This window comes from Lampetra planeri, chromosome 41 (genome assembly GCF_965212315.1).
Source record: "Lampetra planeri chromosome 41, kcLamPlan1.2.h2, whole genome shotgun sequence".
NCBI classification, from domain to species: domain Eukaryota; kingdom Metazoa; phylum Chordata; class Hyperoartia; order Petromyzontiformes; family Petromyzontidae; genus Lampetra; species Lampetra planeri.
In genome coordinates, this window is record NC_136147.1 from 331715 (window position 1) to 475893 (window position 144179).

Genomic DNA, 144179 nt, shown 5'->3' on the forward strand with positions numbered 1-144179 from the left:
AAATTGTTTCAGTGTTGTTTAACAAACTTGGTGTACATGGCTTTTGCTTTGCTCACGTTATTAATAGATTACCGGTCTATTTTTAAGGTCGCTATATTATTTACGGCCCTTTGCCAATTCACTGGCGGACGAAGGTGTGTCCGTGCCATGTTGGTAACGGGTGTTGTTGGCCATACTTCACCACGCCGGTCCGTGCAAGTTGGTGCAAAGACCTATCCTGCAGCCTGTAGGGCAGGTTCAGGTATTACTCTCCAAAAAACGCAAGTGGCTCGAATCAAAATGCAATGCGCGTGGCCACTGCGCCACCACTCACCCTCATTGGCAGATGGGAAAAGCCAAACCATGGAGACCTAAGGACCAAATATATATATTCAGCATCGTATTGATAAATATATTCTTAAGCTCAAAATACACACATCGAGTTACGCACGTGTAAGAATTCAACGTTTTCCGATGTGTATGTGTTGTATGTAATGGGTGAATGTAAACCGTGCAGCCACTAACGGTGCTACCATCTCGATTTCGAAATCAGCTAAAGCCTCCCGTAAATAAACGTGACGACTGTGTGGCCACCCGACTCTAAATCCCCCCCCTCGTATCGATATACCTCGATATCTCAATGAGTTAAAGCCTCCCGTGTATCACGTGCCTTCTGTGCAGCCCCCCCGAGTCGCTGAGCCCTCCCCGTCGCCCCCTGCGAGAATAGCCGCCGCTCCTCCTCCGTGCCGAAGCGTCGAGGCCCGTCCGTAGCCTCCTCCTCTTTGCTCGAGTTTCCGTTCCTTTTCCCTCCTGTTTCCCCATTCTTTCTCTCCTTCACTCTCTCCTTCATTCCCGTGGTTTGGCCACGGGTACAACAAATCGCTAGTTACAATGTTATAAAACACAAATACGAATTTTGCATTCGATTGCAACCCACGAGGTGCAACAAATCAACATCCAATCACAATTCAGCGATTGAGAGAAATTACCAAATCCCCAGACAGGCACGTGGCGGTAGAAGACCTGTCAAGCTGGGACGTGGCCAAGCTGGAAGCCACAGGACATGGCGCTTTCTCACCCCTACCCACGAAGACGAGGAGGCGCTTTAAGGGTTCATAATTACCCAGGGCACAGGTGTAAATATTACCAAAGTTACAACGTCATTCCATTTAATTAAAGTACAGTAATGACGTCTGTGACTTACAAAACAGGTTGTGACTCATGCTCGGCGGCTGGGGCACCGTGTGGTCTATTTTTAAACTAAATGTTTGGTTAACTGACACTTTTCACAAATTACCTTTAAAGCAACACTTTGAGTAATTTTGCTTTCGGCATGACTTTGAAATCACCGTACATATGTGCAACGTATGCAGAGCAAATGGCATATACTTTACGACCTGTTGTTTATTTGTTTTTGGTAAAATGAATATTCAATCGTACATTTCATCCCATTATCGTTGCACTGCTGGACGAAGGCCCTCTCCCCACGCTGTGTCGGTCATGAGGGTTCTTGTTTGACCGTACTTCACCACGCTGGTCGAAATCCGGGGGTTACAAAGAAGGGGGTGACAATCCGCTGAGGTATATCAATCGCCAACTGATGTTAGCCGTGGGCAGATATGGAACTGACCACAGTTACCAGCACGGCAAAATACGATCAAACAGAAACACCCCATGACTTAGACGGAATGCAGAGTCCTTCATCCACCAATGGACTGACAGAGGAGTGTGAATCATTATAAATTCATATATATATGTTGGACAATCTGGAATGATTAATGGCATTCTGTTGAAACCTATCGGGATGCTCACATCACCGCCTTGTCTGTTTATTTCCTCCCCAGGGCTTCAATTCTCACGTATAATTTCCTATATAGCCAGAGCCATAGCGAGAGGTATCCTGATGTGGTGTTCAGGGAGCACAAATATTTTCTGGGTCGCCAACCCGGACAGCCCCCCCGACTGAATGTCGCCACTGATCCTCCCTCCTGGAGTTGCCACGGCGGTGTAACGGTCGGCACTCCGGACTTGCAACGCAGGTCGCCTGTTCCATTCGACCTCCTGGCACGTCAGTTGAAGCGACGGTGCGAGCTCCCTAAATCCTCCCCGCCTCTCTCCACCACTCAGCAGCAAAGATGAATGTGCGCACCACAGCAACGTCAGTTGGCAGATCGCGCACGGTGAGATAGAGGCTGGGAAATCCCACCTCTGCCAAGACGGCTGGCCAGCGTGGAAGAGTCAAATGCCCTCCAGAGGGGCTCTCTGGAGCTCCCTCAAGTGGAAGCCCCTTCTGCCAGCAGTGGCGCGAGCAAGCCGTTGCAGGGCTGCGCTTTACCACCTTTTATTACTTTGTACTCTCATGTGCTGTGCGGCGTACTGTTGAGTGTGGGCCTTGTGCCATTGGCCTGGTTATGAACATTTTCCACTTTTTCCCATAGGAAGCTGTGGAGCGACCTCAGGAGTTTCGCAAAATGATTGTTCTTTTCGCTCGGCACAGCCTGCGCCAGTCACCTCTGCCTCCAGCTCATCTTGCCGGTGATCTCTCCCCCGTCCCGTCACCCTCCCGCGCCCACCACGCCACCAACCCCAGGCCGTTCCTTCAGTCTCGTGATGGCAGACGGCGCTGCCCTGGCGAGCCGTGGCGCTTCGGGCCAGGCCATGGCATCTCGAGCCGCGTCGGCCGCCGCCGCCTCCCTGCCGGGCTTCGCCGACGCCGCCGGGGTGGGCGCCGCTCTCTCGGCCGCGGCCGTGTCGCAGGCCCATGCCGGCGGTCGCAGGGGAGAGGCCGGCGGGCATCCGGGGTCGGCGTCGGGGTCGTCGCGCCGCGGGGTCCTCAAGAGTGGCTGGCTCAAGAAGCAGGGCGGCTTCGTGCGCTCGTGGCACGCGCGCTGGTTCGTGCTGCGCGGGGAGCAGCTGTGCTACTACAAGGACGAGGACGAGAACAAGATCCTGGTAGGGAACTCGCGCTGCACGCCGCGGTGTTCAATTTCAATTCGCGCGCGCATGTGTGTGCATGGTAGGGGGCACAGGTGGTGCATCAGCTGGTCATCTCAGTCAGTGAACCCATGGCACCTGGGTCTGTCCGGTGACCTACCAGCGGGCGTTCAACACTTTATGTGGCCTTAAAGTGCACATAACCTGGCACAAGTGCCGTGGTGAAATCGCCTCCACTTAGTGGCGATTGGTTGTTGTTGTCGTTGTGTGTGTGCATGTGCGGTTAGCGTGCTGCGCTTCGAACCCGACGACCCGAGTTCGATTCCCGCTCACGGCCAACACCAGTGATGATTATCTTAACCGATCCTGGGCCTCCCCTAGGTCGACTCATCCTCGAATGAGTATCTGGTGTGGTGTGTAAAGGTGGCCGGGCGCTGTGTTGGCCATCCAACTCCTCGTGTACTGTGCCGTCCTTCATAGGTGATCACTAACAGGACTTGCCCCAACAGTGTGTTCAGGCTATGTCTTTGTGTGCATGTGTGTGACCGCACTGATTGGTACAACTACCGGAGCATTGTCTTCCTCCGTGTGCTGGGAAAAGTCCTGGAAAGGATTATCGACTAGAAAGAAGCGTTGAGGGGAGCCCCAATATGCTTTCAAGTCGGGTTAGCGTCAGCAGTCCTGCACACACGCGTAGGGGATTTCAACAGGAGGGGAGGGTGGCACACTGCAGACTGTTCGCAGGACATTGTTGCAACTGTCTACAGAATGGGTCCCACAGAGAATGGAAGGATGCCCTCCCTGGTGGTCCCCTCCCCTTATCAGTCCCAGCGAAACAAACACCTGCCTGGGTACTGTGTGTCATCGAACGCACCACTCCCTCGGCTCTCCATGAGTGTAATGCCGTGCTTGTGCAGAGGTTTGAGGATCTCTCGTACCTGGGTAGCGTGCTGATGATTAGCTCCTGTGTGGTAGTGGAGGTCTCACTGAATGAGTCGAGTGGCATTATCTTTTCATCAACTGCGTAACGCCGTGTGGAAGCTGCCTTTGCCTCTCTACTCTTGCAAAGCACGAACGCTTTACAGGAACACCTACGCTGGCTTGAAACACACAGTATGCTCTGCCTACCTTTTTTATCCTGGATTTATCCAGATTGGATTGTATATGTATGAATATTGAACCTCTTTCACACCGCACGTAACCAACCGTGCGAACTGGAGGATAGGAACTCACAGTTTCCAATGGCGGTGATTTTATTGCATTCACGTACACGAGTGACGTGCTTGAGCCCTTATCAGACTTAGATAAAAACACGTATCCTTTTTTTATGTAACAATTAAGGAGCGTGGGGCAGTCTCGTAGAACCAAACTCTGCGAGAATACCCACAGTTTTCTCATTCCAGGGCTGTTTCCTACCAGACCAGAGCATTCTGGGTGCCCGTGGTAGCTTCCATTATTCTATTAACGCAATAAGAACTTCACTCAGTAGTGCCGGTGGGACAGGTCGAATGGGGGAAAAAAGGCACGTTTTTTTAAGTAACTAAAAAAAATTTCGATAGAAAATATTCCGCTAATATTTCAGACGATTTTTTTCTTCTTCCGAAGGTTCATTAACGCTCGAGCCGTGCGGCATTTTTGGTCCCAATCAGACGACTCACCCAGTGACTCAGTTCCTCTCGAGGATAAGGAACGCCCTGTTCACTCTACCCGAGTAAGTGCGGTCTGGCGATATATATTTTTTTTAAATCGCCATTTCACAATTTTTTGCATTTGGATGACGCTCATGTGCCGGGATACACCGGCGGCGCACCGATGTGAGCCTTTGCAATGACTCACCGTCTCTGGCAAACCTCCACCATCACCATCGCCGCCACCATCATCATCATCATCGCCAACAGCATCACCGTGTCACACATTTCTATCGCACCTTTCAAACGCGTGCAGTGTTCCCCGTGCCCAGCGGCTGATTCATGATTGGTGAGCAGCCCGAGGTGGCAAGGTACAAGAGAGGCTGAGCAACAAGGGACTTATTTTTTGTCTCCTAATTAATCACTCGGGGTTGGATGGGGGGTGTGGCCGAGTCAGGGGTTGGGGGGACCTTTGGCAAGGGCAGCGATATGTCATTGATCTGTAGTGGAACTTCAGCCAAGGACCCTGGGGTTAATGCTCCCTCTGCTTATTTTCAAGGAGTAAGACCCGGGTCTTTAATGCGGACACGATGACGAAGCTCTGGGTTAATGTATCGTGGGGAAATCAACGTTTGCTGCCACGCAGGGTAAAGGTAGAAAAGTAAAGGTGCAGCCCTGCAATTGTTGCTCACACCGCTATTGGTGGAAGGGCCTCCCCATTAGAGGGAGCTCTCGAGGGTATTTTGCCTACTCTTCCATGCTGACCAAACATGTCGGAAGAGAGTACCCACTCTTTACCCCAACACACGTGACCTGACAATGCACTAACTGCGGTGTCCCCTTTTAAGCTGCTCGGTCGACGGGGGTGGGAGGTATTTAAGAAAAGTGCACCACATTGCTTCACGAATTCATAATTGAATTTTGAGTCAGATTGCCCTTTGAGTAAAATGCCAATGACGGTGCTGATGATCTCGGTGGTGGTGTTGATGATATGTTCTTTGACGATCTCAGACAGAATGTTAGGAAACATGTGACTTTCATTTGAAAGGAGTTGTCCCGGTTCAAATATTTATCCTGACAATACCGGCTTTTGGAGACTTACGAGGAAGTAAATGAATTAATAAACATGGGCCGTCTCATGCTATCGTCGCCCCACAGGCACGCACGCCGTGCACAGGTCCTGTGTTGTTTGACTCAAAAAATCTTTATCTGGCACAAAAAAAGAAATATTTAAGCAATTACACTGGAAGCCATGTACAGTTTTTAATCAGGGAGTATTTTTATCCGACACAGGCGTCAGTTATGCATGTAATTACAATTTTTTTACGTATAAAAGTATATCACAAACTACATAAAATAGATTTAACACGTAGGCTTTCGCCACCAATATCATCCATAATATAGTTTTTTTGGGTTAGATCGCATAAATATATACACCTCGTTATGGATTTGCTCTCCAACAAACCGGTGTGCTGTACTAGTCACGAATTGGCATATTCAGTTTACATGACAAACCCTACTAATTGGTGGTGACAGGTTTAACGACACATTTATATTTACGCGATCTAACCCAAAAAACCCACATTATGGATACATAAAATTGCTAGAATTTTAAATGTGTATATTCTTTGAAAGATAATGACAATATGTGGTGGATTCTTGGCAGAAGTTAATTAACGGCCTTATATGTGTACATTGCAAATACCATTACCTGTAACGTATCAACGAAAGTATTCATAAAATAGTACCGGTATCTTTTGTGTACTAGGGTTCTGTGCTTCAGACCTATCCCATTGATTTTTACACCTTTTGTAATTTAGCCGTGTATTTTGTGGGTTTATTGTGGAGCACATGAATTGTTGGGGCCTGCTTATTTCCATTGTATCTTTGCAGCCATTGTTCAGCCCCTCTCTCTTCTCCTCTCATGTCCTTGTCACAGTGCATCATGCCCACCCCCCCCGTGGATCATCCAGATCCCCCTTTGCTAAAGAGATGTCCCCCTCTCCCAGCTATAAATAACCTCTTTCAATTCAACCACTCTTAAGGATTGGCTTGGAGGATGAGCCTCTGGGTCATTGCTCCCCACTGCACATCCCCGACACTTCAGCCTAATTGTCTTAATTACAAGCGTTCTGTTAATCCCCTGTTGGAATAACCCGACGATGTTCGACTTGATTGAAGAAATAAAGCTCCACTGGCGCACAGAGATGAAGATCCCCCCTTGTGTAGCCTCGAACAGACTGCTGGGGCAAGTGCTATTAGCGAGCACCTATTTAGGCCCGCACAGCACACAAGGGGGTTGGTGGCCAGCACCGTGCCCGGCGGCCTTTGTCTCTCCGGGGGCCGATGTTCACACACGACACCAGGCAGTGTTGACCTGGTTGAGGCTCAGGACCGGTTCAGATATACGCCACTGACGTCAGCCACGCCAGGGAGTCGAACTCGGGTCGTTGGGTTCGTAGCGCAGTGCGCTAGTCACTGCACTACCGATGACGCGGGGCTGAGGCACCGGAGATTCCTATATTTGATGTGGTTAAATACAAACTGTCCCGGTACCAAAGAGCTATTTGGTTAGGCCAGGGCAGTCTTCTTCTTTTGTATGGCATGGTGGGGGTGGGGGGAAAGCAACAGTTTGTATCGATAATGTCATCGTTGAACGTTCAGGTCCTTCAACCAATCCAAGGTGGGAGTAGGCCCCGCACGGACCGCAGCGATACCGCAGCAGGGTGATGGCGCACTGATGGCACGCTGATGGCACGCTCGTCAGTGATGCGTTTGATGGTTTGGGCTTCACCACACCCGCGGGTGCATGCCAGGAACAGGTTCCAGCAAGTATGCAACCATGAACTTGAACTCTATTGCGTAGGATTTCACGGTTGCGCTGCTACATGTTGTATTCTTGGGTCTTTCGGTAAAGTCACGTGGATAGGTTCAAAGAAAATAACAACAAAAAATAACAAAAAACTCCGACGTTTTGCTCTACGCCATGTCAAGACGATCACATGGAATCGTTTCTTTGATCAAGCAAAAAACCACATCCAGACGAAGCCGGGGCTGGCTTACATAAGACACCAGCAGCCAGGGCCCTATTTTCCAAGAGGTAGAGTAGGCACTGTCCCTAGGACCTACGCAAACTAAAGAGAGTACAACACAATTTGGCCACGTTTTTTTTAATGGTAACAAAAAATGTTACTAAGATATATTCTCGAATACATATGTAGTGACATCGCGGATGTCACTGTGTTATGCCGGCCCTAAAGAGGCACATGGTGTAGCGACATCGCGGGCACCACGAGGGTGTGGGCGCAGTTCCGGCCCTAGAGGGGCTCGGTGAGTGCTGGCTGGCAGCGCTGAGTGGCACCACGCTCTGCGTGCAGCGCCGACCCCTACAGGATAGGGTGTGAGAGTGCGGCACGGGAATGGGCCGTGGCACTCTGGTTGACCCCGAAGGACGCGTGACCGATAAAGTCTACACAGGGCCCCCAGGTGGGGGCTAGGGGTGGTCACGTGTCAGGGTCGAGATCCTGCTCGAGGATTCCAGAAGGTGGTCGTGGCCAAGGGCGGAGCCAGCCACGCCACAGAGGATATAAGCCGGGTCCCCCAGAGGGACCGGCTGCTGTTGTTCATCCTGAAGAATCTACGTTCTACGTCCTACAGAGTCACCAACACGTGGGCCTGGACCCGAGCTGTGGTCCGGTCCGTTGTAGCTATTTACCGTGTAATTAGTGTAATTAGCCTGGTGGTCACCACCACATGTTGTTATCTGGTAAAGGGGCAGTTACCCCGTGTGTTGGTATTAATAAATGTGTTGTCTCCAAAGAGTACGTCTATGACTCAGTTGAACCCACTTCAACTGGTGTCGGAAGTGGACAAACATTATTTTAGTAAGCTAGCCGTCTTAGGTTATGTTTACACGAAGCCGACCACGTACCAGGACGATGTCGGACGACGAAGACCTCATCCCTCAAACAGCCCCGGGGATGGCGACCCCGGAGAAGGGAAGCGAGGCGCCGTCGGCGGAGCAGCGGACCGACGGGGCACGCGACAGCTCACCGCTGCCGGGGAGGGGGAGCCGTTCCGCACACTCCCGCCTCGCAGAGCTCCTCCAAACCGCGGCGTCCATCGTCGCGGAGCTCCACCGCGAAGAGCCAGCGGTGGGCGGGAGAGCGACGGAGGCGCGCGGGAACATAGAGCAAGGATGGGCACAGTGTATCTACTAATAGGCAGTCATTTCAATGTTAATAGCTTTTTTTCATAAGGTGAGGGAAATTAACACCGGAGCTGAACTTTTCGAGATTTTTTTTCATTGCAAAATTAGCGATAGCATCTTCAAATGGTGTTTTTCGCACCATCTCATTCTCAACAGAGAGAGTAGTGCAAGGGAAGACGAGCGTTGTTGTACTTTGATTGATCAGATACAGTTTTTTTTAAGTTATCACTGAAGGCCTACAAAATAGAATTGCCGAGGGCCTACAAGGACCGTAATCCAGCCCTGCCATCAACGGCCGACAAACGAGATGCAACCCAGAGAGAGGGAGGGTGAGCTGCTGCTGCACTCAGCTCCCGAGGAAGCTCCCAGAAACGCGTGGCGAAACGTCGGGCAATCGTGCCGCATAAACCGGACAACGCATCGGAGAGCGAGCCCTCGGCCTGTGAGGATAGTGGCGAATGTTCTACCAAGTCACTGCTTCGCCAACTTGGGGTGCACACATTGGGAATGTGTGCTCCTGATGACCACGGTTAATTATTTTTAAAAATCCGAAATAAATTGGTACCTAAGATAAGCAATTTCAAATTACCGTAATAATTGAAGTGATGTTATTTATATTGGCCCACTTTCTCGCTTCTCTTGCCACAAAAGTGGCTTCGGGTGGGGTTGGATGAGGTCACTTTCGTCAGCGCGGCTAAACGCAAAACGGCGACATCGCCTGAACGATCCAAAAATAAGACAATTCAGAAAATGCTCTGGAAATCAAAAAATATATCTAAAAATCCTAAATCTGAAATTTTTTAATCCAAAACTTGCTGTTAGCGAGCAACTATGAAGGCCAGCGCGGCACACGAGGGGATTGGGTGGCCAACACCACGCCCGGCCGCCTTTGTCTCCCAGTGGCGATGTCGCACCGGGTACTCGTTTAAGGCTGAGTCGACTTAGGGGAGGCCCGGGACCGGTTTAGATAATCGTCACTGGTGGTGTTGGCCGTGAGCGGGAATCGAACCCGGGTCGCCAGGTTCGTAGCACAGCGCACTAACCGCTACAACACCGCTCCCCACGTGCGGACAAAGATAAAGATCCCCCGTATAGCCTTAACAGACTGTAGGGGCAAGTGCTGTTAGCGAGCACCTATGAAGGCCGGAACGGTACACGAGGGGGTGGGTGGCCGCACCACGCCCGACCGCCTTTGTCTCCCCAGTGGCGATGTTTACACACCGCACCAGGTACTCATTTGAGGCTGAGTCGACCTAGGGGAGGCCCAGGATCGGTTCAGATAATCGTCACTGGGTGTTGGCCGTGAGCGGGAATCAAACCCGAGTCACCAGGTTCATAGCGCAGCGCGCTAACCCCTTACACTACACCACAGACACACACGGACACACACGCACAGACACACACAGACACGCGCGCGCGCGAGCGCAACGGAGCGGCGTGGAACCCGCCCGAGGCTTTGTTTAAACCGTTCAACCGCGACGAACGGCACCGGCCACGTGACGCGACGGGCACGCGGCGGCCGCGGGCTCGCCGCTGTCGCCGCGCGCGCCTCCCCCAGCGTGATGGTGCTGCGCGGGGCGGGCGGCGACGGGGCGAGGACAATTAAAATGCTCCCGGGGGGGGGGGCGGGGGAATCCCCCCCCCCCCGCTGGTCAGAGCAACAACTCACACGACCCAGGGGACAAAAGGGCGAGCAGAGGAGGGGGGGTGAAGTCTTTGAGCCCCTACGAGAGACGGTCTCAACTTGGCTCTGGAGGACAGGAGACTCGGGAGTAACGAGCGCGGTTGTGCCCATCTCCGGACAATCTCGGCGGGCGATGTTGCGGCTCGTGCATAATGTGAGCATCGTCATTAGTGTTGGGGTCACGGTCAGTGAGAGTCCGGTGGGTGACTAAATAAATATCCCGGGGGGGGGGGGGGGGGTGAGAAGCACGTGGGTTACGTGACATATGCGGTGGATTGTCAATCCATTGCAGCCTCGATCCGTTGTATTTCATGGAACGCATCAGCTGGAGGTGATTCCTTTACCCCCCCTCCCCCACCGTTAAATATGCGGCGGCATTTGATATCCTTGAAAGAGAAAACGAGAGGAAGATATTTTGTATTCACCGATGTATAGCCACCGAAGCAACGAGTCATTGCAACCGCACTGGAATACAAAACGATGGCGTGATGTTGTGGTGGTGCGTGGGTTGGTAAAACAATAAATACGTACATTTGGAAGGCTCTATATTACTACCCATAATAACAATTACGCCCATCGTCGGCCTTCTTGGAATCAATGTTTTTCAACGGCACTTGTTCAAGTCGGCAAAACCCTGGACCGGCGTTCGACTTTCCGACTCACATCGGCAGGGTTGTGGCCTTTTAGACCCGAAATCTCAATGCTCGAATCCTCCCGAGCAAATCGATCCTTGCCCAATCGACGCCCAGGAACAACAACCGTGCAAACCAAGACCCCGTCAATGACTCCGTCACCTCGCCCAAAGCCTTCCTCCGACACGCAACCAACCCTCATCACCCTCAACAATGCAGCCACCAGAGCCATGCACCTCCAGCCAGCGCCAAAGCCTCAAACCACCTTGGCCACTGTGACCATCAACCACTCAACCGACCATGAGGCTTTAATTTCCACTCGGCATGCCGTCATCAACAACAGCGGTCTGTAATTTTCACGTAAGACGACAGAATAGAAATTGTACTAAAAGTAGGCAGCATTTTTTTTCTACCAAGAGACAATCCCTGCCTCCCCCCCACACGGCCTCGTTCACCCCCCCCCCCGTCCTCTTTATCCCACGAAACCTCTGCCGTGGCGTTCCTCTGCTCGTGTACTCCACCAGCTCCCGGGGGGTGGGGGGGGCGGTGGTTCTTGTTGTTCGCTGCTCGTCATCAACAATTGCGAGGAAGGGGGAGAAGACGAAGAAGCAAAATAAAACCCCACCAGGAGGGGGGTAAATAAATAAATAATCGCGCAGTGCTTCTGGCTGCATTTGCTCCTCGCTGCGACGCGTGGCGGTGGGGGACACGAGAGTTTGCCGACGCTTCGATTCGCAGCCTCGCACCCGTTGTTGGTTGTTGTTCTCTATCTCTCTGAACCGTTGTTGGTTGTTGTTCTCTCTCTCTCTCTGAACCGTTGTTGGTTGTTGTTCTCTATCTCTCTGAACCGTTGTTGGTTGTTGTTCTCTCTCTCTCTCTGAACCGTTGTTGGTTGTTGTTCTCTCTCTCTCTCTGAACCGTTGTTGGTTGTTGTTCTCTCTCTCTCTCTGAACCGTTGTTGGTTGTTGTTCTCTCTATCTCTCTGAATTGTTGTTGGTTGTTGTTCTCTCTATCTCTCTGAATTGTTGTTGGTTGTTGTTGTTCTCTCTCTCTGAACCGGCGTTCCATGCGGCCGCGGCGGCGGCGGCTTTGACGAAAACGTTGTTGCCTTTGGCGGCCCGCCACCATCGAGTCGAATCCCCACCCTCCACCACCCTCACACCGCCCCCCAACCACCCCCACGCTCCCCCAAGCCCCACAGCGCAGTTATATTTCAAGCATGGTTTTTTGCGTGTGTGTGTTTGGGGATGGGTTTCAGATATATAAGGATAATTTCGGATCGGTTCTTTTTTTTGGGGGGTGGGGTGGATTTTTCCAACATACGTTTGCCTTCTGTGCTCGAGTAAAACATGAAGTTGTGTGCCAACAATGGCGATGCCACCCACAGCGGGTGGCAGGCGACACGAATCGTGGTGGGAAAAGTGATGTCACGTCAGTCACTTCCAGTGTTCTTTTTGGATTGATTCCGAATTTTTTTTCAGATCATCCGATATTTCACATCTAGGTCTGATTTTCAGATTTTTCAAATTAATCCCAAGATTGGGAGCACGTTCCGAGGCTGTATTTGGGATGTGGCAGTCTTATCACGGGCAGCTGAAACCCGGATTCGAACCCAGGGACTTGGCAGCGCTGGCTCAACGCTCTGACTCCTGAGCCGCCCGTCCACTTATAATACAAGAACGTTTTAAAGGGCAAAGCGATGAAACGTGCGTCAGAACACAATAACAGCTTCGGTTGTAATAACTCTGGAACTGCTGCAGCTGTCTAAATAATTCACAATGAGTAATTCCCATCTGTGAATTGAAATTACATTGTGATGTTAAAATAAGGAAAACCACCTTCGTGTTACCTACACAACTGCGTTTGTGCGTGAATTGATAACGACTCTTGGAGCAGAACAAAAAAAACGTGATTCCCAAAGCAGCTGTATAACTTGGCGCAAATTAAAAACGTTGACTTTAATGTAATGCCAAAATCATTAATCCATTTACATAACCGAGTCAAAGAAGCGTGGAAAGGGGGCACGATTGGAATTACGTGGAAGAGACAGGAAGAGGAGCACGTGGACTGCTGGGACCTGTCAGTGAGCGGCAGTCGACGCCGCTGATGCAGGTGGAGTCCACGGAGCCGGGTGGGTTATTATTACACCGCGAGAGCGCGAGAGATGGTGGCGGCCTGGGGAAGATGTGTGGGTAGATGGGTAAGGCGTCAGACAGGACAAGCGCGCGCGATGAGGAACAGAGAGCGACAGATAAAAGACGTCCATGGGCAGACAGGATAACCCAGACAGACAGACGGTGGGATAAATCAATCGCAGCGCGAGTATTTGCGTGCCAAATGCCCGTCTGATGAGCGAATCGGACTGCGGGTGCCACCGCGGTGCAAAATGTATCTTTGAAATAAACAAATAAATGTTACATTATAATTGGCAAGGCCCTTTGCACATTGAAATTCACAGTGTGTTGGTGGCTTATTTTAAGGGGGTGAGCTGCCAGGCACGATGGGATCCGTGCAGACGATGTGTAAATGTGTTGTCTTGCGTGCCACCGGCATTTCAAATAGGAAATCCTGGTGAGAGGCACTTATTCAGTGTATCCATTATGGTAGTAACAGTCACAACATTTGGTCACTGTGTAGTTTGCGTCATGGATAAATGACCAAAAAATTGGCTCAAACGTACGCACGATCATCGTCGGCCATGATCAATCCACTGCTGAATTGAAAGCTTTCCCAAGATGACGCCATCTCTCGAGGCCCTGCGATGCAACTGTGCGTCTCACGCCCACACACCCACACACGTGATCACGCGATCTGACTGTCGCCTCGTCTCTGTGGTAGATCTCCTCTCAGGGACGTTCCCTCATTGGTCTGCCACTCCATGATTAGTCTCCACCAGCGGCTGCCACTTATTCTATTGGCTGTTGTGAGCGCCGCTCCACGACCCTCCGCTGTTGTCGGAGGGTGACTCCTCCACCCGCCCAGTAGCCACGATGTGCACCTATCCTGGCACTGCCCAGCAGCGTCCTTCACGAGTCTCCTCCGCAGAGGCCGACCTTGACACGGCTGGTGGTGGGTTCGATCCCGATCCTGACGCCTTACTTTATATTTGGAGTTTGCAGGTTCTCCCTGTGGTCGTTTGGATTTTTCTTCGGGTCCTCCGGGTTTTCCCTCCACATTTAGAATGAACATCACACGTTGGGAGTATGTTATTGCTATACATTTGCACACGATACGCCACTTCGTTGAGCTATTATTTTTGGCCAGATCGCTTCTGAAAAATAGCTACATAGCTCAGTGAGCCTTACGTAGTAAAATAAAAATAGTTAGATCGTGATGCTGCTGAGTTGGCAGTGGTGCACAAGCACAATTAACAACAAATTCACTCCACACACTCGTCAACAGCACTGCCTTAAAAAATATATACGTAAAATCGGCGACGTTTCGGGCAATGGTCCTTCCTCATAAAATGTACCTTTCTTAACAGTGAACACGATGTCTCTAACTTGCACGTGTTCTGTAACCAACCGGCATCGATCGGGGTGGCGAAGTCTGGCCCAGCAATCGTCGTGGCCCAACACAGCGGTCCCAAGGTTTACCTCGCAAAAGAGGTACCATCCGTGGGCTATCACTTGCTTGACATCGAGCTTAGAGTTTGAATTACAAATAATGAGGCTGACGATGATGTTGAGGCGACAAACATAATCGTGACTCGTGACGGTGTGTTGTGAAAAGCCGTACCGTCAAATCATCATCTCATTTTCACCAGCCTGATCTGCTCATTGCAAGGACTGTCGATGACATGCTGCTGCCATGCGGATGCCAAGCCAACTCCTGCTGCTGCCATATCAGGTCCCATGGCTCTCCGTCCGAGCACTGCCTCTGTCGTGCGCGTCGCGAGTGAGCGCGCGGCGACTGCACTGGACGACGATGCCCGGTACCAGCCGTGTCAAGGTCGGCCTCTGCGGAGGAGACTCGTGAAGGACGCTGCTGGGCAGTGCCAGGATAGGTGCACATCGTGGCTACTGGGCGGGTGGAGGAGTCACCCTCCAACAACAGCGGAGGGTCGTGGAGCGGCGCTCACAACAATGAGCGGAGCGCCGGGCGGCGAGAACGCAGTAAGGTGGCAGAGTGGGGGAGCTTAGGCGGTGCATCAGCTAGTGATGTCAGGCGACCATTGTAGGCACCGAGGTTGATTCCGTGACAATCCTGCCAGCAGCGAACCTTCGCATGTGACATGAACTTAAGTTGCAAAGGCAAAGATCTTCCGTATAACCTCTCAAGCCCGTTGGGGCAAGTGCTGTTAGCGAGCATCTATGAAGGCTGGCACGGCACTCAAGGGGAGTGGATGGGCAGCGCCATGCCCGGCCGCCTTTGTCTCCCGAGTGGCGATGTTTCTACACACCGTACCAAGAACTCATTTGAGGCCCAGTCAACCTAGAGGAGGCCCGAGATTGGTCCAGATGATCATCACTGATGTTGGCCGTAAGCGGGAATCAAACTCGGGTCGCCGGGTTCGTAGCACAGTGCGCGAACTGCTACACGACGACTCCTCACTGCCTTACGGTACACCTAGCCTGGCACAAGCACCGTGGTGATATCACTGCCACCTAGTGGCGAATGGCGGCTCTCGATGTTGGCGAGGCGGCAAGCTGCATGGTGGAGTCTTGCTCCGTGTGGGCGGGTGAGGACGCGAGCATAGCTCGTCAACTCAGCCTCAAGTGAGTACCTGGCGCGGTGCTCATTTGAGGCTTGTGAGACAAAGGCGGCCGGGCGTGGTGCTGGTCACTCGCCCCCCCCCCCCCCCCACAGGCGCTGCTACTCGCTCACATCACTGCTCGTCCCACAGAGGGGTGGTCTGTGCGAGTGTGCGCGCGTGTATCGACTGTCCCCTGCGTGTCAATGTCTGGGTGCGTGTCAGTGAATTCACGAGCCGACATTTAAACTCAAATTTACGACTCTTCATCTCCTCGACAGACTCCTCGGGTAATTGTTACTCCGGGTTCCGAGGCTCCGAAAGTTGCTCATCGAGGTTATCAGCGTGAAGGCAGCAGCAGCAGCAGCAGCAGGAGGCGTCTCGTCGGTCCCATGAGGTTTCCTTCCCAGCGCTGGGCGAGTTCGGGCAGTTCGCAGTTCCCGACTGGATGGACCGCAGAGGTGGCACCCACCCCGCCAATGGGAATTTTGCTACAACAGGCTGCTGTGGATTGGCTTTATTATGTTGATGGGATGTTTTTGTTGTTATAATAATAATTATTGACATTTGCAAGGCGCATTCAATCCGAAGGTCCCAATGCGCCACCGTGTATGGAAAGGAGACAATAAACAGAACCTGGGGGGGGGGGGGGGGGGGTAGAGGCCAGTTTAAAGAGGGGAGTTCTCAAGATAGACTCAAATATCTCTAAAGACTTTGATTGTCTTGTGAGCAAAGGCAAAGCGTTGTTCCATCGTCCGCGAGCTGCACTAGCGACGCAAACAATCCCGATCACCCAAGGAAATAAGCCTTGACCTCGGAGTATGTCTGTATGTTGAATTTCTTTCGCACCGTGCATAGCCAACCATACTCATCGGAGATGCGGGGGAAGGACAACAAACTAAACATTAAAGCAGTTCTGGACGAATGCATTTTCAATCTCAATTTAAAAGTGCATGGCTCCAGTGGCTTCCGAATATCGGAAGGGAAAGCGCTCCAGACAACCATTGAAGCGCATCTGAAAGCGCGTGATGCGGTGACCGTCTTAGTTTGATGGCTCAGCTAAATCCGCTGCAAGGATATTTAGAAGAAGGCGATCCCAACATCTCAGGGATTTCGCTGGAGTGTAAACACGGATCAGTTTTTTTTTTGCTCAGAGCTGGGACCCCCATAGCGTAAAGAGAGGATGGTCCTTGCCCGTAAGATTGGCAGTTCACCCAGAATTGATCGAGCAAGACTGACTGCTGGTGAGACACCGCGTGACGAAACCGGTCCAGTTTCCTTGTCGTGAAACAATGCTGATGAGTTTGTGCACTACCAGAAGGCTGTGGCGCCTGGATGGGTTGTATAAGAAAAACTTTTTTTTGTTCTGCGAACAGTAAAATATTTGAAGACATTGTCTGATTATTTCTTTTGCTGTGGATTGTAACTGTAAAACGTTCTATAATTCACGTTATGGAAATAAATCCAATATTTCTGATGAGAACAATATTCTAGCAATCTGCATGGTGGCGAGATGTTAACTACCTCGCCTGGTGTACAGGAGGTTGTGAATTCCATTGCATGTCTCTCTCCCCGTGGTCGCGTGGACTTTCTCCGGGCCCTCCGGTTTTTTCCTCCACATTTAGAAGCATGCGTTTAGAATATTTGACTGCTATACATTTCCACATGATAAGCCACTTTGTGGAAGCTGTCATTTGTGGCCAGGTCGCTTCTGAAAAAGAGCTGTATTTCTCAGTGGGTCCTACCTGGTAAAATAAAAAAGTTCATTTTTTATTTGTATAGTATTGTTAAAAAGGTCAAAGTGATGTCCTTGCTCAAGGTTAGCACTTGATATACATTCCACATTTATATGGTGGGGGGGGGGGGGGCGAGTCTATTCATAGGGCAACCACTGTTGACTTTTCCCAACAAAGTGGCACTCATTTTATAGACCACGGAGGGATGATGGGTCCGAATCAACCTCGTATCCAGCAAGCAGCCTCCCGGTTGCTTGTTCGAGCGCTAAGCCACCTTGGCCGGCTTACCACGCTCCCTAATGAATGACATTGCTCTCACGATGTGATTTCATCCTCTGAAGTCAAGTTAACATGCACATTGATTACATTAAATGCTACGCTAAAGAGCTGCAATTCTCAACACGTACATTTTGTAAAAAAAAAAGACAAAAGAGAAAATAGTACAATCCATAATGAAATATTGTTTAAGGAAACAAAGCTATGAAATGAGCGTTTTAAACACAGACGATTAATTATATCGCCACGTACCCGTTAGCCACGTGGAGATAAGACGCGCTCGTCGCAGTGTGCATGTTCTCAAGACCAATATCTGGACTAATACTTAACAATTACAGAATTTTTTATTTTCATAATGGATGTCGTTTTTTTCACGGTTGAAAAAGAATTGCAAGACAAAAAAACCCACAAGCTGAATCTTGGCATTCATTATAAATGAGAAGTTTCTTCAATCACGCGTCACTTTTATTCAGCAGGCTATTGCCAAATGAAGCCAATAACGCAGCTTCTTGTGTGCGTCCGTTACTGATCAAGAGACTGGTGACCGAATGGCAGGCAAAGTAGGGAAATGCCGTGGCGAGGGAGATATTCAATGTAGAGCTTACTTGCACCTCGACCTAACCTTTTTTTTTCCAGCACCTACGCTGTCATGTACGTATGCGCGTTGAACTCCTTGCTCACCGTACGTAGCCAACCGTGCTAATCATACTATACTTTTCAGGTTTTTCCCCCCGATTCGCGTCGTGTTTTCGTTTTACGACAGACAAACGCCTCGTGTGTTAGTTGTGCAATACTCCCTGAGGACCTTGTAACGCGTTCTCTTCAATATTGATGTTTGTTGTTATTGTTGTCGTGGCTGCTCGTACTCACGCACCACGGATCTCCCTTGCAAAATATCCCCGGGGAAACTGGATGAAATGGGATGATCTGTGGAACAAATCAAATACAAACTCAGCTCGGTTCGTGTTGGCGGGCAGCACTGAGACCCTAAGAGTTGGCCAACAGTATGTGCAGAGGCACTCGTCCAGCGGTGAATCGACAATTGCTGCTGATGTAGATGACACTGGGCGAATGCCCTTTGACACGGCAATTCCAAGTCATTCTGATCCCGCAAATTGTCACACAATAATACCACCGCTTTCGGTATTGATATTGTAAGTGCTGGCTGTTTTGTTGTTGTTGTTATTATACACTACAAGACAAACGCAGGGGAGAGCAGACAACGGCGAATGTACGCGACATCAAAGCGGCCAGGATAAACATGCACAGCTATAGGTGCCCCTGGCTGTGAGCAAGGGGGAAGAGAGGAAGTAGGAAATCGAGGGAAATGAAAGGCAGATAGAGGGAATAATATCAACAGAGAGGAGACATTTTAAAGACGCTACATTAATTACAGGGCTCGACTGTGGAACACTCCTGAAGATTAGCCTTGGGACTCCGTGAGGCTTTAAAGATATAAATAAATAGGCCGACTAATGAATTCATTATCATCTGTACAACATCTGTACAATCGCAGAACGACCATGTAATAGATCATAACAGCTAATTGGGCCCTTCCTGCTGAAATAAATCAAATCTATCGAATGTATCTTAATTCATTTGGATGTGGCCGTTTGCCATCTTGCCAGCGTTTATTTCCCTGCCTCCGAGTTGCCCTGAGCAGGGCGGGAGCTGCTGGGCCATCTCCCTGGACCGCTGGAGTCCTCGCCGTGCCGGGGGTTCCCCCTCGCCCCCCCCCCCAATGACGTTCGCTCGGGGAGTCCCGGGACTCTTTCCCAGGCACGGCGGCAGTAAGGGCAGCGGCGATGCATGGCCAAGCGGGGACGGTGCACTAAACTATAAACGAAACACATTTTTATTATACCAGGTAAGGCCCACTGAGCTGTATAGCTCTTCTTCAGAAGCCACCTAGCCACAAATGATAGCTCAACGAAGTGTCTTATCACCTGGAAATGTACAGCAGCCAAATAATCTAAATGCACGTTGATTCTAAATGTGGAGGGAGGGAAAAACCGGAGGACCCGGAGAAAAACCACGTGGCCACGGGGAGAGAGACACGCGAACTCCACATTTACAGGCGTCAGGGTCTATATCGAACCCACGACCTCCTTACATGCCGGGCGAGGCAGTTAACGTCTCGCCGCCGCGGGGCCCCAAGACAGCTGCACCTGCTCCCAGCTCCGGTCCTCCGCCACTGTGTCTCTCCCTTCTCTCGCCCACCACCCACGTCCCCCCTCCCGCGGCAGGGCTCCCTGTTCCTGCCGGGGAGCCGCGTGCTGGAGCGACCCCCCACCCCGGATGACCCGAACAAATACCTGCTCGAGATCTTGTCAGGTGAGGCGCCCAGGTGCGGGTGCACGGCTAGGGCACGCACTTGCCCGTGCGTCTGTCGCTGTGCGGTGCCGTGTGTCTGTGGGGGAGACGTGCTGCTGGCCACCCACCACCTCGTGTGCCGTTCCCGCCTTCATAGGTGCTCGCTAGCAGCACTTGCCCCAACAGTCCGTTGTGGGGAGCGGTAGTGTAGCAGTTAGCGCGCTGCGCTACGAACCCGGCGATCCGAGTCCGATTCACGCTCACGGCCAACACCGGCGATGACTATCTGAACTCCCCTAGGTCGTCTCAGCCTCAAATGTGCCTGGTGCAGTGTGGAAACATTACCACTCGGGAGACAAAGGAGGCCGGGCGTGATGCTGCCCACCCATGCTCTCATGTGCAGTGCCGTCCTTCATAGGTGCTCGCTTACAGCAATAGCCGCAACAGTCTGTTATAGCTATGCGAAGGGTGTTTGTCTACACACCGATCTGTGTAGCCAGAGTTGAATTTCTCACCCTTCATATTCCAGGTCTCTGGTAGACTGCAATAGGTGATGCGTATGGCTGCTGTAAATATACAGAAACACCTATAATTTGAGAAGAAGTCTTCCTGTTTCCGGCAAATCGCCTGAGGAAGCTGGTTGTAATCGCCAGCGAAACGTCAAAGTACTCAAATTGTAAATACTGTGGGTTTACTCTCCAACGCATCGTTGCGCTGAACTAGTAACTAATCGACACGTTTTGTTTGGTGACAAACCTTACTATTTGGCTGTGTGTGGCGGTGGTGGCGGGTTTGACTACGCATTTTTATTTACGCGATCTCACCACAAAAAAATCTTAAATTACGAATAATTTTGGTCGCGAAAGCCAACGTGTTAAACTAATAAGTAAGTGATCGGCGTCCATTGCACTCTGGGGGGGTGGGGGTGTGTGATGGTACTGTGTTGGTTTGCATCATGTGTGCCGCGTGTGTATACCGCGTGTGTGTACCACGTGTGTGTGCCGCGTGTGTGTGCGCCGTGTGTGTGCGCCGCGTGTGTGTGCCGTGTGTGCGCCGTGTGTGTGCACCGTGTGGTGCAGGCGGGGAACGTGCCGGCGGCAGTGCGGAGAGCACCGTGCTCATGGCGAGCTCGCAGAGCGACATGGAGGAGTGGGCGCGGGCACTGCGGCGTGTCATCTGGGCTCCGCTCGGCGGCGGTGAGCGTCGCCCCCCAACCCGTGCCTCACCCCTCCGTCACTCGCGACATCACCGTAGCTAACGTAGTGCAGTCCCCGTAAGCCCACATCAGATTTTTCATCTCCGGTCATCCTCGCAGCAGCTGGCTTTTGGCTGGCCATCAAACAAAGATGGTCACCACATCGCACGCTTTCAGATGCGCTCCTAAGGCCGTCTGGAGCACTCTTCCTTCTGATATTAGGAAGCCACTGGAGCTATGTACTTTTACATCTAAACTGAAAATTATTTCTTTCGAACTGCTTCATGTGTTTAGTGTGTTGTCCTTCCCCCGCACCTCCGATTAGCACGGTTAGCTACGTATGGTGCGAAAGAAATTCAACACACATGCATGTCTAGTGACTCAGGATTCTTAAGGCACCTTCTTTTATTCTACACGTCGGGGAACCACAAGTACCCCGCGTGCCTACACGCTAGTCCACACATCCGTCTCTTTGACGTCACGACCTCGCTGGAACAGTCGGCAGGCCGTCAAGCTAGCGGCGTCTCAGGTGGTCGAGACGGCGGCGGCGACAAAGGTGACGAACCGCGACACAGCGAGGGGATCCACTTGCAGCAAACAGCCCCGAGCTCCTGTCCCGGTCGCCCTTTTATTCTCGTGGCGTGGCCTCGCTCCGCCCCCGCCACGCCCTCTTTCTCGAACCTACTAGCAGGCTCTCGGGCTTCCAGATCGACCCCTTCCGGGGCTTCCCCTGAGATCTCCCTCTGCTAACCTGTGTACTGCCCCCTGCTGCCAGTGCAGTACCATTTCCCCGTCAGCAGCCCGCGTTATTGCACTGCACGTGCATGGATTCCGCGTACTGCATCACACAGCTCTGCCACACAGCTCAAGAAACTAGTTTGTCGTCGACTGCTCAGGAACTGCTTAATAACGGCGCGCGAGACCGCATCGTGCAAAAGTGTTCCCGAATAGAAGAATAGAAGAAGCGTCGTATGAACACCAACGTGTTCAGCGGGGACTTACTGTATTATGTTATTAACTTACTGTGGGTTCGAGCGTGTGGGAATGTCCGTTTTATTTTTTACAATAACCCTCCACCACCCAACAGAGCCATTGAAACCAAGTTGTCACGTCATGGGCACACGTGCCGATCAATTGATTTCGTTTTATCAGCAACACCGGAGGAGGAATGGTAAAAAGCAAGCAACATTTAGAAACATTACGTTTTGCTGGAGATTACACCAAGGTGTTTAACAAGACCTCAGCTTTCACTGAGCTTTTTGCTTCCCTTTTAAACATTCCTCCGGTTATGCAGAAATCAATCGGCACGCTCGGCCATGCCCTGACGACTTGATTCGATTGGCTCCGTCGGGTGATGGAGGGTTACCATAACACATTAACATTATACCTTACATGATACAACCCTCAAGAAACTTAATTATGAATCATAGTGCAATAATGCAGTGTGCTAACCACGGCGACCCCCAACTCCACTCCACTGTTAGGCTTGTGTGTTATTATTGCGTTATTGCATCCATCACACAATTTACGTGCATCGTGATTCATGCCTAACCGCACTCACCTCATGCTGCGTACACACACGCATGGCCCCTGGGTATGCCCCAAATCCACATGTGTCATGGACACACACACTCACTCACATGCTCTCTCTCTCTCTGCCCACACGCAGTGGGAGAGATAACTATCGTACACGTAGACAGATTGTGTGGAGCGATGTGTTTCTGTTATTATTTTGAAACTGAACAAAACTCGGGACTTTTGATTTCCCGGGAAGATTAACAGATTTTCCCATGGCAGCAGCTGCTGCTTCCTGAACAAGACGAGAGTCCAATGTTCAGGGGTTGTGAAACCAGGCAAGCCGCGTTCATGGAATGAGAATATTTATTTATACTGGAGGAGGAATCCGAAGAGCTATAAAGCTCTATTTCACAGATGTCGAGTAGGGGCAGGTCAGAAAGTTATAAAAACAAACATTGCACAAAGCAATAGGAGTGCAAAGTGTAGGAAAGATAAGAAAACCACGAAAGAAATCGAAAATAAAGCTAAACTATTTTGTTTTAGCAGGTAATGCCCACCGAGCTATTAGCTTATATTTCAGAGGCGACCTGGCCACAAATGACAGCTCAACGAAGTGGCTCGTCGTCACGTGGCTAAGCCATTTGTCACTGCTCCCGTTGTGTCTCCCACGTGCGTGGTTGTGCATCACGCCGCGCACACCCGCACCTCTGTGCATGTGGTTTCTATTCACTTCATCGCCCGGACTTTATTTTATTCTTTTGCTTTCTCAAGTTCTCGCCTGGTTAAACAAAATCAACCTGCCGCGCATTCCTAACACGCCCCCACGTGTCTATCACCAAAGACTCAGATCCCCCATAGAGCCTTAACAGGCTGTTAGCGAGCAGCACCTATGAAGGCCGGCATGGCACACGAGGGGGTGGGTGGTCATCATCACGCCCGGCCGACTTTGTCTTCATAGTGGCGATGTTTACACATCTCGCCAGGTACTCATTTGAGGCTGAGTCTACCTAGGGGAGACCCCAGAACCGGTTCAGATTATTGTCGCCGGTGTTGGCCGTGAGCGGGAATTCGAACTCGGGCCGCCGGGTTCGAAGCGCAGCGCGCTAACCGCTTCCACACTACCGCTCCCCACTTGTCTCCCACCTCACGCGCACGCACGCACGCACTCGCACACACAGGCGTGTTCGGCCAGCGTCTGGAGGAGACGGTGCGCTGGGAGCGGCAGCACTGCGGCCACGCCACCGTGCCGCCGGGCGCCCCGGCGGGCCTGCCGCCCGCGCCGCGCGTCGTGCAGCAGTGTGTGAGCTTCATCCGCGAGCGCGGCCTCGCCGAGGAGGGCCTCTTCCGCATGCCGGGTCAGGCCAGCCTCGTGCGCGACCTTCAGCGGGCCTTCGACTGCGGAGAGAGGCCCAGCTTTGACGGGTCAGCTGGGGGGCACGCCACGGTGGCGAGATGTTCACTACCACGAACTCGGCGACCCGACGACTTTGATACCCCCTCATGAGCAGCATCAGTGGCGAATATCTGATCCAGTCCTGGACCTCCCCTAGGCCGTCTCAACGATAAATGAGGACCTGGTGCGGTGTGTAAACATCACCACTGGGGAGAACAAATACGGCCGGGCGTTCGCTCACAGCACACCCAAGATTCTGTGAAATCTCGAAGTGGGATGCCTCTTTCTTGGTGTGCCTTAAATGAATACACGGTGCAGTGTGTCATCATCGCCACGAGGGAGACTAAGGTGGCCGGGCGTGGTGTGTACTGTATGTTGAACTTCTTTCACACCGTACGTAGCCAACCGTGCTAATTGGAGGTGCGGTGCTAGCCTCCATCGGTGCCACTCAGTGGCATAGTGACGACATGATCAGCTCAGGGGGTGCGCGATCGGTCAGGTGGGGCCACAACATTTGCTTTGTCACGCACCGTCGCACCTCGAAGCTATTCACTGTCGCGGCTCCTCTTGCCTAGTCACATGACCGTGACGCTCATGGTCTCGAACATTTAACACTGCAGGGGCGCTCCGTCTTCGCAATATTACATCACCGCTGATATTAAACTAAAATAAAACGTGGAGCATAGATGAAAGTATTCTCACGATAATATATTTAAACCGCGTTTTAAATGAGTTTCTCTTCTTTCAAACTGTTGTTGAAAACATATCTCACGCTGATTGTCAAGGGGGCCCCAACTCGTAGCTTTGCCCACCAGGGAGCGGGGGGTCAAGGCACCGCCCTGTGCCCGCCACTCTCGTTGCCGCTACTCGTGCTACTCGCTCACGGGCACCACTTGCCCCCTGTTGGAAGGTGATGACGGGTGGGAATCTTCGTCTTTGCGCGCGTGTGCAGGAGCACGGACGTGCACACGGTGGCATCGCTGCTCAAGCTGTACCTGCGCGAGCTGCCCGAGCCCGTGGTGCCCTTCTCCGCCTACGGCGACTTCCTGGCGTGCGCCAAGCTGCTAAATGCCAAGCCCGAGCAGGTGAGGCCGGGCAGGTGAGGCCGGGCAGGTGAGGCCGGGCAGGTGAGGCCGGGCAGGTGAGGCCGGGCAGGTGAGGCCGGGCAGGTGAGGCCGGGCAGGTGAGGCCGGGCAGGTGGCAGCGGCTGCGGCGACGTGGCGCCAACCGCCCCGCCCCCCGCCCCCTTTGGGGTATCACAACCGCGTCGTCGGCGATTCGCGTTTCCCAAGTGAATAAAATCAAAGTGGCGAGGCCACCGGTGCCCATCGCCGGGCTGGCGCAATGACACAACAACCCCCGCGCCTCACAGCAGAAGGCGCCCGGGTTCGATTCCCGACTCGGGGCCCTCTTCTGTGCCGGGTTTGTGTTTCCTCTCTCCGGCTCTGCACGGGTTTCCTCCGGGTTCTCTGTTTCCCTCCCATAGCGAAGTGAAAGTGTGTTTCATTGGGGCCTCGCCTGGTGTGCAGGAGGTCGTTGGTTCAGTCCCGACCCTGACGCCTGCTGCTGTATATTTTGAGTTTGCGTGTCTCTCTCCCCGTGGTCACGTGAATTTTTCTCCGGGTCTTCTGAGTTTTCTCCTCCAAATTTTGAATCAACGTGCGTTGAGAGTGTTTGGCTTTCTAAATATCCACGTGATGAGCCACTTTGTTGAGCGATCATCATTTGTGGCCAGGCCGCTGCTGATAAAGAGCCATAGAGCTCCGTGGACCTAGCTGGTAAAACACACAAAGTGTCGTGGCCATCACCAGATCCCAGTGCTGAAACGGCAACATCAGCCGCTTTTCACACGGCAACATCAGCCGCTACTCTGAAAACCTGGTATGACCCTCCTGATAAAGAGTCGTGAGGCTTTCCCGAGGTAAGGAAGTGGTAAATTAAATAAATATATAAATATTGATAGATGCTGACCCCTGGACCCCCGTCCTGCGATTTGCGTCTCCCGCAGGGATTTCTGGAGCTGTCGTGCCGCCTGCAGGTGCTGCCTCCAGCCAACTACAGCCTCCTGCGCTACATCTGCAGGTGCCTGGCGCAGACAAACATTGGCACGGGGGGGGGGGGAGCGTGCTTTGGCTATTTTGTTGTTGCTTTACAGTAATCCCTTGCCAACCTTGAGATTTGAGTACACGCGCATTTACTTCTGTATGCCTGTCTACCGACCGCGAGCATCTCGCTTGGAGAGTCGTCGCGCTCAAAGTCGTGAAATAAAAATCAGCGCCGCTGCGTAACATCCGCCACGTTGTCTCGCGGCCTCTCGCGAGACGACCTCTGGGTCTGCAGCGACCACCAAATCCTCTCGCTCTTCTCCACGTTGCTACCTCCGCGATGGGTCCGATTCACGCTCCGTCTCACGAAATACATGTGCGGTGTAGCAATTTAACAACCGCAGCCTGCAAATTTGAGTATCCACGGGTAAGCACGGTGTTGAGGAAAGCGCACGACCTAGTTGACACGTAGCGGCATTACAGCGTCACATCATCGCATTGCGTGACGCCGTCGTTACAAACGTCGTGGCGCTGCTTAGCTGATCAGCTGCCAGTCTGTTTTGTTGTACATTCTGTATAGTCCACATTCATTTTGCCCTTTAATCGTGGACCCGACGCGTACAGCGAGTGGTGAAGGGGAGAGTGTTGCGAGTGTTGCGTCTGTGGCTTGGAGGAAGAGCGGGAGGGTGGGCTGAGCCCCTCCTCCTGCTAACTACCCCTTCCCCCGTCATCTCATTGTTATCGTCATGACCATCGTCAATATTAAAGGTATGTAAAGTTAATATCACGTGTATTTATGTTTGATCATGTTATTGCGTGATGCGCTGTATTCGGTGTTTAGTTAATAAACAAGCAAGTTATTTAAGCTGTAATGAGTCCGACCGCGCTCGTGGTTTCCCTAACCCCTATTTCCCATATGCGCCCTGTACTTTACTAACCGCAGATTTGCCAACCGCGAGGGTTTTCAGGAACATAACCCTCGCGGTTGGCAAGGGATTACTGTTCATTATTGAAATCATTTTATCGGCGCTGAGTCACTAGACAAAATCAGAATCTTTTTTTACCCTGGAGAGCTATGAAGCTCTTTTTCACATATGTCCAGTCGTGGTGGGTCGCAGCGGCTTGTTGCTGGCCATCCAACAAAGACGATCACCGCATCGCACGCTTTCAAGTTCGCTTCTGCGGCCATCTGGAACACTCTTCCGTCCGATATCAGGAAGCCACTGGAGCGAAAACTCGTTTCTTTCGATCTGCGTTTTGTGTTTAGTTTGTTGTCTTTCCCCCATACCTCCGATTAGCACGATTGGCCACGTACGGTGCGAAATAAGTTATACATACCGTGCTGAGCACCGTGATTGAGCTGAAGACGAAACTTTGGGGCTTCGCTCTCGATGACGACGGCTCCAAGGTTCGTGGACCGGGGTCTCGCCGTTATCGAGCCCTGGTGGCTGTGCCCGACATCGCGTGATCGAGCGTGTGCCCTCTCCTCTCGCCGCCGCTGCCGCCGGCGTGGCCCGCGTGCAGCTTCCTGGACGAGGTGCAGTCCCACGCGGTCGTCAACAAGATGAGCATCCAGAACCTGGCCACCGTGTTCGGGCCCAACATCCTGCGGCCCAAGACAGAAGACCCGGCCTCCATCATGGAAGGTGCGTCCTTGTCCTCCGCGACACGCAATCGTCTTTACCATTAGGGCCCGTGTGACTCCCACTGCCGCCCCCCCCCCCCCCCCATCGAGTCTCACTGCCGCCCCCCCACCCCGTCGACTCCAAGGCCTCCCTATCCCGTGTCCGTCATGGTGGGCTGTTTGATGATACTTTGCTATGCTGGTCGACTCGCGTTGGTGACAAGGTGTCACTCGCCACCGATGTTCGCCGTGGCTGCGAATTGAGTCAATGCTCTTAACCCGGTGCTGAAAAATGTGCAAAAGAATCATGGAGAGTGCACGTTTGACCATCATTGTGATGACTGCAGGAGGATTAGATGGGCTCGGCCAGGACACGACACTGAGAAGGATGACGGCCAGTGCTTGACACGACCCACGGAGCGTGTGTACGTGTGTACGTGTGTACGTGTGTACGTGTGTACGTGTGTACGTGTGTACGTGTGTCCAGTCTGTTCTCCTATAACGCGGTAGTTGCGTTTCTGAAGAGCACCTCGTTATGGAAAAGTTGCGTTATAAATATTATATAAAAAATGGTAAAGCACAGTCCACGATAACACGGTGAGATGCGTACGCAGGCCGAACAAAGACTGAGGCACGTGGGTAGCATCTCTAAGTATCCAGCAGCATCCCGCTGCCTCGTGTGACGATGTTACGTTGAGGCAGCCATGCGACCGCTCATTTCGATTCGTGCGACGTAATTCTCTTCGGTTCTTTCGGTAAAGTCACGTAGAAAATAAAATCAAATAATAATAGAATAGGACGTTTCGGTTGCAAGACAAGCAAGCATCATCAGGTCAGAATGAATGATAAAACACAGACACGGGAAGAGCATAGGCAGACACACATGCAGAGAGAGACATACCGAGCGAGACACACACCAAGCCAAAAGTAAACGTAATTTTGCTCACTCAATCACGTTATATCCAATTCGCGTTTTGAAAACATGCGTTATAGCAGAACTTACTGTATGTTGTACGTGTATCTTGTATGTTGTATGTTAAAATGCCTTCACACCGTACGTAGCCAACCGTGCTAATCGGAGGTGCGGGGGAAGGACAACAGACTGAACGCACAAAGCGGTTCTGAAGAAATTCGTTTTAAATCGAGATTTAAAAGTGCATAGCTCCCGTGGCTTCCTTTATTAGGAGCCAAAAGTAAACAAGACACCGCAGAGATGGAGCGAGGATCATCGCCTCGCGAGGCCGTGAGAGGAATAGTGCCGGCTTGGGGAAGCCTTCATCCAGCAGCGGATAGATCACGGCCAGTGATGACTGCCGCACCGTAAGCTCCAAATAGTTGTTTTCATTTTCTTCTTTATCCTCTCCCTATGCCCGCCAGTTCAAGAGAGGTTTGCTTGCGAGACTCGTTTCTAGCATTTTTATTTCCTCCGCTAAAGGCTTGGAAATAATTGCGGGCTATCTGCAGCTGCATGAGAAATAACCACAATGACTCACCGGCTCCTTCCCTGCTGGAGGTACAAATGCACGCCGGCGTGTTGCTCTGACTCCTATTTATAGCCTGCGACAGATTTCCGTGGCTCTCTCAAAAAAACTCCCCCGACCCCCCGACTTAAAAAAAAACATTCGTAACAAAAGATGCGAGCTGCGCGTATGAAATAGCGTAACAAACTAAAATTTGACGTTTAAAATTTAAAAAAATTTATTCGCGAATCTTGCGACATAATATGGCGCGTGACGAACGTTCCGTATTTACGTCATGGCTGAAAGAAAGAAACCTGGAAAAAGACGAAGCCAGCGTGGGGCGTGGGACCAAGCGTGACGACCAGTGCTCACCTTGCTCCGACTTGTGAGCGGTGAGATCGTCTGCGAGTGTGTAATTGGCTCGGGGGGGCGGCGGTGGTGGTGATGGCTGTTGGGGGAAGGAGCTTGTCGGCTAGTCCAAGCGATGTTCCCGCCTGTACTCGACTGGGACAAATGTTACCATCGTCGCAGCGGGTGGTCGCCAGATGATAGTTTTACAGTGGAGGCTCTTCTGTTAATCTCATTGCTCTTTGCTTACCACTGAGAGTCATTACATCTTCCACAAATGAGGCGCGGGGATATGACATTATCAGCCATCTTAATAATGTCATGTTACCGTTGCTGAATGAAGGCCTCCCCATTCCATGTTGGTCCTGGAGTCTGACCATACCTCACCACACTGGTCAGTGTGGGCTGGTGAAGGGACAGGAGTTACCGAGCGCAGTGCATTAACCATTGCGCCAACACTCCTCCGAACCCCCCCCCCCCCACCACCCCCCCCCCCCTTTGACTTATGAATACATCTTTAGCATTTAATTGTGAGTGAATTAGAGACAGTTGCATTCAACCCACAGTTTTTTCAAGAATCTAAATAATTTTTCAATGTCGCTACATAAATCACAACAATAAATGTGTGTCGCACCTCAAGCTGACGACCCCCCCACCCCTCGCCCCGCCACCCCACGCCACAGGAGCCCCCCTGATCCAGCAGCTCATGGAGGTGTTCATTGCCGAGCAGCACCGCCTCTTCCCGCGGCCGTGCGTCGACGTCCACGTGTCCCGCCTGCCCCCGGGCAGCCTGGGCCGCCCCGAAGGCCTGCGCAAGGACGCCCGCGAGGGTCCGCCGCCGCTTCTCTCCGGCGGGGGGGGCACGGCGTCGTGCGGGCCGCCGGCCGGGGGCGGCCGCCCCTCCGCGTGGGGGGCCTTACCGCTCTCCGAGTCCGACACGTGCACCAGCGGCTCCGAGCCGGGCGCCGCCGTCGTCTTCCGCGGCCGCTCCGTGGGCGCCGGCGGGGCGGGGTGCCGCCCGCTGCCGGCGGTGGCCGACCCGCTTGGGAGCCCGCGGGCCGCGGCCGCGCGGAGGGGCACGGCCGCGCCTTTCGGCAAGGGCGCGGTCGCCAACGGCTCGCTCGGCGCGGCCGTCGGCGGCTGCGGCGAGGCGCCGTACCGCGCCGGGCCCGGCCGCCCCCTGACCGGCGGCCGCGAGACCGGCTCGCCGAGGTCGGGCGGCGGCGGCCCGCGGTTCGGCCCCGTGCCGCCGCCGCCGACGTCGCGGCGCGTCGCGTCCGACACGCTGGAGTGCTCGTCGCGCCTCTGGGCCGCCAACGGCTACGCCACGATCCGCGAGCACAACCGCAGGCCGCCGGGGCCCGAGCGGGCCGGCGGGTGCCGCGGCGGCCTCGGCGCCGGCTGCGTGGGCGGCGGCGTGGGCGGCTCGGCCACGCTGCAGCGGATTTCCACGTACGACAACGTGCCGGCCGAGAGCCCGTCGGCCGGCAATTCGGAGGAGCGGCGCAGCGTGGACAGCGGCGCGACGTGGTCTAGCTCGTCGTGCGAGATCTCGCTGGGCGACGTCGCGGCCTCCGCGTGTGGCTCCACGCCGGCGTGCTCCTTCCGCGACTGCGGCTACGGCGAGCCGCGGGGAGGGCGCGCGGAGCCGCGGGGCGCCCTCCCCGCGCAGCTGGAGGGCCTGGTGGAGCGGGTAGAGGTGTGCGTGCGGAGCAGCGTCACCACGACCACCACGAGCCGCATCAACGAGCCGACGCTGCTGCCGCTGGCGCTGCCGCTCGCGCCGCCGCTGGCGCCGCCGCCGCTGCCGCTGGTGGGCGGCCCCTGCGGGGGAGCCGGGCCGGGCGGGGCCGGGCCGCTGGGGTGCGATCCCGACGAGTCGCACCACGAGGCCATGCAGGAGCTCGTCGTGGAGCTCAAGATGGAGCTGAGTCGACAGAAGGCCGAGTACGAGCAGAGGATAAAAAGGTAGCGCTGTTGTTGGCAACGGTGTTGATGTTGTTGTTGTTGTTCTTTGGAATTGGATGCACAACTGCCAGGACCAGCTGCTACCGGGATAGATTTAGATGTAAAATTGCGCGTGTCCACGTGTGTGCGCGCAGATGTGTGTGTGTGTTGATGTGGGGAGCGGGAGTTTAGTACATTGGCACGCTACCCTACAAACCCGATGACCCGAATTTCATTTGACACTCACGGCCGACATCGGTGACGAATATCTGAACCTCCCCTAAGTCACACCCGTAAACGATTACCCATTGCGGTGTGCAGACATCACTACCGGGGGACAGAGAGACGGCCGGGGCGTGGTGCTGGCCGCCCACCCCCTCGTGTGCCGCGTCGCCCCTCACGGTCGCTCGCTAACAGCGCACCCGACGGTCTGGCGCGGCTCTAAGCGGGGTGCCTCTGTCTCTGCGCGCGTGCGTGCCCCTCGGTGCCCGTTCCGCGTCGCAGCCTGGAGGCGAGCGGCGTGGACGCCTGCCGGCGAGCCGAACGCCTCTCCGAGGAGCTGGAGCAGGAGCGCGCGCGGCACCGCATGGCCGAGATCCGGCAGCGCAACGCGGAGCGCGCCCGCCAGGACGCCGAGGCGCGCAACCGCGTCCTCCAGCGGGAGATGGAGCACTTCTTCGCGTCGTTCTCCGACACCGGCCAGCCCGAGAGCGCCCAGATGCCCAAGCGCCGCGGCCACCCGCAGCCGCGGTAGCCGCGGGCGTGCCGTCGCGGGCACGCCGGGTCGACCGGCGACCCGCGTGACCTCCCGCTCGGGGGTCCGGCCGTCCTTGGCCTCCACGGCGGGTTGCGGAGATTGGGACGCAAGCCTGGCGACGGGTCGAGGCACGAGCGTCGACACACCGCCACCGCCGCAGAGGTCTCGTCCGTTTGTTGTTGTTGTTTGTTGTTGTTGTTGTTATGCACGGGTCGACAGTAGCGGCGAGACAGAACGACTGTTGGTAGAAACGAAGCTCGTGGCGGGAGAGCGCCAAGACATCAGGGGGACGACTAAGGCTTCGTTTCTCACCGGATATTTTCCCGGACGGACCCGGCCGAAATGAAGCTCTGAGAAATGAAGAGAGCCGACGTGACTGTGTTAGGGTCAAAGGGGGTCAGCGCTTTAGGGTCGCCGCCTTAGCGTCAGGGACTTTTTTGTTAGGTTCGGCGTCGGTCTCCCTGCTACGGTTACCGCGTTAGGGTTAGGGTCCTGGTGTGTAAAAGTCAGGGTTGTTGTGTAAGGGTTGGGGTCCGTGGCGTAGCTACCGAGTGTGCAGGCGGTGCGACTGCACCGGGGGCCCACAGCCTGGAGTGGCCCAGGCGCTGGGCTGCAAAGAAGGCGAGGAAATTGAATTTGGACAGGGAGTGGCCCCATTTCGTACCTTGCTACGGGGCTCGTGCCAACTACGTGACGCCACCGATTCGGGTCTCATTGTTTCGGCTTGGCGTTTTAGAACTATGATCACAGTGCGTTGGAGCGTAAGAATTTGTATTAAAAACAACAATTTTACATGAGGTATTCGGGTCAGGGTTATCGCATTGGCGTTAGGGTGCCCGTGTTATCGTTAAGAGGAGATCTTAAAGGGTCATCCGGGCATTTCCTCGTAGTGCCATGGATCGCCGGAGGCAGTATTAGTTAAATAACAATGCAATTAATATAATTTGTGTGCGAGAAATTACGTTACGTTTGGGGTTACGGTTGGGGATTATGCTTAATGTCGGATACATGGGGACAAAGTTCTCGTTTTGGTGATGGCTACGATCAGAGTTACAGGAGTGGCAGCGAGGGATACAATCACGACCACCTGGGTTCTCGCGGTTCGTCCTGCACAGCTCCCCGACGCGTTCTCGTTTTGTACCGAGTGTCGTTCGGTGCGACCTTCCCAAGTTTCTCTACCACCCGCTGGGAGCTTCAAGGGAGCTACAGACGCATGGAGCTGAAACGCCGCGGGGCGTTGTGCCCAACGACACACGGCGGGGCCGGGAACGCGTGTCGGGAAGGAGGAAGAACATTCCGGCCTTTGGACGCGAGAGAGCTCAAGGTCGACATGGGACTGTTCGTAAGGAGCGATGGCGACCTTTGCCGCAGCGGCGGCAATTAATCTCGGAGAGATCCCTCCGCCGGACGGACGGCAACGGATGTCGCCTTCCCCTTTTTGTCCACGGAGGTGAACAAAGATGAACAACTTCGATTTCTGCATCGGGCGATGACTCCAGACGGACATTTCTTACGGACGCTAACCAAGGTGCTATTTGAGCGATGTAGGCAATGCGGCAGCGGCGTGCTGGACTGCGCGCGTGTCCGTGCTCACGTGCGGCAGGACCCTCCTAATCGTCGGGACAGAGCCACGTGCACTTCGGTTGCTGCTACGCCCAGACTCGCTTGCAAAGCTCCAGGCCATGAGATTCTCTTCACCGTTAGCCATGAAACCAAAAATGAAATCCCTCTCCTAACCCCCCCCCCCACGGCGCCCGCGACCGCTCCCGCCAGGTGGCCGGTGGGCTGGGTTGACGTCGAGCCGTGAACAGCTTTGCGCTAAAATCCATGACCCCCCCCCCCCGGCCAGAAGATGCACGCGGCGCTTTTGCGTGGATTTTGCTCGCAGGGCGAGATTGCGAGCGCCCTCCCCCACCCCCCGCAATGATCACATCACCCGGAACGTGCCCAGTCTCGTCAGGCCTCGAAAGCCAAGCCAGGGTTGAGCCTGGGCAGCGCTTCAGAGGGGTGACCGCCGTGCACGGCAGGTCGCTTGGAGGATACGGGGCGGCGTCGTCGTGGGCAGCAGAGGGCAGCGCAGCAAAAGTCCATCGTTGCACTGTACTTCTACGCTCTCCGCTCTTCACCAACGCGCGTTGATTAGCGTGGCGAAGTATGCTCAAATAACCCCCCACCCCCCTCCCCACGACCCGCACGGTGTGGGGGGAGGTCCTTATCCAGCCTTGAACTCACAAATGGGATGTGCAGCACGTAGCGTGGAGAGTTGTGGCGGTCGAGGCAAAACGGGAGAGTGGACGCGGCACAGTTTCCAGTGACAAATTGTCACCGTATTCAATCGAAATGGGTTACTTTGACGTGAACTGTCCACTCGTGGCGTGGGCTCTCAGGACATCGAGGTTTTAAAGCCGTGTGAAGCAAGGGGAGCACAACTCCGGTTCCGCGGAGCCGGCAAAACAAAGAATCTACGTTTCTAGGTTTTCGTTCCAAGCGAGCTCTCATTGGCCCGAGCCCTTAATTGACGACATAATTTGCTCAGACCTTATTCATCGCTCGCAGCTATGAAGCAGTGGGATATTCTGCACTATCTGTACAGCCTGCAGGGGTTCTGGCCCACAAGGACTGGAGTTGTGCACTCCTGGTGTCAGGTAATCATGAGTCTGGTCCAGGTTGTTCATTGCTGCCCTGGCAACATCATTTGTACCCCCTTTTTCCCACGGGCGCATTCCAAGCCAAACCAGCACCGGGCCATCACGGCACGGTGTGGTTTCCGCTGGCTATTTGCCATGCCGAGCCGAAAAAAAAAAACGTTTCTACGCTGGCCTCATGCAATACGACACCGGAATCTGGCTCGGAGGGGAGGCCAAGCAGGGCCAAGCGAGCCGGGGCTAACGACGCGCACGCTCATTTGCGCGTGACGTCGAATCGGTACCCTGTGAGGATGCAGCGTCCACCGAGCCGCCACCGGCGCGCGTCTCGGCCCTTCCGTTGCACGTGACGTGTCAGCGGCACGGTTCGGCTCGCGCAGTGGAAATAGCCATCGGCGAATCCTCCCGAGCTGCACGGTGGAGAAAAATAGGCGTTTGTCACATTGACTGGGTGCACTCCTGGGCGCATCTTGACGGTGCCAAAGTCATCTCATGGAGTCCATCCTGTGCCGATCGAGCCTAATGATGGTGTGCCGGAACACAAGGAGCCTTGATGAGTAGAGAAAGGATTTTTTCGGTTCCCCAGATTTGAGTAAAAACTAAAAAAAAAGTCGTGGTATTTTCTTGATAAAATGGTGCTTTTTCAACCAAAATCAGGATGACATTACCATTCTCCAAGACACAAATTGAGCAGAATCTGTCTTGCAGTGGACATGTGTTAAAATATTTTTCTGCAACTATTTCCCCCCCCCCCCCCATCAAGTCCAGACGCTCAATAATTCATATGTAACCTGTTTAAGTATGATTTTAGTCAAAGAAATGTGTAGTTAATGGGAAAATTCACCTGTTACTCATGCGCGATATTTATTTTCTACATTTTGCAGCTGGACAGCATGTGCTATGTGATCATGTATGCCCTTGCACACGTGCACATTAGGAAATCTGAGATGCGCATTAACTTATTTTTCCTTTGAGGGTGTGAAGGGCAAGTGAAGTTCATCACAAAATAAATGATAGTAATTCATATTTGTAATGCGCCGTACAGAATTCGCTCCCTTGCGAAGAGAGCGAACGACTCAGAGGCGCGAGGAACCGCAGACGATCAGGAAAGCAGCCGGGCCGCTGAGCTTGTGCCATAAATTGCCCAAGTTCTGCGGTCCTCTATATACGAAGATGTTTTCAGAGAATTAATGGGTGCTTACATGTGGCAGGAGAACCAGAGCAGCAAGAGAAACCCCACTTGTGCGAGGGGCTATCAGCACTCTACCCAGGACTGAGCAGGTGGAGCGCCGCGGTGGCTAGGAGATGTTAACTACCTCGCCTAGTATACAGGAGGTCGTGGGTTCGACACCGACCCTGACGCCTGCTGTATATTTGGAGTTTGCGTGTCTCTCCGCGTGGTCGCGTGCATGTTTCTCCAGGTCCTTTGGTCCCCCCCCCCCCCCACATTTAGAAGCAACATGCGTTTGCTATAAATGTCCACATAAGCCACTTTGTTGAGCTATCATTTGTGGCCAGGTCGCTTCTAAAAAAAGAGCTATAAGCTGAGTGGGCCTTACCCGTTAAAATTAAAAGTTTAGTTGAGGTGGAAGTCCACGCTTTTGTTGTTGCCCGGCAAGCCAGGGTATGACAACCCCAACGCCCATGGCAACGGAGTTCCTCAATCTTTGTGTGATCCACCATCCCTGGATTTGCAGTCGTGCATCACCGCTGCTGTAATATGGTGACAGCTTTACGAATCACGGTGACAACTACAAATTCTGAAGGAAAATATAATCTCCATATAATATTATGGTCATGTCCCTCTACGATTTCTATTTAAACAAAACTAATCTAAATCCCAGAATTCATTAAAGTATTGTTTTTACTTATTGAAAGGCCCTCGTTTCTCTGTGTGTCTCTACAAGATCTTAAATTTAAAAGGTAAAAATAAAATAGAAACCTCGGCGAACAGAATTAAACATTAACGATATATTCCACAAAATAAATAGAGAAACGTAAAGTTGAGTAAAACCAAAGTGTAAAAAACCACAAAAACGAATATTCCTTGAAGTTCGGTGTGTATCTATTTACTGCGGAAGACGTCACGCAACAGACACGGGGCACAGCTGGCAGAGGCAAACGTTGCCCCCCCCCCCCCCCACTTTGCCTTATCGACTGCTGGGAGGAGAGGTGCTGTCAGCAAACGCCCGGCAAGGGCCAGGCTCCGCGTGCTATGAAGAAGGTTTTATTCTGCACCGCTCATGCCTGGCCACCTTTGTCTCCCCAGTTGCTGGTGTTCATCACAGCAACCACGCCGCTGGAGAATCGGTTTAGGCTGAGTCAGGTTTGAGTGTACGTGTGTGACTGCTGCATATTCGAAGGGCAGTGGAGCTGGTACTCATTTGTATATCCTCTGAGAGTGTAAAGACAAGTTAACTTTCTTTTTTAATCAACCCGTGAAGCTGCGACTTGCTGACAGCGACGTGCGTGGCATACAATCGCAGCTGCCGTGCTGTCAGGATGGGGAGTGCAGTGCGCTGAGCCTGACCATGTAAGCGGGACACCGGGGGGGGGGGGGTGCCACCTGCCCCTGGCATTTCCCCGCGATCGTCCTCGTGTTCATCTTCTTCTCCTGGGGAACCTGCGACTCTTCCCATGTTGTTTTGATCAGTTTGATAATAACAACAACAACAACAACGACGACGATGATGTTACAACACCACTCCCTCGCGAGTCATTCTCCTTCCGAGACCGTGAGATATTCCGCTTCACGTGATAGGTCCCGTTTCTCTTCCGTCAAAGGTGACAACCGTAGCGCACACGCACACACACGCGCAACCTTACACGCACACACGCACACAGCCAGCCTGGCACGGCAGAGCGAACCCGCCCTCTCCACGCAACTGGGACACAGAGGCAATTGTGTTAAACAGAAACTACGATCGGTGTCGCGAGCCCTCGGGGCGTTGAGCCCCGAGCCGAGAGTCGCTTCGCACGCAATCACGGGGTGAACCCCTAACCCCCCCCCCCTCCCGGCGCGAGACTCGAGACCCCCACAAGCTGAAGAGCGAGCGGGGGGGGGGGCAGCACGTGCCAAGCCGTGATATGTGGACGGTGCCCCCCAATCCCCCACAGCCGCCGTGGCTGGCACCGTGCCGAGCGGTTCACGACAGACTCGGAGACATTTCTCCGCGCCTTAACTGTGGAGCGACAGGAGTTCTCCCCGTCGGGGTTGGGGGTGGGGTGGGGGGTTGCGGCAGCGATGATTCCCCCCAGCCTCGTGCTGCGAGCGCGCCCGTGACGCGGAGTCTCTCGTCCTGCCACAACCTGAAAATGGCAGCGGCGGCGGCACCGCGAGCGTTTTGGAACGATCACTTTTTTACATCACCGTTTCGTTTTTAAATCTTTATTATTATTTATTACTACGACGATATATTATATAAAGAAACGTATATATCTAGACATGCGAATTTTGATCAATTGCACTCGGTTATGTAGACTGCTATAATTGAAGAGCTCCGTGATGGTACCATGTACCAGCGCCGTCGGCTCGGCACCCTTCGGAATCTCTGCGGCGCGTCTCGTTCTCTCGTGGATTGTACATTTCACCGTGGCACGCGCGCGGACGCACATTTTGCAACGTTTCTCTCTCAGCCTGGCGATCGGTATTTAAGCACTACTCTCCTCCTCGATGTACACGCGACTTGACATCAGCGCCGGCCACGGGATGATCTCATTTCGGATTTGTAACACTGCCGTTATTTATGCTTGACAATTGGCGACCTTGCGTTATTTATTGCCAGCGGAAGGCAAGATAATTATATAACATGGTACAATTTAGAACTCAGTTATTGCTCGGTAGTAAACATACATACACTATTTACCAGGGACGTGTGTGGATATGAGAGTTTTGTTTCATTTGAACAGAAACGTCAAACTTTTTTTTGAAAAATTATCATAGTAATAATAAAACCATAACAAAAAAATACCCAACGACGATTTTATTTTTTTGCCTGGTGCGTTATTTTGGGAAGATTTCTTAAATCTCCACCACCCAACTCTGCCCACCACCGCTTGAGTCCACCCAGTGGTACCAACTGGGCCACCGCTCGGTCACTCGCTCGGCCAGGGCCCTTGCGGCGGGGTAAAGCGTGGGTACTCGCAGCTCTTCCAAGAAGTCTTTGCCACCGTGGAAGAGTAGTTGAAAGTGGAGTCAAAGTTCATATTTCTTTAACCATGTGACAACTCAGGTGGCCCAGGATGTCTTATTTGCAAGAGTGTGACCTCGGTGGGTCATCATACCCTGGCCCACAGGGGCTTTATATCACTCCCTCTAGTAGAGGCCCCTTCCGATAACATCGGTGCGAGCAAGCAATTGCAGGGCTGCACCTTCACCGCCTTGTACAACGTTTAGACGCACGCGTGTTATGTGGCGCGCTGGTCAGTGTGGGCCTTGTGTCGATGACCTGGTTCTGGCCAAATATTTTCCACGTTTAATCGCCTAGGAAGCCGTGGAGCAACCTCACGATTTCGCAAAACGAACTCTGTAATCAGCTGCTGTTGATTGATGTTTCATTTCACTCGCCAAAGCCTGCGACAATAATTCCTGTAATGAAAACTGCCAGCTTGTAATCCTAGCGCTCGACTTAACGACTGTTCCCCCGAACCAACCCTCTTTTGGTGAAACCTTCCGTCATGTTTTAATGCCCTATCATCATCAGCCATGATCTATCCACTGCCGGATGGAGGCCTGTGTAAACGGTCGCCATCACTCGTGCTTTTGCGGCACAGCAATCCGTACGGCTCCTCGCAACGTGAGCGGATTTCATCGATCCATTTCCGGAGCGGACGTGCTCTCAGACGTGTTCCCTCCTTCGACGAAAACTCATTTTGAAAAGCCACGCTGAGTCTCAAAACTCCTTTATCCATCAGGGTCTTTGTTTGGGAATCGGTGCTATTTTTTCACAGGTATAAATGTATTTTATGTCAAGAATGACATATAAAGTACATTTTTTTTGTGGTGAGTGTGGGAGAAAAGCGCAGACCGATTGCTGTACTACCGACTAGCTGGAGGTTGGGTGGCTCATGCACTGCCACTTTTACATGGTCCACCAATGGTCCACCAGAGTTGCCACCACCACCACCGTGGCCGGCAAATCCATCGCCACCGCGACCACCACTGCGCTCGCACTGAAGCCTGGCCATGAAAGTACCAAAAGACCTTGCTTTGCTCTGTGACTTTTAGAGGTTATACAAGAGCTGGGTTATCCGATGTTTCAAGTAATGGATTATTGGTTCTGTCACTCGACTAATCAGGTAGCACGAAACCACCTCTATTCCCACGTGTGCTGCTGATGGGAGGTGATGGGCAGGGCTTGGTGAAGTCATCAGTTGAGTCACGCCGGGCGTGGCTTTAGAGGGGGGTTTCCCACCTTCGGGAGGCAGGATGTGGTGGTGGCAATTTGTAAAAGGGTTGTAAAAGGGGCCCAGAGAGATTGACCACAAAAAAGCAGTCGATTGCAATTTTTAGTCGATTAATCAGTTGGATTGGACAAACCTAATCTAAAGTTCATCAACCCTGACCAATATTGTTTTTTTCCACGTGACAGAACCTGCATGGCCCGTGAAATGCAACAGGACGATACAAAATTGCAACTCCTTTGCAATGCTGGTCTCCGGCAGTTGCCACGCGAACGAGATGAATATATTTTTGCAACCTCTCGAAGCCCTCTTACAACAGCCAGGCAGGGAGGATTTATTTTTTTCACAAATTCCGAGCGTTTTTGTTCTGCGATGCGTTTTATCGCCGCATGTTCGTTCGACACAATGTCCGACGTTACCAAATTCAGTTTTCGAAGAAGTTTCCAGGACGTGGCACCAAATGTCGGACATCGTGCCAAACCATGTAGCGGTGCACAGCCCAATACCAGAACGGAGCGCTGCACACGATAACCATGGGATATGGTGAGTTAATTCCATGGAATTGGTTTGTCGGTGTTGCAGAAACTATTTAAAGTAAATTGTTGTTGTGCACTTGGTAGACGGACCTGGCAGGGAAATTAAAAGCTAATGTTTAAATTTGTAAAGAAGGCTGGCCTGCCTGGGCAGCGGTATTGCCAGCTCCAAAATATATAATTGGGGGTAGAAGTGGCTTCAGATGTAATGACATCACCATCATTATTTTATAAGGGTACTTTTTTCTTTTTCCCACCAATGCACCTTTCAAATTTCAGATTTCACTTTTGACAAGCTCCAGCACTAGTTCTTACATCGACTGACGTGTGAAGCAATGTGTTTGCCTAGAGTATTACTGTGCATTATTAAATGCAACCACTTTCATCATTATAATCCATAATCTAATCCACTGTGGGATAAAGGCCGCCCCAAGTCTTCGCAAATCCCTCCATGCACATGGATTCAAGAAACTCGCCCCTGTTGTGTATATATACATGCATGTAGATTTAATTTTTTTCGCACCGCACGTAGCCAACCGCGCTAATCGGAGGTGCAGCAGAAGGTCGAATCGAGCCGGCGACCTGCGGATTGCAAGGCCGGTGTGCCACCCGTTGCCCCACCGGTGGTAGCACCGGTCATCGTAACAACCACAAAGCCATACGGATAATCACATTCTACATTAGAAATCAACTCCATCCGCTGTAAGAAAAAGTAAACGTTCAATGCACACTCATGAATCAGGCCTGCGTTTCCATGTCGCTTGCAAAAGTTTTAAACTTTTATTTAAGTCATTTGTTAAATCGTTTTTTTTCACCTTGCAATTGTTTTTTGTACATACGAATGATTCATCGTTTATATTTCTAAACTAAACATCTGATTACCTTCAAAACGAATGCGTAATACTACAAGTACTTACATTAGTTCCGACATTAAATCATGGAGAATCACGACCGAGCGATGCGACGGCGAAAAACCTTTGAAATTACAGGCACGGGATACGGTCCACAGTCACGGTGACACACTCACGAAGGCCGTCTTTGTCTCACTCTGCAGGGCCGCACAGATTATTCCGGGGCAGAATACCACATGCCCCCCCCCCCCCCCCTGATTCCACCATTCATGGGCTGCCCGTTGTGGGACCTTCTTTTGTGCGAGGCCCATAACCATATGCTACATCCCCCCCTCCCACCCTCCCTGGTCAGTTCCACAGTCCAGAGCTACGAGACCCCCGTATGGGCTGTCCTGTGAAGCGCCGCCCCTTAACCAGGTTTCTTCTTCTGACCAAACAACTCAAGAGACAAACACCTTGCGGCTACGGACAAGACAGAAATTTCGTGTGGGTTTTACTTGAAGAGTTTTCTAACTTGCTCTACGGCGATGTGCAAACGCAAAACTCGCCGGCCACGCCGTGTTGTCGGCAAATGACCCCCCACGACCCCTCGTGGATTTTCGTTTTTGTTGAGATTAAAAGGAAACTCTCGGGTGTGTTTTCGGGTTGTAATAATGTACACCAATAATAATTTGTGACGCGCCGTCGCACGGTATTTGCTCAACTCTCAACGAGAATGACTCAGAGGTGAGGGGACTCAGAGACAAGCAGGGAGACAGTCGTTCGGTGGCTGGTGTCAATAATTGCCCAAGCTCTGCGGTCCTCTATTTTGTTAACCTATGAACCCTTCCCCATGCTGAGACGTCTGCAAGTTTCAGGGTGGGCCCCGTTCACCGTTGAACCTCAAAAAGCGCAAGCGGCTTAGCGTAAATTTTATTTAGAGCAGATATAGCACCGGTGTTTTTAAAGACACTGTACTGACCGCATAGAATGACCGCACGCTGTGATAGATGGCGCCAAACTGTACCACACGCCCTCCCGTATGTTCTTGTGGGAGCCTCGGTACCGATAAAGTTATTTTCTTTTCTTTGGATTCCGTTGCGATAACATAAACGTAAGTCATTAGAAGGGGAAAGGGGTTAATGAGTGTTTACATGTGGGAGGAAAAACGGAGCACCCGGAGAAACCCCCACACGTGCGAGGGGGAAACACTCTATCCCATGCAGAAGGGACACAAATGATGCCAGTCCGAAATTTTGCCGTACCACCTTCTCCCGAGACACTCCATATGCTGGGAGCTTCCTTCAGGACAAGAATGGAGCAGCAAGCTAAAGCCCTCTCTCTCTCACTGGAGAAGCTCCCAGGCACAAGGGGGGCCTTTCATGCCGCCGAACGACGCAGGGTAAAACCCGAAGACACACCCTGGAGCTGTACAGCACCACCGTGGGGGGGGGGGGGTACACAGGAGCATTCCAAACTTTAGTTTTACACTGGAATCCCCTCTCCATTACAGGCTTCTCGAACCGTGAAAAGGGGGGACATTTACTTACTCTGCATTTAAATCCAGTCTGGTCCATAACTCAAGTCTGGTCCCAGCGATTGAGCCGTCAAGAGTGGAAACTTGCGATGCAATCCACGAACCCATTTGTAAAAGTCAGAACGTCCTCCTAGTCGACCGCCTTTTCCTCACAAATTATATATATATATAATTGTATATTCAGACACGATGCAGTATCTACATGGAGCATTCCTCCCTCCTGCCCCCCGCCGGCGCACGCCACCCACGCATTGTTCACATGTCCAGGATTCTTGAAGATGAGTGCCCAACCTCCGCAAGAGCTGCGCACGTGCAAGTGAGCTGGGCCATCATCATCATGTGAGCAAACCGAGACCAGTGGGGAGCGGTGGTGTCGCGGTTAGCGCGCTGCGCTACGGACCCGGCGACCCGAGTTGGATTCCCGCTCACGGCCAACAACGGTGACGATTATCTGAACCGGTCATGGGCCTTCCCTAGGTAGACTCAGCCTAAAATGAGTACCTGGTGCGGTCTGATAAAACATCGCCACTCGGGAGACAAAGGCGGCCGGGCGTGGTGTTGGTCACCCACCGCCTCGCGTGTCGTGCCAGCCTTCATAGGTGCTAGTTAACAGCACTTGCCCCAACAGTCTGTTGAGGCTATAGGGGGGATCTTTGTGGGCCACGATAATATTAACAATTCGGGACGAGCGCTCGCCACATCAGGGCGTCTTATTTACAGTGTCAGGGATTCAAAAAGCGCCAACCACTGACCCCCCTCCCTCCACCACCAATGCCCAGCGGTCCCGATTCTGAAGCGAGAAGCATTGGGCAGAAGGGGGCAGAAGTGGGTGGTGAGCGGGGGGGGGCTCGAAGCAGCAAGCACGTGGTGCGCTGGCAGCAATCACGTGGTGCGCTGGCAGCAATCACGTGGTGCGCTGGCAACAGATCACGTGGTGCGCTGCCAGCGAGCACGTGGTGCTGCCCGTTGCGTGTGCGCGGTGTTGCGCAGCGTGTTGCTCAGTCGGCGTGTGAAACAAAATGAAATCACTTTGTGTCCTATCTCCACCCCATCCCTCCCTCCGTCATCCCCAGGTTGAGCGTCGCAGCTCCACATACATCAGCATAAACTCAAAGATTCAAAGGCCCTCTCCGAGGCTGTGTGACGGATGTCATTATACCGAGGGAAAGGTCACGAGCGCCTCGTGTTCAGGGGGGGGGGGCTCCTTTACGACGGCGGCGATCTTCACTGCAAGTCCCGCAGGCCACTGGCGGCCCCTGTTGGCCTTAAGTGCGGCCCCCGACACTACACAACATGTGAACCCCCCCCACCACCATCATCATCACAGTGCGGCCCTCACACTGGTGACGTCTTGTCGGCGAAAGTCTCTCGCCCGGGACCTGAAAGAAAGCCGCACGGCCACTCTCCCGCAGAGAGCTCCTGACAGATACTTCGTCATTGGTCATCTCACGGTCACGCACTCCTTACAGATGCAGTACTTAATCATTGATCATCTCACGGTCACGCACTCCTTACAGATGCAGTACTTAATCATTGATCATCTCACGGTCACGCACTCCTTACAGATGCAGTACTTAATCATTGACCATCTCACGGTCACGCACTCCTTACAGATGCAGTACTTAATCATTGGTCATCTCACGGTCACGCACTCCTTACAGATGCAGTACTTAATCATTGGTCATCTCACGGTCACGCACTCCTTACAGATGCAGTGATCATCTTACGGTACCGTACAAGTCGGCTTTGTTATTATTAAGATTTCAAATGATTGTTCTTCGTTTGGCAGAACGTGTAAACTGCCCATCAATGCCTGGGTAACATTGCATCATAATATTCTTTGGTTCTTTCGGTAAAGTCAAGTAGATAGAAATTAAATAAATAATCAGCCGCCTAATGACGGCTGCTTGTGTTGCGATCGAAACGTCGTTTTTTTATTATTTTATATCTACGTGACTTAACCGAAAGAACCAAAGAATATGAATGCCTGCAGTCACGAAAGTTAAGTCAATAATAATGATGATGAGAATTGTCAACTTGTAACGGCGCCGCCGCCGGAGCAGCGCTGCGCTCGACGAGGGATCGACTCCGAGGCCGCCGAGGAGCCGCAAAGTGCGAGGGCGACCACGCGGTGGGCCGGCGTCATCAATTAGTCAAGCTCTGCAGTCCTCTACATATATACAGGTCAGTTTAACACGAGGGCTTTCACGAACAATATGATCGAAAATAGAGGGTTTTTTGCGATCTAACCCAAAAACCTCTACTTTGGATATATTAAGGCGTCGTTGACCAATTAATAGGTACAGTGGCACGAACCCGAAGCACCTGGAGACAGCCCGATCCTATGCATGTGGGACAGGTGAAGTCCACATTTATGCTCGACTGCGCTGATGGGGCACCTCGACTAGTTTGCAGGCCACGTGAGCGGCCCTCCTCCACCTCAGTGGGTCGCAAGTTCGACATCGTTCTTGTGCACTAATCTTGAACCCCCACGCATCACCCTAGGCCCGTGTTCCTCATAGCAAGGCCCGCGGGCCCTCTAGCGGGCCTCCCTGGTGGCCTTCAGTGCAGCCCCAATGGTTTCATGTGTGGCGGCTCTCACACTCCTGTTCTTATCGGCAAAAGTCGCCCCCCCCCCTCTGATAATGAATGAAGAACACAACCCTAGACACACGTGGAGCAGGCGACAATGGGCTCCACGGCACTGAGGTTGCCCACCACTGCTGTACCGAATTCTCCTGGCGAGCCAGGAGGGCATGGACACCTTCTCGACGCCCATGGGAAGGTAGTTTTACAGCATTTGTACGGGCCACCAACTCTTAGGGGCATCCGTGTGTACCACCACCACCACGACCACATAAGCATTCAGTATGGGTGTGTGGAGCTTCAAAGCGCAGTTATTACTCTTAAATGTGCTTGGTCATTTCATGTGATTAACGGATTCACGTGCAATTCCCACTGGAAGACCCTGATCGACATCCTTCTGAGCAGCCAGACGATCCAGTCCAGGATTGTGTAAGTATCAGTGCTTGCAGTACAGTATTTCGTCGTTAATCACAAACTTGCTTTGCGCGAATTTGAGTATTCGCGAACCGAATCTGCAACGCTGCACGACTCCTGCATCGAGAGAGAAAGTGATGAGAGTTTCGGTGATGAGATAGTGATGAGAGAGAAAGTGATAAGAGTTTAGGTGATGAGATAGTGATGAGAGAGAAAGTGACGAGAGACTGTTATGTGATAAAATTATGAGATAAAGCGATGAGAGAAAGCGATGAGATAAATAGATGTGTTATGATTATTTTCACATATTCAATAGCCTATGCTTTTTTATTCAAGGCCATTAATTAATTGACAGCTTTTCGTAGACCAATGTCATTATCCGTGAGATTTGCTATTCACGACCATCTCGAGAACGCATCTCTCGCGAATAACGAGGGAATGCTGTACTCCATCCCCATGCCAATCGTCACCCCATCTGTTATCCCCCCCCCCCTTCATATTGAATTAGCTTGAGATGTTGAGCCTGGATTGTGCTTTTAAATCTAGATTGAAAACTAATTTCTTTAGAACCGCTCTGTGTTCAGTGTGTTGTCCTTCCCCCGCACCTCCGATTAGCACGGTTAGTTACGTATGGTGCGAAAGCAGTTCAACATAAAAAACACAAAGATCCCCCAATGTAGCCTTCACAGAGTGTTGGGGCAAGTGCTGTTAGCCAGCACCTATGAAGGCCGGCACGGCAGGCGAGGGGTGGGTGACCAACACCACGCCCTGCCGCCTTTGTCTCCCTAGTAGCGATATTGACACATCACACCAGATGCTTATTTTAGGCCGAGTCAACCTAGGAGAGGCCCAGGACCGGTTCTGATCATCGTTACCAGTGTTGGCCATGAGCAGAAATCGAACTCGGGTCGTCGGGCTCGTAGCACAGCGCGCTAACCACTACACCACCGCTCCCCATAAGTTCAACATGTGCACAGTTCAACATACATGCTTGGATATGGTGGCCAGCGTACATGCACAAGCAGGTTGACATCAGGCTGAGGGGGTGACGACTTTGGAGGGCAAGAAGATGGTTCAGCCAAATCGATCGTCGTCGTTTCGTAAATTCCACGCTCCCACATCCATACTCCTCGCCTTCGCCAGGCCACACTGACCGGCGCGGTCAAGTATGGTCAAATAACCCCCCACGCTTTCGCACGGCACGGGGGAGACCCCCCTCATTCAGCAGTGAACAAAAAGTCCGCAAGAGGTAAGAGGTGCGATGTTTTGTGGCAACCTGCCGCTCTTCTCCCAGCAAGTGAATGACAGACGGGCCACGCATCCGTGTCGTGAATATTATCTCGCCACTACTCAACCAAGTCATCGGCCTCCTCCCCATCGTTTCACCTCAACACACCGCTATCTTCCCCAAGACCTTAGCTTATACAGGGACTCTTGTACTTACGAACATTCAACTTACGAACTTTAAGAGATACGAACAAACCTGTCCGTATGCCCAGTTGCCTGTACGGACCGAGAGGCGTAAGTTCAACGGCCGCACAACAGATGGGTGGTGGTGGCATCTACTTCTGCAGAACGTTAAAAACCGGCGGCATTTACATCCACAGGAGATTATACAACTTTTAAAGCCATTCCCCGTGTTTAGTGTACACGCCGTACAACGTGTTTGGAATCGACGGGAGTAAAGTTGGACGAACAAATCGACTTATGAACAGACCTCTGGAACCTAACTCGTTCGTGAGTAGAGGAGTCCCTGTACCGCACACGTCCAATCGGGGGGATGGGAAGTAAAAGGCGGTGTTTGCTGACGACTACACTACTACGGTGCCGTGTTTCGTCACGTTTGTCCACCGCAGCCAATGCAGCTCCCGAGGCTTCACACTCACGAACGTTGAACTTCTTTCGCACCGTACATAGCCAACCGTGCTCATCGGCGGGGCGGGGACAAACTAAAACACAAAAAGCAGTTCTAAAGAAAACAAAATAACCCCCCTCCCCCCGCTTGCTCGTTTGGCATGGATTCTACTAACTGCAACGTTCATTGTACAAGAGACCGCGGCTGCGATAATGCATGGGGACACTGCGGACTTGACTATTCGGCAAAACAGCGCGCGCATTGGATAACCGTCTGGAGCAATTTGGCTCTTCGTCAGGGATGAAAGTGGCCAATTTATGGGCGTTTACTTCTCTGACGTGCCCCTCTCTTGCTGGGCAGCGATCGTGCTGATGAGATCGTGTGACGTCCAATATTCAGCAAACTGCATTAGAGAGGCCACTGGCCCTCGTCGCGGCAGGCAAAACGTTCCTTTAAATTCATGACATCGCCGTTCGTTAGCATCTGCATCAGAAGAAAACTCAAAATCTCTGCACAACATGACCCCTGTACAGTTACAGATCCGCGCGGCCCATTGCGTCGTTATATACAGCGAGTGAAAGCAGCAGCGGTACGAGATTATAAGGGTGGAGAGTATATAAAGGTGCGCGCTCCACCTGCTTGCCTGTGGAGTTACGTCGCAACTGCGCCGCTCGATTTCACCGTCAGAGCGGTCCGGTGGAAAGAGACTCACGCAGACGACACGGGGTGGGGGGAAGAGGGCTGCAGCCAATCACGGGGCGAGGTGAGGCGGGGGTGGGGCGGGGTGAGGCGGGGGAAGGGCTGCAGCCAATCACGGGGCAGGGTAAGGCGGGAGTGGGGCGGGGTGAGGCGGGGGGCGGGGTGGGTGAGGGAAGATTGCAGCCAATCACGAGCGCAGTGAGACGGGGTGGGGGTGGTTGAGACCACCCAAGTGGACGCGTGGTGGCGCTGCAGCAGCAGCGGCACGAGGTCAAACAAAATGCCCTCGCGGTGTCACGGGGAAGGAGTGGGAGGCAAGAAAGTGTGCGTGGGAGATAATGATCCAACCGTACGCTTCGCCCTAACCATCGAACCATATAACCAACCCGTGCAGCCAGCCCTACGTCCAGCCCTCACCGACGAACCAACGAGCGAGCCTCTTCTTAATCTTTGCTGTGGTGGCGTTACCACGAGTACTTGCCCGCCTCGTAGCTGTGGCCAATCAGCCACAACTATCCTATCCCAAATCAAGTATCCAACCAGTCACTCGTACTAGCCCGACTAGGGCCACTACTCTCACTGGCACCATCACTAGCCAACCCTAACTCGAACCAACTAGCCAACCAGCCACGAACAACTACCCCGACTCTCCGAGCTGGCCCAGCCATCCAGCCACCCAATGTCCATAACTCTACCCTGTAACCACACCTGCCTTGTTTTGAACAGTACATTCTTTATCCTAACGTTAGCTCTGATCACTTTTCGGCGTCTGACGGTGGACACGCAACACGGATAGTCGGCCAAACACCCCCCCCCCCCAACACAGACCATCGTTAAAGAGCTTGGAGATTGCCTCAAGCACGGGGGGGGGGAGATCATTTTTAGTCCGCCACCACCGCCGCCTTTTACCCAGCGGCCGTTGCGTGCCCACGACGTGCCCCAGCCAGGCACGTGCAGACTATCGGCGCTCGCAGTCCGCCGGGCGCAAGCCTCGATCGGCCCGGCTGACACCCGGGTGGAGGACTGCGCCTTGGGCTGCGTGTCGTAGATTTGCGATGGAGTGCAGAGACGCTGGCCATTGCTGGCCTTCCTGCCGCCTCCGCCTGCCCCGCGCAGACGTTTTTCACTTCTGGTCACCAAACATCGCGGGGGATTTGACTTGACCCATCACCCATACCTGTCAATCCCTCATCAGTGCCTAACCTGATTACAGACCACTTCAGACCTTATTGGTCACCCCGTGCCCCTTACAGATCTCAACGTTCATCCTACAATGTCCCATCACAAGGGAGAAACACAAATAGACAAAACACGTTTTGCCCGTATTGAAACGGCTATACGCCGTACGGACCTGGAAACTCAATTTCCCCGTGCACAAGAATACGGGTTAACCCGTAATGGGCTGACCGCTGTGCGTCCTACACCTCAACGCTTCCCCGTCTCTGCTGCCGTCTCTCCTAGCAACGCGGATGATGAATCATAACGGGCCGCGTGGAAGTACTGAACGCGTCCGTCTGTGCGGTGCTCGCAGGGAGAATCCCTTCGGCCGTGCGGGTTAAGGGGGTCCCCCCCGCGAGGACGCTTCTGGTAACTCCCACGAGGTCGCCCTGGTTTTACATCTTTAAAAAATCACACCCTGAGGGCTTCTTGTCACAGTGGGCTCACGTTGACTGCACGTGGGCACTTCATTCTGAGGAGGAAAATAAAAATGCAAGCAACAAAATGTAACGTGGCCCATTTTTTGTTTGTTGAAGTTGGAAAGCTTCAGTGAGACGATGTTCTACTCCAGCGTGCTAACGCCTACCACCCCGGCGCGTTCTCTCTCGCAGTGAAATCACCAATGCAGCTTTCTGGAAAATGAAACCCAATCTGGCGCCGGACTTGGCAGTGGCGCGCGCTGCAGTTTGATCAACTACGTTCCCAATCCCCGCATTTAACGCGGACGAGCAATTTTCGGTGAAAAAAAGCTGGGGGAGGACATCGATTTTCGTGAACCGGAGACCGGGCACCAAACGAAACGACAACAACAAAAACGCGGTGGCGGCACGGCCCTCGGTTGCGGCAGGTCACCCACAGACTCATGGCAGGTCACCCACAGACTCATGGCAGGTCACTCACAGACTCGCGGCAGGTCACCCACAGACTCATGGCAGGTCACCCACAGACTCATGGCAGGTCACCCACAGACTCGCGGCAGGTCACCCACAGACTTGTGGCAGGTCACCCACAGACTCGTGGCAGATCACCCACAGACTCGTGGCACGCGCCGGCTGCCAAGGTGGTGACACTGAGAAGCGGCGCTCACGGAAGCGAGAAGGGGGGCCGGGGGCACTCCTTTCCGTGTGAGACGGCGAGCGAGCGTGGGCATCGCGAAAACACACAACACATCGCTTGAGGAGCTGCGTGTTGTGTTGGTGTGTGGTCTATGACTGTGTGTTGTATTGGTGTGTGGTCTGGGACTGTGTGTTGTGTTGGTGTGTGGTCTGGGACTGTGTGTTGTGTTGGTGTGTGGTCTGGAGCTGTGTGTTGTATTGGTGTGTGGTCTATGACTGTGTGTTGTATTGGTGTGTGGTCTGTGACTGTGTGTTGTGTTGGTGTGTGGTCTGGGACTGTGTGTTGTGTTGGTGTGTGGTCTGTGACTGTGTGTTGTGTTGGGGTCTGTGTATGGGGGAGCAGTAGTGTAGGCGTTAAGGCGCTGCGCTACGAACCCCAGTGCTCCGAGTTTCGATTCCCGCTCACTGCCGACACCAGTGAGGATTATTTAAGCCAGTCCTGGGCCTCCCTTAGGTCGACTCAGCCTTAAATCAAAGGTAGCCGGGCGTGGTTCTGGCCACCCACCCCCTCGTGTGTCGTATTGGCCTTCATAGGTCCTTGCTAACAGCACTTGCCCCAACAGTCTCTTAAGGCTATACGGGGGATCTTTGCCTTGGTGTGGTCTGGGACTGTTGTTGCCCAAGCTGGGAAACTGGCATACAATTTGAACTGATACACTTGATCTCTTTAACGTCTTTATTTTTAGTGATTTGCCATCCTTTCCTATACCTCATCGTTTTTTGTGTTTTTTTTTTTGTTGCAAGTTTCTGGCCCAGCCACTAGATTCCGATTCTGATGCTCGTGCACTACCAGAGGCTCGTAGAAACGACACCGGGGGGGGGGGGGGTGGCACACGTCCCCAACGGCCCTGTGGTGGACGTGCACCTCGGTGAGCATAGGCGATGTTGTCCCCTTGTTCATGTAACATGGCATCCAGATTAATGTCCACTTTAAGATGTATTTCTTTAAAAAAATAGGAAAACGTCAATGGTTTGTAGAAGTGACACAAAATAATTTTCTTCCTTGAAACGTCATCGTTAACAACAACAAAAAAGTTCCAATGCATTAACAGAAAAAAAATAAAGTCAATGTTTAGGAAATCAAAACAACTTATGTGACAAATTTGAACAACTATTTGTTTCCGAAGTTGTAAAATGTCGAGCCACTAGCAGGCCACCGGGTATCTCTGTGGGCGCGTTCTCACACGCATTACACCGACTGACTGATTGACAGACAGAGGAACGTACATACACACAGACCGAACAACACAGCAACAGAATAAACAACAGACTGACACAGAAACAAATCAATAAACAGTTACACGGACCAACCAAGAGACAAACACAGGACACAACAGCCACCTAGACAGAACGGACGTACACACGGACAGACAGAAGGAGAATGGAGATAGGACCAGGCGTGCGGACACTCGGGACGCCCGCGTTCGGCCACTGCCGCCGGGGCCCACCGAGGCACCGTCACCGCCAGGCGAAGGTTTCCGTGCCGCTCTGACCGTCACCACCGCCGCCGACCGGACGCGGCGTCGGCGGCGACGGCGGCGGCGGCGGCGTCACCTGCAGCAGGCCAGCGGCCCCGCCAGCATCTTGAAGCTGCTGTCGGCCTTGGGGTCGGGCTCGGGCAGGAGGTGAGGCCCCGCCGGGGCCGAGAGAGCCACGGTGGGCTGGGCCTGCGGGGCGGTCGGCGTCACTGCTGCACCTGCGCTACGGGAAACAAAATAAATCGTTTTGTTCGTTCGCCGGGGCGCGGACGATGAACGGTGCCCCAGTGGCGGCTGTGACCATGAGGACATCGTTTTGCCTCCGCAACCGAAGGCTTCCTCGAAAGTTGTTTCCACCCGCCCCACCAATGATATCCCGACTGTGTTCTTGGTGGAATTTCACCGTTAATTAAATGTTACATTATTTTAGTCGATTTAGAAAATTGTGCTGAGAAACCTGTCAGTTTTTAAGCGAGCGATCGGACGGGCGGCCTCCGTCTTGCGTCCGACGCGCGCGCCGGGCGTGAGCCCCGAGCTCGGCGGCTTAACATCCGACGACGCGTGGCCTTGCGAGGGCGACGGCAATGGCAACCGCCTCCCACCGGGGCCGCGCCAACTACGGTGAGGGAGCAGTACCAGCGACACCCCTCGCTCGCTCAGCGCCCCCCCGGCTCACTCGCCCACGCGCGCACCGAGCGGCACTTTCATGACTCAAACTTCACTGGAAACGGTCACTAGTCCCTGCCTTTCCGAACCGGTAATCGATGTGAAATACGGGGACCGGTTTACCTGCTTGGCGTTCAACTACCCCAGTTAAACGCCCCATTCCCCTGTGTGTATGAATGTATGTTGACCTTCTTTCGCACCATACATAACCAACCGTGCTAATCAGAGGTGTGGCGAAAGGATAACAAACTAAATAAGTAAGAACATTTGATATTGCGCACTCTTATGAGTCCAGTCCATCACGTATGTTGAACTTCATTCATACCGTCCGTAGCCAACCGAGCAAATCAGAGGTTCGGGGGGTGAGGGAAGGACAAACGAACGAAACACAAAGAGCAGTTCTAAAGAAATTAGCGTTGATTTAAAAAAAATCGCGCAGCTTTGGCGGCTTCCTAACGTCGGAAGGAAGTGAGCCGTTCCCGTCAGACTCCTCGTGAGCGGAGTCCGGGGGACACACCTGAGGCCAGCGGCTGCCTCTTGACGACGCCGTTCTTGCCGCGGTCCTCCCAGTCCAGCACCTCCTTGTAGATGAGCTCTGAGTGGGCGGGCGGAGGGGGGAGACGCGACGTCAACGACGACAATCGGACGCGGCGCGCTCGCCGCCCCCTTGGCTGGGCGCGACGCTCATCGTACGAAGGCAAGCTGCGTCAGCTACAGGTACAAAGTAATAATAGTCGTAGTCGTAATCATGTTCGACTTGCAATGGCGCCACCGCACGGTTATTCGCTTGCTTTCGTAGAGAGAGAACCAATCGGAGGCCCGAAGAACCACAGACAAGCCGGTCCCAACAATTGTGCAAGCTCTCTGGTCCTCTACATATGAACGTGGTTCATGGTTTAGAGCGTGTAAATATAAATGTATCGTTAATTCTGCAACCACCGAATACAGCCACTTAGCGAGGTTTGTCACGTTATCGAAACATGGCAATTCGTTACTAGTTCAGCACACCGGTGTGTGGTAGAGTAAAGCAGCAATATTTACAATTCGAGTATTGTGACGTTTCGCCGGTAATGACAACCAGCATCATCAGGCGGCAGCCAGAGTTGTGGAGAGATCCTCCTATGTCGGTCCATTCGTCGCGAAAGCCCACGTGTTAAACTAACTTGCGTCGACAAAACGTTTGTGTATGTGCCATTTTGCGTTTGCCACGTACGTTTGTATGTCTTTGGAAATTAGATGTTCCATCTCAAGGGATTATCCAGGTGGAATATTTTAAATCACAATTATGCATCGATAAAATATGGATTCTAAAGCTCACAAGAAATGTGTCGAATTACAATAAGAATCCCGCAGTTTAGTGCTTGAGCATAAATGCAATATTGAAGATTTTGTTTGATATATCTGTGTCTACGAATAGAAACCTGCTCACAAGTACAATTCTAATCTGATCGTTTGTCAACTTTATTAAACATTTACTATTATTTTATTAAACATTTACTATTATTTTATTAAACATTTACTATTATTTTATTAAACATTTACTATTATTTTATTAAACGTCCCTATTTACTCGGCACCCCACAGTGCAACGTCCAATCTCTGGATAGAAGTCGGCCAATCGAATCTGTGCCCTCTCTTCGCTCTGAAAAAGGGGCGAAGCGTGAAAAATCTGCTTATTATGTATATTATATTATGTATATTATATTATATATATTATATTATGTATATTATATTATGTCTATTATATTATGCCTATTATTTCTGGAATAGTGCAGTGTTAATCACATTTATATGGCTTTATTGAAATCGTGCTTGCACACGAATGTCAACGTGGCGGCCACAGCTGTTCTTATTCCGTACAAAACAGGAAATTAGCGCGACAACCCACGACCCTGGATCGCACGGGCGCATAGAGGACATGGTGCCTGCGGCCTTAGTGGCGCAGAGGGTCCGTACGAACAGATGTGCCGACTGCACAGAACACGGCAGAGATGAAGCCTTCGAGATGAGCTGATACAAACAAACACAAATCTACGTGCCCCCGTGACCAGTGAAGCAACATGCGGTGTGCGTGCGCACGCCCGCAGGGTACGTGCGTGGTGACCGTTCGTATCCACTCGCTCGTTTGTGTCTTACAGTGTAATCGAAGTAATAGCTCTCATGATAAATGCGCAGCTCTTCAATAATCCACTGCTGAATGAAGTCCCTCCGCATGCTTTGTCAGTCATGGGGGCGGTTTGAACTTTCTGCGTCATGTTGGTGGTCAAGGGGGGGGGGTGACCCAGGAGGGGTGGTGACCCGAATTCGATTCCAGCTCACGCTCAACACCGGCGACGGTTATTTTAACCGGCCCTGGGCCTCCCCTAGGTCGACTCGGCCTAACATGGGTACCTGGTGTGGTGTGTAAACATCAACAATGGGGAGACAAAGGCGGCCTTCATAGGTGCTACTTGCTGACACTTTCCCCAACGGCCACAGGGGGTCTTTGATGACCCAGGGCTGGTTCAGACACCACCTGCCACCGATGTTAGCGGCGATCTTAAATTTGACCTCGGGTCGTTGGGTTCACAGCGCAGCGTGCTAGCCACTGCGCCACCCAGATTTAAATTATCACAAAATAATCATAACGTAGATAAAGCCACATTAGAAAAACATACAAATACAAAATAAACCATTATAATCCAAATATGGAATCAATACCACACATTCAACCATAATAATCACATCTGCTCGGACGTCGCAATGCCCCCGGTCCCCGCGTGCTGTCAATTCTCCGTCGACAGACGGACAAAACCCAATCAAAAGGTGGATGCGAGTGAGCGAGCGAACGGGCGGGTGGGTGGGCGAGTGCGCGGGGACGTCCACCTTTCCACTCGTCCACGGTGTGCTCGCGCTCGTCCAGGCGGCGGTCGCTGATCTGTGGCGACGGCTGCGCAGCGGAGAGGGAGGGAGAGCGACATCATCACAACGGCTCGACACCGCACGTGTGGACGCCTCTCAGCGGCGTTCGGGGTGGGAGCGCGTTTTCCCCACCCCACACCCCCCGAGAGTTGACGTCAAACGGGTCCAGATTCTCATCTCTGCGCACGTTACGTCGGATTTTTTTTCGTGGAAATTTCTGCGTCTCTTGTTCACCAGCGGTGCGGTAAAATTACAAAAGTCAACCCCCCCGCTCCTTTTCAAACGACGTAACGAAAGAAAGAAGCGGAGTGCCAATTGCCAGGGCGGTGTGCGTCAGCCATTCTTTAAAAAATCTGGATCTGCACGCATTAATGTTGTTTGATTATCTCCAGTTAGAGCCGCTCAGCCAACGGTGTAAAGTACACATTATAATGGCAGGGGGAGGAGGGGTGGTCAGTAATTCAATCGGACAACTGGTGCTGAATTCCCACAAAGTGATACAAATTGTGTTGACAGGGAGATGGTGAGTCCAATGAAGAGTCGCACGCTGTAACATGATTATTGTAGTGGCTGTTAGCCACGTAACTACTTGAATATTCATTCCCCTGCAGTAGCAAATATTTGGGAGACCCAATCTTCGTTAATGGTTTTCTGGTGTGAGATTAGCAGGGCTTCATCTCTCAATTCACGAGTAGAGTGGAGTAGGTGGCACGTCTCTAGAAGCACTCAGTCATAGCCAGAAGGAAACTGGATGTGGTATGCGGGGTGTAGAAATATTCCCCAGCACTCCGATTTGGACAGATGTGGCGACAATGAAGCCCCATGTGTAGCACAGCTGCGAGTCTGTGAGCATATTCTAGAGGAGTAAGAGAACATAATACCCTGAAGCAGAAGGTTAGTCACATTTGCCAATGTGATTTGTAACTTTGATCATTGCCTGCTGTGTATCGCTAGTGAGGTGTGAATGTGCCATACTGTTGAAGGACGACTGCTGCGTGGTTGTTGTCTTTATGCGGTCCGGGACTGTTTTGTTGTTTTTGCTGCCTTGCCCAATCTTAATAAATCGGACTTACATTATTGTATTTATTTATGATTTATATGTAGTCACTCGCCTACCATTTTCTCTACTTTCCACTCCTATTGTTGTTTGCATCGTTTGCTGTTGTGGCTTGCTGCCCCGCCCATACTGGACATCCGAGAGAAAGAGTTTCATAGCTCGTCGGTCAGTCTAAACAAAGAGGCTGCTTCTCAGCATGCTGTGTCGGCTGGCGCTCCTTTGAGTGCGGCGACATCGGAGTGGCGCCTTCGTGCCCGGCATGCGTTGCCCGCGAGAGGGCGCTGCACGGCAAAGTTAAGGGGACGAGTTCGAAAATGTGCTGCGCAGTTTCCGTGGACTCATAGGCGTGGCAAACCTGAGACTTGCGGGGAAGGCTGCCAATTCCTCAAGCTCTGTGGCCCTGTATTGCCATGAGTGGCCAAATCCATCAACGAGTGTTTATGCACGTGCTGCAAACACACGCGCGTGCATGTTCCCCCTAGGGCGTGCCCCTATGGGCCGAGTTCAACATACATCAGCACTGCTCTCGCGTTCCTCGATAAGGAGTTCGGTGTTAAGGGTTAGGGGTCAGGGGGTTCAGGGTTAGGGGTCAGGGGGTTAAGGATTAGAGGTTAAGAGTTAGGGGTCATGGGTTAAGGGTTAGGGGTTAGGGGCTAGACGCTGAGATCCGGAGGGCGGGGTCCGTGAAGCCCACCGTCGCCGCTGCCGCTTACCCCGTTCACCTCGGCGGGGTCGTACCACACGTGGATGTAGGGGTGCTGCAGGGCCTCGTCCACCGTGATCCGCTTCAGGGGGTCGATGACGAGCATGCGGGACAGCAGGTCGCGCGCCTGGCTCGCTGTTTGGGGTTGGAGGGAGACGCACGCGGTCGTGGGTGGAGGGACAAAACCACCAAACATGAATCGGTTTGGCCAGGATGGTCAACCGGAGTCAAGTTCCGGAATGTAAACCACGAGTATGGAGTAGAAATATCGATGAATATTCACTCAAGGGGGAACAAATATTCGGGAGGGGAAGGTGGAACTAATGTTCGTTTGCCGCCAGCTTGGTGACTCTGACGTGCCCAGCATTCATTCACCATCCGAGCATTCACGTCCGTCACACAAATGGGTGGGGGGGAGATGGGGGGGGGGGGTTGAAGGGGGGTGGGGGGCGGCACCTTTGAGCTTGCTGTGCTCCGAGTCGGCGGGGAAGAGTGCGTCAGGGAAGAGCTTCTCGAAGCTGTACCCCGGGTAGCGCGGCCTCGTCTCCACGTAGTTGCGCACCGTGGGCTGCAGGCGCTTCATGAACTCGGACACGGGCGTGCCCAGCTGCTCGATCACCTTGTTCCACTGGTCGATGTCTGCGGCAGCGCACGGCTCAGGAGATCGACGCAACGGGCGACGGTAAACGATCGCGAAAGCGAGAGATTTGGCACGACGCACGCGGGAATGCATCCCAGTACCACGCCAGTCCGCCTTTGTCTCCTTAGTGGCGATGTTAATACACCGCTCCAGGTACTCATTTGAGGTTGAATCCACCTAGGGGAGACCCAGAATTAGTTTAGAGAATCGTCACTGGTGTCGGCCGTGAGCGGGAATCTAACTCAAGTTGCCGGGTGCGTCGCGCAACCGTGCTAACTGCTATTCTACTATAATAGAGGTTATTTGGGTTAGATCGTGTAAATATAAATGTGTCGTTAAACCCGCCACCACCCAACACAGCCAACTAGTAAGGGTTGTTACGTAAATAGAACGTGCCAATTCGTTACTAGTACAGCACCACCGGCGTGTTGGAGAGAAAATACACAAAATCTACAATCTGAGTACGACGTTTCGCCAGTAATTACAACTAGCTTCATCAGGCGACAGACAGATTTGTGGAGAAATCCTCCCGTTTCGTTCCTTAAATAGAGGGATATATGTGATGACATCACTTGTAAACCCTTGACGTGTCAAGGTGGGGGGGATTAATGAGATGCATAACAATTACAATGGGTATCTAATACCAGAGGTGGGACAAAGTCATTGTTATGCAAGTCCAAGTCGAGTCGCAAGTCATCAAATTCATGACTCGAGTCTGACTCGAGTCCAAGTCACATGACTCGAGTCCACACCTCTGTCTAATACCGGTTGGGTTATTCATTAGCATATGATATCGGTCGCGAAATCACACGCGCTATACTACTGCTCTCCACACATAAATGAAACACGCACATGCGAAAATATGTACATACATGACACGTATGCGTGTCCTGATATTTAAATGCAGGATACAGTCACGTCCGGGGAAGAGGATCTTGTGGCGCACCATCTCTCCCATGATGCACCCCACTGACCAGATGTCCACTGCACACACCGTCACCCACGGCAGCGACACAATCAGCACCAACGCCGCAACCAACAGCGCCGCGAAACACTCACGCCAACACCACCGCTGCTGAACTGTCTGTTTGGGCCAAGTGCTGCTAGCGAGTAGCACCTATGAAGAACTGGCTTGGCACACGAGGGGGTGGGTGGCCAACACCACGCCCGGCCACCTTTGCCCAGTGCTGTTCACACACCACGCACACCAGATACGCATTGACAGCTGAGTTGACCTAGGGGATGCGCAGGACCAGTTCAAATGTTCACGACTGTTTTTGGTCTTGAGTGTGAATCAAACGCAGGTCGCGTTGCCGGGTTCGCAACGCTCCCCAATACACTACCACAACTACCACCACCAACACCAATTCCTATAAAACCATCAACCACAAACTAAAACTAAACAATTTTTTTTTATTTTACCAGGTAAGGCCCACTGAGCTATATAGATATTTTTCAGAAGCGACCTGGTCACAAATTATAGTTCAACGAAGTGGCTTATCATCACATGGACATTTTATAGCAGACAAATACGCATGTCGATTCTAAATATGGAGGGAAAAATTGGAGGACCTGGAGAAAAATCCGCACGACCACGGGGAGAACATGCAAACTCCATATATACAACAGGCGTCAGAGTCAAGATCGAAGCCACGACCTCCTGTGTACCAGACGAGGTGGTTAACATCTCGCCACTGTGGCACCCCAACAACACCGCCAATGCCAACACTACCACAAACACTAATTGCAACACCACCACTACCACGACACCGCAACGAGTAGCCGAGTGGTGGCATTTGGTGGCGTGGGCGTGCGGTCACGGAATGAGGCTGGCGGCGACTGGGGACTGGGGAGGGGGTGGGGATGGGGTAGGAGGCGGCGGTAGAGAGGTGATCGCCGTACCGTTCTCGGTGTAGCCCATGCCCAGGATGACCTCTGGCGCGCGGTAGTACCGCGTCACCACGTACGGGGTCATCATGAAGCTGGTGGCGGCCGTGCGCGCCAGCCCAAAGTCCAGGATCTTGAGCGAGCAGTCGGACTTCACCACGATGTTGCTGGGCTTGAGGTCCTGTTCGGGGAGGAGGAAAGCGAAAAAACATCGAACCGAATCGACCGCGAGACTTGTTCCGGGAGCGAGCGCCGGTGCCGCCCTGGCTGCCCACGCCGTTGTCCACAGGCCTCGTTGCTGTTGCTGTTGTGGGGCCCTGGTTGTCTTGTCCCAGGGTGCACCATGGCGCTGCTCTCTCTGCTCTCTCCCCCCGTGTTTCCCTTCCCTGGCCACCGCCACCACCCACCCCCACCACGACCCCTCCAACCATCACCTTCTGACCGAGCGTACTTTTGGTTACGCGAGGCATTTAGAGATACGCATCCCTCCACCCCACTCTACGGGCCTTGAGAGTAACCTCCAGTTCCCACGTGTTTCCCCCCCTGCGGATTTTTCCGCCGATGTGGAGCGAGCGTCGGGGCGTACCCTGTGTATGATCCCGGCAGAGTGCAGGTGCTTGATGCCGCACAGCATCTGGTAGAGCAGGTACGAGATCCGCTCGTGATCCAGCTCCATGCGGATCACCTGGCACAGGTTCGCGTCCATCAAGTCCATCACGAGGTACCTGGGCGGCCACCACAACACGCGACACGGCGTCGTACGGGGGGCACGGCAGTTTACCTTCGCTTCCACGGGTGTCAGATTTGCAGGGGCTGCAACCTTTATTTATATTTTCTATCTAGCAGGTAAGGCCCTCTGAGCCATACAGCTCTTTTTCAGAAGCGACCTGGCCACAAATGATAGCTCATCGCAGTGGCTTATCGCGTGGAAATTATTAGCAGCCAAATACTCTGAACTCACGTTGATTCTAAATGTGGAGGGAAAATCAGGATGACCCGGGGAAAAATCCACACGAACACGGAGAGAGAGACACGTAAACTCCAAATATGCAAGCATCAGGGTCGGGATTGAACCCACATCCTCCAGTATACCAGCCGAGGTAGTTAACATCTCGCCAGCGTGGCGCTCTCTCTTTTCCCCACCAGGACGGTCACCCCGAGTGGACTCGTGCTCGCGAGCGCACACAACACGGCGATTCGCACAAGTGGTGCAAAAACAATAGCCGCTATTTTTTGTTCTGAGCGTGAGCGCGAGGCAGGATATTTCAGGGCTGCGCCTTTACCATGGGCACTGGAAAAGAGGGGCGGGATTTTTCCCGGAACTAAATTGAGTCGACGGACAAATTGGGAACGACAAAAATCGAACGGCGGCATTTCAAGGCTTTTCCGAGTTACCCACGTGTTGGGCAGGTGCCCACCATGCATAACAGGCATCATAGGCTACGGTGCGGGTTTGTGCCCACCTGCACGCGATGATGCTAAATTAATGTAGCAACCGATAGCACGGGTGGAGTGGTGGCACGACGGTTGGCACGCGGTGACCAGATTTCGATTCCCAGTCACGGCGAACACCGTTGGCATCAAGTGATGTCAGAACCCCGGTCCTGTCATCTCCCTGCCCCTTTAGCGATTTGCTCTGACCAGCGTGCTGAAGTATGGTAAGACACAAATCCATGACCGACATAGCGTCAACCAAGGTTTGCAGCAAATCAGGATCAGGGTTTGTGGCAATCAGTGGCGAGATGTTAACTACCTCGCCAGGTATACTGGATGTCGTGGATTCGATTCGACCCTGACGCCTTAAAATTTTGAGTTTGCATGTTCTCCCTGTGGTCGTGTGGCTTTTTCTCCGGATGCTCCGGTTTTTCTCTCCACATTTAGACTCAGCATGCATTTATAGTACTGTATTTGGCTGCCTTCAATTTCCGTGTGATAAGCCACATCGTTAAACTGTCATTTGTGGCCACTTCTGAAAAAGAGCTACATAGCTCAGAGGGCCTTCCCTGGTACAAGCAAAAAATTGCTTAGTTTAGTTTTAACAGCACATTTCCCAATTACAGCCGAGTTTGGCAGTGAGGTTGATAGCAGCATGTGTATAAATACATATCAAGTGGTGGCTTACACATCTTGAAAGTCCTCCTGGGATTTCTGAGGCGAGAACACGTTCAGCAGCTTAATGATCTAGAGGACACCGACCACACACGCGCACAGAGACCACACACACGCACAGGGACACCGACGGGCACACACACAGATGAACGCCCACTCGTACTCACAAGACAAAGATCCCCGCATAGCCTCAACAGACTGTTGGGGAAAGTGCTGTTAGCGAACACCTATGAAGGCCGGCACGACACACGAGGGGGTGGGTGGCCAACACCACGCCCGGCCACCTTTGTCTCCCCAGTGGCGATGTTTACAAACCACACCAGGTACTCATTTGAGGCCGAGTCGACCTAGGGGATGCCCAGGACCGGTTCTGATCATCGTTACTGGTGTTGGCCATGAGCGGGAATTGAACTCTGGTCGCTGGGTTCGTGTCGCAGTGTGCTAACCACGACACTACCGCTCCCCACTCACGTGCTCACACCCACAGAGACACATGCCCGCACGCCGACAGACGTGCGCGCACACACACACAGATGCATGCACAGACATACTCACACCCACAGACACACAGAGACTCACGCCCACGTAGACAAAACAAAGACACACAGGTACAGGCACGTAAAACACATCCCGGTTACACAACCACGCATCAGTGAGACTTCAACAGCGGATTAAAACATCACGGCGGGTGTGACGGAGTTCACAACTGTCCCTTGCACCCTTGCGACAGTTTCATGTGCGGCACAATAGAAATGGGCACCTCCCAAATTCTTTAGTTTTGAAGCGAACAGCGTTAGTTGAGCTTCTTTATGAGGGTCCCTGTTTCCTGTAAACTTCCACAATGCATGCACGCCGCGGGCGGTCAATAGGGACTTCTGGCCAGTGGGTGGCCGGCGGGTCTCTTAGTATTAACCTTATGTGCAGACCGGCCACGTGGCGACTGTACGCATATAAGTAGAACTTCTTTCGCACCGTACGTAGCCAACTGTACTAATCTGAGGTGGGGGAAGTAACTAGAATAAATAATATTACTTAAATAACATTGCTTTGGATACTCCCAGTTGCATTCCTTTGTTCAAATCGCTTCCGTACTTAATTTGGGCCTGATGCAGGCCCACCTATCAGTGCGACAGACACATTGTTGCGTTTTGCAGGTATTCATAATAATCGAGTTGCTATCAGAATATGTGTTTATACTGGAGGAATCCTGTGAGCTAAAAAAAAGAAATCTCTTTTTCAGCGATGTCCAGCAGAGGAGGGTAAGATCATTACAACAACAAATCTGGAGTGGCCAACATGTCTAAATTTCGAACGTGGAACACACTCCCAATAAGAACGTTGCGAAAAGGAGATTTTTCGTTTGTGCTCGCATGGTAAAAGGGTGCCTTATTTGGGGGGAGGGGGGGGTTGTAGCATTTCAGAAAATGCACGATGATCCCAGAGCTCCGTAAGATGGCAGCACGGCAATGGAATCTTCCACCTGTGCGGAGCTTAGAGTGTTGCGCCCTTGACGAGCGGGTCTTGTCATCTGGGTACTCTGGTGTCAGGGCGCCATGGTGGCGAGATATTAACTCTCTCACCTGATATACAGGAGGTCGTTGTTTTGATCCGAACCCTGACACGTGTATATTTGGAGTTTGCATGTTCTCCCCGTGGTCGTGTGGATTTTTCACCGAGTCCTCCGGTTTTTCCCTCCACAATTAGAATCCGCACGCGTTTAGAGTGTTTGGCTGTGACAAATTTCCACGTGATGGTAAGCCACTTCGTTGAGTGGGCCTTACCTGGTAAAATAAAAAAAAATTGTTTAGTTTTAATTTGTGGTTGATAGTTTTAACACTCGTGTGTGGAATTGACAAAAAAACATCCCAATGTCGGACCCTCTTGTGACTCCAGGAGGCTTTCCAGGTAAATAAAGGTCATTAAGATTTAATTCACAATTGCTATCAATGTTTTGACCTCGGATTGGGCCTCAAATAGTATGATTCAGATTACGGTTAAAATCCGTACAGTCCCATGAAAGCTGAGTACAGCAACCCTCCAGCACACACCCGTGTGTGTGTGTAGTACAGCCCAGGGGCCCAGGGCACCGTGTGGTGAGTGTCCACCACAAAGATAAAGAGCCCCCCTGTAGCCTTGACAGCGGGGGAGTGGTAGTGTAGCAGTTAGCGTGCTGCGCTACGAACCCGGCGACACGAATTCGATTCTCGCTCACGGCCAACAGTAGTGACGGACATATCTGAACCTCGAATGAGCACGTGGTGCTGTTTGTAAACATCGCCACTAAGGAGACAGACGCGGCTGGGCGAGCGCAGCACTGGCCACCCACCCACTCGAGTGCCGTGTCGGCCTTCACGAGTGCTGCTCGCTAAACAGCACTTGCCCCAACAGTCTGTTAAGGCTCTACGGGGAATCTTTGTCTTTGTGTTGTGCGGTGGGAGACGGCAGCCATGGGAGGCACGGGAGGCGACTCACATTTTTGTGGTTCACGCATTTCATGAGCACCAGCTCTCGGAAGGCGCGCTTGGCGTGCGTCTGGTTCTGGAAGGGCCGGCTCAGCTTCTTGATGGCCACATTGCGGTCGATGATGGTGTCATAGGCAGCGCTGCGGGAGAGAAAAAAAACCACAACGGCACACGGCCTCAGCCACCGGGAAAAATCCCATGCGGCGCTCCAGGTAAAGCCGTGCGGCTGGGCATCTGACGCAATGAAGGAAATACAATTTGCACGTTTTAATCGAATGTTTTATTCATAATACAAGTTTTTCTTGGGTTAGATCGTGTAAATATATGTGTCATTACACCCACCACCACCTGACACAGCCAACTAGTAAGGGTTGTCACGTAAACAGAACATGCCAATTCGTTACTAGTACAGCACAACGGTGTGTTGGAGAGCCAAGCCACAACATTTACAATCTGAGTACGGCGTTTGCCAGTAATTACAACTAGCTTCATCAGGCGACAGCCAGATTTGTGGAGAAATCCTCCCGTTTCGTTCCTCAAATAGAGGGAGAGATCTGATGACGTCACTTGCGTGCCCTTGGTCGCGAAAGCCTACACGTTAAACTCGAATGTTTTAGTTGAACACTTTACTTGAACGTGTAATCATACGCACGGCGACTTTGCTGCACGACTAGCGTGGCACAGCGCACGCTGGTCAGTGGTGGCCGTTGCAGGAGAGACACCACGCGCTACGTAGCAGGAAACCAAACTGAGTCGGAGAGAGACATTTTAGTGGCCGGGGTCAAGTGCCGCCCCCTCCCCGCCCCACTGCTGTAGTGCCGGCATGGCCCGACCAACATTATCCGGCACTTGCCGCCACAGGTTCGGGGGGCACCCCTCTCGGGATGGGCACTGGGGTGGGCTGTCTGCCCCACCGTTGCCCTGGCACGGTGTGCGTGGGCGTGTGCGGAGTGGTGGTGCAGCGGTTAGCACGCCGCGCCACGAACCCGGCGAACAGAATTTGATTCCCTTTCACGGCCAATAACGGTGACGGTAACCTTAACCGGTCTTGGGGCTCCCTTGGGTTGACTCAGCCTTAAATGAGTAGCCGGTGCGCAATGCGTGAATATCGCGGCTCGGGAGGCGAAGGAAACTGGGTGGGAATGGTGCTGGCCACCCACCCTCTTGTGCATTCGGACGTTTTGGTGGTACACCGGTGCAGCATAACATACCGGTCCTCATAAAAGTCTAACACTTTGATTTGAACTGACATTTGTCTTCTGACTGCTTCGACATCACGAGAACTGACTTTGATGCACCACCCCGCAAGATTTTCTGACCGGGGTTGCGAACCGCGGCATTTCATAAAAAATGATTGTGAAAAAAAAATCTGCTTTTTTATACCGTGCACCGGTGTAGCGCCTATACGTTCATTTGTCCCCCCAAACAGTCTGTGAAGGTGTTTTTAACGTTGTGGGCACACACGAAATTGATTTTGCCAAGACGAGGGTACTGTGCAAGCCCACTGGCTATCAGCTCAGATTCCTTCATGAAGCCATCCAGATATATAGACACAGACACAATTTCAACCGAGAAGATGGGTACAAACTGAGCAATCATTGGAAGGACGTTATTAACCAGGTGAGGTCATAACTGGCTGTGATGTTCCCTCCCTACCTACCCATGTGAGCAGTTATTTTCGACTCTCTGGGTTACGTTCACTAACACAGCCTCCATTAGCTGTGTTAGTGAATGGCGGCTTGCCATCCTTTTCCACCTCCATGTGGCGATGGCTCTTTCCGAGCTCTCTCTGAGCTTACATTTACAAGCAAATTTCTAACATTCACAATACAATGGCCACCCCCACAGCTTCATTTGTCAAGATTTCTCTGATCTTACATTTACATGCAAATTTCATCTCTAGCCCCGCCCACTGAACCTTGGGCAATACCAATCTCAAACCTTTATAACTCCCGGCCTGAGCAGCGCTCCCACCATATATTCTCAGCAGCTCTCCCGCTATATGTTTCACCTGATGACGATTGCTTGTGTTGCGATCGAAACGTCGTGATATTGTTATTATTGTTATTATTGTTATTATTTGTTCTATCTACGTGGCTTTACCGAAAGACCCAAAGCATATAGTCTGCCAAGGCTACCGGGGAGATCCTTGTCTTTGTGCGTCGAGGGCTCACCACACGATGCCCTGGGCCCCCGAGCCGACGGGGCGCAGGTTCTGGTAGCGCTTGCACACGGCGAAGGTGGAGTCGCCCACCTCCACGCTGTAGAAGTTCTGCGGTTCCTGCACGGGCCGCCCGCTCATGGTGAAGAAGTGACGGCCAAGGAACGCCACATCCAGCCCAGTGCGGAACGCCTGCGAGGAGACACAAACGACGTCGCGACGTGTCGCCACGTTCCAGCGCCACCGCATCCAGGATGCCTCTCGCCGCCGTGGCTGTGGCCACAACCAAGACGGTCGCTGCGGCGCGGCGCTTTCAGACGCGCTTCTGCGGCCGTCTGGAACGTTCTTGAGTTATGCACTTTCAAATCGAGATTGAAAACTCATTTCTTTAGAGCTGCTTTTCATGCTTAGCTTGTTGTCTTTCCCTTACACCTTCGATTTAGCACGGTTGGCCACGTATGGTGTAAAAGAAGTTCAACGTACATACATACAAGCAACGCGCGGCTTGCTCGAGTCTGCCAGTGACAAAGAAATGTATTTTAGCACCCAGCATGAATAATTGCAATAATTTTGATTCATAAGGCACACTTAAACAATGGAATTCATACGTGAATAAAGCATCCAGGATGCCTCTCGATATGGCTGTGGCTACTGCTAGTCACATGCCACCTCCTCCGGCTCTACCCAGGGCAATGAAAATAATCAAACTAAAAACTAAACTATTTTCATTCTACTCAACAAGGTAAGGCCCACTGAGCAATTCAGCTCGTTTTCAGAAACGAACTGGCTGCAAATGATAACTCAACAAAGTGGCTTATTATGTGGATATTTATAGCAGCCAAAGACTCTAAATGCATGTTGATTCTCAATGTGGAAGGGAAAACCGGAGGACACGGACAAAATCCACGTGACCAAGGGAGAGAATACGCAAACTCCAAATATTTAGGCGTCAGGATCGGGATCGGACCCATGGCCTCCTGTATACCAGGTTAGGTAGTTGACCTCTGGCCACCATGGCGGCCCAGTGAGAAATTCAGCGATGCGTTAAAGAGCCACAGATCCATGGGCATTAGACAATCTAAAAAGCCTTCCTGATCAAAGCAATCCAAATTGCAACTTTTGATTTACAGGATACATTTACAGCATTTTTTCAATTTTAAACCTATGATGGTTTTGTTCAAGTACATTCCCATTGCATTCCTCCCAGGTCTCCCTTGAAAGATAACTTTTGCCCAAATGGGTTATTGCCTGGTTTTAAATAAACTTGCGATTGGTCACATCGGTTTATCCAGGAAAAATACATTTATCGCTGGACTCATTTTCTGACCACCTCCTTTCATCGGGACGACGTATTTCCACGTCTTTGTTTTTGGCGTAAAAGAGGCAAACCAAAGTGCCCGGAGAAAAATCACAAACATCCACAGGGTGATACTGGCACTCCAAAGAGACAGGTTCGTGAATGCAACGTGTGAGAATTGGGGGGTGTGGGGGAAGTACTTCGGTTGGTCGGTCGCAACTCACCGGGGAAATCGCAATCGCTGCGGTGGGCAACTCTGCCTCCATTAAGAGCAATGCGGCGAGGACAATGGGCGCGATGGAACCGCGGAATGGCTTTGATTGGCGATTACCTGGCAGAAGGCAATTTTCACGTCCAGATCTCTTCCGTTGCGGTAGTTGAGGAGGCAGAGACTCATGAAATCCTGCAAAACACAGAGAGAAAGCGTGAGCTGCTGGGGAGCTGTTCGCTCTAGCCTGGGCAAGAACAAGTGGGGCCAAAGGACAGTCCCTTCCCACAATACCTTGCCACAAATGAACCACAATACCTTGGTGATCTCGTCAAAGAGCATAAACCATCATGTGAACTCCAGTCATCCTCGCAGCAGCGGCAATTGGCTAACCATCGAACAAAGATGGTCACCGCATCGCACGCTTTCAGACGCGCTTCTGCGGCTGTCTGGAATGCTCTTCCGATATTAGGAAGCCACTGGAGCTATGCACTTTCAAATCATCTAGATTAAAAACAAATTTTTTTCAAACTGATTTTTGTGTTTAGTTTGTTGTCCTTCCCCCGCACCTCCGATTAGCACAGTTGGCTGCATACGATGCGAAAGAAGTTCAACACACACACACACAATATATTCCCAGTCGGCGGCGCATCACGGCACGGTGCACGCACACAGCCCCGGTTGCTTGAGTGTCGGTCGAGTCTGTCCGCGATACATGTCCACACCCTGTAACTACCAGATCCAGTTCACCTCTCCTCGAATGCATCTATTTCAGCCGAGTTCAACGCTCTTTTTACACTCCACAAACGCCCGACGTAACAACGGGCATTTGATATTTCATCCGTCTTTTCTCCAACATGATTTAAGCCTGTTTGTGGTGAGGGCCTGTGGTTTAGACCAGTGTTTATTGACTGCAAGGCCCGCGGCCTCTTGTGGCTTTGAGTGCGGCCCCCTGACGTGCGGCCCCCTGACGTGCGGCCCCGACAATAGTCACGTGAAAACATTAGAAAGCATCGTGCTATCGCACCCAACGGTTTAACATGGGTGGCGGCCCTCACACTGATGCATTATCGGCAAAAGTGGCCCCCGTCTGAAAATGAGTGACGAACACTGGTTGAGACGAACGTCCGACACTGGTGGTGAGACTAGGCCACAGAGAAGGCTGTCTCTGGTGTCAGTTTCATAGACAATGCAACATATCATTATCAGAGCATGTCTGTCTGCATGTTTTGCCACAAGTACCTGTGCTTAATGCATATATGATTCCTTGCAAAAGGTATCTATTTGGTGTTTGAACATCTTAACACCTTTTTTGTAGTATTGCCAATAAGGGTAAAACCTCTTCTTTTGTGTTACACTAGAGGAGTTGCCACGTACCTGCGTGTTTTTGTGAGTGCTATCCCCTCATGTGCACGCGTTGTCTCCAGGTACTCCAGTTTCTCCAGAATTGGGTCACGTGGAATCCGGGCAGAGATTCTCCTGGAAATAGAAGTCCTGGGACTCAGTGGAGGCGAGGGAGGCGTTGGTCGGGGAGGGTTTCGTTGTGAGGAACTTTGTGGAGCAGTGGCGCCGTGGTTGGTTGGCACACCGCACGATGGGACGGGTCACAAATTCACGGCGGTGGCGCGTGATACATCTGAACCAGTCCTGGGCCAACCAATTCGTCAAACCCGCACCGACTGGCGTGGTGAAGTATGGTCGTTCTTTCCCATCCCCCCACACGTACGGTGCGAAAAAAGTTCGACATACATACTGTACGAACAAACAACCCCCACGGCCGATACAGTGTGGGGGGGGGGGGGGGGCTTCATCCAGCAGCAGAAAGGGCCTCAACACATAAATGTATTTTCTTATCTGCCCCCCCCTTACCCACAATCTCCCCTTCGAATGTTTGTTATCTCATCCCACTCCCCCCGTCTCCCCCCGTCTCCCCCCATGTATATTTAAGCCCCCCCCCCCCCCGACCTAAGGTCCCCACAAGGTTGGGGCACGTGCCTTAACCGCTGCCCCACATAAGCACGCCTCTGAAGTGCCGATAGCCCCCCCCCATCCCGTGCCTCCATGCCCGACACCCCTCGTGGGTTTTTGACACAATAAAAAATATATTTTCAGAAATATATTTTTTTATCAATGTATTGCCCGTGACCAAAATAATCGGAAATGTGCCCATTATCATCAGATCTTGGAAGCTAAGCAGGGTTGGAACCTGGACGGGCTACGTTGTGAATAGGAGAGAGCAGTGCAGAAACAAAAACTCTGTTGTACTGTACTTCCATGCTCACCGCCGTCACAAACCAACTCCACCCACCCCCTGGGCTGATTCATCTTGGTAAAGTATGGTCCAACAACTACCCACACGACACTGCGGTGAGGCTCTCATTCAGCAGTGGATTGACAAAGGGCTGTGACACTAATTGTACTTCATATGATTCCGCTAGCTTCATCGGTCGGTCACTGCGTGCACATAATTCAATGATTCAAGGGCTGAGTGTGAGCAGTTTAGGGAGATGGCAAAATGTATCGCTGTTTCGGTGCGTGTGTGCGGCAAAAATTCAGAAAGTTGGCACAGTGGTGGGGGGGGGGGCTATAGCTGGTGGTGCATCTACTGGTAATCTCAGTCAGCCAACCCATGGCACCTGGGTCTGTCCCGAGACCTCCTGTCAGCGAGCCTTCGACACTTCACGTGGCAGCCTCAAAGTGCACCTAGCCTGGCGTCCCGTCACCTAGTGGCGAATGGCGGGGATTGGTATTGGTGCATACACACGAATATATATACTATGAAGCCAGCCAGGTGATGTAACGGTCCAGCGATCTCACCTCGGCATCTGGGTATTGCCGGTTGTCAGTGCGAGGGTCATTTGTCATAGCCAGGGCGTTTGCGAGGCAGCACGGCGTGCTTCCCCCTGAATGCTAAAAGGCCCCGCGGGGGCTGAGTGGAAAGGAGGGCCTCCATTGTGTGCCACGTCACGTCCAAATTATGAATCCACATCAGTCGTTGAAACGAGCGCCATAACAAAACAAGACGTCGCTAGCTGTACAACAATTGGGCTTGGCGGGACGGACACACACACAGAGCATTGGGCTGGGGGGGGGTCATTTTCTTTCTTTTCAAACAATAAGAACCACTGCGGTCGAGGAGGACTCCGTGGCTCTGCTGCTGCTCCTGCTGCTGCTGATGCTGGACAGCTCTCCAACGTGTTTCTTTGGTTTTGGGCTGTAAGCTCTTGAGCCCGACGCGGGGAGGGGGGGCGAAACGTCAGACGCCGTGCCAAAAAAAAAACAAGAGGCGAAAAACCCACACCTGAAAGCCACGCAGCTCAACCTTGCACACACCATTGGACCGTGTGCCCCCCCCCCCCCATTACACCAATTCATTTTCAATGTAATTTTCGGAGTCAAAGGACCGCCCAACCACCAGACACCCCCAGCGCCCCCCCCCCACCCCCCAAAAAATGTGTTAAAAAGTGTTTCATATAATTTAATGTGTGAGTCGTTTAAATGCCATCAGGTCACACCACACGAGTAGGAACGATGCACGAGAGTATTAAGATGGAAGGAGGACAAACGAATGCACGTACACACGTACAAAAGACAAAGATCCCCCGCATAGCCTTCACAGACTGTTGGGGCAAGTGCGGTTAGCGAACAGCACCTATGAAGGCCGGCACGGCGCACGAGGTACTCATTTGAGGCTTAGTCAACCTAAAGGAGGCCCAGCACCGGGTTCAGATAATCGTCACCGGTGTTGGTCGTGAGCGGGATTCAAACTAGGGTCGCCGGGTTAGTAGCGCAGCGCGATAACCGCTACACCACCTCTACACACGTACACACACACAGACACACGTACACACACACAGACACACGTACACACACAGACACACGTACACCCACACAGACACACGTACCCACACACAGACACACGTACACACACACAGACACACGTACACACACACAGACACACGTACACACACACAGACACACGTACACACACACAGACACACGTACACACACACAGACACACGTACACACACACAGACACACGTACACACACACAGACACACGTACACACACACAGACACACGTACACACACACAGACACACGTACACACACACAGACACACGTACACACACACAGACACACGTACACACACACAGACACACGTACACACACACAGACACACGTACACACACACAGACACACGTACACACACACAGACACACGTACACACACACAGACACACGTACACACACACAGACACACGTACACACACACAGACACACGTACACACACACAGACACACGTACACACACACAGACACACGTACACACACACAGACACACGTACACACACACAGACACACGTACACACACACAGACACACGTACACACACACAGACACACGTACACACACACAGACACACGTACACACACACAGACACACGTACACACACACAGACACACGTACCCACACACAGACACACGTACACACACACAGACACACGTACACACACACAGACACACGTACACACACACAGACACACGTACCCACACACAGACACACGTACCCACACACAGACACACGTACACACACACAGACACACGTACCCACACACAGACACACGTACACACACACAGACACACGTACCCACACACAGACACACGTACACACACACAGACACACGTACACACACACAGACACACGTACACACACACAGACACACGTACCCACACACAGACACACGTACACACACACAGACACACGTACACACACACAGACACACGTACCCACACACAGACACACGTACACACACACAGACACACGTACACACACACAGACACACGTACCCACACACAGACACACGTACACACACACAGACACACGTACACACACACAGACACACGTACACACACACAGACACACGTACACACACACAGACACACGTACACACACACAGACACACGTACCCACACACAGACACACGTACACACACACAGACACACGTACACACACACAGACACACGTACACACACACAGACACACGTACCCACACACAGACACACGTACACACACACAGACACACGTACACACACACAGACACACGTACACACACACAGACACACGTACACACACACAGACACACGTACACACACACAGACACACGTACACACACACAGACACACGTACACACACACAGACACACGTACACACACACAGACACACGTACACACACACAGACACACGTACACACACACAGACACACGTACCCACACACAGACACACGTACCCACACACAGACACACGTACACACACACAGACACACGTACCCACACACAGACACACGTACACACACGCAGACACACGTACACACACACAGACACACGTACACACACACAGACACACGTACACACACACACAGTGGCGTCTGCGCAAAGCACAGGCTAACCAGGCAAAGTCAAATGGCCCCAAGTAGCGAAAGGCCCTTATCCCCCCCTTAACCCCCGACTACCCCCATAAGTATATAAAATACAAGGATGCATCGAATATGAATCACAAATCCTAATACACACAAGAGACCAACTAGCAGGCGAAACAAACATTTAACGTCTCATCTCTCTGCTGCGCGTATCCATCTTATATCACTGTATATCACTCACCATTCCACAGCATCTCTGTGTTTGCCCACATTCCTCTTCTCTCACGACAAACATCTCTGTCTGTATCTGTTTAGTATTTTCATTCATTTTAAGGGATCCTAAAACTAATTCCTTCAGAGGACATCCCCCTCCCCCGCCCACCAGCAACTGGGTACGCATCAAAGACAAAGGTCCCCCATATAGCCTTAACATGCGTTTGGGGACAAGTGCTGTTTAGCGAGCACCTATGACGGCCGGCACGGCACACGAGGGGGTGAGTGGCCAGCACTCCGCCCGGCCGCATTTGTCTCCCCAGTGGCGATGTTTACACATCGCACCAGGTACTCATTTACGGCTGAGTCGACCTAGGCGAGGAACGGGACCGGTTCAGATAATTTGGTGGTGGCCATGAACAGGAATCGATCGCCGGGTCGCCGGGTTCGTCCCGCCGCGCGCTAACCGCTGCCCCACCGCTCCCCGCGGGGTTCAGCATCACCGCCGCGCGTGCTTGCAGACGCACACAGGTCAATCAATAAATCACAAGCATTTGCAAAGCACACACACAGACACACTGCACCATACGCACCACCTCAAAGCATCGACATCGTGGTGCCCAAACGCATCATCACCATTAATGAGCACAAACCGGCCTCGATGTAGATTGATGTTTTGCCAGATGTGTTTGATATTATTATTAATTTCGCTTCTTCCTGATGTCTTTCGTTCACACTGCGGGCTCTTCGTGTTTGCATTGGAAGCGTGAACGAAGATGGTATTGCATGCGCATCGCCACCACCGTCATCATCATTATCATCAATCAGCCACGATGAATCCACTGCTGGAGGAAGGCCTCCCCCCAAGCTTTGCTTTTGCGGACACAATAAGTGGCATCGGCAGGCTATTCCTGCTGGGTTCACCGTCAATATGTAGATTGTTTTGTTTGTTATACACCGCACATACAATGTATGGCGTTGACACACGCGTGCGGAATATAAACATTTACTGCCCTTTGTCAACCCACTGCTGGATGATTGCGTCTCTCCAAGTCATATGTCCGTCTCGGGAGTCGTTTGAATGTGGGCCAACCCACGCGGTTCGGTCGAATGCAGGGATCAGAGAGGCGCGTGAACGAACGTGCGATGGCATCGCGCCGTAGAACAATGGCTGTGGCTGTACTCGCCACGTCGCCCCTGCAGCCGACAGTAACCCTTCGCGCATCCTATTCACCTTTGCGGACGTTCACCAGGCTCAGCCATGCTTATCTTCCAAAATCCGCCCAGATTCAGACTGCTGGAGAAAGCGCTGTTAGCGAGCACCTATGAAGGCCGGCACGGCACACGAGAGAGGGCGGGGTGGACAGCACCACGCCCGGCTGCCTTTGTCTCCCCGTGCCGATGTTTACAAAACGGCCCAGGTGCTCATTCAAATATCAGCCGCTGTTGTTAATTGTGAGCAGGAATCGAATTGAGGTCGCCAGGTTCGTAGCGCAGTGCGCTAACCACTGCGTCACCGCTCCCCTATATTATACAGGATGAGGTGCTCACTAACAGCACTTGTCCCAACAGTCTGTTAAGGCTACAAGGGGGATACGTACGTCTTATACAGGCTATACACACCCACACATACAATTGTGACTTACAAGACATCAATTCAAGTTGTATGTCGATTAATATTGGCTTTAAGATATTCGTAAGAGACACATCAGGAAAACAGTTTTAACATTAAATAGAATCTTGATTGTGAATGTACCGCCAGAAGAGGGCAATTCAGCAACATTATTGTTGTACTTTACTTCGCTCCAACGTCTATCCCCCCCCCCTCACCAACCCACATTGACCGAAGTGATATACTGTATTGTTTAATAACCCTCACGATCCGCAGTGGTTTGACAAAAGGCTGATACAACGCATGGACGTGCACACCTAAAAGAACACATCTTGGTATCCGGCACTAATCGAGGATGATGTTGGCAGATCCATTCACTAAGCCCCACGTCAGTCCGTGGCACAGCTATTTGTTTGACATTGTAAACAACAACAGCAGCTACGATCAACCACCGCTGGACGAAATCTTCTCACGCAGCCGTCGTGTCCCAGACGAGGGAAGATATAAACACAGCTCAGCGAGAGGACCAAAGTGTGAGGTTTCACGACAAGGGATGATGATGGTGATGATGGTGGTGATGATGGTGGTGGTGGTGATGGTGGTGATGATGGTAGTGATGATGGTGGTGATGATGGTGGTGGTGGTGATGATGATGATGATGATGGTGGTGGTGGTGATGATGATGATGATGGTGGTGGTAATGATGGTGGTAATGGTGATGATGGTGGTGGTGGTGATGATGGTAGTGATGGTGGTGATGATGGTGGTGGTGGTGGTGATGGTGATGATGGTGATGATGATGGTGGTGGTGGTGGTGGTAATGGTGATGATGGTGGTGGTGGTGATGATGGTAGTGATGGTGGTGATGATGGTGGTGGTGGTGGTAATGGTGATGATGGTGGTGGTGATGATGGTGTTGGTGATGGTAGTGATGGTGGTGATGATGGTAGTGATGGTGGTGATGATGGTGGTGGTGGTGATGGTGGTGATGATGGTGATGATGATGGTAGTGGTGATGGTGATGATGGTGGTGGTGGTGATGCAGGCCGATGTGACAGCCGAGGCATGGAACGTGCCGAGAGGGCGCTCACAACTCGGATGGGGCCACGGGACCATCAGCTGGTGTTGCAGGTGGGGTGCTATCCAGGTGGTGTTACATGTATGTTGAACTTCTTTCGCGCCGTACGTAGCCAACCCTGCTAATCGGAAGTGGAGGGAGCACGACAAACTAAACACAACAAAGCACGAGAGATGGCGACTATTTTGGGGGGAGGTTTTCATCCAGCAGTGGAATTATCATGGCCGATAATGGTAATTGTGGAAGATGACACAACGCCCTTAATCCAAAGCGTCAGTCACCCCGCTATTGTCATAACCGGCCGTGTAAACCGCTCATGTCATTATTGCCGGTGACTTCATCTCATTGTAATTTCAACATCACCAATTACATTTGTGGAGGATTTACTTGCCGTCTCACGCGACTGTAACAATGCGCCACGCCAGGGCCATCGTCATGATCACTCGTTCGCTACGACCACTGCTGAATGGAAGCCTCCCAAGCCGTCGCCTACACCAAGCCGATCTCATGATCTTCAGCCATTGTCAGCCATGGTTAGTCCACTGCTGGACGAATGATTCTGCCAAGGCGTTGAGATCTCTCACCGTGGCCCCGCGATGTAATTATCAATACCCCCCACAACCCCCCACCCCCCATCACACCGCCACCCCCCTCCGCCCCCCCGACACCACCCCCCCCACCGCCACCCCCCACCACCACCATCACCCACCACCACCCTCCCCCTACCGCACCCCCCCACCACCACCCCCCCCACCACCACCACCCCCCCCACCACCACCACCCCCCCACCACCACCACCCCCCCCCACCACCATCCTCCCCCCCACCACCACCCCCCCCACCACCATCCTCCCCCCCACCACCATCCTCCCCCTACCACCACCCCCCCACCACCACCACCCCCCCACCACACCCCTCCCCACCACCATCCTCCCCCCCACCACCATCCTCCCCCTACCACCACCCCCCCACCACCATCCTCCCCCTACCACCACCCCCCCACCACCACCACCCCCCCCACCACACCCCCCCCCACCACCATCCTCCCCCCCACCACCATCCTCCCCCTACCACCTCCCCCCCACCACCATCCTCCCCCTACCACCACCCCCCCACCACCACCATACGAGTTTATTCCATCGCTTCGTCTCCAATCGGCGGATGCCCTTCTCGGTCCTACCCGGTGCCAACAACGCCAAGAGGCCTCGCATTTCAAACCGGGCACGATCAGCAATCAGCCCAAGGATGAGCGGATGCCCCTTCTCGCCCGTGACTGGCATTGTCACCATCGTCACCATTGCCTGGCATTGTCACCATTGTCACCATTGCCTGGCATCGGCGGTGGGCGCGGTAGGGGATCCCAACGCACGCGACCCCCCCCCCCCCCCGCTGCTTGTAAATGCAACTCACTGGAGCCACCACACTGGAGGCCTCTGCAATTCAACATCAGCTCCTTGGCCCCCCGCCCCCGCTCCGCATCTCTCCTTCTCTCCCCTCCGTCTCGTCTGCCCCACCCCGACCGACGGAGCCTCCATTTCGTCGACGTTAAAAGACACAATCAGCACAATGGCTCTGGGCTCATTGCGATTCAGGGAGGGATGAGAGGCTCGTTGCCAATTGGGTGGCGGTGTTGATTTTTTCCTCCCCATCCCATAATCGTCGTATTTAATTTAAAAAAACAATTTAATTGTACACCGTAATAAAAAAAACGGATGACAGATTACTCACCCAAAAGCTCCTGGAGCTGCAGCCGCGTCTTTGCCGATTGTTGACGAGAGGACGCGAGAAGAAAGCGTGAACCTTTGTGGATCCACGGTGAATCTTTGGTTGGGGAATATTTCGTCAAGCGAGCGGTGCTCTCAAGCCGGCTGGGTGGATGGAGCCGCCTTCTCCTCCTCCTCCTCGTCCACACGATGGTAGGGTCCACTGCTCCTCCTCCCCATCCACTCCCGTGCTCGGCATCATCCACTCCACACAGCCCCCCCCCCCATCACCATCGTTGAGATGGAATGGTCTGCAGTAGCCTCCCCTGCAACGAGATGCAATTGCTATGGCAACCAGCTGCCTGGATTTGGTGGAGTGGGGGTGTGAGGGATTGGGTTGGTGGGTGGGTAGTGGAAGCAGGAGTCACTATAAATGCCCCCTGGGAGGTTAAGGCTGTTAGGTTTGTATTATTTTATTTGGGGGGCGCCACTAGTTATTTCCATTGGACGGGGAAGGATGGACGGAACAACTGATTTGATGTTCACCATTTATTCCGATGCTTGGAATGCTCGGAATAAATGGCAAAGATATTCTGGGCTCACAGCAAGCTTGCAGATAAAGAGTGGAGGACGAAGGATGGAATGCAATTATTGCGCACTGCCCAAAGGCCATGTGTAGCTTGAAAGTAATGAATGCTTGAAAAATATATAACAACCTTGAAACGCTTCTCCGACACAAAGGTCGCAAAATAATTTAGTCGAAGTCCCCACGTCACCCAAGGAACCAGAGTGAATCGAGGATTGTGATATTATGCCTCAAAAAGAACAAGACCGCTCTCTCAAAATGATTATAAAGCCAAATTAAAGAAACCACTCAGAAAGATGAGTGCTAATATAGAAATGGTATCAAAAACACTCAAGACGAGCTGGGTGTGATAAATAGTGAATTTCACAATTTACCATTTTCACAATTTACCATTTCAAATTTAAACTATAGCTTGCACTAAGCAATTGTGGTACTCTTAAATGCATGTTCTGTAATTACAGCTGTTAAACGACATTACAGCTGTTAAACGACATTACTCTCATGGGAAGGTCTGTTACAAGTATCGTAATGTCCCAGGTTTGTCAATTCAAGTTCGCTGATGTATCGCGGATCTTATTTCACTGCAATTTGTTTTGCCCTGAGCATCTTCCAAGAACATTCCCGTTACAACCCCCAGGTAAATGACAATACCGCATAGCAACTGTACAAATCTTAAGGTCCGTCAACTCGAGATGGAAGACGTAGAAAATGAGTGTCATCCAACATTCATTGGAATCAATACGGCCCAGCATGCAGCAAGCACACTTGCCACCAATCCGGTTTATACATTTCACGATGCATTCCCACATTGCAACACAAATGAATCGTCACCCTGCTGCAACGTGAACGTCAAAATGGACACGGGACGCTTCTCTCCCAGCGTAGTAGTTATATTATGTAAAAATATGCGAACCGCTGATTATCCAAGGGTTTCCTTCAAAATGTAAGACCTCTTATTCCAGTGGTTCTTAACCTTTAATGCAGCCTGCATCCCTTTGGTTCCCAATCGTAATGTTTTTTTTTTATAAATAGAGGGTTTTATTAAACAAAGTAGTTGTACTTACGTGCCCGTGTTTAATTTGTTTCGATTATTTAATTTCTAAAACAATCTGGCCATGTCACACGCACCCAAGGAAGGGCGCTACGTCCAAATTGGCCATCAATCTGTACATCTCATGTACTACATCAGGCAGACGAGATGGAAACCTTGTCTATTTTCAGCCTGCAAGTTGAGTATACTTTTAACCACTGTCTTAGTCTAATGAAAAGGATCTTTGTTTATCGAAGAAAACCTCACGAGTCTCAATGATTATTTAACAAAAACCTGAATTAGGATGTTTGGCTAATAATGTATCAGTGACGTTTAGCATTTGGGAGGAAACCGGAGGCACCCAGATACAACTCCACACACAAGGGGGTAAAACATAGCAAGTTCTACACACGGTATATTTGCAACCCAAGCCTACTACAATAATTCCTAAGCAGTGACACCTCCAAAACGACCCAGGCTTAACCTCTGAGCTCTGATCCGAGTACATAACAGGTACTGTGTAAACGAAAGTGTATTGTCGTGTATATTATTTAGAAACATTGATAGCAGGACGTACTTGAGACTCCAAACCTAATTTCGTAGGTGAACCATGAGCAACTCAATCTCCACTCGGACTCGAATGCACCCAGAATAAACATCAACTCTCGTCCACGACACATCGAATCAACGGGACGGGGTCGATCAGTGATTCTTCACCTGGGGTTCACGCACCCTCTGTGGGTGCGAAATGCCCTTTCTGGAGGTGCGAGACATGGCCAAAGTTGTGTTAGAAGGTAAATCATCGAGACACAAATTCAGCACGGGCACGTGAGCACTACTTTGTTTCATTAAACCCCTCTGTTTATTATCACTATACTTGTGTCTAACGGTTGAGAACCAAAGGGGTGCAAGGCTGCAGTGCAGGTTAAGAAACACTGGGGTAGATCATTGCACCTTTGACATGCAGAAATAACAAACACTGGAATGCTCAAAATAATGTTTATATTTGAGTGCCATCAATGTTATCTTTAGAATTGGACAGAAGATTGGCATCGAGATATCGAGTGATACCGCCATGCCATGTGTGATGGAATACAAAATTGCAAAGTGTTCTGATCAGCGCGAGGTTGTCAATTTATGTTGAGACGTTGATCGTGCCAAGAGCCTTACACCTCAATCCATGTTTTCAGTGCAATGGTACCAGCACACCAAACATACTGTATGCAATCAGGATTCATTCACTCAACCAGACCTTCACCAATATCACAAAAACAAATATCAATATTGCACACAAATGTGGCAATTGTGACAAAGACGTTTAAACGTTTGGTATTGAAAAATTACCTTTGTATGGTATTGGCAGTTGTACAATCAGAAACAAAACGTGTTGTGTATAAACATATGTACAAAATAATACTAACTTCAACACCTTTTAATATACTCACTAGGTTTAGCCATTGCCCTTGTTTCTCTTCAGGCTTTGTTCTCAACTCTGCCATACATTTTTGACTGCAACTACGGTGGTTTCATTGAAATGTTGAACTCCCACCTCGTGACCGCGTCCCAATTCAGCGTCATGTGTCACGCCCAGTGGTGCATGTCCATTGGTCTGTCGCTCTCCACTTAGCGGAGCCATCAATGAACACCATGTGCCGAAACGCAGACGTAACTATCATTCCCACAAACACATTTGGGGTGCTTTGATTCACTAATGTGCCTCTTGAGGGTGCTTAATATCATTTGTGAGGGTTTTAAAAATACCAGAAGGCCCTGCCAACATTTGCAGCTTGAGGGCAAAATTGTTTTTGTAGGGAGCTGTAAAAGCCGATGTCCAAAGTGCCCATAAATCTGGACATCAGGCATGCAAGATGGAAACCATATATTATTTTCAGCCTGCAAGTTGAGTATACTTTTTTGTTCCCCCAACGCCTTTGCGAGGCAGTTAAATGCTAGTTGAATTCAGAATCAATGTCAGCATTGCTGTTTACCGTTTTTGAGAACATGAGCAGATATTCTAGTGAAGATGTAATCTGCTTAGTGGGACATGTACAATCACAAACAACTGGGTCAACAGTGAGTGCTAAGAACCCTTTCACTGGCGGAAAGACAGTTAAGCTGTCCCGAGGCTAAAAACAACAAAAGAACGGAGAGCTCCATTCTCCCAGCTAAGGCAGCATACAAATCTGGCAACAAAGAAAAAAAAACACAAACTACACCAACGTGAAGTCCAAGGGGTTTATTGTTTCAAAACATCACGTTAACCGGTCTGCATTTCACTTGGGCTTCTGGGTCTGGGCCTTCAGCACCTTGACAACGATCTTCTGTTCCTCAATCAGGAAGGCGCGCTTGATTCTGTAACAAAGAAAAACACGGTTACAATCGAGCATATTAGAAATAATGCAAGATTTTTGTCTCATTTGGGCTCCCACCTGGATATACAGATGGTGCATTTATGTGTAGCCATTTGTCAACCCACTGCTAGATGAGGGCCTCCCCACGCCGTGCAGACCATCGTTCATACCATACTTCACCACGTTGGTCAGTGTGGGTTGTTGAAAGTGGAGGGAGGGGGGGGCACTGACGTTGGCAAAGCTAAAGCACCGCAAGTACAATAATAAAATGTGCTGCACTGCCCTATGCTGCCAAGTACATCGTCCTGAAGCATAGAACGCCTGTCATTCATGGTGGTAACCAATTTAAGCACAAAACACAGGCTCCGAGATCTTAAGAAATTCGGCACATTCCAAGTGATTTGATTATCGGGATGCATGTGCAATATGTAAATAGTTTATAAAATGTGGGCAAATCCACACTCTTGACTCAACTCAACTCAAGATATCTGGAAACTAGTTTAACCAAGTATTAATTATTTACAGCTGAACATGTGCATTATGAATCATTCATAGCTGAGTGGTGCAAGGCTACTAAGAATGTAATCATAAACAGAATCGGAGCTTAATACCTATGGACTGCGAGTCCAGTCGAGTATCAAAAGTGTGAGTGGAAATGAACACTTCCGATTACTCAATCAACTACAACATTTCATACTTTTAGCTGACAATATCCAACATTGGGGAAAGTAACCTACATGATCATCAACGGTAAGGTACAAGGCCCTTCAAATTGTAAGCAATTCCACTATAAGACTTCAAAAAGGGAATTATCAACGCTTCAAAGCAACGCCAAATTCAGTACGTGCAGCGGGTACTCACATTATGCGTCAAATTTATTTGCTAGCTTTTGACATCACGTTGCCAGATGGCGGGGGTTTCTAGCGTGCAAACTCAGCACCGCACGGCTAATGAACAGCCTTCATTAAATTTCCATTTCACTAAGAGGCCCCGTCGCAAACCCGCCCAACGTTAAAGTCGGCGCGGTTAGAACGACACAACATCCGTGTTCACAGTTCGATAATGCTGCAACGCAAGACCGATTGGTTTTTAAATATTATCGTAATTATTCGAATTGATACTTCAAACGGTAAAAATACTTTTTCTAGCAGCTGCCAGATGAGAGGTCAATGAATTTGGTTACTTAAGCATATGCGATAAGCTCCAAGAAAAATTTCAAAATGACTTTACGGTGTACATTTTTGTAAATTAAATTGAGTGCTACAGTGCGACGGGGGTAACGCTCCCCAATGAATTATTAAAATTGCACATGCTAGCTCTTTTTACAGAATCCATGCAATTTATGTGATTAATCTTTACAAAAGAATATTAAAAAAGCTATTTATTTGAAAACGCTCCACTTGGCATTAATAGATTGGGCTTCTTTTTCTTGAGGGTTTATTTTCAAAAACTCATCCAAATACAGGGGGGGGGTTTACACAATCCACAGAGCCGGTGGCAGAGTATTCACAGTTTTGGCCCTTGTGATGAAACAGACCATTTTGCCAACACCAACAAGGATAACTTTAAATCAACATTTTGTTAATCTGTTTCAGCACAGCTTCATGGACTTGGATGCAGATTAACGTTGACAAATAGATTCGAGTTCACTCACAATTTAATTTCCTCACTGTAAATTCAACTTAAAAAACTAACCTCTTCATAGAGTCTAAGCGACCGTAAAACCTAATTAACGAATACAGAATTAACCAAGCTTGCCAAATTCCATGGGACATGCTTATTTTTTTAGTGTCACCTTCATGATTCTCAGTTACGGAATTATTGCCAATATGCAGGTTAATAAATGAAAAACACATCACTAAAAGTATTTAGTGTTCCTGACGTCTTTAAATGGCACAAGATATGAGCACAGTTAAGTACATATAACCAGTTGCCATTGGTGTACATGGTCAGGAATTGTATGCAGTCTATGGGTACTGCGCTTACCACCACAATAATTTGAGCAAAGCACAAGACGAAAACATGATGGGTTAAAACCACATTCCAATGCTATTTAGGAAGTCCTAAAGCCTATTCAGAAAATTAGAAAGTGTTAAAGAAGATGAAAATAGGTTTTCAAGACATCATAGGGTAGGAAAATGTAATAATTGAAGCATACACAACTGAGATGGGGGGGATAAAGCAGTAGTACATTGGTTTGCGCACTGAATACGATTTCAGGAATGGCTAACAACAGCAGTGGCAAGTGATATCTGAACAGGTCCTAGGCTCCCTTGGCCCACTGCACCGACCTGTACGGTCAAAGCAACACCCATTATTTAACAGAATGGAGGCCTTCATCCAGCAGTGGATAGAAAGAGCTGCACATACTATGCAAATATATCGCTGGGAAAGGGGCAAGGTGCAATAAACCCCAGCAATGAATCAGAATATTCATTGATCCTGGCTGGAGGAATCCGATGGGCTATAAAGTTATTTTTCACAAATGTCCAGTAGTTCAGTTGTCCTCCAGGAGTTGGTTGAGTTCTTGCAGCCGCAAGGCGACACTTACCTGTCACGGACGCACTTGGCACACATGGAGCCTCCGTAAGCCCTGGAAACGTGCTTCTTGGTCTTTGACAACCTCTTGAGCACGGCCGGCCTCACCGCCTTCACCTACAGGTGTACACATGTCAGCATCAGCAACAGGCCAAGTAAATGACACCAACCCCATCATGGGACCACAAATGGTAACGGAGCAGTGCCCCCCATTGTAATAAACTGGCAATGGGATTCATTATGATTTTATCAGCCAATTATTTAAATCTGAAAATATTCATACTATTTTTTAATGACCATAGCTTCCAATGGATGTGATTTTGAATAAATATTGCCACTTGGAATTTTGAACAGCATGGCAGCAGTCCAAATATAAACTAACATTTTTTAAAGTTGGATATGCCAATTTCAGTACAAGTAATGCGACTAAGTTGATTAGGCCATGGAAACACCTGTCCTAAAATTACAAAAATACTTTTACAGCTGAATTTGTTTAAATCAATTTTCATCATCCAACAAATGCAAAGTGTATGCTGTCATTTTACATTTCTACACATGAGAAATGCACTCGCAGTACTTGGCAATTGACACAAAACGCTTTTGCTACTCATGGCCACAGCCAATTTTTCTCAAAATTAAGTGTGTAGTGTCCAACATTACCCTCCGCAGGCGAGCAACACGACTGCTATTTAAACGCGTCACAACCCAGCTTAATGCAGCCACGAAGCATTTCCGTAATGAGTCAAGTGCCTGTGCCTTAATAGCGAAAGGCTTTCCCACCCAAAAGCCATCATTGTACAAAGGCCCATTTACAGAACTTTCTGACCCAATGATTTAATAGCACCAACAGTTGTCCAATGTCTACGTCACAGAACACAAAACGCTACAGCCAACAGTAGAATGAAACTGCAGAGTGCGCGGCTAGGACCCGTTCTAAATAGAATTTTAAATTAATGAAATTGTCAGCACGATGCTTTTAAAGTGCATTTGACAATGCAGTGCTGGCCTGCAAAGAAACAAATGGCACGTAATTGAAAAATGTATAGTTGTAGCCAAGGAATAACAAATATTCACGACGCAAAACCTAATATTGCCATGTTATGTGTTTGGAATTTTTGTCGCCACATTTAAGCAAGATGAATTGTGCGTCAAAACGGGTAGCAAGCTTAGCACACCACTTTACACACACATCAAGAGCAATGTATGAAAAATGTCAGGTACAGGTGCAACTCCTTACTCCACGCAGCCGGCCGGGGCACAGTCCACACGCAGACTTGGGGGCCTTGCCAACCTTCTTCATGTACAGGTACACCAGCCGGCCACCGGGGGTCTTTGACCTGTACCACCACAAAATAGAATCACAGCGCGATTGTATTTTTACATCGTAGAATGGGGCACGTCTCACCAACATATTTGTGTACTTAGCCAAGTAAACCACTTTTGAAGCTGCCCTCTCCCTTCCCCCAAAACGTTTTAGAGCAGACCATATACTATGCAACCCGTATTCAGTAACTTTCAAGATGCCTTCACTACTCCACATGACCTGCCCCTCAAAATCTTAAAAATCATTCCTACGAGCATGGTAGACATATCACACTAGGCCTTTGCCTGTAGAAGTTGTCCTGAAATTGCCAGTCCACTGTATTCCATTTCAGTGGACTGGCCTGAGAAGATCACCAAACATTGAAGACAAATTACATTTGTATTATCACTTTTTTTTCTTGGAAGCACTCAACTCTAATGGTAGTAATAAATAATTGGTGAACAATACGCATTCCTGCAGGAGGGTCATGATTGAGTCAGTTAACCTTGGCCCACATTTTGATTCGTAATAAGAACCAAGCTACTACACACTTAACTAAAGACAGTTTAAACACCGAGTAAACGTCCCACAATGCACGTGTTCGAGTCAAGCGGCCCAAAGATGTGGACCAAGGGAGGTGAGAGGGGAGCCACTCACAGCCTCGTTTTGTTGGAGGCCGTGTTGTAGGACAGCCTACGGCGGTAAGTGAGGCGCTGCACCATCTTGGCTTTCTGAAGGAAAAAAAACACAAGGTTTGCGAGCTTCACACACACACATGCTCAAGTGTCCAATAGACACGCGTACACACTGTCCCTTGACAACAAAAAACCTCATCAGACGTTTACATGAAGCACGTTAGATTCTCCAAAAAATGCTTTAAAATTGTGAAGTGATGAGACGCGAAGTCTCGGTGGGTTCTCTTCTGGTAAAATAAAAGTCCATCGAAAACTCCACACCTCACTGGGCCCGCTCTACAACGTTAAGTGCACAAACTATGCGTCTACGTTTGAGCTGTGGCCCAGTGCTGATGCGACGCGACATTCTAAACCGGTTCAGAGTCTGCCTGCATACAATTCTGCAGCAGAAAGTCTACAAAGTGCACTGGTGCAGCAAGGGACACTCGAAAGTAAACACCACGTTCGTAACTACCACTGGCTTCATCACCAGCCATGATATTTCGTGACTATCTGCCACATTGCAGGTAGGCTGACGTTTCGGGCAATGATCCTTCACAGCAACGCTGATCCACACGAACCACAATATACGATGACGGCCTATTACGTTACAATTATTTCTGGCAATGAGACAAGACCCGAGTCCGCAACATTCTCCACAAGCTTCACATCAAGAGGGTCTCTGTCACTGCATGTAACCAACAAGCAATACTACAGTCCTCGTGACATGCAGTACGAGTTTTTTTGGGTTTCGGCAGATGCAGTATTTTAGGGCGATTGTTTTAGTTTTGGCGCAAAGCTAAGATGGTACGAGTTTGGGCCGTCAGGGGGCAGGTTTATTGTGCAAGCGGTGCCCCACGTTGCTCTGCGAGCCACGAATCTGCGGGGCCGCAAGTCGAGACACAGACAGCCGCCGGGTGGCCTTGGCGCTTTCAAACAACTCTGGGATACTTCTCATCACGCTGGAATCTCTCTCGCTCGGTGCAAGCCAGTCAATTAGCATGTCGATGCACTGCCACGCGTTTAAAATGTATACAAACGGTAAAACCTTAAGCTTCCAGGCCCGACTAGGTCCGTCCCAATTCTAAGAACGCAAACCAATAAATCGATCAGCCCATCGCTGAACGAAGGTCTCCCCCCTCGCTATACACGCCACCCGCGTAAAACACAAGCGGCCATCGTTTTAGTCGTTAAACGACAACGCAACGCGCCCCGCTTGGATGTAGGTCGCCATGCGTTCCAAGCGAATGCGCCGGCCGCTACGGATCTAGGCCCATGCCAACACCAGGCGGTGGTGGCTGGAAAAAATCGCGGATGTATCCGGAGCTCGAATGAAACGAATCGATCGGGAACGACAAAGTTGATGCTTTCGTGGTCGCGTCCGACGCGGCGACCGCTTATTCGCGGGTCGCGATCGAACGGACGCGATTTCTCGCGCGGGAAACCTGCGGATGGCGACGGATTCAAGTCACCAGCAACTCGACGAGTACCCCTACCTTGCTTAGACGAAACCGGAAAAGGAGGGAGGCCCTGTGAGTTCAAAGGTTAAATGGCGGAACGCCCCCCCCCCCCCCGGAAGAGGGAAGCGTTTCCGGGTCGTAACGAGGGAAGGGGCGAGCGGGTGGGGGTAGGGTGAACGTGACGTCACGCGCCAGTGCAAACTCCGCCTTGATGACGTCATGTGCACCGTCGCCGCGCGTGTCGAAGGTTTATTTTCTGTATTACTTAACAATCGATCTGTTGGGATGACGTAATATTCATGCCTGCCGAGCGTGATGACGTGACGTAATTGGGTTTTTTTTCTCGGGGGGTGGGGGTGGGGCGGTGTGAAATGATTTGGCGTGATGACCTCACAACGTAACGGACGCTGGGCCGCGATGACGACATTTCGTTTCTTTACGGCACACGCCCGGGGAGCGGTGGGGGGGCAGTGACGTAATGCAGGTCGCAGCAACTGCAGCACGCTTGAGCGCGTTCAGCTTTCGAGACCAATATAATCCATAACAAAGTTGTTTTTGGTGGGGGTGGGGTACTCATATGGCGTAAATCGCCTGGTGAAACTGGCTCTAATCACAGGCGAAATGTCAGAATACTAAAATTGTAAATGTCGTGGGTTTTGCTCTCCAGCACACCGGGGGTGCTGAAGTAGTAACTAATCAGCAGCACGGTTTGTTAACGTGCCCAACCTTACTAATTGGCTGTGTCGGGTGGTGGTGGGTTAACGACACATGTATATGTATGCACCACGCTGTTCGCGTGACATCTCATGCAACTACTGGGCGTCTATATTCTTGGTTCTTTCGGTAAAGTCACGTAGAAGGGAAATAATACAAATATAAACAATACAAATTCTCACGACGTTTCGACTGCAACACAAGCAATCATCATCAGGTGTGAAAAAAAATATCTTCATAGCTCATGGTCGCAATCCTCCACTGCATATACCGAGACATGTTCTGATTCTGATCTTCCTTGCAACGCGCGGCCGCGTCTTTTCGCCTTGCGGTGGTTCTTGCCGAGCTTGGGCAAGTCGCCTCGCGAGTAAGGGATGGTCACCGGCGAGAGAAACCTAACGACCGGTGCTTTAAAAACATCTCCTTGCGTGTGATGACAGCAGCAGCAGCAGCAGCAATACGTTCAGGAGAGAGATGGACATGTCGAGGGTCTTGCAAAGCCACGACGAGAGGGCTTCAGGAGTGACAGGAGAGGTAGTGGTGTGGTTTGTTGCTGTTCCTCGTCTTGATGGAGCACACTCCGGCGGCGTACGATATGGTCCATACAATACAGTGATTTACTATATGGTCCATACACTACAGTTATTTACTATGTGGAGGGCGTTGGCAATAATGATTCACACTTATAAGGCGCAATTCATCCAGGGATCTCAGTGCGCCGTGCACGAAGTTAGGAAATATGAATTCTACAAAGTCCACAGTCTACTGGTCATACGTGGGAAGTGTAGGCGAGGCGAAAGAGCCGAGTTTTTAGAGAAGAGCTTCACACGGCGAGTGAGCTCGCGTGCCTAGCCACCGGTGGGAGGGCATTCCGTCGTCTTTTCTCTCTTCAAATTAGAGGCAATCCACTCTCATTCGTTAAAGTTACCGACAGCTAATGTCCAATCTGCATGACGCGTCATTTGAATGATGATTTTATTGTAATTAATGTAGGAATTCAGCCTCACTGATTCATCTTGTCTGCCAGACCCCGACTCCGAATGAACAGACGGAGAGGTCAGAGTGCGTGTAGGGTGACACGCCAGTGAAGATGGAGATGCAATCATCGTCACCTTACACGCCCCACACGTCGTCACCTTGTGCACACTGATCACGCCTCTGATGCAGCACTTTCGATGCACGTAGATTTGTTAAACGTACAACCCACTTGCGCTTGCAGTGGAGTGCAGCAAGTGGGATCGTTACTCCATCTCGTGTATGTTGAGTGGGTTTTCTCCAGGTTATACTTTTTTCTCTCATTTGCAAAAGATTGATGATCAAGTTCACCAATTGGCCAAAAAATATAAATGTAAGAACCGTGTTAAAAAATGCGTCTTGAAATTTAGGAAGGCTTTCCCAAGCAGAGTAAGTAATTGCTGTGTTCAGGAACATTACAGTATTTTCATGGAATTAGACAATCATCCCAAGGACACGGAACCACTTATACAGGTTTCCCTCGCTTTGTGCGGTCGACGCTTTCCAAACAAAAGCGCGCACAATTACCAAGTAACGTTTGTCCCACGTCTGACCGCATCGCCGCATATGAGTGAAATGTAACCGCATATAGCGAATTTTGGGTAGACATATGTTAGCGGTACGTGGCGCAAACTTATATGAAAATGAAGAAGACACGGAGGCTCTCTTGTAGATAATACATCGCAATGTTAGTGTAAATTCCAACGACTAGGTCTTTAAACCAAGTTTAGGGCCTTTGCAACAGACTTTTATTTGCAAATAAGATCTAAAAAACCTAGCTCCGATAATTTGAAGAACGACTACTAAGAAAATAAGGCAATTTAATGATTCACCACCATCATAGCTCTTAAAGCCGGTTCGAAGCTTTCGTGACTGCAAGAATTACTCTTCGGTTCTTTCGGTAAAGTAACGTAGAAAATAAAATCAAATAATCATAGAATACGACGTTTCGATTGCAACACAAGCAACCATCATCAGGTAATAATGAATGAGAAAAAACAAATATAGTAAACTTAGAAACACAATGCGACACAACACAGAGAGCCGGACAACACAACATTGTTTGGAGAAGCGTGGTCAGCCAGGTGGCGTGTTGGCTGTTGTGTTGGCCGGCTCTCTGTGTTGTGTTACATTGTATTTCTAAGTTCACTATGTTTACTCTTTGGTTCTATCGCTAAAGTCACCTGATGACGGACGCTTGTGTTGCGCCCGAAACGTCGTGATTTGTTTTATTTTCTACCTACGTGATTTACCGAAATAACCAAAGAGTTTGGATTCCTGCAGTCACGAAAGCTTCAAATCATGATTTACGATGTTTGTTTTTTCTCATTCATTCTTACCTGATGATGGTTGCTTGTGTTGCAATCGAAACGTCGTATTATATTATTATTTTATTTTCTACGTGACGTTACCGAAAGAATCGAAGAGTAACTCTCAAAGCCTTTTTGTAATTGTATGGATATCTGAAAACGCGATTATTTCTACGTATTAAAATAACATGATAGCTGTCAATGTTGATTTTGGGTGCCTAAAGCTGGAGTGTGAAACAAATCATATTTGTGTTCTTAGACGTTTTAGACTTTTATAAACACAGCAGAGTACTGTATGGTGAGCGTTTTACCCCGTGGCACAACAGTGCCAGCAGATGGCGTACGTGGTGCGCATACGTTGACTTGTAATGTGAAGTGTATATTTTCTTTGAATTATATTCTTCGCATTCGACTGGCATACCTTAAGATCAAAGGAGCAAATCAAAGGGAGTCTAACACAACATGAACAAAAAACAACTCTGGGTTTACAATGAGTCTTGACGACATGGTATTTACAGAAGTGAGTGTTTTAGTTTTGTCAGAAGAGCCTTGGGTACGTGCCTTACATTTTTTGAGGGATCAGGTGCACTGGGGGGTGGGGGCGGGGTTCAGATGTCGTCAATTCACACAGACGCACATCTCAGCACAGGTGTGCCAAACGCGGCTCCATAACCAGTACTGGAGCCACAAATGTGGATATTGGAGAGACAGAGAATCGATGTGAGAACACTCGTCCAACTCAATTTTAGAAGTGAATATTCTCTTGGCTTTGCCAAATGTGACATACTTTGCAAGATAGTGCTGCTGTATTGAGGGGGTATCTTACATGTATTGGTACGTGCTTTTTGGGGTAATATTGTTGTTTTAACTTGCTGACCTGCCCCTACTGGACATTTGTGAAGATAGTTTCATAGCTCATTGGATTCCTGTATAATAAACAAAGATTCTTAGAATACTCTTTGGTTCTTTCGGTAAAGTCACGTAGATATACTGCCGTCTCGAAAGCTTCAAATCTAGATTCTTCGAATAGTTTTATTGTAAATTAATCAATTGGTAATGAATAGCTCACATCTTTAATTGTCGGTGTCCCCAAGAATCAGGTTAAATATGTTCAGATTAATGTTGTGTGAATTCCAATACATTGAATAATATATGTATAATTTAATATACTGAACATATATATTTCATAGATACAATGGAGGCAGAGTGGGTCACACACTGCATTGCGAACCCGGTGGACTGAGTTTTATTCCTGGCTATGACTAACATCAGTGACAAGAAATCATCTGAAAATCCACAACTGACCGGTGTGGTCAAGTATGGCCAAACAACCCCCATGACCAACACAGCATTAGGGAGGCCTTCATCCGCAGTGGATTGCAAAAGGGCTGTAAATTATTACTCATAATAGGATTGTACGAGTCATTGTACTATGATTGAAAAAAGTTGTGGTTGCTGGCATCTTGCCTGGATTCCTGTCTGGCTGGCGAACAAGTGCGCGTCGGCGTTGGTGACGTCACTGCGCACGTCTGCGCGATGACGTCACGCTCCCTCCTCTCACTCACCCCGGCAGTGTGTTCCAGGAGAGAGATAGGGGAGGGAGGTGAGGGAGGGAGGGAGAGGGGATGGGGAGAAAGTGATAGGGCGTGAAGCTGAGAGGAAGAGGAGCAACACGGAAAGAAGAGAGCGACAATCAGTGGGAAGGAGGATTAGAGGGAGGCAAGAGAGACTGTCACGTGAACAAAACGTGTCAATGTGTTACTACTCTAACACACCGGTATGTTAGAGAGCAAACCTACAACATTTGCAATCATGCAATCATGCAATCATGCAAATGTTGTAGGTTTGCTCTCTAACACACCGGTGTGTTAGAGTAGTAACACATTGACACGTTTTGTTCACGTGACAATCCTTACTAATTGGCTGTGTCGAGTGGTGGTAAGTGAACGACACATTCATGCGATCTAACCCAAAACAACTTTATCATGAATAATTTTGGTCGCGAAAATCCACGTGTTAAATTTGTGCCGACTGATTTTTGAAATGTCTCACTTTTTTCTTCTCACGTTTCTCATCATCACGATCTGCCATTGTCTATCCACTGCTTCGCGAGGACCCTTCCACATTGTTGCGACGGTGGCTAGGAGATGTTAACTACCTGGCCTGGTATACAGGAGGACGTGGGTTCAATCTCGACCCTGACGCCTGCTGTATATTTGGAGTTTGCGTCTCTCTCCCCGTGGTCGCATGGATTTTTTTCCGGGTCCTCCCGTTTTTCCCTCCACATTTAGAAAGAACATCACGCGTTTAGAATATTTTCCTGCCAGACATTTCCACACGATGAGCCACTTCGTTGAGCGATCATTTGCAGCCAGGTCCCTTCTGAAAGAGAGTTATGCAGCTCAGTGGGCCTTACCTTTAAAAATAAAAAAAAACATTATTTAGTTTATAGTCTTAGCTATCAATTACGGTCCTAAGATGACACAATCCATTTAAAAGGTAAAGGTGCAGCCCTGCATTTTCTTGCTCACGCCACTGCTGACAGAAGGCCCTCTACGATCAAGAGTCCCTCTCCCACGCTGGCCAGGCCTATTGAAAGAGGTGGACGCAACCCGCTCGTTCTTCCACCACGCGCAACGTGCCAACTGACTCTCTGTGCTGTGCCCATTTATACCGCCACGTGGGCGAAGATTCGAGAATTTCAGAAACTTTCTCCATTGTCACATCTGGCGCACCTAGAGATCGAACCGGCAACCTCTGGAATGCAGCAGCATCCATTTGATTTATTCTGTTATTGCTTTCATTTAAACCATTGTCTTTGCAAATGAAAGAAATTTGACGCACTTAAATTCTGAGTATTATTCCCACTGTTCTCACAGATCTCAGCAGCGCTCGCGAGCGACATGTTCCACAGGAAGCATTTGCCCAAGGACACCCTGATGCCTTATTATTTCAACAATTGATCAAGTGGACCACATATTAATGGAATACGTGTGTCTGTGTGTACATATATGTGCAGTATATAATTTTAAATGTGACAGATCAAAACAATGTTAACTTTAAAACGTAGCCTCAGAGCCTCATTATTTTTGTGCTATGGAATTATCAATATATTATTTATTATTATTATTATCTTTTTACAATAGCCAAGATATTTTACAAAGTTATACGTTTTTTTCTGCTGCAGCTGCTCATTAATAAATAGCTTTTGTTGAACAGGCAATCAACGTAATATGACTATAACGTTTAATTATGCCATTGCAAGCTTTGAATCTAGAGCTCTTTTGTAATGGTTATGAAAAGTGAAGGCAATGACCGCTGTTGTTTTTGGCTCAATGCACAGAAATTACAATTTCATACATGGAAACGTCGACGCCGTGATAAGCCCGCCAGATTTGGCCTCTGAATGATCCGCGGTTCCGATGCGAGATGCAAGCTGTGGAATAGGTGTGGAGGGGAAAGCATACATTTAAAAACAGGGCAGTGGACTGGTCAACTTTGGACATTTCTCCCTCTATTGTCAAGCTTCTCGATAACATTTCGCTCCCCGACGTGTTTGCAGATTGCGCCGCGCATTGAACTGACTTCAGTTGCTGAAGAAGCTCCCGGCACGTTGAAAGAAACGTCGGACATCGTGCCGAACAACGCGCGGTAACAACCCGGAAACACGTGGGAGAGCTTCCCAGCAGCACAACCTCAACAGGAGTATCCTCGACGTCACTTGAACCTTACTGGCCACGTCTTGTTGGTCTTCTTATCTCGTGCGGCTGCTGATGCAGATGCAGAGCAACAACTGGAATTCCATATTCAGGTGGTCAAGCCAGATGACCACCTCAGGGACAGCGGAGTCGTGTCAGTAATGGTAGGTCTTGTGTGATAAAGGGTATTTTTTGCCTTTTTCAAAATTAAATTACAATATTGGTCTCGGTGTCAGAGTATAAGATTAACATTTCTTGTTCGAAATTGATGGTTTTCACAGTCCACCACCTCGTGTCATAGAATGGTCCTGGAAGAGTATGTCATAAAACTACTTCTGAAATGACTTCAATAGGTGTCTTTATCCACATCAGGGACACACCTTCTATATGACCTGAAAAAGAGTGTTCATATGTCAAGCAATTTTTAGACGAAAAAATGCACGAATTAAATGAGATGTCACTCACCAAGTGATCTTAGCCGTGGTTTGGAATAAACTCAGGTCACCAAGTTCCTAACATAGTGCTCTCATAACTGTACCATCGCTTCACAATATGAGTTGGGTTTTGTTGTTGTTGTTGCTGTTTTTAGCGTAGTCATCGGTGACCCGGCTGAGCCCCCCACCTCGCTTGACGCCTGAAAATACGTGGCTCGAATCTCTGTCGTCTGCCTGGTCAAGAGGTTCGTCGCTATTGACACAGCCATCGGTGAGCTCCGCGAGCCACGCGATCATCTCTGCCAATCGTCACCAAGTGGGTGAATCGCCACATCGGCACTTGCCTGACCGAGCTGTCTCCAAATAAATAAATAAAGGCGGTTCTTGCAATTATGTGCTGGAATGTTGCCAGATTTAATATAAAGAGCATTGCATTAAGCGAGAACATTTACGTACACAGTGTATGTGTGTTTTTTTATTTTTCTTACTGTTTTTGTACATTAAAATTCTACGACGAAAAAAAGAACTTGTTTTAAATTTTTAATCCTTTTTACTTGCTTTAAGTGGTGCGTTTAAACAAATAAAATAACAACGTTCAATAAGTGAGCCAACAAAATGAATGATATGCGTTTGAATAGAACGACTCTGCGTACTTTTGTCTGGGGCATATCGTTTCAAGAGCACTTTAATGACTGTCTCGGTCCGTATCGGCAAAGGATTTCGACTGAATTGCGAGGGAACGCTTCTGCCGTCTTGCCTCGGGAACACCTGGCGCTTGGAACGTTCAATTCGATCGCCGGTCGGGGGGGAGTTGTTACGTGTGGCTGTGTACATTTGTCACGTTCAACCTGCCGCGTTCGACTGTCACGTGGAGTCCAGGGAGGGTGGCTGGCCGGGTGTCAGCGTGCTTCCCGGTGTCTTGTTGCAGCGCCGCTCTTAGAGGCGCGTAGCAGTTGTGCACTGCCGGAGATGGGGTTGGTGGGGGGGGTGTTTGCGCAGCGCGGGTGTTGAACCCGACTCGGACGCCGTGTGGCTTTGACGGACACCTCCGCGTATTTCACCTGGGCCGAATCCCACGACGTTCAATCTCTGGGAGATTTTAATTATTGACAATCGCGCTCCTGCTCCTCTCACTCTCTCTCTCTCTGCGTGTGTCTGCGTGTGTCTGCGTGTGTCTGTGTGTGTCTGTGTGTGTCTGCGTGTCTGTGTGTGTCTGTGTGTGTCTGTGTGTGTCTGTGTCTGTTTGCGTGTGTCTGTGTCTGTTTGCGTGTGTCTGTGTGTCTGCGTGTGTCTGTGTGTGTCTGCGTGTGTCTGTGTGTGTCTGTGTGTGTCTGTTTGCGTGTGTCTGTGTGTCTGCGTGTGTCTGCGTGTGTCTGTGTGTGTGTCGCGTCCGACGATCGCTCCTGTCAGCCCCTTCCGCCGGCTCGTGTCTATAATGAGGGACGAGATGGAGGATGAAAATGGGATGGATATGAGATGCCTCGGGGGGTGGTGGGGGGGAGGTTGAGTGCCGGCCTCTGACCTTTCCCTCGCCGCCCGCTGCCGGCGCTCCCCGTTTGAAGGCGAAGCAGCCCGTGGCTTGCGGAAGGTGACTCTGATGTGAGATGTGAGGCTTTCTGGGAGCCTCTGATGTGCAAATGAGGCGAGAAGGCGCACGTCACGGGCCATGAGTGGCCCCTGATATCCGCTTGACAGATCCCAGAGAGTAATTATTCACAAGCGGAATGTTGGATGAGGTGCGGACTAACTAGCGAGCCCTCCTCAATTGCTCGTTGCTATTACTAAGGGTGAGATGGCCTCACCCCTGGCGAGTACAACACAGCAGCCTTGCCCGAACTGCGCGTGCGTTGCTGTCCAAATGCATCTATCTGAATCTCCGTCGACCTGAACGGTTGTTTTTTTGCCTGATTCGGCTTAATCTAATAAACGTGTGCAAAGCACAAACATTGTGTGTGGGTTTCTTACCCGACTCGATTTGTTTATGCACTGTCGCTTTTCACTTTCCCCGCTTTGATTTGCCTTTCAAACTTGTCTGGAGAGCACAGCTTGATTAAACATGACTGGATATTGTGCATATATTTACGAAAAAAATAACAACTCGTTAATTATTTAAGCTGCTATTGTTTCCTTTTGTTTGAGATCGCAATTGAACGCATATGTTTTCCCTCATGTGATAATGTTTTTCTCGACTCGATGCTGGGCTAAGGATTAGTTTTCTTAGTCGAACCACCAGGTCTACATACATACACACGCGTTGATTAAATTGCCCCTCGCCTGGTGAAAGTAAAGGATTACTGTTCTGTTTTTGAAAGATGTCGAAGCAGATGAATGCCTTCGAGAACGAAGCGTGCAGGGTTGTGCGGTTGTTGATGGTGACCTATCTCCATAGACACATCGAAGTGGGGAATAGATTGATCGTAAAATGATATTCAAATGATATACAAGTTGCTTGATAAATTAAACAATAATAAAGGCAAAGATTCCCCCGTACACTGCAGCCTTAACAGGCTGTTGGGGCAAGTGCTGTTAGCGAGCACCTATAAGGGACGGCACGGCACACGAGGGGGTGGGTGGCCAATACCATGCCCGGCCGCCTTTGTCTCCCCGGGGGCGATGTTTAACTACACACCGTACTAGGTACTGATTTTAGGCTGAGTCGACCTAGGGGGAGACCCAGGACCGGTTCAGATATTCGTCATTGGTGTTGGCCGTGAGCGGGATTCGACACACCGCCCTGACACACCACCCTGACACACCGCCCTGACACACCACCCTGACACACTCCTCCACCCTGACACACACTCCTCCACCCTGACACACCACCCTGACACACCACCCTGATACACCACCCTGACACACCGCCCTGACACACTCCTCCACCCTGACACACCACCCTGACACACCACCCTGACACACCACCCTGACACACCGCCCTGACACACACTGCTCCACCTCGACAAAACGTGACGTTCCGACAACCAAACGTCAGTAGAAGTCTGTTGGAAACGCAAGTTATTGTCGTCTTGTAAGAAGAGCACTTTACTTTAATTTGTTTTGCGCACGTGGGAATGAGACACAATGCTGGTTCAGATTTTCCAACACGTTGAACAAAAATGCGGATGTGTGGGTGAATGAGTAACCAAATAAGAACGACATGCATGAAGGTTACATACACACTTGCGTCAAAGCCACGACCGTGCGGTCAAGGTTTGAAGGATTTAACTCGCCACGGTGGCTAGGAGATGTTCACTACTTCGCCTGGTCTACAGGAGGTCGTGGGTTCGATCCCGACCCTGACGCCTGCTGTATAATTCGAGGTTGCGTGTTCTCCCCCTCGGTGTGTCTCAATCCCTGGACAACGACATCGGGAGCGCTGTGCCGCTTCGATCGCGAGGGGCCTCTGGGCACGGTTTTGTTGTTTGCAGTTTCAAGGCCACGGGGTTGCGAGGTCGCTTCCGTGGAGGTTCGCGCGTGGGGTGACGTCGTCCTGCATATTGCGGCAGGGGACAGTGAGAGACTGGGGGGGGGGGGGGGGGAGCTAATTGCATTCACTTCTGACCGCGGTGACAAACACGCGCTCGCCTTTAGCTCGGGATAGTTTTTTTTTCGGGCTGAAAACACCATTATCAGGCACTCAACGAGCCTCACCAAGTGACAAGCCGAATTTTCTCTTTGCTGAATGTTTCATGGCATCCCTTCCATTAGCGGGATCTAAGCCACAAGAAGTGGCCTCTTTCAGGAAATCAAAGTGCGGCAGCTCGGCATCGACACTGAACACATGTTGCTTTAAGTTTCACTCGGTCTTGGTGGACGGTGGTGGTGATGATGATGATGATGATAGGTGTGGATAAAAGTGGGGGGTGGGGGGGGTGATGTGGGGGAGGGAGGGAGGGGCTATCCCTGGCGGGGGAATTGATCATACAGTAGCTGGTGCCGAAACCTTCAATTATTAATAATTTACACAACAGAGGACCTTTGCAAATTATAGAAATTGTATAGGGGATGGGAATTGAGGCTGGAGTGGCTCGTTGACTGCGACGTTCAATTCCCGGCCGCGAACGATATCAGTGGCAACTTGTGTACGAGCCTGGTTTGGGATTCGTCTAGGTTGCCTCCGCCTTGTAAGTGAGTACAAGCTGCAGGTTTATCGGCATGTAAGTATGTATGTTGAACTTCTTTTGCACCGCACGTAGCCAACCGTGCTCATCGAAGGTGCGGGGAAGGACAACAAACTAAACACAAAAGCAATTCTAAAGAAATTAGTTTGAAATCCAGATTTAAAAGTGCGTAGCTCCAGTGGCTTTTTAATATAGGAAGGGAGAGCGTTCCAGACGGCCGCTGAAACGCGCATCTGAAAGCACGCGATGCGGTGACCGTCTTTGTTCGACGGTTAGCCAAAATCCGCTGTTGCGAGGATGACAGAGTTCACATGATGGTTGATGCCCCTTGACGAGATCAGCAAGATATCGCGGTTCGTGTGTGACGAGCACTTTGTGTGTAATGAGTGCGACCTCACAATGTATTGGCAAGACAACGATGGTCCAACGGATGTCCAGCCACACCGACGTTGCATGCACGCTTCCAGCTTTAACATGCAACTCGCTAACAACATATGATTCAGAATCAGAATCTGTATTTAGACTGGATGATTTCGATGAGCCGTGAAGCTCTTTTTCACAAATGTCCAGTATGGGCGGTTCAAACGACCCTTAAAGCTCAACGTTGGAACGCCGCCCGTACGTACGTACGTACACACACACATCACGCTGTGTACAAACACACGAACCAGTTCCTGGGGAGTCAACCGAATCAAGTTATTTACGCTCCAGCATTTCACAGGGGCCAGAATGGAAAGAGAAATCAGTCCGTAGGGCTGCGCCGCGTCCGCCGCTCTTGCGAGTAAGTGGATGTGGCTGGCACGACAACGCCAAACCGCCGCGTGGCACCGTGGCGCTAATGGCAGATCGGCTTGTGGCTGGCTGGCTGGCTCAAGCTCATGTTTGGGTTGCGAGTTGTCGCTTTTTTAGCCCCGGCGTTGAAGTGAGGGCCCCCTCGTCCGCAATTGCGTCTGAGACGCCCAATCAGCCGCTTTGCTTGTACATTCGCCGGGGCAGCCGATGAGGGCACTTTCACGGACCGTTTTTGTTGTTGTTGTTTGCGATGGCGAGAGCGGCGCTGCGCGGCTGGCTTGAGGGTCGGGGCCCGTCTCGGACGCCCCCGCGACCGCACGGCGCTCTCGTGTCGCTCGCCTTTAACAAAGAGCCCAGGCAGGCGGGCGGGCGCGCGGGCGGGCGGGCAGGCAGGAGCTCAACGTCAATTTTCTAAAACGCGCCAGGGCTGCTGTACATGGCGCCTATACTTTTCCCTTTCGCCGCTCGAGCCGTTTCGCACGCGTGCGCTGTAATGGAACAGCTCTCTGCCAATCCCGAAAGAGAAAAAAAAAATGAAGAAAAACTCAACACACGCTCGTCAACAATACTCTGTGACCTTAAACGAAAATATATATAATCGGCGACGTTACTGCCAATGGCCCTCCTTCAAATCACCGAGACAGACACAGGCCAGAGAGATCGAGTGGATAATACGAGCTGGAGACTGCACTTAACACCATGGGACCTGATGGGAATTACATAAAGAAAAACGTGGTCTTGTGACCAATTTTTTTTATTTAAATAGGCGTACGAATAGTTACACTGATAGCTATTGAGTAGCAGGCAAACCCTTCACGAACCAAAAAGTATTAATACTTTAAATATAAGTGAGTTGAATTAGTCATACATGACTTATCTTGTCAATACAATGCTGAACGAAGGCTTCCCAATGACGTGGTGGTCACGTGCGGCTTGTTTGACCATACTTCACCACGCCGGTCTGTTGCCTTTTGCGGGAGGGCGGACCCTGTGCCTGAGAGTCAAACTCAGGTCGCCGGGTTCATACCGCTGGGCACAAGCCACTGCCACTGACACTCTATCAACCCGTTGGTGATGCCCAGTGTTCAAGTAGGGTTAGGGTTTTTTCATGGCAAAGGTTAGGAAAATGTGAATTTAAAATCTAAAAGTGAAAGATCACCACAAATGCGATAGATCACCGATGGGAAATTATGTTTTTTAAATCATGAAGTGAGTGCGGGAAGAGTTTGATTATGGGAGAGAACGATGTTGATGTTAACGTCTACTTTAGAGAGGGTTTCGTTAAACCCACTTAGCGTGTATCCAGCCTGGATTTAGTCATCTGGGAAAAGCGTATTAAATAAAACAACATTTAAATGAAATGGCACACCAACATCCTCACACGTTAGCTAGAAAGCAGTTGTACACACACAAAGACAAAGATCCCCCATATAGCCTTAACAGACTGTAGGGGAAAGTGCTGTTAGCGAGCACCTATGAAGGCTGGAACGGTACACGAGGGGGTGGGTGGCCAGCACCACGCCCGACCGCCTTTGTCTCCCCAGTGGCGATATTTACACACCGCACTAGGTACTCATTTGAAGCTGAGTCGACCTAGGGGAGGCCCAGGACCGGTTAAAATAATCGTCACCGGTGTTGGCCGTGAGCGGGAATCGAACCCGGGTCGCTGGGTTCATTGTGCAGCGCGCTAACCGCTACACCACCGCTCCCCACTCACACGCACACGCGCGTTAACACACACCGGACAATGAGTCGCACCTCCAAGATATTGAGGGCATTGTGCACACGACTGTAAGGTTGATTTTCACACCGCGAGCTCCCTTCGAGATGTAATGGAACGTGCCGACGCGTCCCGTCAGAGCGCCGGGCCTCTGGAGAGAGCTAAAGAAAGCTCCTTTGTTAAAGTCCAGAAATTAAGCAAACGCTTTAAATGGCTCGACAGCGAGGAGGGGAGGCGGATGGGTGGGGGGGGGGGGGTCATGGCGGAGACGTGGAGGGGCCGCGTCTCACCGCCGCGCGCGGATCGCGTTCCGAGAGTCGAGTCGTGGACCCGAGAGAGGGGAGCGAATGTTGTGCGCACGAGTACTCGGGGAACTTGCGTCTCCTCCGGTGAATCCGAGCCGCCAGCTGTGCCAATTCCACATTCCTGAGATGGAGCCCAGTCCATCCCACAGGGCGACTCCGCCGAGTCGTGCCTCTCAATAACCACGACCCTGCTCGTGAATCTGTGAAGCTAAGCAGGCGTGAGGCCTGGATATCGCTGGGATTATAATCATTGTTCCTGTCGTTATTCTCATGGCCGTGCGCTCGTCTTGCCGAGCCAGGCGACGCCGCTTCATCAGCAGCGTGGAGGGAGGAGGGCGCTGAGGTCACCGTCGATGCCGCTCAGGGGGCGTGCGTGCGACCCGGCATGCCGCTGGCCACATCCACAGAGGGGGTTTGGTGGCCCCGCGTTGGCCCGCAGGCCAGTAGGGAGCCTGTTGAGCGGGGCGCATGAGCGGTGCGGGAGGTCGAGGCCAGGGAGGACGAGGTCGCACTCATTACACACAAGGTGCTTGCCGCAAATGAACCACGATACAAATACGATAGATCACCGATGGGGGGGAAAAAGATCGTCACGCCATCTCCGCGTGAAGATGGTGAACCATCGAACAAAGGCGGTGGTCACCGCATCGCGCGCTTTCAAGACGCGCTTATGCGGCCGTCTGGAACGCTCTTCCTTCTGACATTAGGAAGCCACTGGAGCTATGCACTTTTAAACTTTAGATTGAAACCTCATTTCTTTAGAACTGATCTTTGTGTATTCGTTTGTTGTCCTTCCCCCGCACCTCCGATCAGCGCGGTTGGCTACGTGTGGTGCGAAACAAGTTCAACATGCTTGACCAGCGGTGGGGTCGGCTATGAGAAAGTGCATCTCATGTCTTGGGCGAACCATGCCTCATGACGCCACGTTGATACCACCAATGAGTCCCAGTGTACGTGCGGATGTTTGTTCAACTTCTTTCGCACCGTACGTAGACAACCGTGCTGATCGGAGGTGCGGGGAAAGGACAACAAACGACGTCGGTGCACACGGGGTCACGTCTTGGCGAGGAGAGGCCTCGTGGGGCGGTCGGTCGTGTCCATGAGTAGTGGGAAGCTGGTATGGACACGCATCGTGCACAGAGACGTGCCGTGGGCTGCCGGCCATCGTCACAGGTGCTGCCCGCTCGCGGCACGTCGCCCACATCAGTCTGTTGGAGGCGACGCGGGGGGATCTCTGGCTTTGTTGTGCGCTGCCGAGGGGCTCTGTCGTGGGCAGCAGAGGGCAGGGCTTGCAACGTTGACTATTGTGATCTGCCGAACTTGTGTGCTTCCATGACTTCATGTACCGCACTGCACAAAACGTCACTGACCCGTGGTACACAGCAAGCATAGATAACACAATAAACATACCGAATACATTCTTGATATTTATTTATAATAAACAATTTAACACATTTCTCAATAACACTGCCTTAAATGGATAAAAAATAACATGATAGACGATGTTTTTGGTAAACGTCCTTCATTAGCACGTACAATCACAGCACATACAATCATTTTAAATCATAGCACAAAAACAATTATCATAAAATTATTTCATGAAGAAGGGCCATTGCCTGAAACGTCGCCTATTATATGGAGAGAAACAAATGTCAGCTCTATGGTGATGTTATTCATAAATGTGCAGAGTTTTTGTTACTTTGAAAATAAAACGATTAGACTTTGTATTTGTATTTCACCAGGTAAGGTCCACTGAGCTCCACATCGCTCTTCTTCAGAAGCGACCTGGCCACAAATTATAACCCAACCAAGTGGCTACTCATGGCGACATCTATTGCAGCCAAATAATCTACACGCGTGTTTCTAAATGTGGAGGGAAAACCCGGAGGACTCGGAGAAAAATCCACGCGACCCCTGGGAGAGAGAGAGAGAGCCGCAAACTCCAAATACACAGCATCAGGCGTCAGAGCCGCGACCGCACCCACGACCTCCTGCACACCAGGCGAGGGAGTTAACATCTAACCACCGTGGCGCTCTAGAAGTGGGCATGTCCGATTCGACTGTTGTTCCAGCTGGTTACGAGGCAGATTAAAGATACGATCCGCAAGGGTCACACACCTCTCACGTCGTCACGGATAAAGACGAGGTCTACCGCACGGTGATGGTGACATTACATTCTGCGCGGAACACCACTGGAAAGCGACTCTGTGCATTTAAAGGCGTCCCCGTCAATCGGCGTGATCGGCGTGGACGTCGCCTCCCTGAAGGTGAGATGAACAACCATAATTACCACGATTTTTTTTGGTTGTCCAAATATTGTTTTTTGCCGTGGGTGTCTCTGAGCCGCCACATCTGACAACACGTTAGTGTGCGCCCAAACACCCGAAGCGCCCACGTGAGTGGCTGCTGCTGCTTCTGAAGCAAAAGAATGGCGCTGTTGTGTGCTCGGTCAAAATCGCCGGCTCGGCTCGGGCTTCACGCGGTCGCGTCTGACGAACGGTGACCTCAGCGGAGCTGGATTCACAAATATTGACACTGGTGGTCGGGACGCGGCGCTTAGGGTTTGCGCTCTAAGCCACGGCTGTAACGCACACCTGCCCAGAGCCAGTGTGGGGGAATGGAATATCAGCACCCCCCCCCCCCCCATGGCGACAGCGCTCTGACTCCTGACCTCCCATTGCAACCACCCCCCCCCACCACCCCCCACCACCACCACCACCACCCGACTACATCGGAACATTCCAAAATAGTCTGCGTTCAATTTATAACCCGCGGGCCCCTTTTGTCAAATCCACTGCTGGATGAAGGCTCTCCTTCTCTCCGCTGCGTGTGACCCTCCTATGAGGACATGTCCGCGCATTTGCCACTTTTATCTCGTCAGACGTCTGGGTCGTTCTTGCCAGTGGCCATGCTTTCTCTCTCTCGATCAGCACGCCTTCAAGTAACGCCAGCTTGAATCTGTTTCCATTCCGAATCGCGATCATTCATCACATTGCGAGAAGTTTACACGTGGGAGAGGTGAATGGAAATCGTTAAAACCGCCAGACGTCGAGATGTTAACTACATCGCCTGGTGCACAGCAGGTCGTGGGCTCGCTGCCGACTTTGACGGGTGCTGTATATTTGGAGTTTGTGTGTTCTCTCTCCCCCCCCCCCCCCCCGTGGTCGCGTGGAGTTTTCTCCGGGTCCTCCGGTTTATTGCCTCCACAATTAGCAAAACGTGCGTTTTGAGTATTTGGCTGCTATACATTTCCACGTGGTAAAGCAACTTCGTTGAGCTATCATTTGTGGTGGCCTGGTCGCTCCTGACAAAATAAGCGATGTAGCTCAGTGGTCCTGAGCTGCAAAAATAGTTTAGTTTCAGTCTAGGGCTGGTGCGGTGAAGTCCATCGCTCACCCAACGATGTTGAGTTTTCCGCGGAGTCTTTTGGGGCTTTGCCGTGCGAAGCCGAGCGTGAGTCACGTCGCCCTAATTAGAGGCCCACTCGTGAGAAGGGCTTCGTCTTGAGTGCAGCCGGGAGGTGGCATTACCCTCAAGGTGCGCAGACTGCACTCAAGGTGCGCGGGCTTGTCACTTGCCAAGCGCACACCTCCCTGCCGGTCTGGCGCGGCAAGTCATTAAGCCAATAAGAATGTTTATTATATAAAGCCCCCCCCCCTCCACTTCTCTTCTACGTAGCACTCGCTAATATAACCCTAGGCCCGGCTGTCAGAATATCAATAGCGATCAATTTCCCTCGCTTATCGGGCCTCGCGAACGGAAGCACGGCCAGACGGCGACATTGTCTCTGACAGGGAGGCATTTGGTTTAAAGAGCGGACACGATGAAAATGCGAAATAATAATAATGAAGGGGCTTCCCCGCGTCGTGTGTGTGTCGGTCGTGAGGATGGTTTGACCATACTTCACCGCGATGTGCAGTGGGTAGATGGCAGCCTCCGCGTAGCCCACTCGGCTCGGGTGAGAAATCGCAGAGCAGCAACTCAAGCAACCACGATGGGCAGCGAGGGAGGGTTGGTGAACGTGGGCAGCACAGGCGTTGGTTGGCGAACGGGTGTGGGTGGGTGGGTGGGATAGGGGGAGCCCAGGACCCGTTCAGCTATCACGTGTCACTGATGTTCGCCTTGACCGGGGCATTGAATGGACGACAGCAGCATTAAACACGCAAGTGGCACTATGGCAGCAGACAATGGGGGGGGGGGGGGTTAAATTAGAAATAGCAAACAGCCTCCAGTAAAAATGCGGCAAAGCCAAACAAACGCAGAGACAAACGCTCCGCCGAGCACCGTTTCCAAACAAGCGCGATCGTCCCTTGTCCCACACACAATGCGGCAATTATGGTGAAGCCGGCGTGCCCACACGTGGCCGCGGCACCTCCCGTGTGCACCTTGTCGCCGGCCCTGACGGGCGCTCGCTCGGCATCGCTTGCGAGGGCGCGACAGCCACGCACGCCGGGTGGATGCGTCAGTGCGTTAAACAAAAACAACAACGTTGTACTCCACTGCTATGATCCCACGTCAATGCTCTCTGCTCGCCTTTCCCAGCAGGCACTCATCGGCAACGGTCAGCGCGGCTTGTTTGAGTGACCGGTCAAGCTGTTTGAGTGACAGGTCAAGCTGTTTGAGTGACAGGTCAAACTGTTTGAGTGACCGGTCAAGCTGTTTGAGTGACAGGTCAAGCTGTTTGAATGACCGGTCAAGCTGTTTGAGTGACAGGTCAAGCTGTTTGCGTGACAGGTCAAGCTGTTTGAGTGACAGGTCATGCTGTTTGAGTGACCGGTCAAGCTGTTTGAGTGACCGGTCAAGCTGTTTGAGTGACAGGTCAAGCTGTTTGAGTGACAGGTCATGCTGTTTGAGTGACCGGTCAAGCTGTTTGAGTGACCGGTCAAGCTGTTTGAGTGACAGGTCATGCTGTTTGAGTGACCGGTCAAGCTGTTTGAGTGACAGGTCAAGCTGTTTGAATGACCGGTCAAGCTGTTTGAGTGACAGGTCAAGCTGTTTGAGTGACCGGTCAAGCTGTTTGAGTGACAGGTCATGCTGTTTGAGTGACCGGTCAAGCTGTTTGAGTGACCGGTCAAGCTGTTTGAGTGACAGGTCATGCTGTTTGAGTGACCGGTCAAGCTGTTTGAGTGACAGGTCAAGCTGTTTGAATGACCGGTCAAGCTGTTTGAGTGACAGGTCAAGCTGTTTGCGTGACAGGTCAAGCTGTTTGAGTGACAGGTCATACTGTTTGAGTGACCGGTCAAGCTGTTTGAGTGACCGGTCAAGCTGTTTGAGTGACCGGTCAAGCTGTTTGAGTGACAGGTCAAGCTGTTTGAGTGACCAGTCAAGCTGTTTGAGTGACAGGTCAAGCTGTTTGAGTGACAGGTCATGCTGTTTGAGTGACCGGTCAAGCTGTTTGAGTGACCGGTCAAGCTGTTTGAATGACCGGTCAAGCTGTTTGAGTGACAGGTCAAGCTGTTTGTGTGACAGGTCAAGCTGTTTGAGTGACAGGTCATGCTGTTTGAGTGACCGGTCAAGCTGTTTGAGTGACCGGTCAAGCTGTTTGAGTGACAGGTCAAGCTGTTTGAGTGACAGGTCATGCTGTTTGAGTGACCGGTCAAGCTGTTTGAGTGACCGGTCAAGCTGTTTGAGTGACCGGTCAAGCTGTTTGAGTGACCAGTCAAGCTGTTTGAGTGACCGGTCAAGCTGTTTGAGTGACAGGTCAAGCTGTTTGAGTGACCAGTCAAGCTGTTTGAGTGACAGGTCAAGCTGTTTGAGTGACAGGTCAAGCTGTTTGAGTGACAGGTCAAGCTGTTTGAGTGACAGGTCAAGCTGTTTGAGTGACCGGTCAAGCTGTTTGAGTGACCGGTCAAGCTGTTTGAGTGACCATGTCCAGCAGTGAGACGGCAAGAGGTGCGCTGCTGTGCACGCAGCCCACAACAACAACACTCATCACTTGTCACAACAGAGAGATCAGCCTGTGCGACTTCGTGTGTGTGTGTATAATTAATGAGTGTTTACGTTCGAGCACTTTGTGGACAATGTCGGTGGTGTGACTGGGCGAGAGAGGTGTGTTTATGGTTACATGCGAGACGTTGGCTGCGCGTGTTATTAACCCCCACGGCTCCGTTTTGTCTACGGGCAGTTTCTGAGTCGTCTGGCTCAGCTTGGGAACAGCACCCCACTCAATCACGGTGCCGAGATGTGAACCTCCTCGTCCGCTCTACAGGAAGTCGTGGGTCCGATCCCGGCCCTGACCCAACTCTATATAGGTTGCATCTTGCTCCCGTAGTTGTGTGGATTTGTCTCCGGGTCCTCCGGTTTTCCCCTCCACATTTAGACACCAGAGTTTAGAGTATTTGGCTGCTATAAATGTCCACGTGATGATAAGCCACTTCGTTGAGCTGTCATTTGTGGCCAGGTCGCTTCTGGGAAAAAAATATGAATATATAGTTAAAAATAAACGTCTAGTTTGCACCAGGGTTGCCGCCTCCGGATAATGAAACATCACGAACAATATCCCCGTGACCTATCGTCATATGAAGAATAAGAGGGGAGCGAGCAACACTTGGAACCCGCGTTGCCTTGGTCGGTGTGTCACCATGCGACTGGCAAAAAAAAAACGATCGGAACTTTGGATGACCCGGGAAGAATTCGATGTCACAGGACAGCTGCTGCCTCCTCCCCCTCCTCCTCAACAATGAGGATGCTCCTGGGAAGAAATTAACTGTTGATATTTCAGGTCTTGGAAAATAAGTGGGCTCGAGCCTGGGATACCAAAACATGAAAAACGAAACTATTTTTGTATTCTTGGGTCTTTCGGTAAAGCCACGTTGAACCTATCATCGTGACTTTGTCGAAAGAGCCAAGAATATGAATTCCTGCATTCACGAAAGCTTTAAGTCAAGATGTAAACTATTTTTTATTTTACCAGGTAAGGCCCACTGAGCTAATGAGCTCTTTTTCAGAAGCGACACGTTCCACAAATGGTAGCTCAACGAAGTGGCTTATCACGTGGAATATTATCGCAGCCAAATCGTCTAAATGCACGTTGATCTAAATGCGGAGGGAAAAACCCGGAGGACCCGGAGAAAAATCCACGCGACCTCGGGGAGAGAGACGCGCAAGCTACAAATATACAGCAGCAGGCGCAAGGTTCGGGATTGAAACCACGACCTCCTGCACACCAGGCGAGGTCGTTAACATCTCACAGCCACCGCGGCGCCCTCGCTGTAGGGGCGTGCGTTGTGGGCTGCTGATGGGAGGAGGGTAGGGGGGAGGGGTGGGGGCTATGCTACCTGCCCAGGCCAGTGCAGCACACATCGTTTTCGTACTCTACAATGCACCAATCTATTTCGCTGCAGGTCTGCCTTCTCCAACCCATAATTGACTAGCGTTGTGAAGTGTTGGTCACGTAACCCCCCCCCCCCATCCACAGTCGCGGTAACCTGGGGCCAAAGCGACGAGTTGGGGCCCCCAACCGCCATGAGAATTGTTGTCCACAGCAGTCGAAAATGACACAACACTTATTTTGAACGTGGTTACATTTTTTATCGATATACTTTCATTTACGTTCCACGGCGTTTTAGTTTAATTAAATTATATCAGTAACGTTTGGCGACCGTGCGAGACAAATCAAACATAGACCCATCGCCGCACCCCCTGAGCTGATACTGTAGTTACGCCACTGTTCATCCAGCAGTGGATTAGACAGAAGTGTCTGTAGCTGGTGGCACGCACGTGTCGCGTGGCGGGGCCTGCTGTGTGCGCGGCCACTCACGTGGGCCGCTCGATCCGCTCACAGTGTGCGGGAATTAACATTCAGAGTTCAAGCCACGTCCGTCAATTATTCATGGCACAGCTGGACAGATCAATAGGTGGTAAGCATTGCTCATGATAGCAACATAGGCATCACATGTTTATTTATTTACCTTTGTTATTTACCTTTATGCATCCCCACCTGGGCGCGTGTGCGTGTGTGACTGTGTGTGTCTGTGTGTGTGTTAGTGCGTGTGTGTGTCTGTGTGTGTGTCTGTGTGTGTGTTAGTGCGTGTGTGTGTCTGTGTGTGTGTGTTTGTGCGTGTGTGTGTCTGTGTGTGTGTCTGTGTGTGTCTGTGTGTGTGTTAGTGCATGGGAGTGGTGGTGTAGCGGTTAGCGCGCTGCGCTACGAACCTGGCGACCCGGGTTCGATTCCCACTCACGGCCAACACCGGTGACGATTATCTGGGAGACAAAGGCGGTCGGGCGTGGTGCTGGCCCTCACAGGTGCTCGCTAACAGCACGCATGTTAAAGGCTATACGGGGATCTCGTCTTTGTGTGGGCTATATACCCATGTGGTTTACTAAGTCTATGCGTATACTGTATGCCATGTGCATATATGTGGCACGTTGACTGCAACGATGCCCTCATATCGTCTTACATGTTGGGGGAAAGTGCTGTTAGCAAGCGCCGACTCGTAAAGCCCTCACGAGTGCGGATAGCTCTACAGCCGGCCACCTTTGTCTCCCCAGTGCTGATGTTTCTGTCACACAGCGCCAGGTGCGATTAGTTAAGGCTGAGTCGACCTGCGGGGAAGGCCCAGACTCGATTCAGATCACCGTTACTGACGTTTCGATCCGAGGATGCTGATTCGCGGTGCGGTGCGCTAACCACTGCGCCACCGCTCCACCTTTATGCAAAAACAACCCCGGGCTTGATCCATCTCGTTACGTCGCGATACGGTACAGTGCTTCCATGACAATTCAACGTTAATGCATCTTTTTCGTGTTGGTGCTTGGAAGGTGGGATGGGTCTCATATTTTTATCCGCCGGTTTTGAGCTGACCCCTTGACCCCCGCCCCCCCCCCCCCCCCCGTGAGAGCGGTCACGTTCTCTTTGCTAGGAGCTGCTCCGTGAATGGGATCGGCGACAGTCCTGACCCGGAGCGTGGACAAAAGCCGCCCCCCCCCTCCTCCTCCTCCACTGAAAAGGGAAACTTCTGGCACTCGGCGCAGGCGCGGACCCCGCGCGTGGAAGAAAGGGCCGATTGTGAGATGGCACGCGGGAAAAAAAACCCTCTCGTCCAATGCACGAGGCAGCGCCACCCTGCCACCACCAGCACCAGGGACCCAGCCCTCGCGCCCCGACTACTACACCTCCTTGAAGGACAGGTGGCACAATGGGAGCCCCCACCGCCAACCCTCCCTGTTTGCTTTGCAGGTTCACCACGCTTTTGTTCCCGCAAGAAGTAATGTTCGGCCAGATGGATGGGAGTTGGGCTCAAGTTTGGCCGCGCTGGTGACTTCCTCGGGACGAGGCCCTTTTGGGGGGGAAGCGGGAAGGGCACAATGAGGGTGGATTTAGGCGCTGGTGAGAGGTCTGTGTCTGGGTGTGTGTGGCAGGGCGGTGGTGTAGCGGTTAGCGCGCTGCGCTACAAATCCGCTCACGGCCAACACCTAGGTCGACTCAGTTTCAAATGAGTACCTCGTGCGGTGCGTAAACATCGCCACTGGGGAGACAAAGGCGGTCGGGTGTGGTGCTGTCCAACCACCCCCTCGTGTGCCGTGCCGGCCTTCATAGGTGCTCGCTAACAGCACTTGCCATATCCGTATGTTACAGGCTACACGGGGGATCTTTGTCTTTTTTTGTGATGGGGCGGTGGTGTCGCAGTTCACTCGCTGCGCTACCAACCAGAGACCAGAGTTCGATTCCCGCCCACGGCTAGCACCAGTCACGATTACTCGCCCCGGTCCTGGGCCCTTCCCCTAGGTCGACTCAGCCTCGAACGAATACCCGTTGCGGTGTGTGAAAGCATCGCCACTGGGGGAGACAAAGGCGGTCGGGCGCGGTGCTGGCTACCCACACCCCCTCGTGTGCCGTGCCGGGCTTCGTAGGTGCTGCTCACTCACACCGCTAGCCCCCCCCCCCCCCAAGTGCGTTGGTGTGGCAGGGCGCCTGGCGCTCTTCTCGAGAGCAGCGGCAGCAGCAGGAGCAGCAGCAGCAGCAGGAGCAGCAGCAGCAGGAGCAGCAGCAGCAGGAGCAGCGGGAATGTGAACATCCGTCGCCGCCGCGGAGCTCCTCGAGCGAGTGGCGCCCTCGGCCCGTGCGGCCCGAGCACTCGCGGTGGTCTCGCGAGGTGCGAGAGTCCATTGAGCACAGAGCTTTCATTCAGCCGCATTCTCTCGCTCTCTCTGCTTCTTCTGTGTCGAACACTTTTTCCCCTCCCCAAACCTCCTTCCCCTCTAACATGCCTCGAACACAATCGCGGGTTTTTTTTATTATTTTGGGAGGTGCCACTCATTCTAAGTCCCGCTAAATTGGGTTAAGCTTTTAAAGTGTGCCTTGTGGTGCGTGTGTGTGCGGTGTTGGGATAGTGTCGTGGTGAGCGCGCTGCGGCTACGAACTCGACAGGGACCCGAGCGACGATTGCCTAGGTCGACTCAGCCTCAAATGAGCACTTGGGAGACAAAGGCGGCCGGACGTGGTGCTGGCCACCCACTCCCTCGTGTGCTGTGTTGGCCTTCATATGTGCTCGCTAACAGCACTTGCCCAAACAGGCTGTTAAGGCTATACGGGGGATCTTTGTCTTTGGTGGCACTGCGGAAATCGAACTCGGCAGAGACCCGAGTTCGATTCCCGCTCACGGCCAATAACTCCAGCGACGATTATATGTGGACACTTGCAAACAATATGCTGTAAGTGGCATTCTCCGCTTACTGGGTACACACTTTAATAGCAGCTCACGGAATGTTTTACTTAAGTTCTTGCTGAAAATTACTCCTGGGCAAACTCCTAGGTTAACTCAGCCTTAGATGAGTACCTCATGTGGTTTGTCAACATCAGCGCTGTGGAGACAAAGGCAGCCGAACGTAGTACGGCTACGCCACTGCTCTGCCGGCCTTAATAGGTGCTCACTAACAGCACTTGCCTCAGCAGTGTGCACGGCTGTAGGGGTATCTTTGTCAATCTATGCAGCACCAATAACTCACATTTCAGCAAACAACACGTTCAATTCATGGCCATGAACACGAAGTAAATGTTGTATCTAAACCGATCCTGGTTGGTCCCTTAGGTTGACTCAGTCTGAAATGTAAAGCATCGGCCGCAAAGTCAAGTCCCGGTGAGTTACCAAATCAAAATCTCTGACCTCAAGTCCATGCTTAGAGAAGTCGTGGGTGTTCTTTAGAAGCATTGGCCCATCCCATGCTGTATTTGGAGTCACGGCACAATATCTAAAATGTAAAATGATCGCAAGTTAAATGACGACACTGGGGATGGAGCAGTGGTCTCAGTGGCTCTGACTCTGCACCTTGGACCGAGTGACCCGAGTTCCCCTCCTGACGGTGGACTACGTCAGTGGCGACATCTCAACAGGTCTTGGGCCTCCCCCCACCTCACCAACCCAACACTGATCGGTGTGGTGAAGTATGGCCAAACAACCGCAATCGCTGAAACAAGTTTTGTGAGGCTTCATCCAGCAGTGGATTAGCAAAGAGTGATCGCTGTATGTGCATATGTATGTTGTACTTCTTTCGCACCGTATGTAGCCAACCGTGCCAATCGAAGTGTCGTTAAATAAACCAAACATTCATGGTTGTGCGATTTTAGTTCCAGCTCGCCTCATGCATTCCCATTGGCTCACAGTCGGGCAGTGACGCGGCACCAGTGGTGGCATCTTTGCCGCTTGCTGCGGAAGTTCCCCGGTGTCGAATCCGGCAGGCTGCCCTGGTAAATACCGTGAATCTGGCAGGCTGCCCTGGTTAATACCACGGGGGGAGGGGGTGTTTTGATAATAAAAACGCGCTATCTGGTTCATGATGGACGTCAGAGATCCCGTGAAATCATTTTTGAAAGAGTTGGTGTCATGGTTCAATTTTTATCCAACTTTCGACAAGTGCCCTGCAAATTACTAAAATGTAAGAAACACACAGCAACATCACTCGCCACTGGACGATTATATCCGTCTGTGACAAGGAGCAGCTTACTTCGTGATAACTCTGTGCCATGAGTATCCCGGGAATACCAAACGTGAAAAAAAGATTATTATCAATAGTAAGAAACATTGAGTTATTAATTCATTGCTTGAGTGATGAATGTAAAAGGTCGAACTCCATCTGAGAAAACACACGTCGATGGAAAGTAACTACCAACCACTTTATGCAAACACCTTAACCGATCTCATTCAATGTGTAACGTCATATTGTTGAGCTGTACCAGGAGCTCATTGAGATTATTTTTTGTGACCTCCACTAAAAAGCCAGTGGACTGTGAACTCCAATAAACCTGTCAGCCCTCCGAGCCATGCCCCGTCAACGATTCGAGCATATTTATGAGAACATTGCACCCGTTAGCGACTTGCGATTGGCTCAAAGGCACCATACAAATGGCCCTATATGTGCGCACGCGCACGCGCGCGCGCGTGCGTGTGTGTGTGTGGATAAAACAAACCCCATGTTAAGAGCAGTCGCCAAGGGCTGTTAATTTTCCACGAGCTAAAATGTACCACTTGGCAATATGAGAATGTGCAGAGCCTCTTTCCATTCCACTGCTAGATGAAGGAAGGCCACCCCTGCCGTGGACGTCTTGTGGGCTGTTGGACCATACTTCCCTGGGCTGGTCAGTGTGGGTTGTTTAGGCAGAGCCCCCCACCACTACCCGCGAACCGGTTCAGAATATCACTCGACCGCTTACGACAGCCGCGCCTGGGAATCAAAGTTGGAGTCTTTCTGTCGTATTGAGCCCATGCCGCTGAAAAGATGCCCTCGCAGAAGGCCGCGTGGCTGATGGGATGTGTTAAAAAAATACTTCTATAGGGTTTTTATTTTCTGATGTGGAGACATTGATATGGGAGTGGGCAAGAAGCATTGTCTGCCTATTCACTGCATCTCCTACATTATCCACGATGGCCCTGAACGAATATTATTATTATTACGCGTTGCGTATCGATTATATAAGGGGCCTTTTATTTCTGAGCATTATGAAGCTGTCAATGATTTGCGGTTTTCCTTGCTATTGCCAAAGATGCTGCCCGCGGCAGAAAAAGGCGACTTCACGACCTGGCCGCCGCCTTCTTTGGGTTTTTTTTTCGATTCTTCACGCAATTGCCCATATGGAGTCGGCGCACGTGGACACGCGTGTCTGTCATTCGCCCCCCTCCCCCCCGTTAATGATCAACAAGGCTTGTCACAAACTCTAATTGCTTTGCCTTAAACGGTATCGTAAACCAATCAGAGGGTAATTGGGCGAGAGCACGTTGTATAAATATAGTGGCGAGCAAATCATTCGCTCGAAACTGTTTACTCCGAAAATGTCTCTCGCCACGATGGTCTGCTGTGGGCGGCATACACCCTGCTCGACTCGCTGTGTTCGCCGTTTTGAATTTAACGATAACATTGGTCGGGTTGTCTTACAACTCGTCATCGTGTCGCCAACATCGTCGTCTGTCTCTTCCGTTGACTCGTTCTCAATCCCTCCGCTCTTGATGATATCTCCCCCCACCTCCCCCCACCTCCCCGCATCGGTCCACCTGCCTCTCCATTCCTCCTCCTGCTTCCTTCCACGTTTTAGTAGTTCTGATCCAGACCCTGACGCCTGTTGTATATTTGGAGTTTGTGTCTCTCTCTCTCATCATCATCATCACGGTGGCTAGGAGATGTTAACTACCTCGCCTGCTATACAGGAGGTCGTGGGTTCGATCCAGACCTGGACCCCTGCTGTACATTTGGAGTTTGCGTCTCTCTCTCTCATCATCATCATCATCACCACGGTGGCTAGGAGATGTTAAGTACATCGCCTGGTATACAGGAGGATGCGGGTTCGATCCCGACCTGGACGCCTGCTGCTGTATATTTGGAGTTTTCGTGTTCCCCCCCCCCTACCCCGAGTCGTGGATTTTTTTTCTTCCGGCGAGAATTTTCTGAGGTTCCTTCGGTTTTCCCCCCTCCACATTTAGAAACGCGCGTTCCGAGTAATTGGCGACTATGAATGTGCACTCAGTCACCGCTTGGTCGAGCTGAGCGTTTGTGGCCAGGTCACTTCTGAGAAAGAGCTAGGTAGCTTAGTGGGCCTCACCTGGTAACATAAAATAAAATACCCTTTAGTTGTTTCAAATATATAGTTTAATATATAGTTTGTTTTTAATATATAGTTTAATATGTAGTTTAATATATAGTTTAATATGTAGTTTCATATGTAGTTTAATATGTAGTTTAATATATAGTTTAATATATAGTTTAATATATAGTTTAATATATAGTTTAATATGTAGTTTAATATGTAGTTTAATATATAGTTTAATATGTAGTTTAAATATATAGTTTAATATTTTGTTTAATATGTAGTTTAATATATAGTTTAATATATAGTTTAATATGTAGTTTAATATATAGTTTAATATGTAGTTTAGTTTCATATATAGTTTAATATATAGTTTAATATGTAGTTAATATATAGTTTATTATATAGAAAAATATATAGTTTAATATTTAGTTTAATATGTAGTTTAATATATAGTTTAATATATAGTTTAATATATAATTTAATATGTAGTTTAATATATAATTTAGTATATAGTTTTATATATAGTTTAATATATAGTTTAATATATAATTTAACATGTAGTTTAATATATAGTTTAATATATAGTGTAATATATAGTTTAATATGTAGTTTAATATATAGTTTAATATATAGTTTAATATATAGTTTAATATGTAGTTTAATATATAGTGTAATATATAGTTTAATATATAGTTTAATATATAGTTTAGTAAATAGTTTAATATGTAGTTTAATATGTAGTTTAATATATAGTTTAATATGTAGTTTAATACGTAGTTTAATACGTAGTTTAATATATAGTTTATTACATAGTTTAACATATAGTTTAATATATAGTTTCATATTTAGTTTAATATATAGTTTAATATATAGTTTAATATATAGTTTAATATGTAGTTTAATATATAGTTTAATATATAGTTTAATATGTAGTTTAATATATAGTGTAATATATAGTTTAATATATAGTTTAATATATAGTTTAATATATAGTTTAATATGTAGTTTAATATATAGTTAAATATATAGTTTAATATACAGTTTAATATATAGTTTAATATATAGTTTAATATATAGTTTTATATATAGTTTAATATATAGTTTAATATGTAGTTTAATATATAGTTTAATATATAGTTTAATATGTAGTTTAATATATAGTGTAATATATAGTTTAATATATAGTTTAATATATAGTTTAATATATAGTTTAATATGTAGTTTAATATATAGTTAAATATATAGTTTAATATACAGTTTAATATATAGTTTAATATATAGTTTAATATATAGTTTAATATATAGTTTAATATATAGTTTAATATGTAGTTTAATATGTAGTTTGTTTCTCATATCGCCAAATAGGGACCGCTCCCGTCCAGCCTCATTCTCGTGATGGGGTCAAACCACCGCAGCAGGTTTGTCACGTGAACAAAACTTTCATATTCGTTACTAAGAACGAAACGGGAGGATTTCTCCACAAATCTGGCTGTCGCCTGATGAAGCTAGTTGTAATTACTGGCGAAACGTCGTACTCGAGTTGTAAATGTTGTGGCTTGGCACTCCAACACACCGGTTAGTGCTGTACTAGTGACGAATTGGCCACATTCTGTTTACGTGACAACCCTTACTAGTTGGCTGTGTTGGGTGGTGGCGGGATTAACGACACATTTATATATTTACGCGATTAAACACAAAACAACTCTATAAACCTATAAACTTTTATTAAGGTGATGTGTTAATATTCATTCAAAGAAACCTATCTACGTGACTTTACCGAAAGACCCAAGAATACGAATTCCTGCAGTTCATAAGCTTTAAGTCGTGATGTGTTAATGTTTATTCTCCTCATCAACTCAATATAATTAAAAATCAATACCGCATTTGCATTCATATTCACCCAACCCCTCTGTGTATCCGTCAATTTGTATTCACATCTCTTTTATGAATTCACTGTTAAATTACCGTTCCTATACTTTGCACTCACGTCGTGTTTGTTGTTTTGTTTGTCGCTGTCACTTTCTGTCCCCGTCCCTCCTGGACATGAGTCAAAAAGAGCTTCATAGCTCATCGGATTCCTCCGGTCTCAATAAAGATTCTCGTTATGATCGATGTTTTGCCTCGCCATGAGTTGCCACTGGTCAGAGCCGGGAGCCCGACACTCACATCTCGTTCTGCACGGCTCGACTTTGGAATTCCCTCCCGTCTTTGTCTCTTTCCCAAGTTCTTACAATCGCCTCGTTCATTGCGAGAAACCTGCTCAACTCATTACACCTCCGATTAGCACGCTCGGCGACGTACGGTGCGAAAGATGTCAACATACAGACATGGCGGGGAATGTGACAGACATGGATGTTGACCGCACGTAGCCAACCGCGCTCACTCCCCAGGTGCGGGGGCAGGACAGCAAACTAAACACAGACAGCAGTTCTGAAGAGAGATTCGTGTTCAATCTGGGGGATTTTCAAGTGCACAGCTCCAGTGGCGTCTTAACCTAGGAAGGGGAGAGCGTTCCAGACGGCTGCAGAAGCGCGTCTGGAAGTGCGCGATGCGGTGAGCGTCTTGGTTCGCTGGCTCAGCCAAGCGCCGCCGCTGTGACGATGAGCGGGGTGTTCGCGTGATGGTGACTCATGCGCCTTGACGAGATCAGCGAGGTTTTGTGGTTGGGTTCTAAGAAAATAAAAATTAGTGTTTAGTTTGTTGTGCGTACAAACATCAATGTTGCAGCTCCAATCGTGCTGTTGGTCGCCGGCCGCCTGACATTCTGGGACCTTTTTGGCCTTTTGTGATAAAAAAAAATCCCCACGCACAACCCACCGCGACACCAGCTGCACCACCGTGATTCTCACTGAGTTTGCGGACAACGTGAAACCACGTGGTCGAGCGATTATCATTCCGCTGTCCCTTCCAGGAGTGAGCGGGTGTTCGTGTTTTTTCTTTCTCCTGCCGGAAAGATATTGCTCGCTCCACGCGGTGCTGGGACGGAGATGAGAATCGCCTGCGACGGCGATCGGCTTGCGCGCTGCGGGGGTTGTGACACGGATTTGTCAGTGTCCGTCACTCCTCGCCCGCCCCGTATCGCACACGCGTCGCGCTAATGAGTCGCCAATTACCGGCAATTACTGCCGAGCAATTGTTCGTGTAAAGAGCCCAGTAGCCCCGAGGAGGGCTCGGTGTTCTGTGTGTGTGAGTGTGTGTTAGTGTGTGTGTGTGTGAGTGTGTGTTAGTGTGAGTGTGTGTGTGAGTGTGTGTGAGCTTGTGTGAGTGTGTGAGTGTGTGTGAGTGTGTATTAGACAATGCGGTGTACGCCACTTGCCTGGACGCTCACAAGGCAACATTCAGTGGCCTTGACTTTAGAAAAAAAAAGATTGGCCCATCCGTAAGCCCCTTCTATCTCACGCGTCTCTCTCACTCGTCTCTCTCACGTGTCTCTCTATGCTGCCTATGTGCGGTGACGTAGTCAAACTAATCAGTGACATTTGCAGCCTTCTGGCAATCCACTGCTGGATGGAGGCATTCCCCCCTTAACCGTGTCGCTTGTCGGGGAGGTTAAACAGAATAAAGGACATCAGACTTCAGACTTCACCACGACGGCCACTGCGGGCGGCTGGAGTGGAATGGTTGGGCCCAGGGTCGGCTCAGGTCTCTCGGTAGAGGTCTCCCTCGGTTCAGGTCTCTCTCTTGGTTCAGGAATCGCTGTTGGTTCAGGTATTGATGTTGGTTCAGGTATTCATGTCGGTTCAGGTATCGCTGTCGGTTCAGGTCTCTCTTGGTTCAGGTATTCATGTTGGTTCAGGTTTCTTGGTTCAGGTATCACTGTTGGTTCAGGTCTCTCTTGGTTCAGGTCTCTTGGTTCAGGTATCGCTGTTGGTTCAGGTCTCTTGGTTCAGGTCTCTTGGTTCAGGTATCTTGGTTCAGGTCTCTTGGTTCAGGTCTCTTGGTTCAGGTCTCTCTTGGTTCAGGTCTCTCTTGGTTCAGGTCTCTTGGTTCAGGTATCGCTGTTGGTTCAGGTCTCTTGGTTCAGGTCTCTTGGTTCAGGTCTCTTGGTTCAGGTCTCTTGGTTCAGGTCTCTTGGTTCAGGTATCGCTGTTGGTTCAGGTCTCTTGGTTCAGGTCTCTTGGTTCAGGTCTCTTGGTTCAGGTCTCTTGGTTCAGGTCTCTTGGTTCAGGTCTCTCTTGGTTCAGGTCTCTCTCTCGCCACTGACGTTTTCCGGAGCCAGAAATCGGCAGTCGGGGGTCATCGAGTTCAGAGCCACGGCACGAACCACCGCTGGCTCCACTGCTCCACTCCCGTGCTGGTGTTTATATTCACGCGTCTCTCTCTCGCTGTCTGTGCGTCTGACTGATCTCAAGCGGTCATCTGAATCCACGTGCAATGTGCCTGTCTGTTGATGCCGCTTTTCTGTGTAATTTAACGTCTCATATATGTTATGTTCGTCTCTCTATGTAGGTTTGCCTATGTGTTAACTACCCCATGTGTTTCTAGTGTTCTACGTCTTTCTAACATATATCCATCTATCCGTTTGAATAGACGTCTCGATATATACTACACGCATCTAATTTCCCCCCGTATACTGTACCTCATCTATGTACCACTGTCTCTCTGTACGTCTCACGATACTCCAGTTGTTGCCAACCTTCACTGCAGCCCTTGCACCCGTCTGGTACTCAATCTTCAAGCAATGTGTCGTGTTCATATCCACTTGGGTTTGATTAAACAAAGTAGTTGTACTGACGTGCCCGTGCATCGGTTAGATTGTCCATTATTTACCCCGCATCCCCAGAAAGGACATCTCGCACCCCCAGGTTACGAACCACTGCTGTAGAGTACCCGTACGGGGTTTGTTTGACCATACTTCACCATTATGGTTAATTTGGGTTGGTGGAGGGGGCGAGCACCCACAACTAACATAAACTGGGAAAGACTTTCATCCAGCAGTGGATTGACAAAGTGCTGCCACTCACTTATCGTACAACTCCGTGTCCATCACGGTAATGTGGTTCGGTCGGAATGGGTCCTTTTGGGAGGAATTAAATGACAAAATCTCCCCTTTCCCGTCATCGCCCTGACACCTCAGCCTCGGCGCAGTTGCACCGCCTGCACACTCGATAGCTCCGCCACCACCGCCCTGCGCCACGTTAAACATCGTCACCGTGTGTCACCCAGGGTCGCCACATTGCCCACAGGCCACGAAGCCAGACGCAGTTCTCAGCCAGGCCTTAGGTCTGTCCCAACGGCGCAGTCTCGCGCAATGAAAGTTCAACACAACGCCGGCAGCAGACGTCGCTGCACGTCAACTCCTGCTGCCACCCCCAGCGCCAACTCTGGGGCTGTCCGGGTCAATCCGCGGGCGGATGGCAACCCCCGTGTCACCTCGCACCCCAAACCCTCCTCCACACTACGGCAGAATCAGCGTCTCGTGGCCGTCAAATTCGCCGAGCTCTGACGCAGAGGCGCGGCCGGCTACGTCTCTGGCGAACGTTGTGGGAACGTCGTCGTGATCCGAAACCGGCCCGACCCGCACGGGGCCCATCCCAGCGACACCTTCCTCCCTCGCGGCATGCAGTGGGGAGGGGGGGGTGGACTACCACGGCGTACACCACCTGCACGGCGCACCTGCGCGCGTGCGTGCGCGCGCCACATCGCCCTCGGGCGCACCTCGCGACGGGGCCGGCACTTGGACATTCCGTCGGGCGGCGGCGACGAGTCGGCTGACGTGCGCCCGGCCAAAATAGATTCTGCGGCGCCCCGCTCATCAATCATCGTTGGCACCGAGTTACAGAAGTTCGCGCCTCCACCTCCTCCTCCTCCTCCCACGGGCGTGTGGACATGGGCGCTGGGGGGATGCCGTGTGACTCGCGAGATTTCTCGTGCCTCCGGGTACGAGTGGTATTCAGGGTTTCGGGGGAGGGGGGGTTGCAGGGGGGGGGGGGCTGAGTGAGAAGCAGCGATGGGCCCTTTGAACCGAGTTGCCGTGGCCCAGGGCGTACATCAGCTGGCCCCTTGCAGCCAGGGTGCCCCCCTCTGCGTCTGCGGCCCCTGCCCCGCCCGCCCGCCCGCCAGCCTCTCTCCCGCGTCGCCTCTCGCGTGCTTTCTCCTCTCACAGTCACAGCTGTGGAGGGAGGTCGCCTCTTCTCCTATGCAGCGTCCCCCGCCGTTCAGAGCTCTCACACCCCCCCACCCCCCTCCACCCACCCCCCTCCACCCACCCAGCCGTTCGTGGACGTGGGTTTTACCTGCCTCTGTTCAAGTTCAGGCTTATCTGCCTACGAGCGACTTGACTGACCTCGACTCTCTTGTCTGTTAAACACACACACACAGTGTAGATATACACACACACACATATACACACACAGTGTAGATATACACGCCACACTTACATTGACTTGACCTGCCCCTGTTCGCCCCTTGCAAAAGAGGCGACGTCGCATGCGTCTCAAGGGGCCTTGAAATGATTCTCGCGGTGAAGCGAGAGGCAGCCGACCGCGTCTCGCGGTCCCAGTTCATCGCCCGATGAAGGTCCAAGCAGTTTGAGCGAAACGTCGTCTGTAGGTCGACGTCGAAAGCCACCGATTGGCTCAGGGGGGAGGGTCTGCGCTGCTGCGACCGAAGCCGCATGGAGCTCTTCTTCGAAGGACGCTTCGTGACGTTGTTGTGTGTGGAGGGACCAGCGCCGTCTCGTATTCCCTACAGTGCATTGGCGACTCTTGAAATACAATGTTGAGTTTTAACATGTCTACCGAATTCGACAAAAATGGCTCTTCCTGTTATTTTGGTTGCCCGGCCCTGGATTAGCTGGATCTATATTGGTCGGAATTGTATCCGAACATAGGCAAGAATGATTAAATCCTTTGCGAACGTGACAATCTTGTCAGATGGTGGAGGGTTGATGACAACCATTTGAGCATAAAACAACCACCACGTGGCCTCACCCAAACACAAATATGGACCCTGGAATTGGCAAACAAAACGACGCTTTAGGTATCGAGACGCAGTTGTGTTTTGACAGTTTAACAAGTAGTCGGCTTTCACGACCAATATTATCCACAATAGAAGTGTTGGGGTAGATCGCTTAAATATAAATGCGTCCTTAAACCCGCCGCCACCCGACACAGCCAACTAATAAGGGCTTTGTCACGAAAACAGAACGTGCCAATTCGTGACGAGTACAGCACACCGGTGTGCTGGAGAGTAAACCCACAACATTTATAATCCGAGTACGACGTTTCGCCATCAGGCGACAGTCAGATTTGTGGAAAAATCTTCCTGTTTCGGTCTTAAATGTATTTTGGCGCTATGTAAATTCAAATGCGACCTTATTAAAGCAACATTGAGCTCATTGTGTTGACGGGCAGGGCTCTGTGAGTCACGTGTCTTCTGCACGAGACGAGGGTCTGAGAGGAGGAGGACACGGAGTTGAATTTGATCCTCCCCAGGGTCGTGTCGCGACACCGTCGATGATTGAGTGACACAAACCGGCCGACGCCTTCGCCACGCTAAGAGACCGATATGAATATACAGGGCGCTTCAGAACAATGTGACACTTCCGAGAATTTTCAACAAGACCACAATAAATGTGCCTCCGGGCTCTGGAGACCACCTGGAGCAGATTCCAGGCCTGTGTTGACAATGATGGCGAATACGTGGCGACTCTGACTTTTTAAAGCTATTAACATTATATTTGTTATCATATTACAGTCTATTATCCGTTCCTTTTCCATTAAAAACGATAGTTCCATGTAAGTATTAACATCTTTTTGAAGCACCCTGTACAGCGGAGATTTTCAAGACGAAAACACTTTCGAAAGTCCAATATGCGGAGGTTGAGGTGTTGTGCAACGGCCAGAGCAGTTTGTATATAAGAGGTGCAACTTATGTGGTGTTCATGTGGCGTTGGTGTCCTCGTGTTCATTTGATCAGGATCGTGACTGAAAGAAAAAGTGAAACCAGCTCAAGCAAGAGAGCACATTTGAATTGTGTTTGGGCCCGTCGTCGCTTATGATCTGACGAAAATAATAGCAGATGATGATGATGAGATGATATGTATGTATGTTGAACTTCTTTCGCACATTAAGCCAATTGTGCTAATCGCAGATGTGTGAGAAGGACAACAAACTAAACACAAACAGCAGTTCTAAAGAAATGAGATATTAATCGAGATTTAAAATTGCATATCTCCAGTGGCTTCCTAATATCAGAAGGAAGAGCGTTCCAGACGGCCGCAGGAGTGTGTCTCAAAAGCCAGCGATGCAGTGACCGTCTTTGTTCGATGGCTGGCCAGTTCGCGTGATTGTTTGTGCTCCTTGAGGAGATCAGCAAGGATCGTGGTTCATTAGTGGCAAGCGCTTTGTGTGTAATGGTGTTGTTGATACGGTGTTTATTTGAGCGGCGATTTGAATGACATTTGCGCATTCAATGTGCGCTCTGCCTGGCGCTATACCGGTGAAATATTAATGGTTCGAGTATCGAATTTGTTTGGGATCATTAAAAATAATGTAAATCGCAGGCATAATATAAATATTGCTTTTCTGGCATTAAATATAGATGTGACGAATGTAGCAAATCGATGTCTTGTTATTAATTCTAAATTTAAGAAGGACCCGAATTCCTTAAGGGTGGCCACACACACCCTCAGTGGACCGAAGCAGAGAGTTGTTTGGGTTCACGGCTTTGTGCCAACTCATCTTAAGAACCGGTCCAGTTTAAGTTCCAAGTGGGACCTTATTTGGGAAGTTAAAACATCTCCGACTTGGCAAAGCTTTGCTGGGTAAATACATTTTAGAAAGAAAAATAAAACTATACCAACGGTCCCCTGTGCATCTCATAAAGTCGGCGAGTAATGGGTCACGATCCGCCCAGCCCTCCGTGATTTGATGTTTGGCTATGATTTGGGGGGGGGGGTCAAGATTCTAATAAATCATTCAATCTGTTCTCGTCTCGTGTTTACTCGTTCATTTGTATCGTCATTTAAATCCGCCAGCCTCGTTTGTTCTGTCCCAGCTGTTCCATCAACCTGGAAGCTAACATTTGCGTTTAACTATCACAAATCGTAAACCAACAATGCTGACGCAGTACGATTGAATGCACGTGTTGTGAGCGCGATCATTGATTTAGTCGATTCAGTAATTTCCGCGATCACTCGCTAGAAATTGCCTCGCCCGCATGGCACGAATCGCACTTTCTTAAACGACTCAGGACAGACACGACATTGATTCGAGGGATAGAAAGGGGAGCACGTGGAGTGTAGAACGTACACACAAGCGAGAGGCATCATAGCAAAGTACGCGAAGCATTGGCCAGGACACGACACTCGGGGGGACGGTGGGCAGTGGTTGAGACCAACAGCGGAGTGGCGGATGGAGCGAGGCGACGAATTGCTGTGACTGCCCGAGGTGGATTATCCAGTCCCTCCAGAAAAACGCGATTATGCGATCGCAAGATTTCACGCAAAATCAGCCAAAGTCCGCATATTTATGCAGGGGGCGCGTTTTTTCAAATACGCCGCACTTTCGCCGCATAAATTGCAGATTTCCGCGCGCAAAATATGCGGGCTTGCATGATTTCATAATCCCCGCATTTTCGTTGCAAAAAGTCACATATATCTTAGCAGAAAGTTGAAAAATGTTGCGTTTACTTCACACAAGCGCAGCCATTTCCCCTGTTGCCATGGGAACGTTATGAAGTGACGTCACTCATTACGCGACATCATTGAAAAGCTGCAAACCCCGCGATGCCAATGAAACCATGATGAAGCCCGCAAATCTTTCTCATTTGCCAACAAACATAAGCGCAAAAGACCGCGCAAAGCAGTTCCCCAGTGTGTTACATGACAGTGGGGGCAAATTATTTTGCATAGCTACCTCTGTAAAACAGGAAGCACACATTTTATTTTTTAATATTTAATTTATTCATTTTTAAAGAAGTTGTAGCATATTCATTTTGTAAAGCTACAGAACTTGTTCGACTCAATGTTTTGTAAGTTTGAGCCATCTGTTTGTTAAGGTCTGAAATAAAACAAGATGAGAACTTAAATATTCCCAGGACTTTCTGTGATGTAGTATGCTTGCTTATCATAGGAAGTAATAAGAAATGACTCTTTACATTAAAGTAGTAGCCTAGTGAATAGGGTGTTGGGGGAATCACTTTTTTTTCTCTTTTTTATCAAACCGCAGTTTTTGCAAGTTCCCGCAATTTTTGCAAGTTCCCGCAATTTTTGCAAGTTCCCGCAATTTAATCGCATAAAATTGCATAAATATCCTGCATATTCCATCGCATTTTTTAAGAAAACGTGCCGCATAATCAACGATTTTTGCCCGCAACAATCACCAAAAAACTCCGCGTTTTTCTGGAGGGACTGATGATCACACTGCGCGACTATGGGACTTGGTGGTGGCTTGGCGGAGGCCTTCCGTCGAGCAGTGGATTGAACATGGCTGATGATGACGTTCGATGACGAGTTGTAGAGAAGCACGATACACGAGAGGGACACAAGAGAAACACATGTGTACGGGGGCGTGTGTGTGTGTACGTGTGTGTGTACGCGCGTGCGTGTGTACGTGTGTGTGTACGTGTGTGTACGTGGGCGTGTGTGTGTGTGTACGTGTGTGTACGTGGGCGTGTGTGTGTGTGTACGTGGGCGTGTGTGTGTGTGTACGTGGGCGTGTGTGTGTGTGTACGTGGGCGTGTGTACGTGTGTGTACGTGGGCGTGAGTACGTGTGTACGTGGGCGTGTGTGTGTACGTGAGCGTGCGTGTGTGTGTACGTGGGCGTGCGTGTGTGTGTACGTGGGCGTGTGTGTGTGTACGTGGGCGTGCGTGTGTGTGTGCGTGTGTGTGTGTATGTGGGCGTGCGTGCGCGTGTGTACGTGGGTCCGCGTGCGTGTGTGTGTACGTGGGCGTGCGTGTGTGTGTACGTGGGCGTGCGTGTGTGTGTGTATGTGGGCGTGCGTGTTTGTGTGTACGTGGGCGCGCGTGTGTACGTGGGCGTGCGTGTGTGTACGTGTGTGTGTACGTGTGTGTATGTACGTGGGCGTGTGTGTGTACATGTGTGTGTACGTGTGTGTATGTACGTGGGCGTGTGTGTGTGTACGTGGGCGTGCGCTCGCTGACGGCACTTGCCCCAACAGTCTGTTAAGGCCATACGGGGGATCATTGTCTTCGTGCGCGCGTGTGCGTATGTGTGTACGTGCATGTGCGTGAATGTGCGTGCGTGTGTACGTGCGTGCGTGTGTACGTGCGTGCGTGTGTGCGTGCGTGTGTAAGTGTGTGCGCGCGTGCGCGCCGGATGTCAACGTAAAAGTTGTGTTTTTCAGGAATGCGATCAAATGTTCCCTTTGTGTGTGTGGGTGGCGGTGACTAACGAGCAACAACAACTTTGGTGAAAACCTTCAACGGATGAGTCAGACCGCCGCACGCTGCTGCCGTTTTAAAAACACAGCCCCGTCCCTCTTCAAAGGGGCTCCGCCTTTCTGCGCATCGCTTCGGCCGTAGAGGATGGCTCTTCTATGCACGCGACGCCTTCACACGTGCACCCAATTTTCGCTTTGTTTCTGCTTCTAAAAAACTACGATGGTTTGTGGTTGTTGCTGTTGTATTTCAACAGGTGAAGCCCGCTGAGCCGATTAGCTCAGAGGCGACCGGGCCACGTGTGATTGATCAAGGAAGTCACGTGTGGAATTGATAGCGCCTAAATAACATACGCGGGGGGGTTTTTTCTCTAAATGTGGAGGGAAAACCCGGAGGACGCGGAGGGAACATTCACGCTGCCACGGGCAGCGAGACGCGAAAACTCCAAATATACCGGCCCGGGTTGGGATCGAACCCACGACTCCTGTGTACGCGACTCTTTTTCCCCCTCCAACTTTTGCTCGATTCAAGAAACGTGTTTAAGCTCTTATATATTACGCCTGAAAAAGTTTCGTTTCTTGCTGGCCGCTAGACGTTTCGGGTCCGTTAGCTCAGTAGCCGTGGGGTCAAACACTGAGCACGCTCTGTGCGTGCACCGCACACGCGACGCGTTGTGGAGTCTGTGCAGCGGGTGGCACGCGGTTTCGGGTTGAGTCCCAGCGGCAGCCGACGTCAGTGGCATCTTAAACAGACGGCAGGCAGCACCCTTCACCAACCCTGCACTGACTTGGGGAAGTATGGTCAAACAAACCCCACTAGTCGACGGCAGCGTGGGGAGGCCCACCCATCTCTCGGGCTACCGTGCATCCTCAGACTCACGATCTGTAGCTATGCTAGAGGACGTCACAACAACAAACAGCACAACACACGACAGCAGTGAAAAGTACAAGAAAGGTAAACAAATCACCCAACACGTATAAATACTAAACCATCCCCATCATACTCAGGCAAAGTCCGCTGAGGTATTAACTTCAATTTTGCAGAAGCGAGCTGGACACAAATGATCGCTCAGCAAAGTGGCCCCGTCGTTAGGACGTTGAAGACCGCACAGCAAGTCGGCTGCTGGCAGCACCACGGACTGTGGAGACTTCTCCTCGCATAGAGCACATGGGGGGGGGGGGGTGTTCCCCCCCCGTACTCTTCATATTTTCTCCCAAATGCTAAAACACCACAGCGAGGAACTGAGAAAACTTCTCCAAGAAAGAGCCACCAGGAAAAAATGGACTCGATGCAAAGTCAGACGTTCTTTGGTAAACAAAAGCAGGTGATTACTGTTATTACCATTCTTTAGTTTGCCCGAGGAGACACGATGCCATCGTTATTACAGAGCAAAGAAAGAGAGGATAAGAAGAAGACAAATGTGAAAAATAAGAAAAGGTTTAAACCTTTCTGGCAATAAAATAGTTGTGTTAAGATGTTCAAACACCAAAATAGAAACCTTTTGGAAGGAATCAAGTTGCTGCATTCACCACACGTGCGTGTGGTGGACACGCAAACAAACGTGCTCTGATGATAATCGATGGCATTCTCTTTGAAACTGATCGGCCTACGCCAGAGACGGCAGCAGCAGCAGCCTTCTTCAGGGCCTCGTCTCACCGCAGAAGGCGACGCCGAGAGGCAAAAAGGTCCCCGAGACGGTCCCAGGCATCGGACTGCCCCTGTGGAGTGAGACAATGGGGCCCTGCACCTCGCTGGCACGCGCTGTTGTTCTTGTGAACGCGACACGCGCGAGGGTAGAACCGTCATTGTTATTGTTGTCGTTGTTGTTGTTGTCGTTGTTGTTGTTGCCGCCGATTGCGTACAGCCGAAAAGGCGCCGATTATAACCTGGATAAGTTGCTCGATGTCGTGACACAGATCGTACGAAGTTGTCAAAAAATGCCACCGTACAAATGTTTTGTGAACCAAGTTTGGGTTTCTTTTCCTACAAAGGGCCCGGCGTGACACAGACTGAACCGATGCTGGGATCTGAAACACAGACCTGGGATTGTGTCATCGGACGAATTTACCAAGTACGGCATTGCACAGTTTCACACGAGGCGTTGTTGAGATCAGGGGTCTACAGCATGCGGCTCTTTAAGGACCGCTTTGTGGCCTTACTTATTCAAGACCACCTCCTCGTACTCACCACGCAGTCCATTGGCGGCTCTCGACACGTTGGTTGTTTTTTTTGTTTTTACTGAATTCGAAAAAAATCTCTCCTTGTTATTATAGTTGCCGACCACTGGTCTAGACAATTCGCCAAGTATCACACGCGGAGAAACGGAACGTGATCCTTGATGCAAACTTGGAATCGCTCCTAAATCTGCATGATGCCCTCTTCCCAAAAAGCCGCCGTCTGTGTCGATGTTCACTGTGGGGGAAGAAAGATTTGACTCGAGAAAAAATAATAATGAAAACACATCGTAACGATGAAACTATGAACTACTTTAGTTTACCAGGTAAGGCCCGCTGAGCAATTAGCTTCTTTTTCAGAAGCGACCTGGCCACAAATGATAGCTCAACGAAGTGGCTTATCACGTGGAAATGTTAAACAGTCAAATACTCTTAACGCGTGTTGATTTTTTTTTCATGTGGAGGGAGAACCCGCAGGACCCGGAGAAAAATGCACACGACCACGGGGAGAGAGAGACACGCAAACTGCAAATATACAGCAGCAGGCGTCATGGTCGAGATCGAACCCACGACCTCCTGCATACCAGGCGAGGTAGTTAACATCTCTCCACCGCGGCGTACCAATGGATACAGAAGGGGCTCGACCTCGCGACAGAATGGCCAGGCGAGCTGCACTGAGCGAGGTAAGATATACGGTTGGCAAACTCTCCAAATAAAACAAAGCGTTCGCACTTGAGTGACTGCGTCTTTGCACACAGTAGCGGCGTTTATGAGACAGCACAGGTTTAAGCAATTAGCGGTGGGACATTCCGCGCCGGACAGGGCGATTTAGTAACGTAAGATGTGCTTGCAGCCATTCCTGCCCGCGATACTCTTACCCACGTACGCTCAATGCTAATTGCTGTAAAACAAGATTGGGATAATAATCCCATGTGTTTACGATTTTACGAAAGTACTTCCCAGCATGCCGCTTCCAATGCAATTCGTCTCATTGTCACGCAGATTCGGTTCGCGCGTGGTCGTGGAAAGGAAATTGCGTCAAGGTGGTAAACATAAACTCGTTATTGGAGTCTTCACATTGTTATTGTTGTGTCGCCGTTACCGGCTTCTTCAGTTGGAGTCTGCACTAAATCACTCAGATTGCACTGCCCCACTTCGTCACTTCTCAGAGGCCACGCGGGGTTGGCGCTGGACAGCGCTTGGTTGGGTTGCCACCCTGCACAAGAGGTTACCGCAAGACGCTTGCCACGTAGCGGACAGCAGTGGGCAGTGTAGCGAAAGATCAATGGTGTGCTCCAGTTCTGTGATTCAAAATCGATGGTTCCGGCCTTCACTTTGCCCAGTGTGGTGAATAAGGCCCGGCTCCAACTCGTCTTGGATGGGATGGGGGGGGGAGCCGTGAGGGTGGGGTAGGGGAGGCAGTGGAGCTATTGTGTGCGGGGGGCACCATGGCAGTGATATGCCGCGAAGAAGAGTGCAGTTGGGTGGGCTAAGCGGATATTTGGTGATGTAAGGCCCAGACCAGACCACCAAAACTATTGAGTGGTGTGTTATTGATGGTTATGCAACCGACAAAATCCAGGACTTGATATCCCGCAAAGAATTACAAATGTCCCAGGGCAGCAGCTACATCAACTCGAGAACGGTCCGGGGAGATCCAGGGCAGGTGGGAATGCTCGGCTCCAATCCAGCTGAGGCATTTGATCTTGGTTGTAATAATAATAATAATGGATTATCTGGATTACAAGCAAACATTTTGTAATGTGTCTTTTAATCGCTCACCACCAAAACCATTATCTGAACCGGTTATGGGCCTCCCTTAGGTCGACCCGGCCTTAAATGAACACCTGGTGCAATGTGTTATGATCGCCCACTGGGGAAACAACGACGGCCGGGCGTGGTGCTTGCTAACAGCACCCCGCTACCCCCAAGGGTGCGTTCATGCTAAAGCAGGGGGTCTTTGTATGATGTCATTTGTTACATTTTATTAAACCCGCCGGCCAGGTGTGTGGTGTGCGTCTTACTTTCCGGAGCGTCTTAGAATGCCAAGGACTCGGGTGCAGCCGTTTGAAGGGAACAAAATGACAATGCTGGGAAAAGCATGGGCAGGTGGCAACTCGAGCCTTCCAATCCGGTCAAGCGGCTCCGTCCGTCACGGGTTTTTTTGGTTTGTTTTATAACGACCCTTGTTGCGGTGTGGCCCAAGGCCTCTTGTGGTGGAATTGTCTTCCTCTCGACAGCGAAGGGTTCTTCATTGCGTGAGAATTAGCAGCGCGCGCTAGGAGGCGGGCGTGCTTGGGGGGGTGGGGGCTTTGGCAGGAGTCTGTGCGGGTCGCTTTGACTCTCCAACTCGTCGAGAGTTTATTATTTTTGTTGGTCCAGGATGACGAGCGCGTGAGGACGGTCCTCCCCGACGGTCGTCATCCACGAGCGAGATAGAGGGCGAGGAAGAGAGCGAGAGAGAGACGGCGAGAGAGAGACTTTTGGACTTTTAAACAACTTTTATTGCCGCCAGCAGCAAAAGCACTGGAGGCGATTTCGATATGAAATACACAAAGTCACCACCAAACAAATGAAATTAAACGCTACAAAACCACGCGCTGTGGCGCTAAAAGCACCGCGCACAACACGAAAGAAAAGTCACGTGGTGGTGGTTGTGGTGGTCATCGCGCACGCCACGGTGACGAGCGAGCGCTTCAGAAGGTGAACACGAGGGTGCCGTCCACGCTGATACAGAGAGGGGCTTTTCCGGCTCCCCAGCGTTCGAAGAAGACGTGCACATCACCGACATGTGTGTGGTACGCGTGCTCCAGCCAGAGCCGTGCCTTAAGCAGGCCTCTGAACACTGGAAGCACAGAGCAGCCGTCAGTGTCACCTTGCAGCATCTTTTTTCTCGTTCTGTACACCGCCATCTTCGCCTGAGCACAGGCGAAGTTGGCGAGGTCATGGCGCTTGTTAGCCAGGTAAGGCACCCCCCATATACGAAGCTGCTGTTGTAGAAGGGTACCCCCAGTCTCCTGAAGATGTCCCCCAAAAGGCGGAACATTGGTTTGAGCCGCTGGCAGCGTAAGTACTGGTGGGGCAGATCCTCCCTGGCACCGCAGGGAATGCACAAGTCTGTTACCCCCGGCGAGATTCGGCTGAACCACACGGCCGATGGCAACGTGCAGTGTGCCAATCTCCACTGGAGGTCACCACAGCGTTTGGCTACGGGAGACTTGTACATTTGTTTCCACTGGGGGGCGGCCGCAATGAGGGGAGAGAAATGGTCTCTCCATTTTGTGTCCGGTAGGTCGGCCAGGTCCCGGGAATGCAGCGCCTTGACGCAGCACGTGTAGAGCGCCTTGACGCAGCACGTGTAGAGCGCCTTGACGCAGCACGTGTAGAGCGCCTTGACGCAGCCACGTGTAGAGCGCCTTGACGCAGCACGTGTAGAGCGCCTTGACGCAGCACGTGTAGAGCGCCTTGACACAGCACGTGTAGAGCGCCTTGACACAGCCACGTGTAGAGCGCCTTGACACAGCCACGTGTAGAGCGCCTTGACACAGCACGTGTAGAGCGCCTTGACACAGCACGTGTAGAGCGCCTTGACACAGCACGTGTAGAGCGCCTTGACGCAGCCACGTGTAGAGCGCCTTGACGCAGCCACGTGTAGAGCGCCTTGACACAGCACGTGTAGAGCGCCTTGACGCAGCCACGTGTAGAGCGCCTTGACACAGCACGTGTAGAGCGCCTTGACACAGCACGTGTAGAGCGCCTTGACGCAGCCACGTGTAGAGCGCCTTGACGCAGCCACGTGTAGAGCGCCTTGACACAGCACGTGTAGAGCGCCTTGACGCAGCCACGTGTAGAGCGCCTTGACACAGCACGTGTAGAGCGCCTTGACGCAGCACGTGTAGAGCGCCTTGACGCAGCCACGTGTAGAGCGCCTTGACACAGCACGTGTAGAGCGCCTTGACACAGCACGTGTAGAGCGCCTTGACACAGCACGTGTAGAGCGCCTTGACACAGCACGTGTAGAGCGCCTTGACACAGCACGTGTAGAGCGCCTTGACACAGCACGTGTAGAGCGCCTTGACACAGCCACGTGTAGAGCGCCTTGACACAGCACGTGTAGAGCGCTGTGTTCGGGGCGCTCTTCAGGGGCACGTTCCTGCAGCCTCGGAGCTTCAGTAGCTTGCCGGAGTCGCTGTGGCCGGGGGGCTGTGCGCAGGAGACGCACAACTCCGGGAAGGAGGAGGGGGCCGCCACCATCCCCCGGCGCCTCCAGCTTCAGGCGCAGCTCCTTCATGGCGCGGAGCGACGTCCCGCAGCAGCTTCTCCCCAGCGAGCGTGGAGCAGAGTCCCCTAGCGGTGCTGGCAATCTCAGCTGCGGTCTTCCACTTGGGCTGGTGGGCCTGCACGAGGTGGAAGACTGTCCACAGCCCTGCTGATGTGAGGCGTAGAGCCAGGGTTCTCTCTCCTCTGATCCCCTGGAAGAGGCCGTTGCAGAACAAGGGCTCGTTCAGGAACTGCGCGAGGTCGTAGGGCACCACGCGCGTTCTGCTCCGTTCGAAGCTCCGCCACGCGTCCAAAGACTCTGGTGATAACCTGGCAGCCTCGTGTAGTCGACCAGGCTCAGGCCCATCAGGAAGAGCTCCTGTCCGTACCCCAGGCAGAGCCAGTGTTTCTCATGCCAGACGAAGTGAGCGGTTGACTCTGGTGAGTAGCCAAGCAGGAGGCTGGAGGGCCTTGGTCTTGTGCCACAGCACGGATGCTGCCAGGGTGTTAGCGACAAGCATTCGACCCCTGAAGGGCATCTGCGGAGCGAGGCGTGCCCATGTCAGTAATTTAGCCTCGATTGTGTCGGCCAGCTCGGTCCAGTTGTTGAGAGCGACGTCGTGGGGGTTTCCCAGGTAAACCCCCAGGTACTTGACTCCGTCGTCCTGCCAACTGACTCCTCCTGGGAGGAGCACAGAGCGAACGCCGCCTCGCGACCCCAAACACAGCGGGGGCCTCGCACTTGGCCCAGTTGACCCTGGTGGAGGAGGCCCTCTCTCTCGTACACTGCAACCGCCCGGCAGAGCGCGGAGACGTCGTGCGCGTCGTTGAGCACGACGCATCACGTCGTCGTCTGCGCAAGCCGAGAGCTTGACGATCACGCTCTCAGGTCCCGGGACCTTGAGGGAGCGAGGAGCTCTCCGAGAATGAGAATCTCAATCGTGCTCCCGGCAAACAAACCGCTCCCCTTGTGTTGCGCGCGCCAAGATAAATGTGAATTTGTTCTTCGGAGATTTGTGGGTCGCTCGCACGGCGTTGCCATCTCGTTGCTCGCGACGACGGACGCGTTCCGGAGACCCTCGTGAATGGCGCATTTCGCGGATAATGATGTTGGCCTACGAAAACCTTTTTTAAATGAATGACTTAAATAAATACGTAAATAAGTTATTAAATGCATGGACATGTCATGAATACAAACAAATAAAATTGGTTATAATAAACATAAAGCTAGAAAAATATATAAATGAAAGTATTAAATCATAGTTTATAATTGAACTTATCTTAAATGATGATGCTGCACATCATAACTTTATCGCATCACTTTATATTATCACTTGATCTCATTACTTTATCTCATAACTTTACATCATTCATATCTCTCTCATCACTTTATCTCAACACTTTCTCTCTCTCTATGCAGTAGTCGTGCAGAGTTCCAGATGCGATTCGCGGATAGCCATAATCGCAGATCGCAAGTTCGTGATTAACGAGGGAATCCTTTATCAGTTCGTCCGCCTATTGGCCTTCCAGACCAGTCTCATCCCGCAGTATTTGTTTAAAGCAACGCAAACTCACCGCCCTTCTGGGTCTCATCAGCAGCATCAGTCTCTGCTGATTAACAATTTTACCCCCCCCCCCTCCATACACTTGACCAGCTGGCTAAATCATCAAGTTATAATTTTCCACTCAGGAAGACGAAGAAATTCTGGTTCTACGATTTTAACACAAAACGCTACATGCCTAGCGGAATGTTTGTGACGGGGAAAAGTGTTTGTGTTTAACGTCTCTCCCTTTCCCCCCACTCCCCCCTCCTCCCCCGCCCCGCTCTTCCCTCTTTCTCCACTCGTTGTCCGCGCACAGGACAGCTGAACCCATGCTTAGTTTAGTGTAAAGGCCTGTCGCGTTGATGGATGGCCCCCGGGTTAGTTAGTGAGGTAGCAATCTGCGCAGATTAATAACGGAGAACTGACTGACAACGCTGACGGCGCTGTGATGAATCGGAACGAGGCACGACCCCCACTCCTCGGCAGCGCTTTCATCTCACGGTCACGGGGACGCTTCTTCCGCTCCTACCCGCTCCCTGGCCGATCCTCGTGGTTTTTCCACCTCGCCCCCTTCGTCCAAATGCATATCGTGCCGACCAATTCGCGTGGAAGTCGCGCGCGCGGAGCACCTCGGCGTCCTGATGGTCGACTTGCGCGCGCGATTCAGGGCGACGGATTTGTTGGTGTTCTTGTTGTTGTGTTGTTGTTTTGTTGTAAACGGCGCGTTCAAGTTCAATCAACGCGACGTGTTACCACCCGCCCGCCCAGCCCTCTCGTGATGTACAGATCAAGGAACGTAAACAAAGGCTTGAAAAGTATGCGAAGTACCATAGCTAGACGCGTTTTTGGAACACGTTTCATCGGGCAATATTTGCAGTGGTTCCTGATAGATTTTGTTGTGGATCATATCTGACCCTCAACATTTTTTGACCCCACAAATTCTGACCCGAAATCGATCATCAGAATATTGGCCGGGAACAGGCTCTGTGCTAAATAGAACCCACTGCTCTGGCTGTGTGCATCGCGTTGACCGCTAAGAAGAGAGAACGTTGTCTCGGGGAGAACGTGGTGGTTGAGACTAACGATGGATCGGCAGCCCAAGGAGGGAGAGGTGGGGGGGGGGGCACACACCCGGAATAAAGGACACGACCACCGTGGAGACGGAGCGATGAAATTGGCTCGTACGCAGCTGCTAGACCCGCGGCTTGGAGCCGCATGCGGCTCTTTGCGGACTGCTTCGTGACGTGATGTCTGTGTGTGTCTGTGTGTGTGTCTGTGTGTGTGTCTGTGTGTGTGTCTGTGTGTCTGTGTGTGTGTCTGTGTGTGTGTGTCTGTGTGTGTGTCTCTTGTGTGTCTCTTGTGTGTTGTGTATGTGTGTATCTGTGTGTCTGTGTGTGTGTGTCTGTGTGTGTGTCTGTGTGTCTTGTGTATGTGTGTGTGTGTCTGTGTGTGTGTCTGTGTGTGTGTCTGTTTGTGTGTGTCTGTGTGTGTGTCTGTGTGTGTCTGTGTGTGTGTGTCTGTGTGTGTGTCTGTGTGTGTGTCTGTGTGTGTTGTGTATGTGTGTGTCTGTGTGTCTGTGTGTCTGTGTGTATGTGTCTGTGTGTGTGTGTCTGTGTGTGTGTCTGTGTGTGTGTCTGTGTGTGTGTCTGTGTGTGTGTCTGTGTGTGTTGTGTATGTGTGTGTCTGTGTGTCTGTGTGTGTGTCTGTGTGTGTTGTGTATGTGTGTGTCTGTGTGTGTGTCTGTGTGTGTGTCTGTGTGTGTGTGTCTGTGTGTGTGTGTCTGTGTGTGTCTGTGTGTGTGTCTGTGTGTCTGTGTGTCTATGTGTGTGTGTCTGTGTGTGTGTGTCTGTGTGTGTCTGTGTGTGTGTGTCTGTGTGTGTGTGTCTGTGTGTGTTATTTTGGTTGCCTGCTCCTGTGCTAGACGATTCGTCACCATCGCAGGACCCTTGACAGATGGTCGACGTCTGTCAGAGCCCTTCATCCAGCACTAGATGATTATGGCTGCTGCTGCTGCTGACGAGGATGATGATGATGAGAATAATTACTTGGAGCTCATGGCTTTTTTTTTTGACGACGCGATGCAGCCACTGACGGCAACACCAAGGGGGGACACTTTGAGAATGCCCTCCGTGCTACCGACGTCTCGGGATGACGTCTTCACAAGGGGACCGTGGGGCCTCACGGGCCATCTGAAGCATGTCCACAGATGGCCGTCCACGTGAACCCAATGTTGGACTGCTTCAAGGTCACGTTTCGCTGGGGATTCTAGAAGAATGTTTTATCATTGGCAAACTGTGGACAGTAACTTTAAAATTCAACAACAACAACAGCAGCCAGACGTCGTGACAGGTAAATGTGTCGGCAGCCACCCACTCATTGATAATGGTCATTGGAGTAAATCTAACCGTAGCGGCGGTGAAATTACAGAAAGGAAATATATTACAATCGATGACCTTTCGTGTTGTATCGTTTATTTGTTTTTTCAACAAAAACTGTGGCCTTTTAAGATCGTTAACAAGGTGAACGGGGGAACGCGATTCAGGCAAAATCGTCTGATGATGCTGGACACGTCACAGTACTCAGATTGTAAATGTTGTGGATTCCTCTCCAACACGCCGGTGGGCTCAAGTCGTAACTCATTGGCGCGTTTTGTTTACATCACAGCCCTTGCTGGTTGGCTGTGTCGGACGGTGGCGGGGGAACGACACATTTATGTATTCACGCCTTCCAACCCCGAAACAACGTGGACTGACACCGAGAGGTAGAACGACGAGAACACGTGGCGTCGAGAGAGATGACAGCCCGGGAGACACGTCGCGGTGACTGCCAGTGCGGGGGGTTGGGGAGAAGACGCGCCCCGAGTCGGGCCGACGGCGTGTGGCCGGGAGTCGAGTCGAACGACAGAGAGAGAGAGAGAGCCGGAGGCGAGAGAACACCACCCCCACACACACCCCACACCCCCCCACACTCCCACACACACCCCCCCACAATACCCCCCCCCGCACACACACACACCCGACACCCCCCCACACCCCCCCCACACCCCCCCCCCCCACACATCGTGCGAGTTGGTGACGGCCTCACCCAGCAGTGGATAGACCACGGCTGACGATTTCACAGAAGCGTATTTACTTTACCCACGTCAGTGTGTACCACTTACACGGCTGGCTGCGGGATGACAAATTGTAATAGTGGCAAACCTCTGCATTTGGTGTGATGTATTACATGCTTCAGATTAGCACGGTTGGCTATGTACAGTGCGAAAGAAGTTCAACGCAAACAAATCGCCGCCCTCACTTCGCGTGGCTCAAAGAGCCGGGCGAGTCCAGCTTCGCGTCCCCGAGCAGCACGAGACGCGTTGGGGAGCGGTGGTGCAGCGGTTAGCCCGCTGCGCTGCGAACCCCGCGACCCGAGTTCGATTCCCGCTCACGGCCAACACCGGTGACGACCATCTGAAGCGGTCAACTCAGCCTCGAATGAGTTACCTGGTGCGTTGCGTAAACATCGCCACGAGGGAGACAAAGGCGGCCGGGCGTTGTGGTGGCAACCCACCCCCTCGTGTGCCGTTCCGTCCTTCATATGTGCTGCTCGCTAACAGCACTTGCCCCAACAGTTTGGTGAGGCTATACGAGGGATCTTTGTCTTTGTGTGTGGAGAGGGTGGGTTGTGTCTTTGTGGTGCAGATATGCGGCATAAACGCTGCAGTGCGTTTACATGTCATTGTTTGCAGGTCCAACGCAGAATCGCTCACACGAAACGAGAATTGCGGATTCTATTAAAAAAATTGTGCGGATATTTCGCCTTTATAGGACGGTGCGAACTTTAGCCTTCGTGGCATCCTTTTATTGTCAACAGTCGGTTATACAGAGAAACTGATGCACACATTTCAAGTGGAAGAATGTTACGTGTTTGTTGTATTGTGTATTAATAAAAAGGCGAGAATATAATTTTGCAGAAGCGTGATTTTTCGTGATATTATGCAACAACAACAAACGCCATTCGCCACTAAGTGGCGGTGACGTCACCACGGCGCCTGTACCAGGCTAGGTGCACGTTGAGGCCACGTTAAGTGTCGAACGCCCGCTGGCAGGAGGTCATATTCTGCGCACAAAGATCCCCCGTGTAGCCTCAACAGACTGTTTGGGCAAGTGCTGTGAGCGAGCACCTACGAAGGCCGGCACGGCACACGAGGGGGTGGGTCACAAGCACCACGTCCGGCGGCCTTTATCTCCCTAGTGGCGATGTTTACACATCGCACCGGGTACTCATTTGAGGCTGAGTCGACATAAGGGAGGCCCAGGACCAATTCAGATAATCGTCACTGGTGTTGGCCGTGAGCGGGAATCGAATCTGGGTCGCCAGGTTCGTAGCGCAGCGTAGCGCTAACCGCTACACTAAACACGCACACACGCGCACGCACACACACGCGCACGCACACACACGCACACACGCACACACACGCACACACGCACACACAACATCCAAAACTTTCCAGACCGAGAGGAGCAAATGAACAACATTGGGCAGCAGCAGCAGCGGCAGCCGGCTACGCGAGATAATTGAGAAACGTGAGGTGCTCCGTTCAAGGTTCTGAAGATAGCCGCCAGCACGTGCAGCGAAACGTCGGACAACGTGCCAGACATCACACGATACGACCCGAAAACGTATCGGAGAACCGTTGCATCGTGTTGTGCTGTCGTGAACTTAACGCGCGTGTGCGTGCGAGTGGGGAGCGGTGGTGCAGCGGTTAGCGCGCTGCGCTACCAACCCGGCGACCCGAGTTCGATTCCCGCTCACGGCCAGCAACCAGTGACGATTATTTGAACCTGGTACCTGGACCTCCCCTAGGTCGACTCAGTCTCAAATGAGTACGTGGCGATATGTAAACATCGCTATTAGGGAGACAAAGGTGGCCGGGGGTGGTGCTCGCCACCCACCCCCTCGTGTGCTGTGCCGGCCCGTATAGGTGCTCGCTAACGGCACTTGCCCCAACAGTCTGTTGAGGCTATACGGGGGAGTCTTTGTCTTTGTTTTAATGGCCTTCTATTTGTGTTTCAATTCCACCTCTGAGAGGGAGTCCGAGCTTCAGTCGTGATTTACGATTGCTCTCTTGATGAACTGAAGACTTTGTCGGTATCGCAATGTCCCACGGGATGGTGGAACATATCCCTTCGTGAACAGACTTCAGCATTACGAAGATCTCGAACCAGAATCGGAATATTTACTTATCCTGGAGGAATCCGATGAGCTACGAAGCTCGTTTCCACAGATGTCACAAACAAGCCACTTGGAGTCCACACGCTCTGCCCCTTTGCACCGTGGACAGGGATTGAGGCTTCCTAGATCCGAATGGGTGGGAACTGAAGTCAAAATAAAATACCGAATGCGTCTCTCCCGTCTCCATCTTGTCCATTTTTCCCTTTATCATGACTCCATCTCTGTCTACATCTCTCAGTCCACTGCATCTAACCTGTATCATCTCGCTTAATATCCTATCTCTTTGTCTCTCGTCAATATATCTCTTCTGTAATCTCACTTGGAGTTCCAGAACAGGCCATATATAAGCGTATCACGACGCGATGTCCCATCCACAAATGCGAAGGAGACAATCGCAGCGATACACTCCGCTGCTGCTGATGTCCCCTTGGACGGGAAATTGTCGCCGTTGCTCTGCATCTGCATGAGCAGCCGTACGAGAGAAGGAAGATAATTGGACGTTTGCAAAACTGAAAACTATTCCTGCCCGAGGCTCCCAAATCACTGCCAGCCACACAGAAGGTAGCGATGACGGCCGGTGATTGAGATGTATGATGACGCGTTAGACGACGCAGGACGAGGGAACAGGTTGGTGAGAGTGGAGGGTGTCTCCAGCTGACATGGAGAGACACCCGCGACGTCGCGGGGCGAGGAGAGGCAAACGAATCGTCGCTAGGCTTCGAGAGATGGCGACGGCATTTGGTAGGCCTTAGTCCAGCAGTGGATAAGTCACGGCTGATGATGACGACAACAATGATGGTACTCGCAAAGAAGGTCTAATGATGTAAATGATTACCCTGAGCCCTCATTACTTTGATAGTGCATTGTCTTTGAGCTGTACGCCTGTTGGCGTCCTCTGGTCGAGCACCAATTGAGACGAGGCTCAAAAGAAAGCCGTCTCTGGTGTGGACCAATTCGTTTCAAGGACAATGCATATATTATCAGTGTGTTTTTTGTTTACATTTTGACCACAAGTATCGTGGTTAATGCAGACATGATTCCTTGTAAAAAGGTTTCAGTTTTGTTGCCAGAAAAAAGGGGAAACCCCTATTATTATTATTGTAAGGAGGAACTATGTTCGATTCCCGACTCCAGACACCATTCTGTGTGGGGTTTGTGAGACGGGTTATTTTGGGTTAGATCGCGTACATATATAAATGTGTCGTTAAAACCCGCCACCACCCGACACAGCCAACTAGTAAGGGTTGTCACGTAAACAGAACGTGCCAATGTGTCACTAGTACAGCACACCGGTGTGTTGGAGAGGCAAACCACAACATTTACAATCCGAGTACGACTAGCTTCATCAGGCGACAGCCAGATTTGTGGAGAAGTCCACCTGTTGGCTCTCCAACACACCGGTGTGCTGTACTAGTGACGAATTGGCATGTATCTGTTTACGTGACAAACCCCTCACTAATTGGCTGTGTCGGGTGGTGGCGGGTTTAACGACACATTTATATATTTACGCGATCTAACAAAAAAAAATACCCTGTATTATAGATATTGGTCGCGAAAGCCCCACCACGTGTTAAAGCCATACCACGTGTTAAAGCCCCACCACGTGTTAAAGCCCCACCACGTGTTCAAGCCCCACCACGTGTTAAAGCCTCACCACGTGTTCAAGCCCTACCACGTTTTAAAGCCCCACCACGTGTTAAAGCCATACCACGTGTTAAAGCCCTACCACGTTTTAAAGCCTCACCACGTGTTAAAGCCCTACCACGTTTTAAAGCCTCACCACGTGTTCAAGCCCTACCACGTTTTAAAGCCCCACCACGTGTTCAAGCCCCACCACGTGTTCAAGCCCTACCACGTGTTAAAGCCCCACCACGTGTTAAAGCCATACCACGTGTTAAAGCCCCACCACGTGTTAAAGCCCCACCACGTGTTAAAGCCCCACCACGTGTTAAAGCCCCACCACGTGTTCAAGCCCCACCACGTGTTCAAGCCCTACCACGTGTTAAAGCCCTACCACGTGTTAAAGCCCTACCACGTGTTAAAGCCCCACCACGTGTTCAAGCCCTACCACGTGTTAAAGCCCTACCACGTGTTAAAGCCCTACCACGCGTTAAAGCCCCACCACGTGTTAAAGCCCCACCACGTGTTCAAGCCCTACCACGTGTTAAAGCCCCACCACGTGTTAAAGCCCTACCACGTGTTAAAGCCCCACCACGTGTTCAAGCCCTACCACGTGTTAAAGCCCTACCACGTGTTAAAGCCCTACCACGTGTTAAAGCCCTACCACGTGTTAAAGCCCCACCACGTGTTCAAGCCCTACCACGTGTTAAAGCCCCACCACGTGTTAAAGCCCTACCACGTGTTAAAGCCCCACCACGTGTTCAAGCCCTACCACGTGTTAAAGCCCTACCACGTGTTAAAGCCCTACCACGCGTTAAAGCCCCACCACGTGTTCAAGCCCCACCACGTGTTAAAGCCCCACCACGTGTTCAAGCCCCACCACGTGTTAAAGCCCCACCACGTGTTCAAGCCCCACCACGTGTTAAAGCCTCACCACGTGTTAAAGCCCTACCACGTTTTAAAGCCTCACCACGTGTTAAAGCCATACCACGTGTTAAAGCCCCACCACGTGTTAAAGCCCTACCACGTGTTAAAGCCCTACCACGTGTTAAAGCCCCACCACGTGTTAAAGCCCTACCACGTGTTAAAGCCCCACCACGTGTTAAAGCCATACCACGTGTTAAAGCCCCACCACGTGTTCAAGCCCCACCACGTGTTAA

The 144179-nt window shown here is 50.9% G+C and overlaps 3 protein-coding genes across 5 annotated transcripts; 1 reads left to right on the top strand and 2 right to left on the bottom strand.

Moving 5' to 3' along the window:
• Positions 1-2584: 2584 nt before the first annotated feature.
• LOC144732036 (rho GTPase-activating protein 22-like) lies at positions 2585-38987 on the top strand. Its single transcript, XM_078613233.1, has 9 exons — positions 2585-2931; positions 20019-20106; positions 21165-21281; positions 23977-24220; positions 25144-25276; positions 26200-26273; positions 27761-27882; positions 30352-31636; positions 32120-38987. The coding sequence occupies exons 1-9, from the start codon at positions 2590-2592 to the stop codon at positions 32367-32369; spliced, it is 2655 nt and encodes an 884-aa protein (XP_078469359.1). The 5' UTR covers positions 2585-2589; the 3' UTR covers positions 32370-38987.
• Positions 38988-51882: 12895 nt separating this feature from the next.
• On the bottom strand, positions 51883-79018 carry LOC144732037 (mitogen-activated protein kinase 8-like). The gene is made up of 14 exons (XM_078613234.1): positions 78821-79018; positions 70154-70255; positions 68900-68971; positions 67285-67463; positions 65121-65250; positions 62662-62720; positions 61126-61264; positions 60555-60720; positions 59565-59636; positions 58469-58651; positions 58023-58147; positions 56217-56280; positions 53869-53946; positions 51883-52903 (listed from the first exon to the last, which is right to left on the bottom strand). Exons 3-14 carry the CDS (start codon positions 68963-68965, stop codon positions 52758-52760), a joined length of 1407 nt encoding a protein of 468 aa, XP_078469360.1. The 5' UTR covers positions 68966-68971; positions 70154-70255; positions 78821-79018; the 3' UTR covers positions 51883-52757.
• A 3614-nt stretch (positions 79019-82632) lies between these two features.
• On the bottom strand, positions 82633-88890 carry RPL34 (ribosomal protein L34). 3 transcript variants are annotated; one of them, XM_078613236.1, is made up of 5 exons: positions 88774-88890; positions 87261-87334; positions 86538-86637; positions 85314-85417; positions 82633-82763 (listed from the first exon to the last, which is right to left on the bottom strand). In XM_078613236.1, the coding sequence occupies exons 2-5, from the start codon at positions 87323-87325 to the stop codon at positions 82685-82687; spliced, it is 348 nt and encodes a 115-aa protein (XP_078469362.1). In that variant the 5' UTR covers positions 87326-87334; positions 88774-88890; the 3' UTR covers positions 82633-82684. The 3 variants fall into 3 exon arrangements, with proteins under 3 accessions (XP_078469362.1, XP_078469363.1, XP_078469364.1); XM_078613237.1 differs by having other exon boundaries at positions 88723-88798; XM_078613238.1 differs by having other exon boundaries at positions 88750-88778.
• Between the last annotated feature and the right edge of the window lie 55289 nt (positions 88891-144179).

Excerpts from the sequence above, each read along its gene's own strand:
- LOC144732036 (XM_078613233.1), top strand. The coding sequence starts at position 2,590 with ATGGCAGACGGCGCTGCCCTGGCGAGCCGTGGCGCTTCGGGCCAGGCC. Across the intron at positions 24,221-25,143 it reads GAGAGGCCCAGCTTTGACGG|GAGCACGGACGTGCACACGG; the intron begins GTCAGCTGGGGG and ends GCGCGTGTGCAG. Across the intron at positions 27,883-30,351 it reads CCCGGCCTCCATCATGGAAG|GAGCCCCCCTGATCCAGCAG; the intron begins GTGCGTCCTTGT and ends CCCACGCCACAG.
- LOC144732037 (XM_078613234.1), bottom strand. The coding sequence starts at position 68,965 with ATGAGTCTCTGCCTCCTCAACTACCGCAACGGAAGAGATCTGGACGTG. Across the intron at positions 67,464-68,899 it reads TGAAAATTGCCTTCTGCCAG|GCGTTCCGCACTGGGCTGGA; the intron begins GTAATCGCCAAT and ends GTCTCCTCGCAG. Across the intron at positions 61,265-62,661 it reads CAGGAGGACTTTCAAGATGT|GTACCTCGTGATGGACTTGA; the intron begins GTAAGCCACCAC and ends GTGGCCGCCCAG.
- RPL34 (XM_078613236.1), bottom strand. The coding sequence starts at position 87,325 with ATGGTGCAGCGCCTCACTTACCGCCGTAGGCTGTCCTACAACACGGCC. Across the intron at positions 86,638-87,260 it reads GCCTCCAACAAAACGAGGCT|GTCAAAGACCCCCGGTGGCC; the intron begins GTGAGTGGCTCC and ends GTGGTGGTACAG. Across the intron at positions 85,418-86,537 it reads GCCCCGGCCGGCTGCGTGGA|GTGAAGGCGGTGAGGCCGGC; the intron begins GTAAGGAGTTGC and ends GTACACCTGTAG.